General features: G+C 40.9%; 1 protein-coding gene, 1 long non-coding RNA gene and 2 pseudogenes across 4 annotated transcripts; all 4 read left to right on the top strand.

The window, feature by feature from the left end:
- Nucleotides 1-31,733: 31,733 nt before the first annotated feature.
- Nucleotides 31,734-32,682, top strand: LOC130829955 (small glutamine-rich tetratricopeptide repeat-containing protein alpha-like; annotated as a pseudogene).
- A 619-nt stretch (nt 32,683-33,301) lies between these two features.
- Nucleotides 33,302-41,469, top strand: LOC130829817 (proline-rich protein 18-like; annotated as a pseudogene).
- Nucleotides 41,470-42,186: 717 nt separating this feature from the next.
- On the top strand, nt 42,187-117,298 carry LOC130829954 (cyclin-Y-like protein 1). 3 transcript variants are annotated; one of them, XM_057696646.1, is made up of 12 exons: nt 42,187-42,324; nt 43,855-44,058; nt 55,319-55,441; nt 85,226-85,300; nt 87,162-87,196; nt 92,154-92,254; nt 101,936-101,971; nt 104,178-104,229; nt 105,082-105,201; nt 109,451-109,617; nt 112,891-113,053; nt 114,194-117,298. In XM_057696646.1, coding segments are annotated over exons 2-12 (990 nt in total). In that variant the 5' UTR covers nt 42,187-42,324; nt 43,855-44,057; the 3' UTR covers nt 114,311-117,298. The 3 variants fall into 3 exon arrangements, with proteins under 3 accessions (XP_057552629.1, XP_057552630.1, XP_057552628.1); XM_057696645.1 differs by lacking the exons at nt 42,187-42,324; nt 43,855-44,058; nt 55,319-55,441 and adding an exon at nt 76,112-76,616; XM_057696647.1 differs by lacking the exons at nt 42,187-42,324; nt 43,855-44,058; nt 55,319-55,441; nt 92,154-92,254; nt 104,178-104,229 and adding an exon at nt 76,101-76,616.
- Nucleotides 117,299-118,996: 1,698 nt separating this feature from the next.
- Nucleotides 118,997-120,907, top strand: LOC130829957 (uncharacterized). The gene is made up of 3 exons (XR_009047678.1): nt 118,997-119,044; nt 119,212-119,372; nt 120,867-120,907. It is a non-coding gene; the product is annotated as an uncharacterized LOC130829957 (long non-coding RNA).
- The last annotated feature ends 23,272 nt before the right edge of the window (nt 120,908-144,179 follow it).

Genomic DNA, 144,179 nt, shown 5'->3' with positions numbered 1-144,179 from the left:
AGGCCTTATTGAACATATGAATATTCACACTGGAGAGAAGCCTTTTAAGTGTCACACATGTTGAAAAACCTTCACTCAACTCTCAGGCCTTACTAAACATACGAAAACTCACAGTGGAAAGAAGTCTTTTAAGTGAGACATGTGGAAAAACCTTTGCTTCTTTGTGCCATTTTATTAGACCTTTACAGTCTCATACTCGGTAGCAGACTATTAAATGTGACAAGTGTGGGAAAGCCTTTGCAAATTCCTCATATCTTACTAGACATTTTAGCACTCATACTGTAGAGAAGCCTTTTAAGTATGACAAATGTGAAAAAACTCACTTGATCCTCAAGCCTTACTGAATATTTGAAAACTCACAGAAGAAAGAAGGTTTTTGAGTGTAATATATGTGGCAAAACATATCCCACTTTGTTACATGTTATCATCCACAAGCAAATCCACACTGTAGAGAAACCCCATAAATGTAAGGAATATGGGAAAGCATTTCCTTGTTCCTCAAATCTTTCTAAGAATTTTAAAAAAATGTTATTTATATATTTTGACCACACTGTGCAGCTTGTGTAATGTTAGTTCTCTGATCAGAGATTGAACCTAGGCCCTCGGCAGTGAGAGCAGGAAGCCATAACCACTGGACCACCAGGGAATTCCTTTTCTAAGCATTTTATTTTTTTGTACATTGTTATTGGAGTAAAGTTGGTTTACAAAGTTATGTTAGTTTCTGCTGTACAACAAAGTGAATCAGCTATATGTATACATATATCCCCATATCCCCTCCCTCTTGAGCCTCCTTCCCACGTCCACTATCCCGCCCCTCTATATTATCACAGAGCAGTGAGCTGATCTCCCTGTGCTATGCAGCAGCTTCCTACTAGCTATCTCTTTTACATTAGTAGTGTATATATATATGTCAGTGCAACTGTCTCACTACATTCCAACCTCCCCTTCCCTTACTATATCTACAAGTCCATTCTCTATGTCTGTGTCTTTATTCCTGCCCTACCACTAGGTTCCTCAGTACCATTTTTGTAGATTTTATGTGTGCATTAGCATATGGTATTTCTTTTTCTCTTTGTGACTTATTTCACTCTGTATGACAGACTCTAGGTCCACCCACCTCACTAAAAATAACTCAATTTCATTCCTTTTCATGGCTGAGTGGTATTCCATTGTACATATGTGCCACATCTTTATCAATTCATTTGTCGATTGACATTTGGGTTGCTTCCATGTCCTGGTTATTGTAAATAGTGTTGTAATGAACATTGTGGTACATGTATCTTTTTCGAATTTTGGTTTTCTCAGGATATATGCCCAGTAGTGGGATTGCTGAGTCATATGGTAGTTCTATTTTTAGTTTTTTAGGAATCTCCATAGTGTTCTTCTTAGTGGTTGTATCAATTTACATTCCGACTGGCAGTGCAGAAGAGTTCTGTTTTCTCCACACCCTCTCCAGCATGTATTGTTTCTAAATTTTTTGATGATGGCCTTAGATAGATCCTAATTTTCTGAAATAAGACCCAAGGGTCCTACCGAAATTGTTGCAGTTGCCTGAGTCTGCAACCTTTTGGCCCTGTTGAGATAACTACTGCAGGTTGAGCTCATTCCGCTTTTTGGCTTCCTAGTGATAGTGTCATCAATAAGTGCTGAACATGATACATCAAGCAAACTGAGTCCCAGCTTTTGTTAGTGAGTGATAAAGTGGCATATTCACATGGAAATTCTCCAAAAGCCAAGATAATGTGAGCCCTATATGCCACAACACGGATGAACCTGGAAAACATTTTAAGTGAAAATAATCGGTTAATAAAAGATTGTATGATTTCATTTACATGAAAGTCTAGAAAGTAGAAATCTATAGACAGAAAATAGATTTGTAGTTGCTTAGATGCTAAAAGAGGAAGGAAATGGGGGGTGGGGGGTTGACAGCCACAAGCTGCTTTTGAACTGAAGAAGAGATTCTAAACTTGTGATGGTTATACAGGCCTGTGAATATGTCAATACAAAAAACATTGAATTGTATGAATTAAAAGGGTGTATTGTACGGTACGTAAATTATCACTTAATAAAGCAGTTCCAAAACACACACACACACACACACACACACACACAAAGAATCTACCATTGTCCTATTCTTGCACCAGTCTTGGTGTCATCTTTAACTTCATTCTCTTTCATGTTCACACCAACTTTAATCCGTCACCAGATCTCTTGGGTTTTTACTTCTCAACATGTCTATCTTCTGAACCTGTACTCTTGCAGACAAAACTGAGTAGTGTTTGTGCATCTGCATGGCTTCCCAGTTCTGCTTTATTTCATCATTCTCTGAAGAGGAATCCCTGCCTCCACTGCTTTTCTCCTCCAATTGACCTATCACAGTTATGGGTGGAGTATCTTCCTCAATAACTGCTTAGCTGACATTTTAGACCCTATGTCTGTGTATTGTAATATTTACCATCTCTTAAAGCTACACACAAGCGTCTCACTTGCAGTGCTGCCTTTTCTCATCACTGTACTTACTTTTTCCCACTCTTCTCATACACTAAAGAGGCTGTTCCACTTCTGTGACCTGCATCACAAATGATGTATATTTCTATATGTCTTAAATAATGGGTGAATGTGTACAATATTGGTCTTTCATGAGATCTGGCACATAAAAGGAAATCTCTTTAAAATTAATAAAATGAATAAGTGAAAAATTACAGATGGGACTAGGACATAATTAAGATTTTGTTCTTGAACAACCATATGACTTTATAATGTGCCTCAACTACCTCTGTTTTCTCCATTTGCACAGTTAAAGTAGAGGTCAAAGTAAATAATGGAATATGCCATGTGAAAAAAGGAGTTTGGAGAAAATTTTATTTCCCTGAACATCTGGTATTGTATAGTTTGGCTACCTTGCCTGGGCAGATCAATACATATTTGCTCCTGGATAGGCAAAGCTCTCAGAAATCCCTCGAAGCACCTGCCCTTGCCTTTTCTTCCTTCTTGCCTCCCTCTTACCCTTAAAGACAAGGGACATATCCTGTGTTGTCTGAGCTGGTCAGAAAAAAACTTAATGTTTTTAATGTGGGGAAATGAAATGTATGGCTTTGGGTTATGGGGATGGCAGGAGTGAAAGCGCACTGCCTGATCAGGGCACAAAGCTTCTTCCTGCACCCCTCAGGCAGTCTTTGATTAATGTCTCCCCTGAGGAGTAAAATTATTTGGGAAATATACTTATGTGATTGGGTGCACGTGTAGACATAAAAACTTTACCTAAACAAGGTCTAGTTTTAATACTTTAGAATGATGAAGAATTCAAATGTCACAAGTAATTTTCTGTACTTGAAAGTCACTTATGTAAATAGTCCTTACTATAGATAACAGGTACTATTTATTGTGCCACACTATGTGCTAGGTACTGAGGTGGGCGTGTTCACACACATGTCATTTATTTCTCACAACACCTGCAAGGGAGGTATTATTATCTCCATGTTAATAATGAGAAAACTGAAGCTCAGAGATGTCAAGTAACTTTGTCATGCTCACACAGCAAGTGAGTGGCTGAGCCTTGATAAAAGAAATAAAAGAAGCCTGGTTGACATGAAAGCCCAAGCTATTAACCATTCTACTGTGAGGTATGAAAGAAAATCCATGAATTTTTGTATTTTTAGGGTTGGAGAAGATAGAGATGAAAATTAGAAATTATTTCTGGAGTGTCGCATATGATCATTTTGTCGGCAAATAAAGACATTTGCCTCTTTTTTTCTGGTATGGATTTATTTTATTCATTTTTGTTGCCTTATTTATTGCACTTAGCTCGGTCAAACTGTGCAGTGCGGAGTAGAAGTGTTTACAGTGGACATCTTTCTCATGTTCCGACTCTTATGCAAAAAACATTCAGTCTTTCATCATTACATATGATGCTAGTTGTAGGTTTTTCATAGATGCCCTGAGGAAGTTTCTTTCTATTCAGTTTTCTGAATGTTTTAAAGATCAGGAATTTAGTATTTGGGTAATGCTGGCCTTTTTAGAATCTATATCCTACAATTCCTACTCCTGCAAGGATTTTGTAGAATTGATATCATTTTTTTCTTAAATGTTGCATAACATTTACCAGTGAAGTCACCTGGGCCAGGAGTTTTCTATCTGAGAAGGTTCTTAACTATAAATTCAATTTCTTGGTGGTTTGTGTCTTTTGAGAAATTTGTACATTCATTTGTGTTGTCAGATTTCGGGGGATAAATTGTTCCTAATATTCCCATATATTCTAATTAAAATATGCATAAGTCCTGAAATATTTTTATCCCTCACTCTGGATAGTGTTAGTTTGTGTCCTTCCTCTTTTTTATGTCTTCTAATTTGTCTTTCCTCTTTTTGTGTTAGCATGGCCAGAGATTTTTCAACTTTCTTGGTTTTCCTACGTATTCATTTCATTGATTTTCTCTATTGTTTTGTTTTCTGTTTTATTAATTCTACTTTTATTTTCCATATTTATATTCTCCTTTATTTTTAATTTGCTTTATTTTTCTAGTTTATTTAGGTGGAAACTATAGTCATTCATTTGAGACCTTTCATTTTTTCTAATACAGGAATTTAATTGTATTAATTTCCCTCTAAGCACTGCTTTAACTGTTTCACATAAAATTTTATATATCTTGTTTCCTGTCATTCAGTTCAAAATACTTTCTAATTTTCTAAACACGAGTTATAATTTCCTAGGAAAATTTCCAGATATCATTCTGTTATTAGTTTTAATTTATTTTCCTTTCAGTCAATAACCTAGTTTGCATGATTTGAATGCTTTTAAATTTATGGAGACTTTTACGCAGGTTCCTATCTTTCCTCATACTGAATGATGAACAACTTGCAGAGCATGGCCTTTTGGGACATCTCAGAGTATAGCGAAGGGGGGGACATTCACTTACAGCTGGTGCTTCTCTGTGAGATTGGCGATAAACCCAGAACTGAGATTTTTTACTACAGGAAAGAGGATAGGAAGAAAAGGGGGCCTAATTCTTAGAAATTCAGAGTGCCTTTTGTGGAGCCAATTTCTATCCCACTCATACCAAGTACTAAAAGAGTGGAAGGACTCAGTCTTCTGGCCCAGCTAGTAATAAAGAAAAGGGGTGATTATCCTCCATCAAATGGCACTGTTCTGTGATATTGGGAAAAATCACAAGACTGAGACTTTTCCTTCAGGAGACCAGGCAGGAAATAATGGGAATGTTGTCCCCAAGTGTAAAGCACACACTCCAAGGGACTGGTCTCTATCTGGCCTCATACTGAGTACTGCTGGCTTTATGTGCCCGTCAAAACAAATGAATAAATAGCAAAGCAAACCTACAAGGAACATAAAGAATCATGAAACATGATACAGTCCAAGGAAGAAAACAAACCTCTAGCAACTCATTTAAAAGAAATGGATATCTGTGAATTACCTGACAAATAATTCAGAATAGTCATCCTAAATAAACTCAGTGAATTGCAAGAGAACATGATAGACAACTAAATGAAATCGGGAAAGCAATGCATAAATAAAATGAGAATATCGACACAGAGATAGATGTGATAGAAAAAAGAACCAAACAGAAACACTGGAGCTGAAGAATACAGTAACTAAACTGAAAAACTCCTTGAGGGGTTTAAGCACAGATTTGATCAAGCAGAAGAAAGAATCAGTCAATTTGAAAATAGGTCATTGCAACTTATTCGGACAGAGAAGCAAAAACTAAAAAGAATAAAAAGAGTGAAGAAAGCCTAATGGAATAGGAGACTTCACCAGAAGAAGCATCGTGGGCTGCCCAGAAGGAGTAGCACAAAAAAGGGGCAGAAAGAGTATTTCAAGAAATAATGGCTGAAAACTTCCCAAATCTGCAGGAGAAAATGGACATCGAGAATCATGGGACTGAAAGGAATATAAATATGTTAAAAGCAAAAAGATTTACACTAAGGTTTACATTACAAGCAGATTGTTAAATCTCAAAGATAAAGAGAGAATTTTGAAAGCAGAAGTAGAAACATGACTTCTCTCATACAAGGAAGCCCCCATACGATTGTCAGTGGATATTTCAGCAGAAAACCCCAGGTCTGGATGGCTTCACCAGTCAATTATACTGAACATTTAAAGAATGATTAATATAAAAAAGAAACAAGAAAAGAAAGAAGGGCATCATAAGCAGATGATTAAAAAATGTGGGAGAAATGAAGGTACTAGTAGCTAGAAACATAAACAAGAGAAGGATTAATATCAATCCTTCTCAGACTCTTCCAAAAAATTGAAGAGGGGTAAACATTCCCAGAATTATGAGGGGAGCATTACCCGGGTAATAGAAGGATGGTTCAACACAAACAAGTTAATAAATGTCATAGAGCATATTGAGAGAATGAGGATAAAAATCATATGATAACCTTAACCTTACAAAAAAGCATTTGATATAATATCCTTTCATGATAAAAACTCTCAACAAGTTAAGCATAGAAGGAATGTATCTGAGCGTAATACAGGCCATATATGACATACCCACAGCTAACATACTCAACAGTGAAGAGTTGAAAGCTTTTTCTCTGAGATCAGAAACAAGACAAGGATGCCCACGCTCAACTCTTCAGCATAGTATTAGATGTATTAGCCAGAGAAATTAGGCAAGAAAAAATAAATAAAGTGCATCCAAATCAGAAAGGAAGAAATAAAAGTATCTCTATTTGCAGGTGACATATTATATGAGAAAACCCTGAAGACTTCACCAAAAAGCTTTTACAAATAATAAAAGAGTTCAGTAAAGTTATGGGACAGAAAATCAACATACAAAAATCAGCTGCATTTTTTATACAATGAACCATTCAAAAATAAATTAAGAAAACAATCCATTTACGATAGCATCAAAAATATAAAATATTTAGGGACAAATTTAACCAAGGAGATGAAAGATCTGTACACTGAAAGCTAGAAGACAATGATAAAAGAAATTGAAAAAGACACAAATAAATGGAAAGATATTCTATGTTAATGGATCAGAAAACTTAATATTGCTTACAATTTCCATACAACCCAAAGTGATCTACAGATTCACTACCACCCATATCAAAATCCCAATAGCATTTTCCACCAAAATAGAACAAACCCAAAAGTTCCTGAATAGACAAAAACTCTTGAGCATAAAGAACAAAACTGGAGGCATTATACTGCCTGATATCAAACTATATTACAAAGCTGTAATAATCAAAACAGTATGGTACTGACATAAAAAAAGAAAAATAGTCCAACTGAATAGAATAGAGAGCCCAGAAATAAATCCATACGTATATGCTCAACTAATCTTTGACAGGGACACCAAGAATATACAATGGGGAAAGGATGGCCTCTTCAATAAATGGTGCTAGGAAAATTGGATATCACATGCAGAAGAATGAAATTGGATTCTTGTCACACACCACATACAAAAATAAACTCAAAATGAATTAAAGGCTTAAACATAAACTCTAACACTCCTAGAAACTAGTAACTACTGACTTATAGTAGTTAATAGAAGAAAACATGAGAAAAAAATTCTTGACATTGATTTGGGAAATATTTTTTTTAAATATGATATCAAAACCACAAGCAGGAAAAGCAAAACATAGACAAATGAGATTGAATCACACTAAAAATTTCTGCACAGTGAAGAAAACAATCAAGAGATTGAAGAGATAACTCATGGAATGGGAAAATAATATTTGCAAATCCTAAGTCTGATAAAGGCTTAATATCCACCCAAATATATAAGGAACACCTACAACTGAACAGAAAGAAAATGAATAACCTATTTTAAAAAGGGCAAAGACTTGAATACACATTTCTCAAAAGAAAACTTAGAAATGGTCAATAGGTATATGAAAATGTGCTCCACATCACTATTCATTAGCAGAATGCAAATCAAAACTACAGTGAGATATCATTTCATCCTTATTAGAAGAGCTACCAGAAAGACAAAGGACAACAAATGTTTATGAAAATGTGAAGAAAAGGGAGCCCTTGTACACTATTGGCAGAATGAAACTTGGTCTGCCACCACGGAAAGCAGTATAAAGATTCCTCTAGAAATTGCAAGTAGAACTACCATATCAGAATCGCAGAGATTTCAGCTCTCCCTGTTCATTGCAGCATTATGCATAGTAATCAAGATATAGAAACAACTTCTGTGTTTGTTGATGGGTGAATGGATAACAGCAATGTGCTACACACACACACACACACACACACACACACACACACACACACACACACAAAGGAATGTTATTCAGCTCTAACAAAGAAGGAAATCATGTTATTTGTGCCAATGTTGATTAACCAGGAGGATATTATGCTAAGTGAAATAAGCCAGGCACAGAAAGACAAATACGGTAGTATTTCACTTATATATGGGATCTAAAAATTTTGAACGCATGGAAGCTGAGAGCAAAGTGGTGGTTGCCAGCATCTGGTGGGTAGGGTAAATGGGCAGATATTGGTCAAAGGGTGCAAAGTTCAAGTTATGTAGGAAGAGTAAGTTCTGGAGATGTTATGTGCAGCAGGGTGACTATAGTTAATGACTAAGTCACATTCTGTATAGTACAAGTGAAATTTGCTAAGAGAGTAAGTAGAACTGAAGTGTTCTCACCACACCACAGTGGCAATTGAAGCATGACCAAAACTGGGTCTTGTGTTGCTCTTATTCTACAAGTAACCAAGGCAAAGAACTTTCTGGTGTAGCTTTCAAAATGAGATGGCCCAAAATTTAGCCATAAGTCACTAGAAATAATATTTATTTGGAGGAGTACTTAAATATATAAAAATATATATGTATATAATGTAAATATAAGTACATATATATACATATTTTTAATTTTTAAAATTCTCTTTTACTTGTTACCCTTAAGCAAATTATACATGACTGGGAAACTCTGAGACGTGTAGGCTGCCCCCAGGTGGTGATTTATGGGTGCTTGCTTATTTTAACACTAGAACTACTCTCTGGTTTCGTCTCAGCTTCCCCTTCTCCCCAAGCCCCCTCCCAAACCTCGAGTTCTCCAGTCCATTCTCTGCACCTGCATCCTTGTTCTTGTCACTGAGTTCATCAGTACCATTTTTAGATTCCGTACATGTGAGTTAGCATCCAATATTAAGTGACACAGAAAATTGTGCCTATTTCTTAGTGGTAGATGCAATGGTACAAAAGTGGCAAGTTGTCCACTTTGTATAAGGTACCTCAACCTGCCCCAGACTACTATACATTTAGAAAATTTACTGAAGTATCAGCTCCTTGAATATTTTTGAGATTTCTTTTCCACCCTACGACTTACATGTATATCTTACCAAAGTATCTAGAGTAGTTACTCGTTCCTGCTTAGCAAGTCCAATTGGCATCTTAACAATATAATGAATTGCCATGATGTTCATTGAAATAGAGAAGCAATGAAGTTCTGTGTGGGTTAGATCATGACATAGGACTTGGAATGCTGGTGTACCTGGAACTAGGACAGGGAAGGGTTATTTTGGCTCTGCCTATTAAAAGCAAATAGCTTATGATGATCTTTGCTAACAGGTATAGAGAAAAAAAATGACCAGATTAATGGCTGCATACTCGGCATCAAGGCAATGAAATGCATCTGGAAAAGAAGCTGCAGTTAAGTCATCACTTGACTAACAGTCTTTCTCCAAGACACATTTGTCTTCATAGGCAAATAGGTGACTTGAATCAGGATATGGTAGAAATAACCAACTCTGCATCTTTCAAGTCTGTGATGGTGTCATCTCTCAATTTGCTGCAGGAATTTGGTAATGTTTCTAGTTGACTCTGTTGGTGTATAGAGATAATTCTAGTGGCTTATGTTAGGCCACCGGTACAATAATAGCTCATATCCCCTGTGCTATCAGAGAGCACAGAGAGTCTTCCATTTGTTGAGCATGTCTCTCTTAGCGATGAATTCTAGAGCTCCTGAAGTAACCACAGAGTGGGGTGGGAACCACTGGGCCAACTGAGACAGATCCAGCAAAATTTTGTTCACCACTTGATCTCCATCAGGCCCTTCTCTGACTGGTGGACCGTAGTAGCATTTCAAGTCTTCAGGGACTAGTGTAAATCCAGATCGACAGTCTAGTAACTCTCTAAAAGTCTGGTTTTCCTTCCCCAATGTACAATCATTTTTGTAAATGATCATAAATGTAAAGAAAGCTATAAGAAATATTTACAGTATAGTTTTCCCCCCCCCCCCATACCAAGATTCTTCTTCAAGGAGACCCAGGCTCCTTTTTATTCAATGGGTGTTGTTTTTGCAGCTGGCTCAAGTCTGGAAATTTTGTGAGATGCTGTGAATCCCTATTGTACTCATTGAAGTCACATTTATGTCCATCAGACCTAGAGATTGTTTGCTCATACAAATCAAGTAAGACTTGAATAGGCTGCTTACCTATTTCAGCTCTAGAGACACCACAGCTAATTATCCAATGCCAAAGGTGGTGTCAGGTCACACGATTTTACTTGCTGCTTTGGTTCTGTTGCCCTTTACAGCCCCCACACTCACTTTATGCCTGGCATTTGTAAGTGGTGCCACTTGGCCACGGCCACCACAGGATCTCATCATCCCCACTGAATTCAGGGACTGAAGTTCAAAGGCTGCACTACCCATCCGAGCCTAGAGCAGATAGCAATCATAGAGCTTTTCCAGAATGCTAGGACTCTTTTCACAAATTTATGTCTTACAACCTTGATAAAGGGAGTGTCCTCTGGATTTGTACAAGGAACAGGGTTGGAGATGAGTGAGCAGCATTGTAATCTCTGTCAGCCTTGGAATACCTTCTTCTATTGTAAAGTAAGAATGTCCTGGCAGATAAGCCTCATCATATATATACTAGCTTTGGGTCAACTAAACAAAGCAAACTGTTGCAGTTTCTTTAATAAATGGTACCGGAAAAACTGGAGAACCACATGTAGAAATATGATATTGTACTCCTGTCTTATACCACTTACCAAAATTAACTCAAAGTGCATTGAAGACTTAAATTATACAATTTCCAGAAGAGAACATAGAAAAGAAGATTCTTGACATTGGTCTTAGCAGTAGCTTCCCGGATATGACGCCAAAAGTACAAGCAACAAAAGCAAAATTAAATAAATGGGACTGCATCAAACTAAAAAGCTTCTTTACAGCAAAAGAAAGAAAAACAAGACTAAAAGGTAAGCTATGGAATGGGAGAAAGTACTTGTGATTTATATATCCTAAGAGATTAATGTCTGAAATATATAAGGAATTCACAGAACTCGTAGCAAAAACAATCTGATTAAAAATGGGCAAGGATCTGAACAGACATTTTCCAAAGAAGATACACAGATGGCCAATAAATACATAAAAATGTGCTCAACATCACTAATCAGGGGAAAGCAAATCAGCACCACAATGAGATATTACTACACATCTGTTAGAATAGCTATCATCAAAAAGAGAAGAAATAACAAGTGTTGGTGAGAATGTGGAGAAGAGGGAAAACGTGTGTATAGTTGGTGGGAATGTAAATTGGTCCAGCCACTGTGGGAAGCAGAGTGGAGGTTCCTCAAAAACTTAAAACTAGAACTATCATATGATCCAGCAATTCTACTCCTGCGTATTTACCCAAAAGAAATTAAAAATACTTTAAAATAATTTGAAAAGATATATGCACCCCTATGTTTATTGCAGCATTATTTTTGACACCCAGGATATTAAAGCAACCTAAGTATCCACTGAGAGATGAATGGATAAAGAAAACACGGCATACACATACACACGCAATGGAGTATTATCCAGCCATAACAAGGAAGTCTTGCCATTTGTGACAACTTGGATGGACCTTATAGTTGAAAAAAAATGTGTTCTCTAAGTTGAATTTGTGTTATCTTGGATTAGTTTTCTGATTAGATTAAAGAGTATTAGTGATCCTGCTATCAGCAATAAAGGGGATACTGATTGTCCTTAGCATACAGTGGCAAAACACTTTACATCAGTTATCACCTGTAGATGCTTGCAGTCAGGTGTGCATAGAACACAAGGCTTTGGATGACCAAGTAATTGCCCTCACAGAATTGTTTAGTAAAAATCAGGTGTGTAATGAATTTATAGGTGCACTGAGTATCTTGGGGACAGGAAATGCTGAGTTTAAGGCTTTGAATTCCCATCTCAAGACCAAGTAAAGAACAAGAAAGCCTCCATGACTGCTCTAAAATAAACTTATTTTTTGTTACCGCATAGTCATGTCATCTAAGGGAAAAAAACTCTAATATGTGTGTTGCTGAATTACAAGGAAAATTGGATTCACAACCTCATCCTGCCTCTAATTAAAGTTATGGGGTTGACTGGGAAGCAGTAAAATCTTGGAAATCAAGACGGGGAATATGGATAGATCCCAATACAACTACAAAAAAGGAATCCCTAAATTCTCCCAACCTTTCTCTACCAGCAGAAGTGTTTTTATTTACTCAATCTGCAGGGATTTGTTGCTGTTTATCTGAAGAAATTGTAATGACCTCTTCTAAGCTGGTTGCCATAAAGGGAACTACATACATACCTGCCCCAACCTCTTTTACTCCTAGTCCTCATATTCTAGAAAGCCCCAGTGAGCCACAGATGAAGTGGGAGTCATGAAATGATGCAATATACACTAAACGAATTGCAAGATTTTACATATTTATATCAATAGAAACCTGGATCGTGTGCCCAGGAATGAATCCTAAGGGTGTTGGAACAGGATGAAAGGAATATAATTTTGAATCAGACTACATTTAATGATATTATTGCCCTACATAATAATTATGTATTCAAAGTGTTAACTCTGGTGGTTGGGAGCCAGTGTAACAATTTGCTTTATTTGGTTGACTACAAACTTAGACTTGAAGCTAGCAAAATGAGACTGATCTGCCAAAACCTCCTCAGCTTACTGTAGATGAAGGTACCCAAAGGCTTAGGGAGATTAAAACGCTGTAATTGTTGATGTGATTTTCCTTCCCTATTATTTTTATTCAATTATTATTTGCTTTCCTTGTTATGCAAGGGCTGTCTTTTGGCTTCATGACCAGAAGAAAAAGAATCTTAGGGAAGGAAATGGTAATTTATGGAAAGATATACACACTGTATATATTGACAGTTTGAGAGAGGGAGAGGGAGATTATGTTGATAATACTAATTCTTTGTAACCCAGTGGGCTTCTTTTTCCTTTTCCTATTCTTTTTCCTTTTCCTTTTCCTTCTTTCTCCTTTCATTCTCCCTGTGAGAACCCTGGTTCCTATCAAAATAAATAAATTTATTCATTTGCTTAATCCTACAATGCACACGAAATTGTTTCAGAATTACTATATTCATACTACAATATAAAAGAAAAATAATTGTTAAGGAGACAAATTTTCTTGCAGTTATTTCATTAATGAATGCTATGTAATCAAATTATCTTCAAAAGTTAACTGGAAACAAAAGAAAGGAGCAGTTTAAAAATAAGTTAATTAGATTAGTTCTCATTTTTCTCCTTCAGTTTGGCTGTGCCATTTATTTGAAATATATTTGGGTTCATTTGTTTCTTTTTGCACTGTTTCATAGTCTTTTAACAATTTATCTTTGTCATATTAATTTTAATTTTTACATATGTAAAAGACAAACAAGACAAATTCAAAGTCATGGTTTCTTAGAGAAATGTCTCATTCTCTTACATGCCTTCCACCATGTGTCCACCCACCATTCATACATAACATCAGTTATCTGATTCTGGTACATGTTTGCTGCATTTCTTTTTTGAACAAATTAACATAGTTTCTTATTTTTCACTTTCTTACACAAACTGAGAACTATGCATACTCTTTGGCAGTTTGTATTTTCACTTCTGAAATCTTTCCCTTTTGGTTCATAGAGCTCTTCTCAATTTTTTCTAGTTGCATAGTACTCCATCGTGTATGTGTTTCACAGATCGTAAACCTACGTCTCCAATACTTGCACATTTGTGTATTTCCAATATTTTGCAATCACATTAATACTGTATGTGTATTCCTGTATCTTTGGTGTTGTGTCTCCAGGGTAAATCCAAACAGTGGGATTATTGTGTTAAACACATACATAGTTTTATTAGACTTTGCCAAATTCTCTGCCACAGGGGTGGAACTATTTTGCAGTTCCACATGCACCTTACTGTTTCTTGACGAGAGCCTTGGCATTTTTGCCAACCTGATGTGTGAGAAATGATATCTCACTGTGATATTACTTTGCTAGTATCTCATTCTGGGTGAAGTTGAATACTTTTTATGTGTTTAAGGGATACATTTTCAGAGTTTATATCTTTTGCTTTTCTTTTTCAATTGAGGTTAATTTACATAGTGTAAAATCCTTCATTTTAAAGTGAACTATTCAGTGGCATTTCATACATTCACAATGTTTTGCAAGCATCCACTCTCTAGTTTCAAAATATTTTCATCTTTCCCCCAAAAACACATACCATTTAGCAGTTGCTCCCCATTCTCTTTTTCTCCCCAGGCCCTGGTAACTACCAATATGCTTTCTGTGTCTATGGATTTACCTATTCTGGATCTTTTATATAAATGGAATCATACAATATACAATCTTTTTCTTCCCATTTTATTGAGATAAAACTGACATACAGCACTGTATAATTTAAGGTGTACAGCATACTGATTTGACTTACATGCATCACAAAATGATTACCACAATACCTTTAGTGAACATTCTTCATCTCATGCAGGTGAAAAAGAAAAGAAAAGGAAAAAAAAAATATTTTTCTGTATACTTAGAACTCTGAAGATTTACTCTCAACAACTTTTGTATATAACATACAGCTGTGTGAACTATATTAATCATGCTGTATGTTACATCCCTAGTACTTATCTCATAAGTGCAAATCTGTACCTTTTGACTACCTTCATCCAATTACCCATCCCCCACCTTCGCCTCTGGCACCTACAAATCTAATCTTTTTTCCTATGAGTTTGTCTGTTTTTTGAAGTATAATTGACCTACAACATTATGCTAGCTTCTGGTGCACAACATAGTGCTTTGATATTTCTATACATGACAAAATGACCATGACAAGTCTAGTTATGATATGCCACCAAAGATGCTACATAGGTATTGGCTATATTCTTCATGTTGTACATTTCATTCCCATGACATTTAGTTTATGACAGTTGTATCTCTTAATTTCACTCACCTATTTCACTTATCCTTCTGTACCACCTCCCCTCTGGAAACTGCCTCTTTGTTCTCTGTATCTATGACTCTGCTTCTGTTTATATATTTTGGATAGTAACTCCTTACTGATTATGTTTGCAAATATTCTCTCCCATTCAGTAGGTTGTCTTTTCATTTTGCCAGTGGTTTCCTTTGCTATGCATGAGCTTTTAAGTTTAGTGAGCTTCCATTTGTTTGTTTTTATTTTTATTTCTTAGCTTTAGGAGGTAGATCCAAAAAACATTGCTATGATTTATGTCAAAGAGCATTCTGCCTATGTTCTCTTCTAAGAGTTTTATGGTTTCAGGCCTTACATTTAGGTCTTTAATCTATTTTGAGTTTATTTTTGTATATGGTGTGAGAAAATGCTCTAATCTCATTCTTTTACATGTAGCTGTCCAGTTTTCAGAGCACTACATATTGAAGAGACTGTCTTTTCTCCATTGTATATTCTTCCTCGTTTGTTATAGATTAATTAACCATAGGCACATGGGTTTATTTCTGAGCTCTCTATTCGGTATCATTGATCTGTGTCTGTGTGTCTGCTTTAGTGCCAGTACCATGTTGTTTAGATTACTGTACCTTTGTAGTGTATTCTGAACTCAGAGAGTGTGATACCTCTAGTTTTTTTGTTGTTGTTGTTTGCTTGTTTGATTTCCTCAAGATTGCTTTGGCAATTGAGGTCTTTTGTGGTTCCATATAAATTTAAGAATTATTTGGTCTAATTCTGTGAAAAATATCTTTTCTAATTTGATAGGGATTGCATTAAATCTGTAGATTTCTTTTGGTAGGATGGACCTTTTAACAATCTTTATTCTTCCAGTCCAAGAGCATGGGATCTCTTCCCATTTCTTTGTATCATCTTCAATATTCTTCACCAGTGTTTTCTAGCTTTCAGACTATGGGTCTTTCTCCTCCTTGGTTCAATATATTCCAGGCATGTTATTTATTTATCTATTTTTTTCTTTAAGAAATTTTATCACGATACAATTAACATACAATACACTGCATATATTTAAAGTGTACAATTTAATTTTTTTTCTTATTAGTAATGTATCTATGGCAATCCCAATCTCTCAATTCATTCCCTCCCAACCCTCTGCACTTTCCCCACTTGGTGTCCATATGTTTGTTCTCTACATCTCTGTCTCTATTTCTTCCTTGCAAACTGGTTAATCCATACCATTTTTCTGTATTATGCATGTGTGTGTTAATATACGATATTTGTTTCTCTTTTTCTGACTCACTTCACTCTGTATGACAGTCTCTAGGTCGTCCATCCACGTCGCTACAAATGTCCCAATTTCGAATCTTTTTACAGCTAATATTCCATTGTATATATGTACCACATCTTCTTTATCCACTCATCTGTTGATGGACATTTAGGTTGCTTCCATTACCTGGTTATTGTAAAAAGTGCTGCAATGAACTTTGGAGAGCATGTGTCTTTTTGAATTATGGTGTTCTCTGGGTACATGCCCAGCAGTGGGATTGCTGGGTCATATGGAAACTCTACTTTTAGTTTTGCAAGGAACCTCCATAGTGTTCTCCATAGTGGTTGTATCAATTTACATTCCCACCAACTGTGCAAGAGGGTTCCCTTTTCTCCACACCCTCTCCAGCATTTACTGTTTGTAGATTTTCTGATGATGCCCATTCTTACCAGTGTTTTGTGGTACCTCATTGTAGTTTTGACTTGCACTTCTCTAATAATTAGCGATGGTGAGCAGCCTTTCATGTGCCTCTTGGCCATCCATATGTCTGCTTTGGAGAAATGACTATTTAGGTCTTCTGCCCATTTTTTGATTGGATTGTTGTTTGTTTTTTTGTATTGAGGTGCTCCTATATTGGGTGCATATATATTTATAATTGTTATTTCCTCCTCTTGGATTAATCCCTTGATCTTTATGTAGTGTCCTTTCCTGTCTCTTATAATATTTGTTATTTTAAAGTCTATTTTTCCTGATATGAGTATCACTACTCCAGCTTTCTTTTGACTTCCATTTGCATGGAATATCTTTGTCCATCCCCTCACCTCCAGTTTGTATGTGTCCCTAAGTTTGTAGTGGGTCTCTTGTAGGCAGCATATATGTGAGTCTTGTTTTTGTATCCATTCAGCCAGTCTGTGTCTTTTGGTTGGAGCATTTAGTCATTTTTCTTCAAGGTAATTATTGAAATGTGTGTTCCTATTACCATTTTCTTAATTGTTTTGTTTGTGTTTTTGTAGGTCCTTTTCTTCTTTTATGTTTCCCACTTAGAGAAGTTCCTTTAGCATTTGTTGTAAGCCTGGTTTGGTGGTGCTGAATTCTCTTAGCTGATGCTTGTCTGTAAAGCTTTTGATTTATCCATTGAATCTGAATGAGATCCTTGCTGGATAGAGTATTCTTGGTTGTAGGTTCTTGCCTTTCATTGCTTTACATATATAGTGCCACTCCCTTCTGGCTTGCACAGCTTCTGTTGAGATATCAGCTGTTAACCTTATGGGAGTCCCCTTGTGTGTTATTTGCTGTTTTTGCCTTGTTGTTTTTATTTTTTTGTTTGTTGTGTTTCATTTTCTTCCCTTATATCTTTTTAATTTTTCTCTGTCTTCAATTTTTGTCAATTTGACTAGTATGTGTCTTGGCATGTTTCTCCTTGGGTTTATCCTGCCTGGGACTCTCTGCACTTCCTGGACTTGGGTGGCTATTTCCTTTCCCACGTAAGGGAAATTTTCGACTATAATCTCTTCCAAGATTTTCTCAGGTCTTTTCTCTCTCTCTTCTCCTTCTGGGACCCCTAAAATGTGAACGTTGGTGCATTTATCATTGCCCCAGAGGTCTCTCGGGCTGTCTTCAGTTCTTTTCATTCTTTTTTCTTTATTCTTTTTCACATCAATGATTTTCACCATTCTGTCTTCCAGGACCCTTATTCGCCATTCTGCCTCAGTTAATCTGCTATTGGTTCCTTCTAGTGTAATTTTCATTTCCGTTATTGTGTTGCATATCTCTGTTTGTTTGTTTTTAATTCTTCTAGGTCTTTGGTAAACTTTTCTTGCATCTCTTTGATTTTTGCATCCAGTATTTTTTCCAAGTCCTGGATCATCTTCACCATCATTATTCTGAATTCTTCTTCTGAAAGGATGCCTATGTCGACTTCATTTATTTGTTTCTCTGGTGTTTTATCTTGTCCCTTCATCTGGTCCAAAGTCCTCTGCCTTTTCATTTTCTCTATCTTTCTGTGCCTATGGTTTTCAGTTCCACAGAATGAAATACTTCTGATACTGCTTGGTACTGGTCTCTGTCCTCTTGTGGAGGAAGCGCTCTAAGAGGCTCCTGCATGCTTCCTCATGGAAGGGAATGATGGTCTGTAGGGCTGGGTGGGCAGAGCTCAGTAAAACTTTAATCCACTTGTCTGCCAATGGGTGGGGCTGTGTTCCCACCGTGTTGCTTGTTTGGCCTGAGGTTACCCAGCACTGGAGCTTAGAGGCTCTTTGCTGGGGCTAATGGGGACAGACTCTGGGAGGGCTCATGCCAATGAGCACTTTCCAGAACCCCTGCTGCCAGTGTCCCTTTTCCCATGGTTAGCCACATCTGCCCCCCAACTCTGCAGGCAACCCTCCAACAGCAGCAGGTATGTGTGGTTCAGTCTTCTATGGGGTCACTGCTCCTTCCCCCTAGGTCCTGGTGTGCACACTACATTTTAAGTGCCATCCAAAAGCAGAGTCTTTGTTTCCCTCGGTCCCATGGAGGTCCTACAATCAAATCTCATTGGCTTTCAAAGTATGATCATCTGGGGATTCCTCCTCCTGTTGCCAGACCCCCAGGTTGGGAAGCCTGATGTGGGGCTCAGAACCCTCACTTTAGTGGGTGGTCTTCTGTGGTATAACTTTTCTCCAGTTTGTGAGTGGCCAACCCAGCAGTTATGGGCTTTGATTTTATCATGATTGGACCCCTCCTACTGTCTCATTGCAGCTTGCCTTTGTCTCTGGATGTGGGGTGTGTGTTTTGGTGAGTTCCAGTGTCTTTCTGTTGATGATTGTTCAGCAGTTAGTTGTAATTCCGGTACTCTTGCAAGAGGGAGTGAGCACACTTCCTCCTACTCTGCCATCTTGAACCCAATTTATCTATTTCAAAAATTTTTTAATTATTTTAATTTATTTCTGGCTGCATTGGGTCTTCATTGCTGTATCTGGGCTGTCTCTAGTTGTGGCTAGTAGGGGCTACTTTTGTTGTAGCATGCAGGCTTCTCATTGCTGTGGCTTCTCTTGTTGTACAGCATGGAGTGTAGGTGCATGGGCTTCAGTAGTTGTGGCACACAGTCTCAGTAGTTGTGGTTCATGGGCACACAGTCTCAGTAGTTGTGGTTCATGGGTTCATGTGCAGACTCAGTAGTTGTTGCACACAGGCTTAATTGCTCCACAGCATGTTGGATCTTCCTGGACTAGGGCTCGAAACTGTGTCCCCTGCATTGGCAGGCAAATTCTTAACCACTGCTCCTCTTTCTGAGAGTTCATTATTAGTGTATAGGAAAGCAGAAGATTTCTGTATATTAATCTTGCATCCTGCAAATTTACTGAATTTACTTATTAGATCTAACAACTTTTCAGTGGAGACTTTGAGTTTTCTGTATATAGTATGTTATCTGCAAAGAGTGACAGTTTGACTTCTTCCCATCCAATTTGGATACCTCTTATTTCTTTTACTTTCTGATTGCTGTGGCTAGGACTTCCAATATTATATTGAATAAAAGTGGTAAGAATGGGTATACGTGCCTTGCTCCTGATCTTAGAGAAAATATTTTCAGTTTTTCATCATTGAGTATGATGTTGGCTGTAGCTTTGTCATATATGGCCTTTATTATGTTGAGGTGTGTTCCCTCTCTGGACACTTTGTTGAGAGATTTTTATTATAAATCGATATTGAATTTTGTCAAAAGATCTTTCTGATTCTATTGGGATAATCATGATTTTTATTCTTCAGTTTCTTAATGCAGTACATCACACTAATTTGCAAATGATTCATTCTTGCATCCATGGGATAAAGCCACATGGTTATGGTATATGAGTATTTTAATTTTTGTAGAATTTAGCTTGGTAATATTTTGCTGAGGATTTTTGCATCTATTCTCATAAGAGATATTGGCTTGTATTTTCTTCTTTATGTTGTCTTTTGTTTTAGTATCAGAATGATGCTGGCCTCACAGGATGAGTTCCGAAGCACTCCATATTCAATATTTAGGAATGGCTAGAGAAGGAGAGGCATGATTTCTTCTTTAAATGTTTCATAGAATTCACCTGTGAAGCCTTCTGGCCCTGGTCTTTTGTTAGTTGAGAGTTTTTTATTATTGAATCAATTTCATTACTGGTAATTGGTCTATTCATGTTGTGTATTTCTGTCTAATTCAGTATTGGAAAATTGTACATTTCTGGAAGTTTTCAGTTTCTTCTAGGCTGTCCATTTTATTGGTTATCGTTGTTCATAGTAACCTCTTGTGACCCTTTGTATTTTGTGGTATCAGTTGTAAATTCTCCTCTTTTCTTTCTCTTTTTTATTTCCTTGATTAGTCTAGCTAAAGTTTTGTTTTGCTGAAAGACCTGCTTTCAGCTTCAGGTTCAGAGGATTCGTTGGCAAAATAACCAGTTCACACTTTAATAAGCAAGAAATAAGAAAATTTTTTATATTATTAGTAAGTTACAGTACGAGGACAAGCTACACACACACACACACACACACACACACACACACACATCGTCATCATCAATTTGGGAGCAGTTACATCACCATGTAGGTTACTAGTTCGAGAGAACATTTATCACCACATTGAGAGGACAAGCAACATATAAAGAGAGAGACGTGCATACATCACCAATTTGGGAGAACTTCATTCAGATCCAAGCAATACTGAGAAGTCCCTGGAACAGCAGTCTGGAGTCCCAAGTGGGAAGGTCTCGGGCAGTGTGTCCACCCCTTGGATGAGATTTCAGATTACTGCTCAAAAAGTCCAGGTTTTAACACGCACCACGCCCCAAGGTGACGATCATCAGTGTACCTGCAAATGGGCAGCTCTGGTTCTTATGTTAAATGCTTGTATTTCCAATTGTAAGTCTCAGAATGTTTGATTCCTGGGAACCAGCCAGGTTCCCAGGGCCCAGGGAGCTTCATGACTTACTCCTGTTGTTGGTTCTCAAGAGCTGCTGGATTTATTGTCTTCCTTATCTGTTGTTCTCAAGACTTACTGGACTTACTCCCTTTACTGGTTCTCCAGACCTACTTCCGTGGCTTCTGCTGATCAGCATTTGACATGTAACTCTTTTCAGGGTCTCTCTTCAGTCAAAGACCTATTATTGCCTCTGAAGCCTGAACAAGACTACTTTGATTAACTTTCCCAGTAAGGTTTCCAGTTTTAGTTTTTCAAAAAAACTTACTCTTAGCCTCATTGATCTTCTCTATTGTTTTTTTTTTTTTTTAGTCTCTTTTTCACTTATTTCCACTCTGATCTTTATCATTTCCTTCCTTCTACAAACGTTTTGTTTTGTTTTGTTTTGTTTTGTTTGTTTTTGTTTGGTTTGGTTTTTAGGTTTTAGGTCTTTTAGGTTTAAGTTTGTTTGATGACTTGATGTATTTCTTGCCTCCTGAAGTAGGCTTGTATTTCTATAAATTTCCCTTGCAGAAAGGCTTTTGCTCTGTCCCATAGATTTTGGATTGTTGTTTTTCCATTTTTAATTTTCTAGATGTTTTCTGATTTCATCTTTGGTATCTTCAGTGACCCATTGGTCACTTAGTAGCATATTGTTTAGCATTCCTGTGATTGTGTTTTTTGCAGTTTTTCTCTTGTTCATGATTTCTAGTCCATAGCACTGTGATCAGAAAGATGCTTGATATGATTTTAATTTTAAATTTACTGAAATGTGTTTTGTGGCCTCTCGTGATCTATTCTGGAGAGTGTTACACGTGCCACTGAAAAGAATATATATTCAATTGATTTTATATATATGTATATAAACACACACACACATATATATATATTCCTATATACATATATAGGAATATTCTCTTCATATTTATTAAGTTCACCTGATCAAACTTGTCTTTTAAGGTTAGTGTTTCTTTATTGATTTTCTGTCTGGATAACCTGTCCATTGATGTAAAAGGGGCATTAAAGGCTCTCATTATTATTTTGTTAGTGTCAATTTCTACCTTCATTTTTTTAATATTTGCTTTATGCAATTAGGTGCCCCTTTATTGGGTGCATATATATATTTATCATTGTTCTTTAGCTGGTCAGATTAATCCCCATTTTTATGTAATGTCCTTCTTAGTTTCTTGTTTTGAAGTATTTCATCTGATTAAGTGTTGCTGTTTCATATTTCTTTTCATTTCCATTTGCATGGAATACTTTTTCCATCACCCCACTTTCAGTTTGTGTGTGCTTTGAGATTTGAAGTAAATCCTTTATAGGCAATATATATGTGTCTTGATTTTTTATCCATTCAGCCACTATCTTTTGGTTGGAGCATCTAGTGTATAAACATTTATTGTAATTATTGACAGGTATATACTTATTGACATGATGTTAATTGTTCAGATTGTTTTTGCAGTTCTTTTATGTTCCTTTCTTTTGTTCTCTTCCCTTGTGCTTTGATGACTACCTTTAATCTCATATTTGGATTCCCTTCTTTTTTTTTTATGTGTATATCTATTACAGATTTTTAGCTTGTTTACAAAAAGGTTATATATAGCTTTAATGTAAATATATATTAGAGTTCCTGACCTCTTAAGTTCAAATGCATTGTAACAACTTGGCAATTTTACTCCCTTTTCTGACGTTTAATGTTTTTGATATCATATTTTACATCTTTTTGTTTGATGTGTTCTTTAACTTCTTGTTATGGATAAAAATGATTTTACCATTTTTTTTAACCTTCATACTGCCTTTATAAGTGGTCGATCTACTACCTTTTTGTACATTTGAGTTTACCAATGAGATTTTTTCTTTTGTAATTTGCATATTTTCAATCGTGTTCTTTTCCACTTAGAGAAGTCCCTTTAACCTTGTAAAGCTGGTTTAGTGGTGTTGAGCTCTTTTGGCTTTGGCCTGTCTGTAAAACTGTCTTTCCTTCAAATATGAATGATAGCCTTGCTGTGTAGAATATAGGTTGCAGGTTTTTTCCTTTCATCACTTTAAATATATTCTGCCACTCCCTCCCAAACTGCAAAGTTTCTGCTGAAAAGTAAGCTGACAATCTTATGGAAGTTCTCTTATATTGAATATATAAATAGTTGCTCTTTGTTTTTAATATTCTCCCTTTTACTTTAAGGTTTATCATTTTAATTATAATGTGTCTTGGTGTGGTTCTCCTTGGGTTGCTCTTGTTTGGGACTCTCTGGATTTGGATTTCTGTTTGCTTTCCCAGGTTAGAGAAGTTTTCAGCTAATATCAAATAAGTTCCCTGCCCCTTTCTCTCTCTCTCTTCTCCTTCTGGGACCTTTTTAATGCAAACGTTAGTATGCCTGATGTTGTCCCAGAGGTCTTTTAAAGTCTCCTCAGTTTAAAAAAAAAAAATCCTGTTTAGATTGAGTTTTTTTTCACTTGTCTGTTATCCAGTTCCATGATCCATTCCTCTTTTATCTAATCTACTCTTGATGTCTTCTAGTGTATTTTCTATTTCAGTTATTCTATTCTTCAGCTCTTTTGGGTTCTTTATATATTCTAATTCTTTGTTTACCTTTTCACTGTGTTTATCCATTCTTCTTCCATTTTCTTTGAGCCTCTTATGATCATTACCTTGTAATCTTTATTGGGAGATTGCTTATCTCTACTTCACTTCGTTTTCTTCTGTGGCTTTATCTTATTCCTTCATTTGAAACATATTCTTTGTCATCTCATTTTGCCTAGTTCTGTGTTTATTTGTATATGTTAGGTAGCATCTTGGAGAAGTGACCATGTGTAGGAGATGTCCTGTGGTGCCCACAGCACACTACTTGTGGTCACCAGAGCCATATGATCTCAGCTGTATGTGCTGAGTAGGCCCTACTGTTGTGGTGGGGCTGACTATTGTGGGTGCACTTGTAGGTAGGGCTGGCCCCTGGCCTGGTTGGTGACCAGACCCTGCCTTGTGAAGGGACTGTTGGCTGCTGATAGACAAGGTTGTGTCCTGGCACAATTTGTTGCCTGTCCTAGGGTGTCCTGGGGCTGGTGCTGGCATGCTGTTGGGCTGGCCCTGGTCCTGATGCTACCAGTCTAGATGGAGGACTCCAAAATGATGCTTCTTAGCACCAGTGTCCTTGTGATAAATCAAGTGCCCTTAAATGACTGTCACCAGCATCTGTGTTTCTAGGAGGAGTCCCACTGGTTTCCTCCCTCTCTGGAAGGTTTCTCTAAGATCAGCAACTGGGTCTAACTCAGGCTACTTTTCATTTATTGCTTCTGCTCAGAGCATGTGAGATTTTGCATGTGCCCTTTAAGAATGCAGTCCCAGTTTCCCACAGCCCTCTGGCTTTTGCATATATAAACCCTACCAGCTTTCAAAGCTGGATGTTCTGGAGTTTCATTTTTGTGGTGTAGGACCCTCCACTCCCAACTGGGGAGTTTGATATGTGGCCCAGATCAATCATTCCTCGGTAGAACCTCTGCAATTCTGATTATCCTTCCATTGTGGGTTACCTACCTGGAGTTGTAGGTCTTAATTCTACTGCATCTCTGCCCCTCCTACCTTTCTTGTTGTGTTTTAATCTTTATTGAGATGTGGGAAAAAATCTTTTCTGCTAGTCTTCAGATCATTCTCATCAATAGCTATTCTGGAAATTGTTGTAATGTTGGTATGCCTGTGGGAAGAGGTGAACTCAGGGCCTTCCCACTCTGCCATCTTGGCCATCTTCCATCAGTATGTAGTCTTTCATATCTGGCTTCTTTCACTCAGCATATTTTTGAGGTTCATCCACATGTAGGACTTATCACTACTTTATTCCATTTTTATGGTTGATTAATATTTATTATATAGGTATATCACAATTTGTTTATCTGTTCATCTGCTAATGGATATTTGGATCATTTCTATCTTCTGGCTATTGCTAAGAGTGCTGTTATGGCTGTTATGAACATGTGTATGTTTGCGTATGTGTGTGTGTGTGTGTGTGTGTGTCTGTGTGTCTGTGTGAATTTTTGTTTGAGTATCTGTTTTCAATTCTTGCAGGCATATATCTTAGAGTGGAATTGCTGGGTCATATGCTAACTCTATTTTTAACATTTGAGAAACTGTAAAAATGTTTTCCAAAGTAGTTTCACCACTTTATCCTCATGTAGTGTATGAGGGTTCCAGTTTCTCCACATCCTTCATGTTTTCCAGCTCTTCATACCTCCCCCCTTTTTTTTGGATTATGGCCTCATGGTGGGTACAAAGTGATATCTTGTTGTTTTGATGTGCATTTTCCTAATGAATAATGATGTGAAGCTTCGTTTCATGTGTTTCTTGGCCATTGTATATCTTCTCTGGAGAAATGCCTATTCAAGTTCTTTGTCAATTTTCTAGTTATTTATTTGTCTTTTTGTTGATGCATTGTAATAATTCTTTATATATTTTGAATACCAGAGCCTTATCAGCAATATAATTTTAAGTATTTCTCCTCCTTTCTAGGTTATCTATTTATTGGATAATGTTCTTTGTTACACAAAAGTTTATTATTTTGATGAAGTCAAATTTCTTTGCTTTTTTTTTTTTTTTTTTTGCTTTCGGTGTCATATCTAAGAAATCATAGCCTGAACGAGACTATGATTTATTCCTATATTTTATTCTAAGAGTTTTATGGTTTTATCTCTTACGTTTAAGTCATTGATACAATTTGAATTAAATTTTTATATGGTATGAGGTAGGGGTTCAACTTCATCTTTTTTTTTTTTTTTTTTTTTGCAATTGAATATCCAGTTTTCCCAGCACATTTTGTTTCAGTTATTGCACATTTTAGCTCCTTTTTCTAATTTTTATATCTTTATTGATATTCTTGATTTATTCATCTATTGCTCTCTTGGTTTTCTTTGAGTTGATTTAAAACAGTTTGTTTAAAGTCAATCTAGTAAGCCTAATGTCTGTGCTTTCTCAGGGATAGTTTCTGTTTATTTCTTCATGCATGTGACATTCTTTCTCTTTTATTTGTAGCCTTCTTAATTTTTTTAAACTAGACCTTTTGGATATTATAATTTAGTATCTCTGGAAATCACATTCTTTCCCCTCCTCAAGGTTTATTTTTGTTAATTTCGGTGGGATGCGGCTGGGGTTGTTTGGGGTTTTTTTGTTGTTGTTTAGGGACTGCTAGACGATTTTCGTAACTTCTTTATTTGTTACACTTGTTCTCTCAAGTCTCTATACCTTTACCATGTGTTCAGCTAATGATATTTTCACCACTAAGAGCCAAGAAAAAATTAGAAAGACAAACGAAAATAAGCAAAGGAAGAAAGATAAAACAAACAAACAAATGCTTCCAGTCTTTACTGGTTGATTGTATGCTGAGGCACTCTTTCCACATTTAGCTCTGCCTTACCCTTCACTTTCTGTTTACATGAGAAAGCAGTCAGAGCTGAAAGTTTAGGGTCTTCTCAAGCATTTTCTGAGTGTGTGTTTTGCCTTGACATGTATTGATGTGTGGGTTTCTAAATTCCCCAATATCAATGTGCGGTTTTGTGTACCTTCATTTCCAAAAAAAATCCCAGCTCCTAGTTTTTCCTCCCAGGTTTTCAGGGATGGATTCAATTGTCCCAGATGGCTGTGGGTTTTTCATTTGCGTTACAATGTTTTTGAACAATGCTTGCCCCTCTTCCACCTTGAGTGATCTCTGAGTTAGGGGAAACAAAGTCCAAAGCCTTACATAGTTCTTTCAGGTGGCCCTCAGACAGGTTAGAGCCAAAGAAACACAAGGACTGGGACCTCACACAGGAAAGGGCCATCATCTTCACAACTGATGCTGAGCTAGAAAGGGGTATGATGAAAGGGCAAGTACAAATGCCACAAAGCTACCCTGTCACTTTTAAGTTACCTTTTTCTTGATTCAGTGTTTACTTGTTTGCTATAAGCTTCTGACTATTTTCCAGACCTCTGAAAAAGTTGATTCTGATAGTTTTTGCTTGACTTTTCAGTGTTTCTGCAGAGTAATAGGTCCATGGAGCTGCCTATTCTGCCATTTACTCTGATGTCACCGCTGTTTATGTCTCATCTTCCTCCTTCAATTTTAACAGTTCTTTGCGTATTTCATAATATGAGTTCATTATCTGATATATATTGTAAATATTTACTCCCAATTTGTATTTTGAATTTACATTTCTTTTTTAAAAATATTTTGGGTTATCGAGTTTGTTATTATTTTAATTTATCACTAAAAATATCTCATCTGTTTTTAGTGTCATAGTTAGAAAAATTTCCCTTACACTCAGGATTTTTAGGAATTCACTCCTATTTTGTACCTATATTTGTGTATCCTCATGTTTCACATTTGTATCTCAGATCTATTGGTAGTTACTTCTCATGTGTCATACCAGAAAGGAGGTCAAATTCACTAATATTACCTACAGAATTTTAAGCGTAATATTCATGAGTAATATTGGCCTGTAACGTTTGTTCTGGTACTATTTTTATTTCATTAGGGTACAATTTTACACTGTTTCATGAAAAACAAATTGGAAGTAATGTTCATTTTTCAATTCTTTGGAACAATTTGTTTTTAGTGATACTATCTGATTTGAAAATGTCTTGTACAGTTATCTATGAAACCATTTAAACCTGGTGTGTGTGTGTATGTGTGTGTGTGGGTATTTTATAATTCCTTGATAAATATCTGCATTATTTCTGTGGAAGTTAGTGTTTTTTAAGTGTCATATTTCTACTGCAGTCAGTAGTAGTTAAATGAATTTTCCTAGAATATTATCCATTTCATATAGCTTTCAAGTTTGTTTACACAGATGTGAACATTGTTTTTAGTGCTTTTTTGTTGATTATTAATCATTATTTTCACTTGTTATTTATCTACTTTTGTGCTTTATTTCTTGTTATCCTTTATGAAATTATCTAATGGATTGTCTAATTTGCAGCTTTTTTTAAAAAAACAAGAATTTTGATTTACTGATTTGATGTACCTTTTTCTTTAATTTATTAATTTTTACTTTTATTTTGTTGTTTCCTTGTTTACTCTTTTTTTAAAATTTGAGATGGCAATTTAATTTCCTTCTTTAATTCTTTTGTTTTTAATCAATGTATGTGTATATGGCTCTGGAGTTTTCTCTGATCACCGCTTTAACTATATCTCATTTATCTTGGTATGTACTGCTTTATCATCAGTATTTAGGAAATTAATTTGTTTTTTCTCTGTATTTCCACTTTCATCCTAGTATTAAGTGCAAGTTTTTAAACTTCAAGATTATTCATCTTTTGTTTCTCAGTTTTATTTTCAACTTCTAGCCACTGCATTGTTGTAAAGACCCCAGCACTAGAATATTTTCAGTGTAAATTCTACCCAGAATTTAAAGAATTAATGCCAATCTTTCTAAAACTCTTCCCAAGAAATTGAAGAAGAGGGAATGAATACTCCCAAACTTATTTTATAAAGCCAGAATTACCCTGATACCAAAGCCAGATAAGGACACTACAAAAAAAAAATACTACAGGCCAATATTATTGAAGAATATAGATGCAAAAAACTCTCAACAAAATATTAACTGACTGAAATCAACAGCACATGAAACTGAAAAGCTTATGCATAACAAAGGAAACAGTCAAAGATTGAAAGGCGTCTATAGAACAGGGGAAAATATTTTCATAGCATAAGTCTGATAAGGGGTTAAAATCCAAAATACAAACAAAATTCATTCAACTCAATAGCTAAAAACAAAACAAGACAAATTTTTAAAAAACTGATTAAAATTGGGCAAAGGACCTGAATAGACATTTCTCCAAAGCAGACCTACAAATGGCCAGCAAGTACATGATAGTGAAGAAAGGGTGAAGGATGTGACGAAAAGGGGATCCTGTTACACTGCTGGTGGGTATGTAAGTTGGCATAGAGAGTATAGAAAATAGGATGGAAGTTTCCCCAAAATTAAAACTTTACCTACCATGTGACCCTGCAATTCTTCTGGATATTTATCCATAGGAATTAAAATCAGGATCTTTAAGAGGTAACTGCACTTTTATTTTCACTGCAGCATTATTCACAGTAGCCAAGACACATAAACAATCTGAATGTCTATCAATGAATGAATGGATCAAGAAAATGAGGTATGAACTTAAATGGAATGTTATTCAGCCCCCAAAAACAAAGAACATCTTGTCAGTTGTGATTATAGGCTTCGCAGTAAGTCAGTCTGAATCCAAAAGATTCACTGTAGCACAGAATCTAAGAAAAGCAGCACAATTTGTTTTATTTTGTTTTTTGGATGTTTTTTCTGTCTGTTTCTGTTTGTTTGTTTTTAGGAGGAGAGGAAAGATTTTCTGGAGCAGTTTTGAAAGACAAAAAGCATTGCTATTCTCTCCTCTCCACCACGCCTTCCCAGGTGCTCTTTTTGTTCTTTTTTCTGTTGGTTGTGGTGTGTCTCATTTAGTAACCAAAATCTGATGCACTACTAATATCAGCCTTCTCCTTTTTTTATCCAGACCTTTTGTCCAGGAGGATAGTACACAAGAATGACAAAATGTTTACATGAAAACATTTTTATATAAGTTAACCAGAAAAATTCATTATGTTTACAAATTCATTAGTATAAAACAGGATTTAAAAGATTTCAAAATGGGTTTACTTAACATCCCATGTTTCGTTGCTTCATAGCCATTCCAATCTTCCATTTTTTAATACTTCCTCTCTTTAGAGAGATGATATGTCTTCCACACCTTTGGCATCTTTTACATGGATTCTCTTCATTTTCTCTTCTTTCTCTCTTCACCCATAACTTGCAGTGATGATGGATGTATCACTCATATCTCAATTGAAATTTGTTTTTTGTCTACTCACAGATAAGTTGAGATTTGTGATATTCTCTCTCCTAGAAAAGATAAGGCAAAGCATTTAATTGTGATGAAGTCCAACTTTATGATTATTTCTTTGTAGCTTGTGCTTTTGGTATCACACTTAAGAAGGCCTTGCGTAATCCAAGGTCATAAAGATTTTTTCCTTTTTTTTTTTTTACCAGTGTCTCATAGTTTTAGTTCTTATATTTATGCCTATGATCCACGGGGAGTTAATTTTGTGTATTGTATAGGGGAAAGGGTCCAACTTTACTCTTTTGCAGCAACGACTTACCTTAAGAAGAGTTTTATATTAGTTTGTTAAGTGACTTATAGTAAGAGTTATGCTTAACCAGCATAGCATGTCTCAAAATCAATGTCTAAGATTTTAATTATGAGTAATGAAACTGGAGTTTGTATTAAATGATAATTTCCACTGATATCAACTATTAAGTTTGGACAAAATATAAAAAGCAACTATTTGAAGACACTGGAAAGTAACTCAAATCTGGCAGAAACTAGATAGGAGTCAGCCCCTGAGAAAAGGGTTTATATAGTTTTTGTCTTAGGGAAACCCCTTATTTATACAGCATATAGTAACTAAAAGTCAAGGAGAAAATTGAATTCTTAAAGGCGTGTAGAACCAGAGGATGGAGTTTGGGGACTGCAAGAGGGACCAAAAGATGAGAAGAGAAATTCAATAAATGAGGGACCCTCAGTAATGGTAGTCTCAAATTTTGTTTATAACCTCTCAACTCTTTGGCTCTCCCATAAACTGCACATAAATGTGCAGTTGAGATTACTAGTGAAAGGTAAAAGCTGATAGGCTGAGATGTTGAGCAGTTTGAGCAAGGCAGACAGAATTTGGAACATAAGCCCAGCCACACTGAGTGCATGCTAGAACAAGAATCAGTTCCCTCCAGAGGAAGATAATGGAATCTATACTCTGTACAATGCTGTTATAAATATATTCAAAGACTTAAAGAACAATAGAGTCAAAATGAATAAAAAGATGAGAAATAGCAGAGAAGTGAAAAACATAAGAAAGAACCTAATGGAAATTCTAGACTGGCTACATGGCCAATTGAATAATGGTAAAAGTAAGTTAAAATCAAGATAGAGCAATGGAAATTATCTTGTCTGAAAAAGTGAAGAAGATTAAAAGCTATGAAGTGAGCCTAAGTGGACTTTGGAACAATATCAAGCAGTCTAACATAAGTGTAAATAGAGTCTCTGAATAAAAGGAAGGAGAATGGAGAAAAAAAATTGCTCAGTTAATGCATTAAAATCTCCCAAATTTGGTACAAATCAAATGACTTGCATATCCAAACAACTCAGTGAAATCCAAGTGGGGATATACATATATAAAGAAAACAACATCTAAGCATCTAATAGTCAAACTACTGACGATCAAAGATAAAGAGAATTCTGAAAAGGAGCAAGAGAAAAATAACTCATTACTTGTGTCACACAAATCATAAGAATGATGATTGATATCTCATTAGAAAAATATTGGGGGGTTCGGCTGCCTAAAAGATCCTGAAGCCCCAGGCCTGTCTCCTCCTGTCTCAGGATGGATGACAAGAAGCGCCTGGCCTATGCCATCATCTGGTTCCTGCACGACCAGCTCCGGGCGGGCGGGGGGGGGGCCTCTCAACCGACACCCAGGAGAGCTTGGAAGTCACCATCCGGTGCCTGGAGACCGTTTTTGGGGTGATGGTGGAGGACAGCGACCTCATGCTCCCCCAGGCTCCTCTGGAAATATTTGAAGCGGCTGTGCGGGCAAGGAGATGCTGACGGATCTGAGAAGGCCCCAGCGAACCCTGCCTTCGGAGGGGGACTCGGCGGAGGCAGAATGTCTCAAAACCGAAGGAAACGCACAGATGAAGATAGGAAACTTTGAGGCCGCCATGCACTCCTACTGGAAAGCCATGGAGCTGAACCCCACCAACTCCGTCTGCGTCTGTCACAGAGCCGGGGCCCACAGCAAACTGGGGAAATATGCGGGGGTGCTGCAGGACTGCCAGCGGGCCATCTGCATAGACAGGTCCTACAGCGAGGCTTCCGGCAGGATGCGCCTGGCGCTGTCCAGCCTGAACAAGCACACGGTGGCCCATGGCCTGCTACAGGAAGGCCCTGGAGCTGGACCCCAACAGGAGACCTACACTTCCAGCCTCAAGGTGGTGGAGCTGCGGCTGAGAGAGGCGCCCAGCCCGAGGGGAGGCGTTGGCAGCTTCCACATCGCGGGCCTGCTCAACAACCCCAGCTTTATGAGTGGGGCATCAAGCCTCATGAACAACCCCCAAGTTCAACAGCTCACGTCTGGCATGATTTCCAGCGGCCACAACCTCTTGGGGACTCCCGGCACCAGCCCCTCTCAGAATGATCTGGCCAGCCTCATCCAGGCGGGCCGGCAGTTCGCTCAGCAGATGCAGCAGCAGAGCCCAGAGTTGACAGAACAGCTCCGAAGTCAGATCCGGAGTCGGACCCCCAGTGCCAGCAAGGACGACCAGCAGGAATGACCGCCCCGCTCTCCAGTGCCATCGGGTCCTCCCTGGCCCACTGGAAGCCTTCTCGCACTTTTCCGTCTCCTCCCATTGGCCCGCCCACGAGAGAAAAAGAAATTGGACCTGCATGTTAAGAGGGATTTTATTAGTTTCATGTTTTTGCCTCCACCCTCCCTTCCCTTTTTGTGCTCTGTCACGGCCCTCAGACCCTTCTGGAAACAGAGCCCCAAGCTGTGAGCGCAGACCAGCACCACCTCCCCCCAGCCGCTGAAACCCCACTCACTACAGTGTTTCCTAGAGGACCGCGGGGTGGGCGGGGTACTCTGGTGAGAAGCGCTCCTGCGGATGCCGGGCCCCCAGCCCCGCCCGCAGCCCCGCCCTCGCCATCTGTTCAGGGGCCGCCCAGCCCCCGGAAGCCGCTTTCTGAGCCCGCCTTGGCCGCCCCGGCCGCCCCCCGCTTGGACGAGCTCCCCGCCAGCCGGCCCGGCCCTCGGACCCGGGTTCTCGCATGAGGAGCTGCGGCTGCAGGTTCCCGGGGCCGGTCTCTCCCGGCGCCCCGTCTCCCTGCGCCCGGCGGGGCGAAGCGGGCGGCCTGGGCGGCGGGGCCGTGTCCCGGCCTCTCTTCGGGGCGCGCATGTGGCTGGACGCGGGGCTGCTCTCCACGCCCCCTTCCCAGGGCTCGCGATCGCCCGCGAGGGGCGCCCGCACCGCCTCCGGCCCGGCCCAGCCCGGCTGCGGGTCCCGGCCGCCGCCCTCCCGCCCCCAGGGCGTCCCGCCGGCAAGGCGCCTCTGTGGCCTCGGCGGGCCCTCCTCCCCAGGGGGCGGCTGCTGCAGGAGGGCCCCCAGCCTGGGCCTGAGATCGCCAGACAGCCCCCGTGGGCGTCCCGGCGGCCCGGGGCGGGGAGGGGCGGGGAGGAGAGGCCGGTGGGCGGCGGGGCAGCTGGAGGCGCCCTGGGCTGTGGGGCCGCTGCCAGGGGACCCCGCGCCGCGTGTGCAGGTGACTAGGAGGGGGTCGCTGCCAGTCCCCCGCGGTCTGGCACACGTCTGGGGACCCGTGTCCTAACTCCTGCGTGCTGGCCTTGGTGACAAGCGTAACGTGACGTGTGGGGAATACATAGACATCGTGACCTCAAAAAAAAAAAAAAAATAGGCCAAAAGGTAATAGAATGGCAACTTCAAAATGGTGGAAAAAAAAAAAAAAGCTGTCACCATAATTTCATGTCTTCCAATAATATCTTTTATAAATAAAGGTGAAGTTGGTTGTTCTCAGATACGAGAAAATTTCACTGCCAGCAAAGACTTCTCTATAATAGATACTAAAGAAATTTAAAAAAAAAATGTTTTGGCCGTGCCATGTGGGATCTTAGTTCCCTGACCAGGGATGAAATCCAGGCACCCCACCCCGCCACCCCGCACTGGAAGCACATAGTCTTAACCACTGGACCACCAGGGAGGTCCCTAAAGGAAAGTTGTTAAGGTTAAAAGGCAAGGATATGAAATGGAAACTATGTCTTTAGAAGGGAATGAAGCACATCAGAAATGGTAAATATGTGACTGGTTAATTTCTTTAAAAGATATCTCAGTATTTAAAGCGAAAGTCATAACAGCCTATTGTGGGGTTTATAATGTATGTAGATGTAATAAATGTGACAGAACTACTATTATAATTGGGTATTTTAACAGGCATCTGTCAGTAATTGATATGTAAACAACATTCAGAAAAACACAGATGATTTGAACACTGACATTTATCACCTTGACCTAGTTGGCAATCATACTATACTCAACAGGAGCAGAACACTCCTGTGAGAGCACAGGTAATGTTCACTAAGGTCATAAAGTGCATCTAAAAACCCCTTCAAGATTTGCACCTTAACACAGTATGTTCCCTGATCACAACATAATTAAATCAGAAACCAACAACCATAACATATGTAGAGAAAAGCCCAAGTATATTAAAATTAAGCATCATATTTCTGAATATTTTCCGGGAAGAACTTACAAGGGCGAGTGGAAAGTATTTTGAACTTAATTATAATAAAATTACAAAGTAAAATTTTGTTATGCAACTAAAGCATTACTTAGAAATTTAATTTAGTGTTGTGATTAGAAAAGAAACAAGAAACATTATAGATAAATCAATGAAATAGAAAATACACAAAATACATTAAATTTATGTATTAGTCTGGGTTCTTTAGAGAAACAGACCAATAGGGATGTGTGTGTGTGTGCTGTATTTATTTTAAGGAACTGGCTCATATAATCGTGGCAAATGCAAAATCCAGCAGACTGGAGACCCAAGGAAGGGCTGATGTTGCACTTTGAGTCCAAAGTAGTCTGGTGTCAGAATTCTGTGTTCCTCAGGAGGTGTCAGTATTTTTCTGTTAAGGCCTTCAACTGACTGGATAAGGCAACCCACGTTATATAGGGTAGCCTGCTTTGCTCAAAATCTGTTGATTTAAATGTTACTCTCATCTAAAAACTACTTTCACAGCAAGATCTAGACTGGTGTTTGAGCACGTATCTAGGTCCTGTGGCCTAGCCAAGCTGCAAATTAACCATCACAATTAACTGAGTCAAAAATTGAATTTTGAGGCTGTGGTTAGAAAAGATCTCCTTATTTCCATGCTGTAGACAATTCATACTTACACACACAAATACCATGAAAACAATTGTTTCAGTTTGAATTGCATTTTTAGAGATTGCTATTTTAAGTTAATTTAATTTTAAATTATGTAAAATCATTTACATGATTTCAAAGTCAAAACTACAAAATATTCAGAAATGTCTAGCTTTTATTCCTGTCTCTTACCCAGTTTCCTTCTTCCTCAAGAAAACATTTTAATATTTTATCATTTAAAATACATGTGTTTATAACATATATATTTATAACTATATATTACATATAAAGCCAATATGTGCATCTCTATTTTAACACAAAAATTAGCATACCAGAGACATTCTTCTTCACCTTACTGTTTTCACTTAACATGCCATATAGATTCCACCAGAACAGTATTCAGAGATATTTCCCACATTTTTATAGTTGCTTAATATTTCATCGCATATAATTGATGCAATCCTTACTGATTGTCATTTGGGTATTTTCTATTCTTTTTCTGTTAAAAGCAATACTTCAACAAGTAACCTGGTGCATTGGTTATTCTGTATTTTCTTCCATGTATTGTTAGGGTAGAATTAGGGTTGCTGGGTCAAAAGTTAGTAGCATGGCAATATTTGGAGATGTTATCTTGCCAAGATGTTACACTATTTTGTATCCTCATCAATGATGCATACGAGTGTCCCTTTTCTGTATAGTTTAACCAATAGGCTGTAATATTAAATATTGATGTCAGATATTTGATGTCATATAGGCCAAAAGTGATATTTCAGCTTGGTTTTACTCTGCATATATGTATTTTTTAAGCTCTTTATTGGAATATAATTGCTTTACACTGTTTTGCCAGTTTTTGAGTTACACCAACGTGAACCAGCTGTATCCATACATATATCCCCAAATCCCTTCCCTCCCACAGCTCCCTCCCTCCCTATTCCAGCCCTCCAAACCATCACCCACCACGGAGTTGATCTCCCTGTGTTATTACTCTGCATATATCTTAACGTGGAAGACAACTTTTTTCATGTATTTGAGGTTTATTTTTATCTCCTTATATATGAACTGTAAATTCATATATTTTGCCAATTTTTCTATGTGTTTTCTTAAGAAGTTCTTTCATTTATTAAAAAAAAATTTTTTTTTCTTTCGATCTTTATTGGAGTATAATACCTTTACACCGTTGTGCCAGCTTCTGCTGTACAACAAAGCGAGTCAGCTGTATTTATACATATATCCCCATATCCCCTCCTTCTTGAGCCACCCTCCCACCCTACCTATCGCACCCCTCTAGGTCTTCACCAATCAGAGCCTTGATCTCCCTGTGTTATGCAGTTGCTTCCCACTAGCTGTTTTACATTTGGTAGTGTATAAATGTCACTGCTACTCTCTCACTTTGTCCCAGCTTCTCCTATCCCTCTTCCCGTGTCCTCAAAGGAAGTTCTTTTAAAACTATAGCTCTGTTTTTTGTGATGTGAGTTGTAAATACTTTCCTCTAGAATCTCACATATCTTTTTTACTTTTCTCACAGTTTTATCATGCATTTAAATATTAATTTTATGTAGTTAATATTAACAGTATGTATCATATTCATAGATTGTGAAGATATTAACTTATGTTTTCTTATAATAGTTGTATAGTTTAAAAATTATTTATTCTTTAATTTATGTAGAAATTGTCCTGGAACATGGCAGGAGGAATAGATGCAATATATCTTTCCCATATGGCTATCCAGTTATTCCACCATCACATTAATAGGTCCTTTCTCCCCTGACTTGAGATATTATCTCATATACTAATTTTCTTATGTGTTTTTAACTTATTTACGGAGTTTCTGTTCTCTTTTTTTCCCCTAAAGTAAACATAATTTTGACTGTCTTCTCATTTGATCTTCTTTCTCTATTACTTCCAGTCACACCTTAAAAACCATATTCCTTTCCTACTTAGACTATTTAATCTTCAGTTTTAGCCTGGTTCAGTGATTCTTTCTGGGGAGAGGAGTTATTTATCAGAATCAGGTACCAAGCTTTCTGTCAACCTGTATTTCCCTCTACTTCTATCTTAAATCTTTGGCGTGTCTTCTCAGGATGGTGCAGTATACGTACATGAGAACATGCCTGCACATGAGTACACACGCTTCCCCTCACAACAGCAATGCCCCCAAAGGTCATCTGTTGATATGGGAATGTGTCGTAGCCCTCAAGGATGCTGGGAGGAAGTGAAGGTTGAGAACTTTTGGTTTGCTCACATATAGGATTTATATGACAGTGATAATAGTACTTAATAGTTATTGAGTCCTGAAAATATGCCATAACGTGTGATATTTATCTGATTTATACCTGTTGTCTTATTATCCCTCATAATAATCATATAATTATGTCTCTTTTGGAAACTGAAGCTTAGGAAAGTTAAACAGTGTGTTCAAAGTCATGACTAGTAAGGGGCAGGTAGAGTTGAACCCGTCTCTTTTTGACGTCAAAGCCTGTGCTTGTAAAAGCTAACCATAAAAACTAAGAATGGACTTGAGGACACGGGGTTGGCTGGGGCAGCGAAGGGGAAGCTAGGACGAAGTCAGAGAGTAGCATAGACATAGATACACTACCAACTGTAAAAAATAGACAGCTAGTGGGAAGTTGCTGTATAACAAAGGGAGATCAACTCCATGATGGGTGATGCTTTAGAGGGCCAGGACAGGGAAGGCAGGAGGGAGTCATGGGAGGGAGGGGATATGGGGATATATGTATAAATACAGCTGATTCACTTTGGTGTACCGCAAAAACTGGTACAAGAGTGTAAAGCACTTATATTCCAATAAAAAGCTTAACAGCAACAACAAAAAAGCTGACATGGATGGATCCAAATGGTAACTGTGTGCCAACGTGTTGTTGAGAGACTTGAATTTCTCTAAATAGTTTTTACTGTGTATGGGCTGTTGTTGTATCCCACACATGACACAGGCCTACAGGACAAATGCTATGTGGGTGGCCGCGTGCTTCCTGTGGTTCTTGGTGATACTCTTATGGATTATGGGTTGTTACAATGATAGTCGTGAAACTGTTATAATGGGAGGAGTTTCTTTTTTAAACCTCCTGAAAGTTGACATATGCATCCTTATCATTCAGCGTGTGTTGGAGGTGGGTGTGTGGCAATTGCTTTTGGATGTTTTTAGGGAACATGAGCCAAATAGAAACTTTTAAAAAATCCTAAGTCAACCTAGTTTCTATCCTTCCCTCTTCCACCCTCAGGACCATTCAGGAAGGCACAGGAGTGTACAAATATTAACACATTTATGCCTTTCATTGTTATGGGAATTCGTGAGATCATATTTTCAAAGTAAAATATTAACTTTGCATTTGTATTAAAAATATAACAACTGGGAGGTTGTTAAAGAATAAATTGAGGCTGTGTATGTGAATGTTCTTTGATAGCTGATAAAGAATATGAAACGGTGGGGAGGCCCAGTGGGTCGTGACACGCGCCGGGCGCCTAGGCTCCTCGCCCCGCCGCATCCTGGGCCTCCGCGCGCGGCTCCTCCTCCCGCCGGCGCGTCTGGTTCGGCGTGGACCCGGCGGCCGGTGCTGCCCCGCCGAGGTGGGCGCGGAGCCGCGAGTCCGGGCAGAGCCCAGGGCCCCGGAAGGGAGGGAGGGAGGGAGGGAGGGAGGAAGCAAAGAGGAAGGAGGGGTGCCTTGGCGTGAAGCCTGGGGGGCGGGCGCCAGGACGCGAGGAAGCCTGAGATGCCGCGGCCGGACAGAGGGCGCTGACGAGCCGCTGGCCCGGCCGCATCATGCCCTTCCCGCCCGCGCCCGGCGCCCCGCAAGCCCGGCGCCCCCCGCAAGGCGGCGGCCCCCACCTCACCGCCGCGGCTGCGGAGAAGAAGAGGTGGCCCCCCCAGAGCCACCCCTCGGGCTGCTGTCCAGCTCCTGGCCCTCCGCCACCCTGAAGTGGCCGCTGGCCCGGCCTCCCCGGGTGCCCCGCCCGCACCCCGGCCGGCCGACTCCGCAGACGGCACCGCGGGGACCGCGTAGGGCTCGGGGCCGGGTCGACGCCGCCCTGCGCTTCTCCCTGAGCCTCATGCCCGTGGTCGTCCTGGTCATCCAGCTGCGCCACCTGGAGAAACAGCTGCAGGCGCGGCCCGGTCGGGCGGCCCCCGGCCGCCGCCCGCCCCTGCCCGGTGGCCTGCAGCGCCCTGACCGCGGCCCGCCGACCCGCGCCCGCTGCTGAAGCTGTCGTTTCTCAACGAGCGGCGCAAATACGACGACGTGCAGTATGAGGAGGAGGCCGCGGCGGCCTACCAGGGCCCGGTGCGCCGGTGCACCGAGTGCCTCCGCGGCGTGGAGTCGGCGGCGGCCGCGCGCGACCGGGCGGGGCCCCGGGACGTGCAGCCGCACCTGAGCTCGCTGTGACCGCGCCCCGGAGACCCCGCCTCGCCGACGAGGATGCACCGCCCAGAGCCGAGGGGCCCACGCGGGACGCGGCCCGCCTGGTGCTCGCCCTGCCCCGCGCCCGGGCCTGCCCCCACGGCTTCGCCTTCTGCACCAACTGTTGACCTCTTCCGCGCTCGCGAGTGTCCTCGGGGCTCGTGGTAGGGGGTGAGCGGGGGTGGAGATGCCTGTCAGCCCCGCCCCTGAGGTTCGCGTAGGTCCCGAGCCCCTCTGCCTGGACCTGGGCCCTGTCTGCGGGTGTCGCCCTGCGGTTGCAGGGTGCTGGGTGCCCTAGTGCGAGCAGCGGGTGACAGTCAGGTGCTGGGGCGCCGGGAGGGTGGCCGTCTGGTGCAGAGCTGGACGCAGTGCTGCATGGACGACCTTGTTTCGCCTGAGTAGGAAAGACGTCCCGGGGACTTGGAAAGTCTGGGGACTCCAGGGAACTGAACTTCCCAGCGGGATGCTGGCGGGAAGTGACCACCAGGAAGGTCCGCCTGGCGAGTGGGCGCTGTGATGGGCGCTCTGTGGTCACAACACTGACTCATGGGGGCTTGCGAGCCCACGCACACACGTACACACACACTCACACGTGCTTCCCTTCACGCAATCTGAATGCTTTTCCCTAAGATCAGGAACAAGATGAGAATGTCCACTCTCACCGTTTCTACTCAGCATTGCTAGAGGTCCCAGCCAGGGCGATTAGGCAAGAAAAAGAAATAAAAGGCATTCAGATTGGAAAGAAAGAAGTGAAACTACTTCTATTTGACAGTGACAACATTTTGTATATAGAAAATCCTAAGAGATCCACCAAAAAACTACAAAACAATCCTATTTACAATATTTTAGAATAACTTTAAAAAGCAATTAATGCTCAGAAAGAAACTTAAGAGAAATGCCAAATAAACTCCGAAAGCTGGAAAACATCACTGTAAGAAATTAAATTAACAGAAAGACATCCCATAATCACAGATCAGAAGACTTAATATTAAGATGGCAATACTCCCAAAATGATCTACAGACTCAACACAATCCCTATCAAAATCCTAGTTGGCTCTCTGAAGAAACTAACAAGCTCCTTCTAAAATTCATATGGAAATTCAAGGGGCAGAGAATAGACAAAATGACCTGGAAAATGAAGAACAAAGTAAGAGTACTAGGTAGAGCAGGACCAGAGTTCTAATCCTACTCTCAAACCACTCAGAACATGTCCTCAGTCTGAAAACTCAAATATATAGTTAGGGCAAATAAAAACTCTGGGCTTGGGTTTACTCGTGGGATTTTTCATATAAAGTTACCATTTGCTTTATCACTTTGTAAAAAAGCTGAGTTACAGACTACACACCAGGATCAGTGTTTCTAAATCGTGTATAAAGATTCATAGTGGCTCCTGTGACCTGGAATCAAGGAAAAGTCTCCATTGCTGGTTAAAATCTAAAACACTGTACTTTATGATGCTTCAAATATAGAGTAGTATCTCCCTCTGAAACCACAGTTCCACCTTGCAAAGCAGTACAGTGGCAGTCTTCCTTATTCTGACACAGTCTAATGAGAACTTACGGAGCTCAGGCTGAAGAAGAGTGCTTTCAGTATTTAAAACTCTATAGCAATTACTTTTCCAAGGAGTGACTGTACTTTCATCAATATCCTCTTGGGTAAAAATTTCTGGATCTTCTCCCATCATGTTGGCTGAATGTCTCTTTCCTATGTTGAATCAGTCAACTCCTTGGAACCGGCCAGAAAAGCCACAGCCGGGAAAACAACTTCGCTCCGCCGGGTCTAGGGAGGGAGGAGTCAGCCGTGGGGCGGATGCGCCATCAGCGCCCACTGCCCTTCCTGGGAGGTGAGGATCCCAGCCCCGCAAAGGGCTACAGACCCCCAAGCCCCAAAGGTGACAGAGGAGGCGCCAGCTGCCACCGCCCAGCGCGACCAAGGCCGTCAGCCCCGCCCCCACCCGCAGGGGCGACCCCTGACCTCCCCCGCCCCCGCGGAGACCGAGGCGCTACCGCTGGAGCTGCCTTTCCCCTATCGCGGAGCAGGTGGAAGCCCCCGCATCTCCCCCGCTCTGGAGGTCTGAGGTCCCCGAGCCACCGCCTCCGTATACCAGGCAGCCGCAGCTCTCTGGGGCTTGGAGTCCTTTAGGGGGCCATTATGTGCTTCAGCGGTGGAGCCGGGACTACGACTCCCACAATGCCCCGCGCCTGCCCCGCCCCAAGCCCCGCCCCCTCACTGGTGGGTTCCCAACCGCCCCAGACTACATTTCCAGGCTGCCCTGGCGGCTCTCTTGCTCTCCCGCCCTCCCTCCCGAGACCACTGCCGAACTGGGCGTCAGCTCGCGGAGGGGTTCGGGTGTCCGCCTGGCGCCGCCCCGCCAGGCAGCGACTTTCGCACCTCTGCACTCGCGCTGGAGGCAGGAGCTGCATGGATCACTGGCTCGACTGCGGTGCGCGACACACCGAGCCCCCGTCACCCCCGGTCCGGGCGACCCCTCCCGGGTCAGCCCTCGTCCTGAGCCGCCCTGGGCCCCCAACGGTCGGCGCCCGCACCCCGGCTCCTGCACTCCCGCGGTGGCCGCCCCCCACCCTGAACACGGACTCCGCCTCCTCCGCCGCTTTCCACCCGGAGGTGAGTGAGAGCTGCGCCCCATAGCCCCCGACGGCCCCACACCGACCCTGCGCCTCCGGAGCCGGAGCCCCGCCAGCCGAGCACCGCCCTGTCCCCCCGCTGTGCCTTGTCGCCCCCTGGCGTCCAGCCACGCCGCCGCTCGGCCCGCGCCGGGTCCTCCCCGCCCGCTCTCCACACCAGGTCCCTCCCGTGGGTGTCCGCGTCCTCCCGGCGCCCCTGCCCCCAGGTCGCCGCACCCACCCTCCCCTACGTCGCGTAGCCCGGGGTTCTGTCTGCGGCCCCGGCCCCTCCCCGCCGGCCTGGCTACCCCTTCCCGGGACCTGGTCCGCGCCGCCTCCGCCCCGCACCCCCGCTTCTCGGAGGAACCCCCCATCCCCTCCCGTAGGGGCTCGTGCCCCCTCGGACGGGGACTCTGCTCTGCACGCCCCCGGCTTCCCCCCTAATCCCCGCAGGCCGCGCCCTGATTCCCGCTCGGCTCCCGCGGCCTCCGGCTGGGGTGGGGAGGCTCCTCCTTCGGGGTCCCCACCCCTAAGGTGGCCCGAGCCCTGCTCCCACCCCTGGTGCTCCCGATCCCCCTCCGGGACCCCCTCCCCCAGGTCGACTCGCCCCGCCGCCGCTCCCCCTCCTTCGGGGGATCGGCCCTAGGTTCTCCCCGCCACCTCCCACCCCCTGCGCCCCCGCCGCGGTCCCCTCCCCCTCTCCCTCCCGAGGCCCGCAGAGTCCGGGGTGCGGGTCCAGCCGGGGGCGGGGGGTGGGGGGGAGGGGGGCGAGCTCCTCCGCCGCGCTGCCGCCTCGGGGGCTCGCGGGGCCTGCCGGTCCCAGACACCGAATCCCGCCCGGCTCCTCGCCCGCCTTCCCCGCGGGACGGGCTCCGCATCTGCCGCGGCTGCGTGTCGGCGGCGGGCGGCGTCCGCCGGAGGGCGGGGAGGGGGCTGCACCTTCTGCGGCTTTTTCTAAGGGCGGTGGGGGCGGCGCGGGTCCCGGTTTCCAGGGCACCACCGCCTTCCAGTGTGCGCGCCGGCTGCCAACCCATTTCTGCACATTCCCCGTGGAAAGAAAAGTTCTCCCCGGGAGTTTGAGGGCTGGGGCCCTCCCTCTAATACTCTCTTAAAGCAAATGTCATTCTTTCTAAGTGTCCACAGTTTTCCTATTCCGGTATTTAGGTCAATTCCAATACTCTCTTCAGCCATGTGTTTTTAAGTTGCCTGCCCCCTTGAAATTAGAATGAAAAGCTTTTTAGGGTTATAAGTCAGCATGATACAAGAAGATTTTGGTTATCACTTCCCTACCCTATTAGCTGCTTTCCTTAGTTGGCGCTTTTCCAAAAAAAAAAGCAGAGTACTTCAAATCACCCTTTCACTTTTTCTGTACTTTATTTTCTTCTTTTATGCACATGTAATAAGCACAATGAAATAAGTTGTGTATGTAACTGACCTTGTCTACTGGCATAGCTGTTGTTTCCCAGGAGAATGGAGTCCTATCCTTTGGACCAAGAGAGAGTTCTTTACCCTCATAAATTTTTCTTGCCAGATTCCCAGTTTGATGCTTCTGGAATGCTTAAAATTTAATGTAGCCTGGCTGAGAGTTTAATAAATTTCAAAGTGCTGTCCCTCTGATGAGTCACAAAGATGGAAACATACAGTGTTAGAAAATACTGACTGGGTCAACCTCTTGCGATAATCTACGAAGATGTTCTGCATGCCAGGTCAAGAGAAATATATTAAAAAGAGGCAAGTATTTGGACACTTGGTCTGTATTCCGGTTCAAAAGTGTTATTATCATTTAGCTAATGCTTTTGGAGGCAGCCATAGTGCTGTTCTTTTCACTCCAAAATGTCTTTCTCCAGTGTGCTTTCTAAATACCATCGGGGACTGCACCTCACAGAAAATAGATATGACGAGAATGAGGTACGTGCTGCAGTTGGAACAGAAAGTAAGGTGAGGGTGGTGTGAGATGTGGCTGAAGAATGGGGAGTTTAAGAAGGATTGCCAAGAAAGAAAGAGCAGTATGGAAAAGTGTATCAGGGAGTTCCCTGGTTGCCTAGTGGTTAGGATTCCAGGCTTTCACTTTCACTGCCAGAGCCTGGGTTCAATCCCTGGTCAGGCAACCGAGATCCCACAAGCCTCATGGCACCGCCAAAAAAAAAAAAAAAAAAAAAAAGTCTATCAGATAATAAAATACAAAATAGTCACTGCAGGAAAAAGAAGATCAGTCGTGTTGGAGGGATATCTGTAGGAGATTTCTTGGAAGTATAAGAGAAGGTCAAATAAATGAGATGTATGTTAGAGAAAGTCATAGATCAATAAGGAAATAATAGGAGCAGAGAAAGGGAACTCTAGTTTAAGAATTATAGATATTCTCGCGACAAGAGCAGTGATTAAAATTATAACATGAGAATAATATGCAGCACTGCAAGTAAAGACCGTGAATCTTGCAGTCAAAAGGCCAACTATTTTTTCAGTCAAAATCAGTGAAACTAAACACACAACTAGGTCCACCCTAGCTACAATTTTTATTTCCAATACTGAAAGCAAAACAAGATAAGCTTCCAGGCAGAAAAAATAAAGACATGTACAAAAGAATAAAAATCAGACTTCTGCGAGTCTAAGTGTGAAGCTTGTCTACAGTTTTGAGGAAAAAGGGTCCTGAAAAAAATTATATATCTTCTTCATTGCCTTTCCTATTTGAGGTATGATGTTCAGTAATATGGGAGACATTTACCCGTGTTGAAAAAACAACCAATCGAATAATACTTAGCCAACCAAGAGTTAAAAATGCATCCATGAAGAAGTCATGAGATAAAAGGAATGGCATTTTTTATCCATTTCTCGGTATTTATCCTAAACGTGAACAAAAATGAAAGGAGTCAGTCTCAAAAAACTACACAGTGTATGATCCCATTTACATGACGTTTTGCAAAAGGTGAAATTAAAGGGGCAGAAAACAGCTCCGTGGTTGCCAGGGACTGCTGGTGGAGAGAAGTGGGCTTCAGGGGAGCAATCTGAGGGCATTTACTGGGCGATGGAGCTGTGTCACATGTTGAGTGAGGTCATGCTTACACAACTGTATGGGTTTGTCAAAGCCCATGAAATCGTACACCCCCCCCAAAGTGAATTTTACTGTGTGTAAGTTTTAAAAGGAGGGAAAAAGAAGAGGCAGCGTAAGTACCCACAAAAGGTAATGTCTGCACAACAATGTGAATACACTCATGATCCTGAATAGTGTACTTAAAAATGGTTAGGGTGGTAAATTTTATGTGATGTGTATTTTACCATAATTTAAAACATTCAAAGTCAAAACTACAAGAAACATAATGTCTGTATCATGGGCTGTTATGTAGTCATTAAACAATTTTTTCCAAGGAATTATTAATAAAATGGGAAAATGCTTATTAGATTCAAATGAATACACAGTTGAATTGACTGTATGATTTCACATCTGTAAATGAAGCAGGGCAGAAACACTGAAGATGAAATGCCAGAATGTTAAGGGTAAAGGTCTGATGATGGGACTGTTTTTTTACTGGGGTATAGTTGTTTTACAATGTTGTGTTAGTTTCTGCTGTACAGCGAAGTGGAGTTCCTTGTGCTGTACAGCAGGTTCTCATTACTTTTCTAGTTTATACGTATTAGTGAATATATGTCAGCCTCAATCTCCTGAATCATCCCACCACCCCACTTCCCCCCTTGGTGTCCATACGTTTGTTCCCTACATTTGTGTCTCTGTTTCTGCCTTGAAAACCACTTAATCTGTACCATTTTTCTAGATTCCATGTATATGCGTTAGTATGTGATATTTCTTTTTCTCTTTCTGACTTACTTCACTCTGTATGACAAGCTCTAGGTCCATCCATGTCTCTACGTAGGACCCAATTGTGTTCCTTTTTATGGCTGAGTAATATGCCATTGTATATGTGTACCACATCTTCTTTATCCATTCGTCTGTCGATGGACATATAGGTTGCCAAGAGGCACATGAAAAGATGCTCACCATGACTAATTATTGATGATGGGATTTTTAATGATTGCTTTTCCTCTTTTATACTTCTTGGCACATTATTAGTTTTCACGTACTCTTTTTGCAGTTAATAAAAATAGAATCGTCAGACAGTATGTGCAGTGAGTTGTATATTATTCAAAAGACTTGTTCAATCATTTCATATAGTCTCATATTTAAATCACACCAGCAAAAGATGATCTCTCTGGGTCCACTTTCTAAAGGGTCTGTTCTTCCAGGACTAACTATTCTAAAACAAATGGCATAGTCATGATTGACTTTTAATTCAAGATGACGAGTTACACCTGTGTTTAGCTTTGTTGCTCCAAATCTGCCATTGAAGTGGCAGGGGATGCATAAAGGGTAAACACATAGCTCCATAGGAAAATTGGGAAAGATGCCATTTACAGAGGAGTTAACTTTAAGGAGTTAATGTAAAATGTAGAGCAGCAAGCACAGCACAGAGGAAAGGACCTGCCAGATGGAATTGCAAACATCGGAAAGGAAAGTTTGCCTGGAAGATGAGTGGAGGCAGGGTCCCAGAGCAAGTGGTTGGAGGGAAGGAAGTGTGTGTGGTGGTCATCCCTGGAGGGTTCTCAAGCTTATACCCATCTACCTATATGACTTCACACCCTATGGGATTGGTATCCTAACAAACATTCCCTGAAACCAGTTTCCCAGCTGGTTCTTTAAGAAGATTAACGAAATTGATAAACCATTAGCCAGACTCATCAAGAAAAAAAGGGAGCAGATGCAAATCAACAGAATTAGAAATGAAAAAGGAGAAGTAACAACGGACACCACAGAAATACAAAAGATCATGAGAGACTACTACAAGCAACTATATGCCAATAAATTGGATAACCTGGAAGAAATGGATACATTCTTAGAAAAATGCAATCTTCCAAGACTGAACCAGGAAGAAACAGAAACCATGAACAGACCAATCACAAGTACGGAAATTGAGGCAGTGATTAAAAATCTCCCAACACACAAAAGCCCAGGGCCAGATGGCTTCACAGGCAAATTCTATCAAACATTTCGAGAAGAGTTAACACCTATCCTTCTCAAACTCTTCCAAAATAGAGCAGAAGGAGGAACACCCCCAAACTCATTCTACGAGGCCACCATCACCCTGATACCAAAACCAGGCAAAGATGTCACAAAAAAAGAAAACTACAGACCAATATCACTGATGAACATAGATGCAAAAATCCTCAACAAAATACTAGCTAACAGAATCCAACAGCACATTAAAAAAATCATATACCATGATCAAGTGGGGTTTATCCCTGGGATGCAAGGATTCTTCAATATACGCAAATCAGTCAATGTGATACATCATATCAACAAATTGAAAGATCAAAACCATATGATCATCTCAATAGATGCAGAAAAAGCTTCAGACAAAGTTCAACATCCATTTATGATAAAAGCTCTGCAGAAAATGGGCATAGAAGGAAATTACCTCAACATAATAAAAGCCATATATGAGAAACCAAAAGCCAACATCGTTCTCAATGGGGAAAAACTGAAAGAATTCCCTCTAAGGACAGGAACAAGACAAGGGTGTCCACTCTCACCATTATTATTCAACATAGTTTTGGACGTTTTAGCCACAGCAGTCAGAGAAGAAAAAGAAAGAAAAGGAATCCAAATTGGAAAAGAAGAAGTAAAATTGTCACTCTTTGCCAATGACATGATATTATATATAGAAAACCCTAAAGACTCTACCAGAAAACTGCTAGCACTAATTGATGAGTTTAGTAAAGTAGCAGGATACAAAATTAATGCACAGAAATCTTTTGCATTCCTATACACTAACAACAGAAGAGCAGAAAGAGAAATTAAGGAAACTCTTCCATTTACCATTGCAACAAAAAGAATGAAATACCTAGGAATAAAGCTGCCTAAGGAGGCAAAAGATCTGTATGCAGAAAACTTTGAGACACTGATGAAAGAAATCAAAGACGACACAAACAGATGGAGGGATATACCATGTTCCTGGATTGGAAGAATCAACATAGTGAAAATGACTGTACTACCCAAAGCAATTTACAGATTCATTGCAATCCCAATCAAATTACCAATGTCATTTTTCACTGAACTAGAGCAAGAAACCTTACGATTTGTATGGAAACGCAAAAGACCCTGAATAGCCAAAGCAATCTTGAGAAGGAAAAATGGAGTTGGAGGAATCAGGCTTCCTGACTTCAAACTATACTACAAGGCCATAGTGATCAAGACAGTGTGGTACTGGCACAAAAATAGAAAGAAAGACCAATGGAATAGAATAGAGAACTCAGAAGTAAGCCCAAAGACATATGGGCACCTTCTCTTTGACAAAGGAGGCACGAATGTACAATGGAAAAAAGACAGCCTCTTCAATAAGTGGTGCTGGGAAAATTGGACAGCTACGTGTAAAAGAATGAAATTAGTACACTTCCTAACACCATACACAAAAATAAACTCCAAATGGATTAAAGACCTACATGTAAGGCCAGACAGCATAAAACTCCTAGAGGAAAACATAGGCAGAACACTCTATGACATCCATCAAAGCAAGATCCTTTTTGACCCACCTCCTAGAATCATGGAAATAAAATCACGAATAAACAAATGGGCCCTCATGAAACTTAGAAGCTTTTGCACAGCGAAAGAAACCATGAACAATACTAGAAGGCAACCCTCAGAATGGGAAAAAATAGTTGCCTACGAAACAACGGACAAAGGATTACACTCCAAAATATACAAGCAGCTCATGCAGCTTGATACCAAAAAAGCAAATACCCAATCCAGAAATGGGCGGGAGACCTAAATAGACATTTCTCCAAAGAAGATGTACAGATGGCCAACAAACACATGAAAAGATGCTCAACATCACTAGTCATCAGAGAAATGCAAGTCAAAGCCACAATGAGGTATCACCTCACACCAATCAGAATGGCCATCATCACAAAATCTGGAAACAACAAATGTTGGAGAGGGTGTGGAGAAAAGGGAACTCTCCTGCACTGTTGGTGGGACTGTAAGTTGGTCCAGCCACTATGGAAAACAATTTGGAGGTTCCTTAAAAAACTACAAATAGAACTACCATATGATCCAGTAACCCCACTACTGGGCATATACCCAAAGAAAACCATAATCCCCAAAGAGACATGTACCATAATGTTTATTGCAGCACTGTTTACAATAGCCAGGATATGGAAGCAACCTAAATGCCCATCAACAAATGAATGGATACAGAAGATGTGGCATATATATATACAATGGAATATTACTCAGCAATAAAAAAGGGATGAGATGGAGCTATATGTAATGAGGTGGATAGACCTAGAGTCTGTCATACAGAGTGAAGTAAGTCAGAAAGAGAAAGACAAATATTGTATGCTAACTCACATATACGGAATCTAAAAATGGTACTGATGAACTCAGTGACAAGACAAGAACAAGGACGCAGATGCAGAGAATGGACTGGAGAACTCGAGGTTTGGGGGGGGGGGCGGGTGAAGGGGAAGCTGAGACGAAGCGAGAGAGTAGCACAGACATACTACCAACTGTAAAATAGATAGTCAATGGGAAGTTGTTGTATAACAAAGGGAGTCCAACTCGAGGATGGAAGATGCCTTAGAGGACTGGGACGGGGAGGGTGAGGGGGGGGAGTCAAGGGATGGAGGGAATATGGGAATATGTGTATAAAAACAGATGATTGAACTTGGTGTACCTCCCAAAAAATAATAAATTAAAAAAAAATTCTGAAGTAGGAACTTTCTAGGTGGCGCAGTGGCTAAGAATCCAGCCGCCGTTGCAGGGGACACGGGTTCCATCCCTGCTGCAGGATGATCCCACATGCCGCGGAGCAACTAAGCCCATGTGCCACAACTGTTGAGCCTGTGCTTTAGAGCCCATGAGCCGCAACTGTTGAGCCCATGTGCTGCAGCTAGTGGAGCCCACGTGCCGCAGCTAGTGAAGCCCACGTGCGTAGAGCTGACACACCGCAACAAATAGTAGCCCCTGCTCACCGCAACTAGACAAAGCCCATGTGCAGCAACAAAGACCCAACGCAGCCAATAAGTAAATACATAAATACATAAGTAAATTTTAAAAAAATTATGAAATAAATGTCAGTGCTCAGGGAGGTATTGGATTGCCCAAGATCTTGCAAGGCTCTAAACCCGCTTCAAAACAAGCCCATCCTAGCTTGTAAACCCACACCCTTCCTGGATGACCAGATAAAGGGTGCTTCTCATTCTCATGACATGCAAAGTGCTTAGGGACACAAATGTGTGAGGACAGAGCTTGGCCCAGGAACAGTGCTTCTATAATTTAATGGTAGAATTACTCCCCTTGTAGAAAGTTACATGAACACAAGTTACTCATTGATTGAATCTCAACCATGCAAATGTGTTTCCAAAATCAGTCACTCTCAAGTTATTCCACATGTACTTGTAAATATTAACATAATGGCCTGTGTAACTGGGTTCACGGTTGTCCATCTGCTGAGACTAAAGGTGAGGAAGGTATAGCACAGTGTTCAGACTCTGCTGTCAGATGCCCTGGGTTTTATTTTATTTTTGTTTTATTTTTCCCATATGTTGCGTGAAACTGCCTTCTTGAAATCACCCCAGGAACTCTTTGTCAAATCCAGTAGTCTTTCCAGTTCTTACTGTTTTATTCCTTTCTGTAATTTGCCCAGTTCTAGCTGCTTTTGCTTTCTTTTTCCTCTCTTCCTGGTTATTTTCCTCCTCTTGCCTTCTTTACTCTGGACATTCCCTCCATGTACTTCTCAAACTTTTGCTATTTACTCCTTTTATCCTTAGCTTATTTTTGCTCAAGTCTCCAACATTGCAGGTAACTTTCGTACAGTTACTTATTCAGAACTGCAACAGACTCTTTTATTATGCTCCAAATAGCGACCACAATTTTGAGTTGGGGGTTTGCCATAGCTTCAGCTTTCCTGTTCAAAACCAATGTAATGTTTGTTTCTCCTCTCCAATCAGAGAGACTCAGTTATATGACATTGTTACTCAAAAGGTTTCTCTTCATCTAGATGCCTCTTTCTTTCCATTCCCTGTGCCATCCCTTTCATCTCTTGCTGGAATTAATACAGTAACCACTTTACAGGTCTGCTTGTCTTTAGTCTCTCCTCACTCCACTCCCATAACATATGGCCACTTGATTAAACTTTCAAAAACATTGATTTTATTAAAGTATGCCTCCGTACACAAACATGCCCTCAGGGTAAACTGTGAACTCTTTAAGCATGGCTTTCAAAATCCTTCTTTATCTAACTCTCCCCTCCCTCCTGATAGGCCCCCTCCTCCCACCATCTTTAGCTAATCACTGTTACATGCAAACATTCTGTGGCCATTTTATGCTTATTTTGCTTTCAGTATCTTTGTTTGGTTCTGCAGATGATTTCTTTGATAACTGCTCCATACACTACTGTATCACTGCCTGTCATCGAATAATTTTAAATTATACTTTCTCAAGATTAAGAAATAAATTGTGATGAAGCCATAAAATGGACTTCTATGAAGATAAATGGATTATTTAGTAATAGAGGAAAATGGTCATAGTTCATTGGTTTTTGTCATAAAATGTAAAAAAATAATGTATATACACACACACAATTATTATACTACATAGAGTAATATATATAGCTGTAGTTTAGATACCTAAATATTTGTAGAGCTTTCCTTTTAATATTGGGATGATGAGTGACTAATTTCACTTTTTATGCTTTTCTGTAATTTCAGAGTTTCCAGCAAAAAATGCTGGTATATTCATATAATGATAAAAATGTGCTGGATTAATAAAAACATTAAAAGTGTACATGTTACATTTCTTTAGCTCTATTGAAATATTTCTATCTTATCTTTTTTTTTTTGGCACACGGGCTTAGTTGCTCCACGGCATGTGGGATCTTCCTGGAGCTGGGATCGAACCCGTGACCTCTGCATTGGCAGGCGGATTCTTAACCACTGCACCACCTAGGAAGCCCTGAAATATTTCTATCTTATATAAAATGTATTTTTGAAAGCATTTATAATTTCATCTTTATTACTCATTCTATTTATTTTAAATTCTCTTAATATACATGTTATTAATGAATCCTAGCCTTGTGGTCTCCATCCTGAGCTTTGGTCCTGGTGTTATAGTAAAAATGTGGCTTTGAGGTAGTTATTAGGTGGAATATGAGGGAAGGTCTTCTGCCCTCTGGTATAAACACTCCAGGCTATTATACTGACATTCTTGAGAAAGCACTCCTTACAATTTTTCTGCAGATGGTTTCCAGGTCTCTTAATACTAATCCTTGAATTGATCATCAAATGTCTAGTTACAAAAAGAAGGAATCAAAAGCTAATTTTTTCGTTCAGTGCTTACTTTGATACTCGTAATGAAAAAGCCTGTCGTTACACCTTCGTTAGATCTTTATAAATCTACATTTTGTTTAATATAAAGAGCAACTGGAAAAGTAGGCGTAAAGGGTTTGCACAGTTGAGTCATACAAGCACATTTTCATTATCCACATTGTCCCAGTATACATGATTTAGCTCAAAAGGAGTCAGCAAGGAGGAGAAAGACAAGATGCAGCCTCTGAATCAATGAACTAAAAGACAATTGTTGAATACATATTACTTATTCAGCTTAGGATATTTCCCCGCTACTGATTCTAAGAGGAACACTTTTCGTGCTATTTAGTTTCTTTGAGAACACTGTTGAGTCCCTTTACAGTCCTACGATAACATATAAAAGTGTCAGTCTCATCCCGAGTTATACTATTTTCCAAAGTACATTCTTGATAACTGCAAAATCTGTATTTCTATCCCCTCTTTCTCCTTCATGCTGAGAGCCATATTTTAAAGGACCCGGATGTACCAAAGCCACCTCAGATTTGATAAAATCCATTGATTGTCTTAGGGAGAAATGGGAGAGATCATGTTTGAGGATGAGGTTGAAGCTTTAAGTTTGGGGAAGCAGACAATTCTGACCTCATTTCATGGAGACAGAAAACAGAAAAAGGCATAAAATTTGGGGGGAAGGTAACAAGTTCAGTTTAGTTTTTTTGCCCTGGGTTTTAAAGCAATATACTAGTTGTGTAATGTTGGAAAGTCGTATACCCTCAGTAACACTCAGATACCTCATTTGTAAACTAGAGATAAAAGCTATCAAAAGGTTTGCTGTGAAGATTAAATGAAATAATGTGTATAACATGCTTGGCATAATGTCAGGTACGTGGTAAGCATTCAATAAATATCAACTCTTATGAATAGTTCACTATTAACTTTATAAAAAGCATATAATCAGCATGAAAGGATCGCAGAGGATTCAGCTGCTCATCAGATAATTTATTCCCCTCTCCAGTTCCTGCCACAAGTTCTCCTACCTAGCCCATGGTTGAACTTTTCTTGTTGGATAACTCTGACTTTAAAAACTTTCTCACATTGAGCTAAACGATGCCTAAACCTGTAGCTTTCGCCATTTGAAAATACACAGAGCCCTTTCTTCATCACAGCACTTTGTGAATTTGAAAATATCTCTGATCATAGGCTTTTCCTTCAGCTTCCTTGGAACTTTTCCTACCTCTCCCTGAAACTTTCATTTGATCTTTTTCCTTCCCTTCAGCACCACCATTTTGGAAAGATTGGTCTCTAGATGTGGTTTCAGCTTCCTCCAGTTTTATATTCCCTTCAACACCTTGGATACGAAATCTGATCCGGTAATTTCCCAAACGAAAGCAGCACAGCGGGTCAGGCTGGGAGTCAAAACAAAATGAGAAAGAGAGAGAGATGATTAAAGGGGCTCTTTCGTTGAGCCCTTTGAGTGTTCTAATCATTGTACTAAGAGTTTCGCATGTGTTTTCTCATTTCACTCTTAATAGACCCTGTGTGATGTATGCACGATTGCCTCTATCGTACTCTTGCGGAAGATGAGTCTCCTAGAGTTGGCGTTGTTCCACGTCTTGCAGCTTGGAAGGGGTGGTAGGACAGGGCAGGTTGTGTAAGTGAGCTGTTTGCCTCCAAGGTCTCTGCACTTCCACACCAGGCGTATACATACAAATAAAGTTGAATGTGTATGGGGAGGTAGGGATACACCAGCTCATCAGTTAATATTATTGGGCGCATATCATGTAAAAGACATACTTGTAAAATGAAAAGAAATACAAGACATAGCACTTTCTCTCATATAAGGAAGGTCACAGTCCAGCAAATAGCCAAACACAACTCACAAAAGTAATAATTCAAAAGAGACTGAAGGATATCAGTATAAGCATATCCTATGAATTCACTCTCATTGATTTGTTTCTTATGTTTTAAAAATTGTTTATAAAAGTTTTTTTGAAGATTATATATATACATATTACATATGTACGCATATATAATGACACAAAGGTAGAGATATGTAGGTCTGGGTATAGATAATAATAAACAGACAGAGATACAAAGATACAAATGCAGATAACAGAATACAGAGAAATGTGGATACATCACTGATGTTAAGATACAGGTATAGCCTGAGATTAAAAACAGAAAAAAAGAAATTAAAATAAAACTATGGACCAGAAGGGTATACATCAATTTCAAAATAGTGGTCATTTAGGGGAAGAAATGAGAGCCTAGGACTAGGGTAGGGATAGAAAGAGAGGGAAGGGGTTGGGAAAGAGGAGAGAGGAAATATATCTGTAATGGTCATTAATTTTATGTACATCAAATACCTGAATAAAAATATAAATACAAAACTAAGAGTGGGAGCCTCAAGGGGCAGCCTCAAGTCTTCCTTTTTGAATTATTTAGGCTTTGGATGAAAATCATGTAAGTAACATGGTACTGTCAAGCTTTATATATTGTTGTATATTTTAAAGACTAGATTCTCCTAAAGAGAGCCTCTTCATGCTTTTAGGAAGGATCACACCATGAATATGGTTTCTGACATACAGAAGGACATCCCTGTATCTCTCCCTACCCCTGACTGCCATGCTTCTGTTTGCAGGCAGTGGGCTGCGACCTGCGCCTGGGGAGCAATGCCAAGGAAGACAGCTGTGGTGTCTGTGCTGGTGATGGCGCCACCTGCAGGCTGGGGCGGGGACACTCACAGTCACAGGCTTCTCCTGAAAACAGTAGGTTTTAAACCCGATTCGTCACCCTAAAACAACGTGCTGTAGACTGGCCGATACTAGAATAACATTTTCCTACTGCTAAGCTTTTTAGTTGGAAAGAACGTTTGACCCGTGTTCTAACAGACAAATGTCTTCCCCAAAGTGTAGTATGTCAAAGTTTTACTCCCATTACCTCTTCTAAGACTACCTGCTTTTTGAACATTTGCCAGTACAGAGTGCGACTGTTTTTTTTTTTATTTGCTTATTTTTTAAGGTAAACTATGAGTCTGTCTTCCTTCCTTCCTTCCTTCCTTTCTTTCTTTCTTTCTTTCTTTCTTTCTTTCTTTCTTTCTTTCTTTCTTTCTTTTCCCCCTTTTTGATTGCTAACAAGGTAGAAAATATCGTCATGCATTTATTGTCCGTTGATACTTCTTCATCTTTCAATTAGCTGTTGAAGTCATTTACTCATTTTCCTGTTTGAATGATCTTTTGCTCACTTGTATGATGAATATATTCTATTTGTTTGTCTGCTGTACGTATTTGCAATGTTCTTCCCATTTGGTCATTTGACTTTCAATATTGTTTGCACTTGTGGAATCAGTAGTTTCTAAGTTTTACATATTCAGAATTTTCCATCTTTTAAGTTCAATAATATCTGCTTAAATTTTTTTTTAAAGTTGCAGGGGTCAGTCACCTTTTTCTGTAAAGGGCCAGATAGATAGTAAATATTTTAGGGCTTTTCAGCCCACATGGTTTCTGCCTCAACTGCTCAACACTGTGCTGTTGCAGGGCAAAAGCAGCCACAGACAACCTGTGAACCAGTGGGCAGAGCTGTGTTCCAATACAACTTGATTTACAAAAACTAGCCTGCAGGCTGAATTTGACTCTCAGGTTGTAGTTTGCTGACCCTTGCCTTAAAGGGAAAAAAGTACACATGTGCGCCTTCTGCCAGTGCTTTTTTTTATGTGTTCCTGCTCTGAAATCTTTCATTCCTTTGAATTTACTTGGGTGGAGTTTATGAAATAGGGATTTTACTTATTCTCCCCAAATGGGGAGAACTTTACAGGAGCGGTGGAGGGTGGGGAGGATTTTCCAGGCAGAGGAAACACAAAGTTTATGGCATGACTCTAGAGGGAAGCCTGGACTTCCTTGAGGAACTACTAGGATTGCACATTGGATAGGATGGGAGGTAAGACAGAGTGGCATTCAGAAGGCCAAAGTAAAGGCCTTCATGTTGTGCTTCCCATTTCAGGTGAAGTGGAGTCACTAAAGCAGTTTAAGCAGTGGAGTGACATGGTTAGATTTGTATGTTAATGAAATAATTCTGGCGGCATGTGGAGGTGAGCCTGGAAGCAAGGAGTCCAAATAGGATGCTATTTTTAAATACTCCAGGGTGTTTGAAATAATGAGGCCTTCGTCTGGGGTAGTGTGGTGAGAGAGGTAGAGGAAGGAAGAGATAGGAGAGAGATTTAGGAGAGAGAGTCAGCAGAGTTTGATAATTCTTAGAATGAAGAGTGTAAGAGAGAAAAGGAAGCTAGAATGATGCAGATTATCCAGCTTGAGCAGCTGGGTGGATTTCTTTGTTGTTCATCTGAGTAAGGAGTGCATGGAGAGGAGAGGCATGTCAAAGATAAGGGTTCCCCTCCTTGGGTTTTTCTTCTTTCCAGAAATGTGGCCCCATGCGTATTCAGTGCCTTGGTCCCTTTCTGATACCTTCAAACGGATGTTGAATGATATTTTGTTTGGGGTTGAAGGGCTGATCTGCAAGGTGACAGTCCATTGTTGCTAGTGGCAAAATCCCCGTATGTTGGTGGGTCTTCGGTTACAAATTAGCTGAGTTCATCCAAAGAGAGTATATAGAATATATCAGGAAGCCAGGGGGATTTAGCCAGGGACAAAGTGTAAGGGATTCAAGTGAAAAGATAATGGGTAGAGTAGGTAAACTCAGAATTTAGTGAAAGCAGTATGGACGCTGTAGGAAGAAGTAATACCAAAAAGGGAGGTGATAGTTGGCCATGTTAAATGCTGTTTTGAGGTCAACTTGAATTAAGGTCCCAAAATTTCTCTTTGGCAATGTGAGGCCAAATTTGTGACCTTAGCAAGTGCGGTTTCAGTGAATTTCTGGCTGAAACCAAAGGCTGATTGCAATGGGTTTAGGAGTGAACAGAAGCTGAGAGAATGTATCAAGGGAAGGATTTTCCGAGCACTAAAGGAGGGGAACACACCTACACCATGTCAAGAACTGGATAACTGCGGGCACCGGTGGAGCACATGGTGAGAAATTAACTGTTCCAATACAATTTTTTTTTAACTCTGTTCATCAGGAGGTAGAGTCAGCTGCTTAAGAGAGTGAGGGCTCTCAAACAAATTGACAGATATAGAAAACACACTTGCGGTTACCAAAAGGGAGAGGGAGTGGGGGAGGGACAAATTAGGGGAGTGGGGTTAACAGAAACTACTACATGTGAACTAGATAAGCCACAAGGATATACCGTATAGCACAGGGAGTTATACCCCATATGTTGCAATAACCTGTAATGGGATATAATCTGCAAAAATGCTGAATCATGCTGCTCTACATCTGAAATGAACACAATACTGTAAATTGACTACACTTCAATGAAAAAAAAAAAAGAGTGAGGCCTATCAGGGACTCGAGAGTGTTCCCATCGAGGAAAGGAGGATAAGAAGCTCATCAAAGAAAGTAAGGAGGGGACTTCCCTGGCTGTCCAGGGGTTAGGACTCTGCGCTTTCACTGCTGGGGCCTGGGTTCGATCCCTGGTCGGGGAGCTTGGATCCCACAAGGCACACAGCATGGCCAAAAATAAACCCCCCAAAATCCTAAAGAGGTAGAGGAGTAGCTGCAAGGAGGCCTAGGTGAGACTGGAAACCATGAGTTCATGGAGCTTCCATGGGCTTCCTGAAGGACCTGGCTTTGAGTGGTGGGGTACCGGGGAGGGATACATTCTATGGCAAACCACAGAAAACCCAACTTATAGATACAGGAGTTTCCATGTCTCTTCTAACAAGAAGTCTGGAGTAGGCAGTCAAGCTTGGGGAAACTGTTTTACTAAGTTTTTGAGGCACCAGGCTCCTGTCTCTCCTTCATCAGCTTAGAGTATGGCTTTCATCTGGGGTTGCTAAGTCACTATGAAACATTCACACCACACAGCCGCACATCAGACGGTGAGGAAGACGGTAGCGCAAAAGGCATTCTTTTAATACTGTGCCCTTTAGTCGGGAAGGGATGTCCGCCCTGGAGAATTTTGCCTCGTTCACCGGAACTGTGGCATGTGACACACTGGCTTCTAAGGAGCTGGGAAACCAAGTATATTACATTCCATCCATTCTGTTATGGCTAATATTGATCTAATGCTTCATATTGCTCATTCCCAGCGTTCTCTTGAGGCATATCATTTAATTCCACCAGCCCCTTACACTGTAGTTCTGATACTGTGCAACCCATTTTACAGATGAGGAAACTACGGAACAGAGACGTTAAGGAATATGGCTAAGAAATGGGGGTCTGAGAGCATTTCTTCAAAAACCTCATTAGCATTCCTACATCCTCTTTCCCCTGTAAGTCCTTTTTAATTATAGCAAAGTCTTTATTCAGACACCACCCCAGAGAAAGTTTTTAAAAAGTGGTTCCCTAGCAGAGATGAGCTCTAACTAAAGGTCTCATGAAATTGTGCAGGAAGCCTAGGGTATACTAGTGGTGGCTTAACACAGAGCTATTGTCCTTGGGGAGGTCATCCTTCCCAGAGCTTTGAATATACAAAGTATGCTGGTTAAATGTGCATATACTTTCCTTTTCGGGGAATCATTTTGAGATGAACTGCAAATCAGCGAATGTCTTCTTTTTTCTCACTTTTTGGGTCAAATTATGATTTTAATTGCTTTATATAATTCATTATATGAACTTAAATTGTCTATCTGATTGTGGTCATGTAAAGTTTTTTCCTAAGGATTATCATTTCTATTAAAACTTTGATACACCTACTGATGTCTAGTTAGGAAAAATTAAAGAAAATAAAAGGCGTGGTAAATTAAAAAGAAAAAGAAAAAGAAATTGGGCTCTGGGGCCATAACTGCTTGGGTTGAAATTCTGAGTCTGTTGTTTACTAGCTGTGTAAACAGAGCAAGTTTTTGAACTTTGCTGTGCATCTTGACTTTCTCATTTTGAGCTGGGAACAGCACTTGTACCACCTTTGTAGAGTTGTCAGGATTAAATGTCAGTCACGCCAAGCATTGCAAATAGTGCCTGGCACCTAGAGAGAGCGCAGCAAATGCTAGCAAAAGTTTTATTAGAAATATTGCTCATATGCGTACCAGAGCATATCACACCTCTAACATAACGTTAAATGTAAACAGATTTTGAAATCAACACTTGGTCCACCCAGACATTGTTTTTAAAAGAGCTACTGATGGGTGTGCAGGAAAACCTTGTTCGAAGGTGTCAAAACACAGTGAATTGTAGGAGAAACCAAAGATCGAGGAATCAGATCTAGAGGAAGACAGTGAAGAGCCAAGCAGTGCTGTGAAGGGTTCACTGGGACGGCTTTGGTATGAGAGGACTGATGGGAGGAATCGTCAGCAGCTCAGGCCTTGGGGAGGTGCCTACAGTTAGCGTTGGCTCTAAAAAAGTGTGGAAATCTCATCAGAAAAGATGTCATCTTGTCAGGGTCTGAGAGAGATTAGAAATTGAGAAAATCCTAATTGAACCAGAGTAGAAACGGAGTGAAAGTGGGTCAAGAAACCAGCCTTTTTTGGAGAAGTGTGCAGAGGAGGCCCTGGGATGGGAGGGGGTGAGATGGGGGTACCTGCTTGCACTTCATCGGTCCTCCCTCTTGGTAAGGTACTCCATATCGTCTCTCTTGCGCGCGCGTTAATTTTCAGCTTCGGGATTATACATCCTTTCAAGAATCTATTGCTAATGATGCATTTTCTCTCCAGGAAAACGCATGTGCCCAAATTTGCCATTCTGATTGTTTTGAAGGGGTCTCAGACCCCTGATGCCAGTTCAGGACAATCCAGGTGAAGGGCCCCTCATCTCGAATATTTTTGATGAAATTCTGCAAAGGAAGGGCAACTGGAGCTCACAGACAGATCCTTGAATGCAGTGAGGAGAGCTAGGCGGTGAGACCTGGGAGCATCCCGCCAGCCGCTGGCAAGTCCTCAGGCCCTACATGCCTGTGCTGGGGGTGAGGCTAAAGTTAGCACTGATGCCTGCCTGCGTGAAAACTCAGTGCTGCTCATCCTTGCTTTTCCTTACGGCCCCTTCATGTCTGTTTCTGCTCTGAATCTGGACAGCTGAAGCTGTTTTTGGCTGGGGTTTTCCACGGGCTATATGGAAGCCCTTCCCTATAATCGTGCTTTGTGGGAACAGAATGTGGGAAACGAAGCCTCTTCAATCCTGACGTGTGCCTCACTGGGCCTGCGGAGTCCACCAGGCTCCTCCGTCCTCACCTCTTGGAGCAATCATTCCCATCTTCCCCAGGACTCAGGCTGAAGGAGGCCATGGCCAGGAGATACTATTGGCACAGCCCTGCTCTGGAGAAAGTGCACAAGGTTGTTCCGGGCCCTCGTTTCCATCCTGCAGGAAGGCAGATTCAAGGTGTCAGAGCCTGGAGCCAAAAGCTTCGCAATGAGAAATATCAGAAATGAATCCACATACAGCACGCACATTTCCTGTTCAGAGGAAGAAGGAGAGAGACTGAACTCACAACTGGCATCAGTAGCTTTGGCTGTTGGAACAGGGAACTGGAGGCCACTCAGTTTCTAAAGAGAGAAGACTCTAAAAACAGCAACAGAGAAGCAAAGACCCTGATTTGGAGCATCTCGATTTTGGTACTTAGGGACTCACTTGTATTTCCAGACGTGCCCGTTATTTTGGTCTTGTCCACACAAGGGCTCGTACCTGTGAGACAAATAAATAAATAAGCTCAGCTTGTCTGGTCTGAGCTGTTTGTAGAGTTGACTTTTGAACAACATGGGTTTGAACTGCATGGTTTTAGATTTTCTTCATTAGTGATTACTACATGACTAAACCATCTGTGGTGGGTCGGACCCACCCACTCAGAACCTCAGATATGGAAGAACTGTGTATAAAGGGGGCCAACTGTAAGTTATACTCGAATTTTTTGGGGGCAGGGGGGCGCCGAGCCATGTGGCATGTGGGATCTTAGTTCCCCAACCAGGGATCGGACCTGTGCCCCCTGCATTGAGAGCACAGAGTCTTAACCACTGGACCACCAGGGAAGTCCCTGTATTCGGATTTTTGCCTGGAGGTGGTTGTTGTTCCTAACCCCCTTGTTCAAGGGTCAACTGTACATTTTTCACTGGTGGAAATAAGCCTGTTGATAACAGTGATGCCTGAGGCTGAGCAGGAACCCCAGCATATCACACTTAACTTTGGGCGTTGTGAAGATAACCACACCTTCTCACAAAGCATCCCTGGGTCCTCCTGACAAAGACAGCATCCTGGGCGAGGCGACTGTGGGGCTGCCTCCCAGGCGGGTTCTCACAACACTTTCTCTTTGTACGCGCCTCACTGCTCCTTTCCAAAAATAATCTGTACATTTCACTTATTCCATGACAGAGAAGACTGTATTGGCTACAGCGGGCTTACTGACATGCTAAATAGATAGGGCTCCCTTCCTCCTGCCTTCTTACCTCATTTCTTTCTGCCTCCCTGTTTGTCTTTCTAGGGCAAGATTCTGATTGATAAACTCTTATGCCAGAACTGTGTGTGGCAAAAGAATATTGAAACCAAAGACCCTATTCATTTGATTTATTTCTTTTTTTTTCTTATTTTATTTGATTTATTTCTTTATTTTAAATTTCTTGGCTGTGCTGCATGGCTCGCAGAATCTTAGTTCCCTGACCAGGGACTGAAGCTGCATCCCCTGCAGTGGAAGCACAGAGTGGTAACCACTGGAGCACCAGGGAAGTCCCAGACCCTGTTCATTTTAATGGGATATTTCCCCCATTTAATTCACAAGAAGGAGCATGGCATGGAAGAAGATCCCAAGACGGAAAATCTAGAGCCCTGGGCTTTCGCCCGTGCCTTCCTCTTTCACGTGTTTTTGTGTGTCTTCTTTGTCGTCTGCATGAAGAAAAACGAGGAGAGTGACATGCAGGTTCTGTTGAGAAGGAATGTTATGGAGGCTGTTTTTCACAGAGTAACCAGATTGAGCAGGAACTCCCCAGCGTAATACCTCTTTGTGAATTGCCTTTATTTTTACACTTCTAATAAAATCCATATCCCTTCCCATGACTTTCAAAGTCTTGTGTATCTGGCTCTTATGTTATGTCATGTGTGCCATTTTTGCCCCTCATTCACTAGTCTCCAGTCATACTGTTTCTGGAAGAGTTTAGACTGCTGAGTGCCCTCTTCCTCCATGGCTTCTGCACCAACCAATCCCTGAGCCTGGAGCTCGCTTCTCCCAGCTCTGAGCTGGGTCGCCTCTTTCTCAACCTTGAGGTCAAGTGTCAGCTCCTCAGAGAGGTTCTCATTGACCAATCTACCTGAGGTCAGCCCTTCTCTTTTCTCTTTTCTTCTTAGCCTTTATTGCAAGAAGTAATTATCTCATTTACAGTTGACTCTTAAATAACATGGGTTTGAACTGCACAGGTCCACTTCCACATGGATTGTTTTCAAGAGTAAATACTATGGCACTACATGATCCTCAGTTGGGTGAATCCCCGGGTGCAGAAGCTCAGATACAGAGGAGCCACGCATAAGAGAGCTGACTATGTGTATATTTTTTTCTTTTGGTTGTGCTCGGTTTTAGATGAGGCAGATGGGCTCTTTAGTTGTGGCTAGCTAGCATCTAGTTCCCAACCAGGGATCGAACCCAGGCCCCCTGCATTGGGAGCATGGAGTCTGGTTTTTTTTCTTTCTTTTTCTTTTTCTTCAAGAACTTTTGTTGAGATACAATTGACATACAATACACTACATATATTTAAAGCATACAGTGTGATTTTTTTTTTCTTATTAGTAATGTATCTATGGCAATCCCAATCTCCCAATTCATCCCACCCCAAACCTCCCACTTTCCCCACTTGGTGTTCATATGTTTATTCTCTCCATCTGGGTCTCTGTTTCCGCCTTGCAAACCAGTTGATTTGTACCATTTTTCTATATTCCGCATATATGTGTTAATTTACGATATTTATTTTTTCTCTTTCTGACTCACTTCACTCTGTATGACAGTCTCTAGGTCCATCCGTGACTCTACAATGACCCAGGTTCATTGCTTTTTACAGCTGAGTAGTATTTCATTGTATGTATGTACCACATCTTCTTTATCCATTCATCTGTTGATGAACATTTAGGTTGCTTCCATGTCCTGGCTTTGTAAACAGTGCTGCAGTGCACATTGGGATGCATGTGTCTTTTTGCATGTTGGTGTTCTCTGGGTATATGCCCAGGAGAGGGATTGCTGGGTCATATGGTAACTCTGTTTTTAGTTTTTCAAGGAACCTCCATCCTGTTCTCCATAGTGGCTGTATCAATTTACATTCCCAACCACAGTGCAACAGCATTCCCTTTTCTCCACACCCTTGGCAACATTTATTGTTTGTAGATTTTCTGATGATGCCCATTCTCACCAGTGTGAGGTGATACCTCATTGTCGTTTTGATTTGCATTTCTCTAAGAATTAGTGATGTTGAGCAGCTTTTCATGTGCCTCTTGGCCATCTGTATATCTTCTTTGGAGAAATGCCTCTTTAGGTCTTCTGCCCATTTTTGGATTGGGTTGTTTGCTTTTTGGATATTGAGCTGGATGAACTGTTTCTATATTTTGGAGATTAGTCCTTTGTCTGTTGATTCATTTGCAAGTATTTTCTCCCATTCTGAGGACTGTTGTTTGGCCTTGCTTATAGTTTCCTTTGCTGTGCAAAAGCTTTGAAGTTTCATTAGGTCCCACATATTTCTTTTTGTTTGTATTTCCATTACACTAGGAGGTGAGTCAAAAAAGATCTTGCTGTGAATCATGTCAAAGAGTGTTCTTCCTATGTTTTCCTCTAGGAGTTTTATAGTGTCTGGCCTTACATTTAAGTCTTTAATCCATTTTGAGTTTATTTTTGTGTATGGTGTTAGGGAGTGGTCTAATTTCATTCTCTTACATGTAGCTGTCCAGTTTTCCCATCACAACTTACTGAAGAGGCTGCCTTTTCTCCACTGTATATCCTTGCTCCTTTGTCATAAATTAGTTGACCATAGTTAATCTCTGGGCATTCTATCCTGTTCCATTGATCTATATTTCTGTTGTTTTGCCAGTACCATATTGTCTTGATTCCTGTAGCTTTGTAGTATCGTCTGAAGTCAGGAAGCTTGATTCCACCAGCTGCATTTTTTTCCCTCAAGATTGCTTTGGCTATTCGGGGGCTTTTGTGTCTCCATATAAATTTTAGGATTTTTTGTGCTAGTTCTGTGAAAAATGCATTGGTAACTTGATAGGGATTGCATTGAATCTGTAGATTGCTTTGGGTAGTATAGTCATTTTCACAATGTTGATTTTTCCAATCCAGGAACATGGTATCTCTCTCCATTTGGTTGTGTCGTCTTTGATTTCTTTCATGAGTGTCTTACGGTTTTCTGAGTCCAGGTCTCTAACCTCCTTAGTTAGGTTTACTCCTAGGCATTTTATTCTTTTTGTTGCAGTGGTGAATGGCATTGTTTCCTTAATTTTTCTTTCTGATCTTTCATTGTTAGTGTATAGAAATGCAAGAGATTTCTATGTGTTAATTTTGTATCATGCAACGTTACCAAATTCATTGATTACCTCAGGTAGTTTTCTGGCGGCATCTTTAGGATTTTCTATGTATAGTGTCATGTCATCTGTGAACAGTGACAGTGTTACTTCTTCTTTTCCAATTTGGATTCCTTTTATTTCTTTTTCTTCTCTGACTGCTGTGGCAAAGACTCCCAAAACTATGTTGAGTAGTAGTGGCGAGAGTGGACATCCTTGTCTTGTTGCTGATCTTAGGGAGAATGTTTTCTGTTTTTCACCTTTGAGAATGACGTTTGCTGTGGGTTTGTCATATATGGCCCTTATTATGTTGAGGTAGGTTCCCTCTATGCCCACCTTCTGGAGAGTTTTTAACATCAATGGGTGTTGAATTTTGTCAAAAGCGTTTTCTGCATCTATTGAGATGATCATGTGGTTTTTATCCTTTAATTTGTGAATATGGTGTATCACATTGATTTGTGTATATTGAAGAATCCTTGCATTGCAGGGATAAACCCCACTTGATCATGGTGGATGATCCTTTTTAGTATGGTTTTGGGTTCTGTTGACTAGTATTTTGTTGAGGATTTTTGCATCTAAATTCATCAGTGATATTGGTCTGTAGTTTTCTCTTTTTGTAGTATCTTTGTCTGGTTTTGGTATCAGGGTGATGGTGGCCTCATCGAATGAGTTTGGGAGTGTTCCTTCCTCTGCAATTTTTTGGAAGAGTTTGAGAAGGATGGGTGTTAACTCTTCTCTAAATGTTTGAGAAAATTCAACTATGAATCCATTTGGTCCTGGACTTTTGTTTCTTGGAAGGTTTTTAATCACAGTTTCAATTTCATTCCTTGTGAGTGGTCTGTTCATATTTGCTATGTCTTCCTGATTCAGTCTTGGAGGGTTATACCTTTCTAAGAATCTGTCCATTTCACCCAGGTTGTCCATTCTGTTGGTATATAGTTGCTTGTAGTAGTCTCTTATGGTGCTTTTTATTTCTGCAGTGTCTCTGTAACTTCTGTTTCATTGCTGATTTTATTGATTTGAGTCCTCTCTTTTTCTTGATGAGTCTTGCTAGAGGTTTATCAATTTTATTTATCTTCTCAAAGAAGCAGCTTTTCATTTTATTGATTTTTGCTATTGCTTTCTTTGTTCCTATTTCATTTATTTCTGCTCTGATCTTTATGATTTCTCTCCGTCTACTCACTTTGGGTTTTGTTTGCTCTTCTTTCTCTAGTTTCTTTAGGCGTAAGGTTAGATTGTTTATTTGGGAGTTTTCTTGCTTCTTGAGGTAGGATTGTATTGCTCTAAAGTTCCATCTTAGAACTGTTTTTGCTGCATCCCCTAGGTTTTGGATCATTGTGTTTTCATTGTCATTTGTCTCTAGGTATTTTTTGATTTCCTCTTTGATTTCTTCAGTAATCTCTTGGTAATTTAGTGGCATAGTGTTTAGCCTCCATGTGTTTGTGTTTTTTACAGTTTCTTTCCTGTAATTGATTTCTAATCTCCTAGTATTGTGGTCAGAAAAGACGCTTGATACTCTTTCAATTTCTTTCAATTTACCAAGGGTTGATTTGTGACCCAAAATGTGATCTATCCTGGAGACTGTTTCATGTGCACTTGAGAAGAAACTGTAACCTGCTGTTTTTGGATGTCATGTCCTATAGATATCTGTTAAGTCTAGCTGGTTTATTGTGTCATTTAATGCTTGTGTTTCCTTATTAATTTTCTGTGTGGATGATCTCTCCATTGGTGTAAATGCGGTGTTAAAGTCCCCCACTATTATTGTGTTTACTGTCGATTTCCTCTTTCATAGTTGTTAACATTTGCCTTATGTATTGATGTGCTCCTCTATTGGGTGCATATATATTTATAATTGTTATCTCTTCTTATTGGATTGATTCCTTGATCGTTATGTAATGTCCTCTCTTGTCTCTTGTAACATTTGTTATTTGAAAGTCTATATTATCTGATATGAGTATCACTACTCCAGCTTTCTTTTGATTTCCATTTGCATGGAATATGTTTTTCCATCCCCTCACTTTCAGTCTGAATGTGTCGCTAGGTCTGAAGTGGGTCTCTTGTAGACAGGATATATATGAGTCTTGTTATTGTATCCATTCAGCCAGTCTGTGTCTTTTGGTTGGTGCATTTAGTCCATTTATGTTCATTGATCTTCCTTTCTGTTTTTGTGCCAGTACCATACTGCCTTGATCACTTTGGCCTTGTAGTATAGTTTGAAGTCAGGAAGCCTGAAATTCCACCAACTCCATTATTCCTTCTCAAGATTGCTTTGGCTATTCGGGGTCTTTTGTGTTTCCATACAAATCGTAAGATTTCTTGCTCTAGTTCTGTGAAAAATGCCGTTGGTAATTTGATCGGGATTGCATTGAATCTGTAAATTGCTTTGGGTAGTACAGTCATTTTCACTATGTTGATTCTTCCAATCCAAGAACATGGTATATCCCTCCATCTGTTTGTGTCGTCTTTGATTTCTTTCATCAGTGTCTCAAAGTTTTCTGCATACAGATCTTTTGCCTCCTTGGGCAGGTTTATTCCTAGGTATTTCATTCCTTTTGTTGCAATGGTAAATGGGAGAGTTTCCTTAATTTCTCTTTCTGCTCTTCCGTTGTTAGTGTATAGGAATGCAAGAGATTTCTGTGCATTAATTTTGTATCCTGCTACTTTACTAAATTCATCAATTAGTGCTAGCAGTTTTCTGCTGGAACCTTTAGGGTTTTCTATGTATAATATCATGTCATTGGCAAAGAGTGACAGTTTTACTTCTTTTCCAATTTGGATTCCTTTTCTTTCTTTTTCTTCTCTGATTGCTGTGGCTAAAATGTCCAAACCTATGTTGAATAATAATGGTGAGAGTGAACACCCTTGTCTTGTTCCTGTTCTTAGAGGGAATTCTTTCAGTTTTTCACCATGTAGAATGATGGCTTTTGGTTTCTCATATATGGCTTTTATTATGTTGAGGTAATTTCCTTCTATGCCCATTGTCTGGGGAGCTTTTATCATAAATGGATGTTGAATTTTGTCAGAAGCTTTTTCTGCATCTATTGAGATGATCATATGGTTTTGATCCTTCAATTTGTTGATATGATGTATCACGGTGATTGACTTGCATATATTGAAGAATCCTCGCATCCCAGGGATAAACCCCACTTGGTCATGGTGTATGATCTTTTTAATGTGCTGTTGGATTCTGTTAGCTAGTATTTTGTTGAGGATTTTTGCATCTATATTCATCAGTGATACTGGCCTGTAATTTTCTTTTTTTGTGACATCTTTGCCTGGTTTTGGTATCAGGGTGATGGTGGCCTCGTAGAATGAGTTTGGGGGTGTTCCTCCTTCTGCTCTATTTTGGAAGAGTTTGAGAAGGATAGGCGTTAGCTCTTCTCTAAATGTTTGATAGAATTTGCCTGTGAAGCCATCTGGCCCTGGGCTTTTGTGTGTTGGGAGATTTTTAATCACTGCCTCAATTTCCGTACTTGTGATTGGTCTGTTCATGGTTTCTGTTTCTTCCTGGTTCAGTCTTGGAAGATCGTATTTTTCTAAGAATGTATCCATTTCTTCCAGGTTATCCACTTTATTGGCATATAGTTGTTTGAAGTAGTCTCTCATGATCTTTTGTATTTCTGTGGTGTCTGTTGTTACTTCTCCTTTTTTATTTCTAATTCTGTTGATTTGCATCTTCTGCCTTTTTTCTTGATGAGTCTGGCCAAAGGTTTATCAATTTTGTTTATCTTCTCACAGAACCAGCTTTTAGTTTCAGTAATTTTTGCTATTGCTTCCTTCCTTTCGTTTTCATTTGTTTCTGCCCTGATCTTTATGATTTCTTTCCTTCTGCTCACCTTGGGGTTTCTTTGTTCTTCTTTTTCTAATTGTTTTAGGTATAAGGTTAGGTTGTTTATTTGATATTTTTCTTGTTTCTTGAGGGAGGACTGTATCGCTATAAACTTCCCTCTTAGCACAGCTTTTGCTGCATCCCATAGGTTTTGGGTTGTTGTCTTTTCATTGTCGTTTGTTTCTAGATACTTTTTGATTTCCTCTTTGATTTCTTTAATGACTTCTTGGTTGTTTAATAGTGTATTGTTTAGCCTCCATGTGTTTGTATTTTTTGCACTGTTTTTCCTGTAATTGATATCTAGTCTCATGGCATTGTGGTCTGAGAAGATGCTTGATGTGATTTCAATTTTATTGAATTTACCGAGGCTTGATTTGTGACCCAAGATGTGATCTATCCTGGAAAATGTTCCATGTGCACTTGAGAAGAAAGTGTATTCTGTCGTTTTTGGATGGAAGGTCCTTTAAATATCAATTAAGTCGAGATGGTCTAATGTGTCATTTAAAGCTTGTGTGTCTTTATTGATTTTCTGTTTGTATGATCTGTCCATTGGTGTAAGTGGGGTGTTCAAGTCTCCCACTATTATTGTGTTACTGTCGATGTCCCCTTTTATGGCCGTTAGCATTTGCCTTATGTATTGAGGTGCTCCTATGTTGGGGGCATAGATATTTACCATTGTGATATGTTCTTCTTGGATGGATCCCTTGATCATTATGTAGTGTCCTTCCTTGTCTCTTTTAGTAGTTTTTATTTTAAAGTCTAATTTGTCTGATATGAGTATTGCTACTCCAGCTTTCTTTTGACTTCCATTTGCATGGAATATCTTTTTCCATCCCTTTACTTTGAGTCTGTATGTATCCCTTGGTCTGAAATGGGTTTCTTGTAGGCAGCATATAGAAGGGTCTTGTTTTTGTATCCATCCAGCCAGTCTGTGTCTTTTGGTTGGAGCATTGAATCCATTTACATTTAAGGTGATTATTGACATGTGTGTTCCTGTTACCATTTTGTTAATTGTTTTAGGTTTGTATTTGTAGGTGTTTTCCTTTTCTTGTGTGTCCTACTTAGAGAAGTTCCTTTAGCACTTGTTGTAAGGCTGGTTTGGTGGTGCTGAATTCTCTTAACTTTTGCTTGTCTGGAAAGCTTTTGATTTCTCCATCGAATGTGAATGAGATTCATGCTGGGTAGAGTATTCTTGGCTGTAGGTTTTTTCTCTTTCAGGACTTTGAGTATATCCTGCCATTCCCTTCTGGCCTGCAGAGTTTCTGTAGAAAGGTCAGCTGTTACCCTTCTGAGTTTTCCCTTATATGTTATTTGTTGCTTTCCTCTTGCTGCTTTTAATATTTTTTCTTTGTGTTGAATTGTTGTTGGTTTGTTTAATGTGTGCCTTGGTGTATTTCTCCTTGGGTTTATTCTGTATGGGACTCTCTGTGCTTCTTGGACTTGGCTAATTACTTCCTTTCCCATGTTGGGGAAGTTTTCTACTCGAACCTCTTCAAATATTTTCTCAGACCCTTTCTTGTTTTCTTCTTCTTCTGGGATGCCTATGATTCGAATGTTGGTACACTTAATGTTATCACTGAGGTCTCTGTGACTGTCTTCTATTCTTTTAATTCTTTTTTCATTTTCCTGCTCTGTGGCAGTTATTTCCCCCTCTATCTTCCAACTCACTTATTCGTTCTTCTGCCTCAGTTATTCTGCTGGTTATGCCACCTAGAGTGTTTTTAATTTCAGTTCTTTTGTTATCCATTGCTGTCTGTTTTTCTGAGTTCTTATGAACTGTTTCTTGTACTTTCTCTATTTTGTTATCGAGACTTTGTATCATTTTTACTATCATGACTCTAAATTCTTTTTCAGGCATTTTTCCTATTTCCTCTTCATTTATTTGGTCTTGTGGGTTTTTTTCCTGCTCCTTTGCCTGCATGGTGTTTCTTTGTTTCCTCATGGTTGTCCAAACTTTTGGGGTTGCTTGTCCTGGCGATAGAGGTGTTTATAGAAGACTGTCCAAGCCTCAGACTAATGTCCAAGTATTGGATTAAACGAATATTAAGTCGGCTATGTCGGGCTCCCCGCAGCCCTCTCTGGTGTCCGAGGCCGTCTGCTGGTGTTCAGCTGGTTCTCTGTGGGAATCACTGCGTCCTTCCGTGCATTCCCAATGCATCTGTGGAGAGGGATGCACTCCACGTCTCTCTACTTCGCCGCCATCTTTTCTCTCCTCCCTCTTTTTCTTGATGAGTCTTGCTAGAGGTTTATCAATTTTATTTATCTTCTCAAAGAAGCAGCTTTTCGTTTTATTGATTTTTGCTGTTGTTTTCTTTGTCTCTATTTCATTTATTTCTGCTCTGATCTTTATGATTTCTCTCCGTCTACTCACTTTGGGTTTTGTTTGCTCTTCTTTCTCTAGTTTCTTTAGGTGTAAGGTTAGATTCTTTATTTGGGATCTTTCTTGTTTCTTGAGGTAGGATTGTATTGCTCTAAACTTCCCTCTTAGAACCGCTTTTGCTGCATGCCCTAGGTTTTGGATCGTTGTGTTTTCATTGTCATTTGTCTCTAGGTATTTTTTGATTTCCTCTTTGATTTCTTCAGTGATCGGTTGGTTATTTAGTAGCATATTGTTTAGCATCCATGTGTTTGTGTTTTTACAGTTTTTTTTTCCTGTAATTGATTTCTAATCTCATAGCGTTGTGGTCAGAAAAGATGCTTGATACAATTTCAATTTTCTTGAATTTACTAAGGCTTGATTTATGACCCAAAATGTGATCTATCCTGGAGAATGTTCCATGTGCACTGAAGAAGAAACTGTAATCTGTTTTTGGATGTAATGTCCTATAGCTATCTATTAAATCCAGCTGAATTATTGTGTCATTTAAAGCTTGTGTTTCCTTATTAATTTTCCGTGTGGATGATCTGTCCATTGGTGTAAGTGGGGTGTTAAAGTCCCCCACTATGATTGTATTACTTTCGATTTCCTCTTGCATGGTTGTTAGCATTTGCCTTGTGTATTGATGTGCTCCTCTATTGGGTGCATATATATTTATAATTGTTATCTCTTCTTCTTGGATTGATCCCTTGATCTTTATGTAGTGTCCTTTCTTGTCTCTTGTAACATTTGTTATTTTAAAGTCTTTCTTATCTGATATGAGTATCACTACTCCAGCTTTCTTTAGATTTCCATTTGCATGAAATATATTTTTCTATCCCCTCTCTTTCAGTCTGAATGTGTCGCTAGGTCTGAAGTGGGTCTCTTGTAGACAGCATATATATGGGTCTTGTTTTTGTATCCATTCAGCCAGTCTGTGTCTTTTGGTTAGTGCATTTAGTCCATTTACATTCAAGGTGATTATCGATATGTATGTTCCTATTACCGTTTTCTTAATTGTTTTGTTTTTGTTTTTGTAGGTCCTTTTCTTCTCTTATGTTTCCCGCTTAGAGAAGTTCCTTTAGCATCTGTTGTAAGGCTGGTTTGGCGGTGAATGCTCTTAGCTGTTGCTTGTCTGTAAAGCTTTTGATTTCTCCATCGAATCTGAATGAGATCCTTGCTGGGTAGAGTATTCTTGGTTGTAGGTTCCTCCCTGTCATCACTTTAAATATATTGTGCCACTCCCTTCTGGCTTGCAGAGTTTCTGCTGAGAAATCAGCTGTTACCCTTATGGGAGTTCCCTTGTATGTTATTGGTCGTTTTTCCCTTGTTGCTTTGAATAACATTTCTCTGTCTTTAATTTTTGTCAGTTTGACTACTAAATGTCTTCGCATGTTTCTCCTTGGGTTTATCCTGCCTGGGGCTCTCTGCGCTTCCTGGACTTGGGGAGCTATTTCCTTTCCCATGTTAGGGAAGTTTTCAACTATAGTCTCTTCCAGTATTTTCTCAGGTCCTTTCTCTCTCTCTTCTCCTTCTGGGACCCCTATAATGCGAATGTTGGCACATTTAACATTGTCTCAGAGGTCTCTTAGGCTGTCTTCAGTTCTTTTCATTCTTTCTTCTTTATTCTTTTCTGCATCAGTGATGATCACCATTCTGTCTTCCAGGTCACTTATTCTTCCTTCTGCCTCCGTTAATCTGCTATTGGTTCCTTCTAGTGTATTTTTCATTTCCGTTATTGTATTGCATATCTCTGTCTGTTTGTTCTTTAATTCTTCCAGGTCTTTGGTAAACTTTTCTTGCAACTTTTTGATCTTTGCATCCAGTCTTTTTTCAAAGTCCTGGATCATCTTCACCATCGTTATTCTGAATTCTTTTTCTGGAAGAGTGCCTATCTCCTCTTCATTTAGTTGTTTTTCTGGGGTTTTATCTTGTCCCTTCATCTGGTACAAAGTCTTTTGCCTTTTCATTTTCTGTCTTTCTGTTTCTGTGATTTTCAATTCCCACAAGATGAAATAGTGCTGATGCTGCTTGATTCTGCTGTCTGCCCTCTTGTGGAGGAAGCTGTCTAGGAGGCTCGTGGGTGCTTCCTGATGGGAGGGACTGATGGTGGGTTGGGATGGGTGGGCAGAGCTCAGTAAAACTTTAATCTGATTTGGTAGGTGGAGCTCAGTGACACTTTAATCTGCTTGTCTGCTAATGGGTGGGGCTGTGTTCCCACCTTATTTGATGTTTGGCCTGAGGCTAGGCAGCACTGGAGCTTACAGGCTCTTAGATGGGGCTAATGGCAGACTCTGGGAGGGCTCACGCCAATGAGCACTCCCCAGAACCCCTGCTGCCAGTGCCCCTGTCTCCTCTGTGAGCCACAGCTGCCCCCCACCTCTGCAGGCAACCCTCCAACACAACAGATAGGTCTGGTTCAGTCTCCTATGAGGTCAGTGCTCCTTCCCCCTGGGTCCTGGTGAGCACACTTTTTTGTGTGCCCTCCAAAAGTGGAGTCTCCGTTTTCCCCAGTCCTGTGGAGGTCCTGCAATCAAATCCCACTGGCTTTCAAAGTCTGATGCTCTGGGCATTCCTCCTCATTGCTGGACCCCCAGGTTAGGAAGCCTGATGTGGGGCTCAGAACCCCCAGGACTTCTGCAGCATAACTGTTCTCCAGCTTGTCAGTCACCCACCCAGCATTTATGAGATTTGATTTTAATGCGATTGTGCCCCTCCTACCGTCTCATTGCGGCTTCTCCTTTGTCTCTGGATGTGGGGTGCTTTTTTTTGGTGAGTTCCAGTGTCTTTCTGTCGATGGCTGTTCAGCAGTTAGTTGTCATTCCGATGCTCTTGCAAGAGGGAGTGAGCGCACCACCTCCTACTCCACCATCTTGATTCTACTCCTCAGTACGTGTTATTTCTGAAAACATAGGTTGGAATATGGCAAAATGGACTTAGCCTAGAGAGGTTTACATCCAACTTTCAACCAGAGAGCTCCATTTCCCTGTTCCAGTTAACAGAACCCAAGAAGATCTTCCTCCCCAAACCTCTTCCTCTTCCTGCACTCTCTATCTAGGAAAAAAATCACTGTGCTCTACCTGGTTCCCTAAGCCAGAACCCCAGCAGCCATTTTTGCCTCTCTTTTCCCTTCTCATTCCATATCTAGTCACCAAGCACTTCTATCCTACCTCCCAAATGACCTCAAATCCTTTCCCTCCTCTCCAGCCTCTGCCACTGCCTTCAGTTTGAACCCTCACTCCAGTCTCAGATGAATATGAAGTCTCTTAATGGGTCTTGTTGGGTCCATCAATTCTCCTTATTGTCCAGAGTGACCTCACCACAAACCACCTGATAGTGGCTCTGTAACTTCACAACATTCAATGCCTCTAGTGTTTCTGGGAAAAAATTCAAGCTCTTTACTCCAGCATCTACTTGGGGTTAGACAGATCTAGGTTTGAACTTCAGGTTCAAGTACTTTGCAGCACTGTGACCCCAGGCAATTGGACTTTCTAAGCCTTTGTTCTCACCTGCCCGAGCTCATTGAATGCAGGATTATTTCAGGCACACAGTGCCTGGCACATAGGAGGGACTAATCCATGTTGAATGAAGGGAAAGTATTTTAAAATCCACATCCAAAAATTGTTCCTCCTTAAAAAGAGAAAATCCTGATACCCTCTGCCACTCCCAACCACATCTGACTTCTTTTATGCTCTGATGATCACAATAAGGTGCCTTTAGGGATCCACACAATCAGGGATCAAATCCTGGCCACACCCCTGAGCAATCTTGTGACCTTGGGACCGTAACTTCCTTTCTGTGAAATCTGTACGATGAGGGTTTCTGAGAATTTTGTTCCCAAGGGTTGAACGAGCACCCCACTTGGAACGGGGTCGGGCGCACAGTGTTTGCCAAATGTTAACTATCGTTTTCATCTTCATCAAATCAAGTCCACTTTGTGACTCTCAAGTCAATATGAGAGAATCGTGATTTATGCGTTGCTGTTGGCGAAAGTAGGAAAAGCTGGAAACTCCTGCCATGGAAGAAGGAAACAGGCGAGAAAAAGCGAGCGGCTGAATCCCAGCGTTTCAGAGGTGGGAGGGAGGAGTTCGGCTGCTAATTTACCGATGAGGAAGTGGAGGGGTGACGTGTCCTAGAGTCTCATTCAAGACACAGCCACAGCTCTTTATTGAGAGTAGGACCAGGGCCCCAGGGGTTGCTGTGGTTAAACTGCATGCGGAAACTAACACTCTTTGGAAGGCAAGAGGGGAGGAGCATTTAGTTACAAACAACGGTCAACAATTCGGGTGTAACTAAGTTCGTGGAGCAATACATCAAATGAGGCAGCTGTCAGACCTGGAGAAACCGAGTTGCTAAGGGAACCGGCATGTTTACAAACGGGGCTTTTTGTAGAGCCCACTGACTCAGGACAGGTTCCATTAACAAACCCCTGTGGCGCTTCCCGCAGGATCAGAAAGCTCCCAGAGGCGCACGGTGAATGGACACCAGAGTCCCCAGTGCGCTGCTGGGGGGGGGGGGGGGGGGGGGGAAGAGCAGCCGCGGGGCAGGGGCGGGGCATTGTGAGTCATGTGCCTGTGCTCCGCTGGGCGCTTGCCGCGAACTCTGGTTGTGATTGGCCCACCGTAACCAGGTGCCCGAAGGATGCATTCCGGTTGCCAAGGCCCGGCCAGGCGAGAGGCTTTCAGTCCGGAAGGGGTGGTGGAAGGAGGAGGAGCTCCGGCCGAGCTCTCTCCGCTCAGTGGCTGCGAGTCTCAGCGCTTGTCCAGTCCCCACCCCTTTTAAATAAGCCGGTCTGGTCGCTGCCCTCACAGACTAGTTGGCTCCGGGGAGGCGGCGGGGGTGCAGCCGGGGCCAGAGCCCTAGCCGGGGCAGGCAGGCAAGCGGCGGGCGAGGCCTCGTCTACATGTGCGGCGCTGCCGGTGCCCGCCTCGCCATTGTTGGGGTAGGGGGGCGGCTGCTGAGCGCTGCGGAGTCGGGGGAGGAGCCGAGGAGCCGAGGCGGCTGCGGTGAGGAGCGGAGGGGCCCATGGGGAACACGCTGAGCTGTTGCGTGTGCCCCAATGCCAGCCCCAAGTTGGGCTGGCGCAAGGGGTCAGCGGAGCCGGACGATGAGCCTGAGGTCTACGAGGCGGCGGCCGGGGACGCGGTGGCTGTAGCGCTGGCGCCAGCTGCTGTGGAACTCGCCGAGTTGGACTTGGGAGCCGGCGAAGGCCACCACCTGCAGCACAGCAGTGACCGGGAGATGCCCAAAGGTAAGAAGCGGAGGGCGCGCCTTGCTCCTCGCGGGGCCGGCGCTGTCGCCTCTCGGGCTTCCCTCTGGCGCCCGCCGCTCGCAGGGTCCCCCGGGAGGGAGCCGCCGCCTAAGGCTTCTTCGTACCCCGAGTTGGCTCTCCCAGGGCTGGGCACCGGGGACGAGGGCTGGCTCTGTCTGGCGTCTCCACCACATATTCTTTCCCCGTCGCGTCTGGCCAGTCTTCTTCCCTCTTCGCTACCCGAATGCCCAATTCTTTCCCGCATTCCCATTTCCCAGCTGGGCCTGAGACCCTCCCATCTGCAGCCCTTCTTGAACTCCATAGGAAAGAAAATGGTGGGAGGGGGGCTTAAAATAACTGGGAATGGTGTGAAATGTTACTTCCATGACTGCAGAGAATGGGGGTTTTTTTACCCAAAGGAGACCCCCAGGGGAGTTCTGATTACTTTAAAATTCCCACTTTGACACAAATATGTCTTCAGCCCCACAGCCTTAATTAACTGACTTCATGTACATGTTGCCTGTTCTAAGGGAGGGGTAGAGTGGTTCCTGAGACTGTTGGTCAAAAGTTTCAAAGGAGAGAAAACAAACCCGATTGTAATTTGTAATATAAAGATTTGGGAGTTAAGATGCCTTTTCCTGCAGGAAAGTGTTTCCATGGCAACCCCCCCTCCCCCCAGTAGAATCGTATTCAACTTGAACTATTTCAGGTAAAAGTTTTGAAGACTAAATGGCTGGGGGGGTGGGCGGATTGTCAGGGAGGAGAGGAGAGAGAGAAGAGAGGAAAAGTTTGATTTTTGCCTCCAGAATTTTGGAAAGGGGTGGCTGTAGGTTAAAAGAAAAAATTCTGGGTAACACAGTGGCAATGTTAAAGCCCCACTGGCCCATTTGTTTCATTTAAATGCCAGAGATTATTTCATAAAGGAAATGTGTCATAGCTCTTGTGTTTAAATTTTAGTTGTCTTTACGTAATTTCTTTAAAAGTTAGACTAATGAAGCCTGTGGATTCATCCATATGATGGACGTGGCTTTGTAAGTGGAAGGTACTCCCTTTTCCGAATAGTCAGATATTGTGAAATAATGAACAAATGATGTGAATTAATTGTAGCTTTAAACACAAATCATATAAGTCCTTGTGAAAACTGCTCTGCTTATTACTGTGAGGTAAGCCTCTAAGTGATTTTAAAAAAGTAGCATGGGATGAGAGGCCAAAATTTAATTCTTTTAAGATTTACAACATCTTTTCATGTGTATTTCACTTGGCGCTTCCATCTACAAATAAGGCCTGTGTATATTTTCCCTGTGTTGCCGATGAAGAAGCCAAGACCTAGAGATCTGAAATGACTGTGTAACACAGCTACTCAACAGAAGAGACAGACTTGGGAGGTGATAGATACACCAAATTCAGTTCTTGGGGTGCTTAAAAAACTGTTTAGAGTGCACCTTATACTTGATAATTTATCCACAAGGTAGGCCTATCTCAACTTTCTCCAGTTTTGATTCTTTCCTTTCAAGTTTATTGTATGCAACTCAGAAGCAACATTTACCTCTCCATCCTGTGTCTGTACATTCATTACAGTGGATATGACGAAAAGTAGAAGTCAGGAAATAGCCTAAATTTACCAGTCAGGTAAACACGTTGATATATTTTAAAGAGTTTGTTCTGGTGACCGCCAGTGGAAGCCGAGAATGCCCTGGACAGAGGGGCATTAGAAGAAGCTGGTAAGCAGGCAGGTAAGGAAGGTACTAAGCATTTAGCATACGACTAAGATATGGAAAGAGTGCTGGAAACTGAGAAATACCTACTTGGCTATAAAACATTTTGGCTTTTCTGCAATGAAGAGTTACTTGGTTACTTAAGACAGAATCATACATAAATGATGCCCTTGTCTTGTTTTTCAGAAACGTTTGAGAAGAACATGATTTGTTCAAGCCGTTTCAAAGCAATAACTCCTAAGAACCTAGGATAGATTTCAGATAGACTCAAAAGAATTTTTTTACTGCCTTGTCTTTTAACAGTGTATCTAATATAACTGATGGTAGTGTCAGTAATAGAAAATAAGATGCTACGGTCTTATTATCTAATTTATTCTTATTCATCAACTTTTCATAGAGCCTTTATGTTCTGACCTTAGGATCTTTGCTAGTTTTCTGGTGAAAGGTGCTGTCTCAAGTGACCCCCTCCTCCCATCCTCCAGAGGAGTGGGTAGGGAAGGAATTGGCAATATGATGTGGAAAAACCTCTGAGCAACAGATCTTTCCTCTTTCCAGTAGCTGTTTTAAACACTTTATTTTTTTTTACTTTTTTTGTTGACAATATTAATAAACATTTGATGTAAAAGATTTAGAAAATAAGGAAAAGTCATTCACTCATACTAGAATATCCAGAATTTTTATTAATATTTTGGTGTTGATTCTTCCTGAACCTTTTGTATGCATGTACACATAACATTGTGTTTATTTTACAGAAATGAGATTGTTCTTTATGTGCCACTTTGTAACTTTTTGTTATAAAGGAAAGTAATGATGTGAAGCTCCTAGAGGTGTGCTGGCATCTAGAGAGAGCTCCAGGATGCATTTGCATGCAATTGCAAGTAGCTCTACTGCCTGCCTTTTACCAGCTGTTTCCTGTGCCATCGAATGGTTGGGGCATCATTCATTTATCCACCCTTTATGGTTGGGCATCTTTTATCATCCCATTATAATGCTTTATTCTGGGGACACCGAGAAAAACTGATGCGTTGTATTATACTTCCCTATAGAATTCTGATGATACACATTGTCTTATGACTTCATTAAATTCATAGGGTCATTTTGTAGTTAAGGTATTTTAACCTTAAGTGTGCTTCTCCCAGATTAAAGTTACCATTGATTTTTCACTAAACATTAGATTTCCTCTTTTAGGTTTTTGTGGTTCTTGGTAACCTCTCTCATGTCTTTGATTCTGAGTAACTCAACTACTACTCTAAGAGATCTAAAATTAATGCTGGTCTTAGGTGACAGACCCATCAAAAGACATTTTGCATTAGAAGAAATCTTAGATGATGTGGGAAAATTGGGAAATGTCAGTGGTTTTGGGTACACTGAAACAGATGAGTACCGGCACCATTCCAGAGGCAGGGCAAACAGTGGTTAAACAAGACGAAACCTGTATTCTAACTCAGGCCCTTCCTTTCTAGCGGTGTGTAGGGGCTGACAACACAAGCATAATATCAGGTAGTGAGACCCTGAGAAGAAAGAAAATGAGGGTCATGGATGGGGGAGGAGGACCGTTTTACATGGGGTGGTTAAAGACAGCTGCTCTCCTTACATGACCTGTGAGCAGTCCTAAGGGAGGGAGCCATGTGAGGATGCGGGAGAAGGGGCTTCTCTGCAGCTCCGCAGAAGGGAATACGCTTGGTGCACGCAAAGGACCGAAAAACACGAGTGACTGCAGCTAAGTGAAAGAATGTGGGAGGAATGTAGGGGATTGAGACCTTGTATGCCTAGTGGGCCTTGAGGAAAAAAGATGGATTTTAGTCTAATTGTAATGGGAAACCATTGAAGGATTATATGCAGGGGAATGATGTTAATTCCTAAAACAAGGGAGGGAGGTTGGGGAGGGTGGAGGGAGATCAGACCAGCGTCTGTGTGAAGATAGATGGTAATGCAGGCAAGAGTGGAAGGAAGCAAGGAGACCGGTTAGGCTGGTGCTACTGCCTGTGTTCAGGTGAGAGAGCCAAGAGTGGCTTGAACAAAAACTTGATACTAATAATGGCCTAAAATAGGCTGAGTTGAAGAAATTGAGTGAATCTAAAAGTCGGTTAACAACGGTGTGAATGGGACAAGTCACAGAAAAAGAAATACATATGACCTTTAAACATATCCTCACACATAAGAGAAATGCAAAATACAATTACTATAGTTTCTCTCCTGTTGGGAGAAAATGTAAAAACTTGGCACTGCCTTCTTTGGTGAGACTGAAGAAAGTTACATTCATGTATTGCTAGTGGAAGTGTGAAATGGTTCAACCTCATGAAGGGGAAGTTGACACAATCTCATTGAATCCAGAGATCCCACAAAAGGAATTTATAATGAAGCTATATCTCACAAATATGAAACCACATATTCACAAACTTTGGTTGCATTTCTTCAATAGCACAATATTGGAGATAATTCAAATGTCCAGTAAAGGACTGGTAAAATAAACTGGCACATGCACACCGTGAAGAATTAGGGGGTTCTCCTGCTGTGACTTGATCTCCAGGAGATGTTATAGGAAAAAAGCAAGGAAAGCATATACAGTAATTTCCATGACAGCAGCAGGAGAAATAATATGTATTTGCTTATTTAAGAACAAAAAAACCCGAGGAGTAATTCCTGCTGGTTGTGTGACTGTTCACCCCTTTTCCTTTAGTTGGTAGTCAAAGCACTGTTTGCTTAAGACGGTATTTGGGTGGGCATGATGAGTGGACATACACTTTCCTGTGGAATGCTAAATGTTCGCTTTTTGCTTTTGAGTTAATTTGTGAAAGCTTTGTTTTGTCATTTATTGTGCTTTATGTAGTATATGGATTGCTCTTGCATTTCATTTGAAACGTTCTTACCATGCTCTGAGTTAGGGAGTGTAGGAATTCTTCTCTGAGGTATACATTGAGTTGTCTAAGGTGATAAAAATGAGTCTTGAGAGATCAGGACTGTAAATTCCAAATGTACAGCCTAGAGGAACAGAATTTATTTGATGCCATTATGTGAGCTTCTTTGGAATACTGCCTTTTTTCTCACCCCCCTTTTTCTGTTTGTTTTAGTGTGTTAAAGTAATAAAACTTTAGAGTTGAAACAGTTACATTGCATAATGTGAAATGAAATGAAGGTACCTTACAACCCAGAAAGGTTCTTAAAAGTCCAAGCAACTGAGTAAAATGCTCTTTGGAAATATGCAAAGCCAGGTATACTTACCTATATGTCACCTCTCAGTCATGATCACTAACACACTGATTGAGGATTAAAATAAGGCGAGAGTGAGAACCAAGGTAGAGGCAGATACAGAAGCAGTTGGAAACCAGAGTTGGGAAGTTTGGAAGCCAGGATTGTTAGAAGCTGGAAAAGCAGGAGCAAGGCTTGGGCGAGCAGTAGACTGGCAGGTGCAGGAGCCTGCTGTGTGCCCTCTGGTGAGGCAGCCCAGCTCAGGGCTGGCTGGCAGGAACTCCCTGACTGGGGTGGACAGTGTGGACTCAAAGGGATGAAATCATCAGTTTACATGGTAATTGTAAGAGTTGTAATGTTTGTATTATGAGCCATAAAACTAATACACTGTGCAGTATAGGGATGCTAGGGCAGTTGAGTAAACACAGTAAATCTTTAAGGAACCTGGTGCCCAGCAGTTGGCCCAGAAACTGTTTAATTGGAATATATTGAAATCAATATGTTGAAAGTAGTCTTTTTCTGAAATATGGTGCTTCTGTCAGATGATTTCTTGGTCACGTCCCTCTCCCTCTAATATTTTGACAAAGGAAAAATTATTTATTGACAGTTTGATAGCATAATTTAAACACTTTTAGCCTTCAGGAATGCATATCATTTGTTTTAAATTGCCTATATTTTCACACGTTTAATATCTGCAGTTGAGATGGATCTGAAAACGGATAGAATCTTAGATTGGAGGAGAAGCAGTATTCAGTGTCAATGGTGTTTTGCAGGTTTCCTCTGAGGAATGTTTACATTAAGACCCGAGTTTAATTTTTTTTAATACTTTTTCTACATCGACCTATCATGCTGTCAAATAAGTTACACTTCAAATTGATAATACAAGAGTGATGGGTCTTAAAATGCAATTTAAATCACAACCCCAATCATTAGCTCAGGCATATTTCTTCTGGATTAAACTATTCTTAGAGGTGTCTAAAGAAATAATTTTAGGAAGAATTCACATATAAAATGCACAGTAATTTCCTGAAATCTCTCTAAACTTGTGTGTGGGTGTGTGTGGTGGTGGTTGGGGGGCGGGGATGAGCAGGATGGTGGGTGGTAATGCTTTGCTTACTACGTTGGCAGTCTTACCCTGTGATAGTGAAGAGTAGTAGGTTTCATCATAGTCTCCTTAGGTTCTTGGGAAGACAGTTAATGAGAGTGCAGAAATAGTGTAAGTATGAGTTTACTGTCTAATGGCTTATGTTACACAGTAAAGATGCAACCGTGGGGTGGAGAGCACTTGTTAGAACAGGAAGACCTAAATTGTACACTAATTAGAGCTTTTTTTTTAATGTGTAAGAAAAGCAACTAGAAGTAATGGTTGTGAATTTATGGGTTAAGTTTTAAACAGCATCGTTTTGGCTCAGATTTTTGTTCATGATATTTGTTAAAGGAACGAGCAAGTGACTTTTAGCTTTCCCCACCTTTATTGTGATCATCTGTACTGCTGATGAACCAGGTCTCCTTCAATTGCAGGTTAAAGAAAATCGATCTCAGAACAGCTTACATTTTTAAAAAAAGTACTGACTTGTAAAACCAGAGTTCACAGAGTAAGTTAAGCACTGCTTGACCAGGAGTGAAAGTGATCTCCTTAGAGCCTGTCTCCATTCTGCTTTCCTCTCTTGATGTCTCCTGAAAAGGCTTTCCCCTCGTGATAGCAAGAGGAGTGTCTGGCAGCTCCAGACTCGCTGAGGATCCTGGAGCACAGCTCTGCCTTTGTCTGTTTTCTTGGGAAGTCCCAGGACAGCTGTGATCCGCCAGTCCTTGGTCATGTGCCCATGTTTGAACCCCCTAGGATAGATTAGGGGCGTGCCAGCTTTCTTCTGGTCACTTGGGCTAAGTTTGCTTTGTTCTGCATGTTGTCATTTCTTTTATCCCAGCCTTCTTGATTTCTGTATTTAGATCCATCGTAGCACATCTTGGGGGGGAGGGGGCAGGGGGTGGGGGTGTTGCTAAAACTTGCTTCTGTTTGATTCTGGCCCTTACTTTTCTTGGTCTACCATTGAAAATTGTTAAGTTTTACCATGCCATAGACACTGATAAAATAATTTGGCTACTTTGCAAACATTTCTGCTCATGTTTTAGATTCAAATGTAGTCTATTTACTTTCTTTTTGGTACAGGTAAGTAGTCATGAATCCTTTCAGAAGCCTTAGGTTAGAGGCAGCTGTGAAAGTCTCTGCCTGTCACTTTGTGGACAACTGAAATTTATTTTCCCATTGTCTCAGTTTTCAAATATGTAGGGGAAAAAACTTTAAAATAATTTAATGGGTCTTTTACATAAAAATGTTGAATGAATTATTTTCTCGAAAAGCAGCTTACTAAACTTCAAATTCAGTGAAGGAATTTTTCCTGAAGAACAAAGCAATTGGTTTAGCTGTAAATTTCTAATGCTGGCAGTAACATTAAAATGGATGGCTCAGATTCCTGCTAAACTGGGAAGTCCCAAATTTCTGTTCGTGCCAAGTTCTTTTTTGGGGGAAATGGGATTCTAGGTAAACAAATTTGTGAAATACTGGGGTTAGACAGAATTCACTACTAGACTGCTTAGTTTTTAATATATCAGTGTGTATTCTTTTGATTCTCTGAGAGTCGGGGATATAGTGTATTTCACTGTGACCACCAAATCCCTCTGTAAAAAATAAAAGTTATTACGTGGTTTGGGAAATATTGCCTTAACCATTACTCTTTCTCTGAATCTTGGTCCAGTTTCTTAAAAGATGGGTTAAGTGGTTTGAGATGGACTTTGCTGAGGAAATGTCGTAGGGCTTTTATATTTATTTGTTTGTTTGAAACCATAAGCTTACGATCCTGTGTGGTGGCTGGCACTTGTTTTGTATTTCTGCCTAAATAGAAGACTATCCCGCCTTGGTGCAAGGTGGACTGCAGGCAGACCCACCTTTTTACGTAGGTATGGCTGAAATTTTTTCCAAGTAGCCTTATGATCTGCTCCAGAAAGTACTCTTCTTGAAGCCCCAAATTAATCATGCGGCATGGAATGAAGAAGTGAGAGTTTAGCTTTGGAAATAGAGGGCAAAGTTAAAAATCACTATCACGGAAGTGTTCCTGTAGATTAGAACATTGAACTTTTATGTAGTCCTCTTCAGTCTGCCATGATGAATAGCCCCCACGTAAACCACAGCCACCTAAATGAGTTCATTTGTTGAATGGTGTTAGAATTAGCCATTTGATTGTCTGAAGACCATTTGCCAAAAGCAACTCGCTATTTTTTGGCATGCTTGATATGTTGAGCTGGTATCTGACAATAGTTGGCCACAGCATAGTTTGCTTCTTGAGACTATTCCTGGAATGTGCTAGTAATATCATCTTAAAGGAGGGTGACTGAATTTTTAATTGATAAGTAGGAGGGGAGTCACATATATGATTCATCTAAAAGTAGCATCGATTATTTAGGTGCAAGTTAAGAAAAGTGTAAGTCATAGCCATGGTTTTATTCCACCTGTATGGAGAGTTTCTACAATTTTTCTGTTTCCCAATAGAATTTTTATATTGTTGGCTTTAACTAAAAGTGCCTTTTTGTCATTACTAAAAGCTCTTCTCAAGACTATTAAAAGTGATTGAAATCAGTGTGTAGCTATTTTAAAAATCATGTATTTTTCTACTCAACTGAATTATCACACCTTTTTCTCTTCCTACACAGATTTTGCTTTGGAAACAAACCCTTCTGACCAGCCAAGGGCAAGCACAATTTTCCAGAGCAAATCTCAAACGGATGGTAAGACACTGGTTTTTTGTCCCTGAGCAAAAGATTGAAAACGGTTTTTGTTTTGTATTATGGGAAGGATTTAGAAGAACTCTTACAATGGTTTAAATGTTTCATTTTTTTTCATGTATTCACTCATCTTATTTTAATATATGATGATTCAGTGTCCTTTAGTTGTCACTGTTTTAGTGAGGAGAACACTTAAACCATCTGTCGATACATTTTGCCACTTCTTTATCAACATCGCCAACTGGCCCCATGATTTAGATGTGGTCTGTTTCTCCATGATACTTTGTTCTTTCCCCCTTGCTCCAAAGAGCACACGTGTTAAAGATGAGTGATAGGGTTTAGGTCAGAGTTAGGTTTTCATTTGATCAAATCCAGAACATCAGTTGTTATACATGGGAATTGAGTCTTGTGATTCTGGCTCTGTTTTACAGAGTGCTCACCCAGATGAGCGTATCTCACATCCAGATTTATGCTACGCAGAACTTTGAAGCTATTCAAAACTTTCTCATCCTAATGTAGTGCTGTGCCAGGGTAATCAGAGCAACATGCCTTATGGGGTTTCACAGAAGATTATCCTCAGCATGTGAAACTCATGTAAATTTCCTGTGTCGTGCTTGTTTTAAGAGGAGAATCAGAACTGTAGAATTTTTGGCACTCCTGCTTGCCTTCCTTAATGTTATGTTAAATCCTAGTTTATTTGCCAAAAAGCCATCCATGACCAACTTTTTCAGTTGATGACCAGAGCAGAAATACAAGTGAACCTTCCATAACATTTGAAGTGATGCAGCACCGTAAAAAATGGCGTTTTCTTTGTTTCCCCATTAGATGGCTGGTTTTTAGGAAAGGGTATAACTCAGGAACAGCCAGGTGGAAGAGATGCAGAGGGCCAGGCACAGGGACAGGGCGCAGAGCTTTCATGCCGTCTCTGAGGGCACCACATGTTCACCAGCTTGGAAGCTCCTAGGGTTTTTAACTTGGCATTTTTCCAGTGTGTGTACTTTGTCTTGAGACAATCATTTCTGGTTAGGATTGCTCTATTTCTCAGTTTCTTCCAGAGCCATGAGCTGCTCACATGTAGAGAGACTGTGGAGACAGTAAAAGAAAAGTGGCCCCGTGCCCATCTCTCTCTTCAGTCTTAAAGAATTTGTGCCTGTAATGCCCATCCTGAGTTAAAGGGGGTGGTGTGGGAAAGAGTGTGGCCCAAGACCCTCTTTGACCTTTTATTCTCCTGGCCTTTGTTGGAGCAAAACAGTTTTGTGTGCTGTAGATAATGTTCAGTTAGGTTAGCACACTCATTTTAAAATTTAAATTTAAGATAGGTTACTTTCCAGTTGTGTAAAGACCCATGTATTTTTTCAGTAAGGTATTTGAGTAGGTTACCAATAAGTGATTCAGGATGCTTCCAGGGATACTAGTGCATTTAGAGATGAGTGCCTGGCCAGCTGGTTCTTCGAGTTGTCATCTGTTAGATGCTGGTAATTAAAGTAAGCTGTGTGTAAATGTAGAATTAGAATATACTACTGAATAGTAGTCCAGCTGTGCAGCAGAGTAAATTTTTGCATTAGCTACATTTCTCACCTGGCCTAATTTGCTTTGTTCTTTTCCTTTGTAAATGGAGAGTCTTTGGTTTGTCCCTAATACAGAATATCTGTTAGGTCAAAAAGTAAAACTTGAGTTTTTAGATTTTATTTATAGCACTCATCTTGCTGGGTGATTTAAATTATATATTCTGTTGGAAATTATTTTAGAAAATAAAATGGAATTTTATCTCATTATGTTATTGGTAATCCGTCAGATAGTGACAGCTTTTATTTTTCTGTGGCGTTTGTATCAGAATTCATCAGTTAATTTTTTTTATTCTTAGTGCGAGAAAAGGGGAAGAGCAACCATCTAAACCATGTAAGTAAACAGTTGCAAAGTGACGAAATTAATGGTTTGAATTAAAAATGTCTGCCACGAATCCTGAAAAATATGATGGATCCAATACTATTAGCGTGGACCTCTTTTTTGTAGATTTTCTAGCTCTCTTTTCCTAATTATCCAATGTATGCAGGAAAGTCTTTGACTTAGTAGTGCCTATTTTTTAAGGATTCTGACATTCAAGTTAAATTTCAGTAATATGGTTGTGGTATAAAGATCTGCCTTAAATTCTTTTGCCTTAATCTTTTGATCTTATTTTTTTAACCAAAGTAATAAACGTGTAATAGGTAAGTTAATTTTTAGCACTGTCCATTAACCTCTTGTCATAGCAGGTGAACGCTTAGCTTCCTCACTCCACCATGACCTTATTTCCCTCCCTCTGTTCCTTCAACATGTATCAGTTTTTATGAAATCAGAATCAATGTTTACATTATTAAGACTGTGAATATTATGTATTGCTGAACCATATAGTTCTATGACTGTGCCTCTTCCTTGTACACCATTCTTTTTCTTAAGTATTAATGACATTTGAGCACTTCTGCACTTCTCCAGGATACTCCAATCCCCCTCTTCCTAGCCAATGTGATCTCATACAGCTCCCTGGCCAGTCTCCCTGCTTTGACATCCTTCATTTCTTCCGTGGAATTAATTTCCTGACTATATTCACTTGCCTGTTTTCTAACAGCTGTTTTTTTCCCCAAATGTTGTAACATTTGTCACATGCCATCTGCTAAGCCACATCTGTTCCATTTTTTCCTTGGAGACGCTCTTCTCCAACCTTTTGTCTTCCTACTCCCACATAGACTAGTTTTCCCCGGCTCTGTGTCTCTTTTCCTGGGATATCTGTGAGAAGTCATCTGGGATCTTACATAACTGCTCTCTTGTGTTGGGTGCCTGATGTCCTAGATTCTATGTTTCCCTCTGTCTTGTTATACTCCCTTGTTTACTGGACACATTTTTCTGGGGAAAGGGCACATGAGCAGAAATTTTATAGAGATCTAGCCTCTCTGAAACTCCTGTTTGATAAAGTATAGAATTCTAGGTTGAAACTAATTTTTGCAGTTCTAAAGACATTTCCCTCTTCTTCTCATTGACAGTGTTGCTCTTAAGTCTGTCAACATATGATACATTGTACATTACCGGTTTTAGTCATTTTCCCCCATCCCTTCCTTCTCTGGAACCTTTTAGTACCTTCTCTCCCTGGGATTTTGAAATTTCATAATATGGTTTGGTATAGACCTTTTTTGTGTGTTTCTTTGATATTTTCTGGGTTTTTTTTTTTTCCTGGATTCCTATTATTCAGATGTTGGAAGTCCTAGAGCAGTATTCCTGTACAGATCTCTAATTAATTTCTTTCCCCTTCTGTTTTGCATTTTGTCTTTTTGTCCCACTTACTGGAGATTTCCTTGACTATACTCTAATCCTATTGAATATATTGTTTTGTCTACCTTATTTTTATAGAGTTCTTACATCCTGTCATTCTTTTTTTTTTCACTGATGCAATTTCTCGTCTTTCTGTGGATGTTTAAGATATTTTTTTAAAGTTTTCACTTACTTCTGAATTTTATCACTCTCATCAATTCCTTCTCCCTGTTTTGATCTCTTCCTTGTTGGGGCCTTCCCTCAAACGTGTGGTGGGCCCTGACTGTCTGTTAAGACCTAATTGGAAGCATCACTGGAAGGATTTGGGGGACCACGCCTCTGAATTGTGAGCCTGCTTTGGTTTCTGGAAGGCAGATTGACTTTCTTGTTCCTGTCGCAGTCATTCTCTGTAGGTACCAAGGTTGTGCTTCCTCTCTCCTGCCATGTCAGTTACCACTGCTTTATGTAGCCTTTTCATCTTTCAAATGTTAAAAATCATCTGCTGTCTTTATCCTGTCTTATGTATAGCCTTTATAGCATTTTTTAAAAATGCCTTTAATTCTAATGAGATGATATCTCTGAAGGAAGGGGAAGAGGAAATAGATTTGTGGTCAGTCCACTCAAACTTAGATTTATACTTTGAATATAGGTTCTACGTTTACAGTTTTAATTCAATATAATGATATTAATTCAGACAATATGTTTGATTATACCTTAATTAAAATATTGTACTTTTCTGCTAAGGCCTTTATGAAGAATTTAATTCAAATCACTCACCATACCGTATTGTTCATTAATGTGCAACATAGATGGAATATTATGTGTGAAGTATTACAAATTTTTAAGTTAAAGTCATTGATTCTTAGTAAACATATCCAAAACTTGTGAAAAGGGGGAGGACAAAAGTGACCTTTAGCTTTATTTTTTTAATGGGTTGAAGTCAGAGGCATTAGGCACAGTGAGAAGAGTCTCTGGGTGGGGGCAGGATTTCAGCAGTTTTGGGGGTTGTCACTAGCCTTCTAGGTATGATTATTTTTTCGTCTTTGCCATTAAACCTGAAGTCTACTAAGCAACCCTTTCCCCTTGTAAAGATTGTAAAACTCCATGTATTCTGTCCTGAGTGAAGATAAATACTGTTCTTCAGCAACCAGTTGAAATAATACCTATGAACATTAAACTGTCAGTAGCTGTTGGATTTTTTTTTTTTTTTGGATTTGAATTTTATATCCTTATGTGTGTCCGTGTAGTTTATTGAGGTTTTGAGCCAGCAGTGGTAAGGCTCTAATCATAAAGGACAGTTATCTTAAATTTTCAAGCAAGATGAGAGGAAAGTAACCTGCTGGCAGGTAATATATCCAGGCTTTGCTCAGAGGCTTTAATTCTGCCATTCTTCAGTGAATACTCGATGCTAAAAAGTTGGAATAGCTTTGGGAGTAGGCCTGCGGAAGTGTTTCTTTGGTAGGATCGAGCCAGTAGACTGTAAGTTGCTGATACGTTAAAGGAGCCCCCATAGGGCCGTAAGACCACAACAGAAAAAAGAAAATTTTAATAGAGGAAAACAGGGTAACTATCACCCAAAGCTCTACCAACTAGTCTCTAGTAAGGAAATAGCATTTCCTTACTATTTTTATTCTCCTCATATACAGAGTTTTGGTCAGAATTGACTTTTACTATGTGAGTGTATGTCATATTCTACCCTAATAGCAATGACCTTAAGAGATAACCTGCTTCATTTAGAAGAAAAGTATTTGAATGAATGAATTTTCATTTTTCATGCTGTATCTGTTTTTTGAGGTTCTAAAATTACACATTAACCAAATAGCTTAAGGACCATATCAGAGTTTGAGTTTGAAACATTTCTCGTTTGAAGGATAAATTAGTCCTCCAAATAGTGATACTTTTCAAATAGGTTCCATCTAGAACTTTTTGTTAATAAGGAATAAGTGGCTTTGCCATAAAACATCTGAAACAAGCAAAATGGTGTTTTCTATACCATTTGTATATTTCTGATTATTGGCTGCTGGCAATGTTTATTTAAATGCTGTGTATTTTAAAAAGCATCAAGTAGATTTTCTCCCTTCCTCACCTTTCGTGTATTTGTGGAATACACTGATGGGAGAGCGAGACAGCATGATGAAAACTATTTTATATTAATAGGAGGCAGGAAGGCTTATCTGAATGAGTAAACAAACAGAAACCAAAAACAAAACCAAGCATTACAATTGTTTGTATTCTGTGATGTTAAAGAATGCTGCTATTACTTTCAACTGCTGATAGTGAGCAGGATTTGGTTAGTGGCCTTACTTTAAGAAAGAGCATTGTCCTAACATCATTGAGGCTATTTTAGTATTTGACTATTGCTGCATTCTTGGGCTCTTCACAAATAAATGGATACTTCTAAAGTGTTTGAAAGATAGTTTATTCTCTAGAGGGTCTCAGAAAGTTCCTTGTCACCTATTCAATACCACTGCAGATAAATTCTCACGAATTTGTATCTTTAGTAAGATTTACCTTCTAGTTGTAAGTGATCTTAAAAAATTTCTCAAGCACTTGTGGAATCCTAATTTGTCCCACATTCTGTGCTCAGCAGCTGGAGGTAGGAGAAGAATCTTCCCTAACCTGGAGCAGCTTGCTTACTTATGAGGGCGATACCATGCAAGCAGTTGAGCCCATGTAACAGTTGGTAAATTAGATGTGTTGAGTGTACAGAATGGGAGAAGTTTTGTGGTGTGGCTGCTGGCAGATACATGCTGGAGGTAGATGGGGTCAGGCTTGCTGGGACAAGGAGGGAAAAAAAGGCGTTGCAGGCAGAGAGCAGAATGCGTGAGGCAGGAAAGTGTCATGAGGAGTGTCAAATATGTAGAAAAGAATTGATGAAATTTTGAAATGAATGGAAAGTATTCTCTGAGGTTCTCAATTGAGTAATGTGGTGGCAGTCTTACTTAAACATGAAGTGAGAAGTTAAACTCTCAGAGTTGTTTTATCTGTTTTTTGGATGTGAGAGAATTTTCAAGCAGTACCTTTTTGTCCTCCAGATAAGGAAATTGAGGCCCAGAGAGACTTCCGGCCCCGAGCTTGTTAGAGATAGAGCACCCCTGGCATGCCCAGCCTCTGATTCACAAACGTTTGTTTCGTCACTGTCTCATTATTGGCATTCATTTACTGCCGTGAAATGCTCTTGCATTGATACTACATAAAGTATTACATTTTATTGTAGTAAAGGAGTAGAAATAGAAAATCTCAGCTGCATTTCTTTGCTTAAGGAAAAAACACTGAAATCTTATTCTAAACTTTTTACATTATTATAAAGGTAATTTATAATAGGTGCTTGCCAGGTTGGATTGTAGGTACTATACCAAGGGCAGCATTTTATAAACCATTTCTCCAATCTCATCTGTGGAAGTTAGAGTGTAGAGGTTTCCCATAGAGCTTCACAGGATATCACACTCACACAGTTCATGGAGTGTAAGAAAAATCTTAATGCTTTATCGTTTGACATTTTAAGCGAGGAAAAAACACCCTTTTATAGGTTTAACTTACTGTGACATTTTCTTCTACTTCCCTTCCCCTTCAGGTATCTCCAGGGCAGCTTACTAAAAAGTATAGCTCATGCTCAACAATATTTCTAGATGACAGCACAGTCAGCCAGCCTAATCTTACAACCACAATAAAATGGTGAGTACAACTAGGTTGCCAAGGGCTGAGTGACAGAGACCCCCTCATTGCTAAAAGCACCGGAGCCATACGCAATTTCATTCATTTGAATTGTCCTTTTCAGTGATCAGGTTAAGAAACTGGTGTCAACTATATATTGATTTCAGGGACCTAACTATGGATTTTCAGTTTCCATTTTAATCTTAGAGTGCATGATAGAAGGAAAAGCCAGAGAGCAAATACGAAATCCCAGGAAAAGTATAAATCTTTATTTGATGCATTTCTGTTGTTTTGGTTTTTTTTTTCAGACTCTTTATTGGAATATATTTGCTTTACACTCTTGTACCCGTCTTTGAGGTACACCAAAGTGAATCAGCTGCATCTACACATATATCCCCACATCCCCTCCCTCCCGCAACTCCCCCCTACCCTCCCCATCCCGGCCTTCCAAGGCATCTCCCATCAAGTTGATCTCCTTTTGTTATACAGCAACTTCCCACTAGCTATCTATTTTACAGCTGGTAGTGTAAATATATCTATGCTACTCTCTCACCTCGTCCCAGCTTCCCCTTCACCCCTTACCCCACCCCCGTGTCCTCAAGTCCATTCTCTACTTCTGTATGTCCACTCTTGCCTGTCACTGGGTTCATCAGTACCATTTCTTCAGATTCCATATATATGTGTTCGCATACAGTATTTGTTTTTCTCTTTCTGGCTTACTTCACTCTGTATGACAGACTCTAGGTCTATCCACCTCATGACATATAGTTCCATTTCATTCCTTTTTATGGCTGAGTAATATTCCATTGTATATATGTGCCACACTTCTTTATCCATTCATCTGTTGATGGGCATTTAGGTTGTTTCCATGTCCTGGCTATTGTAAATAGTGCTGCAATGAACATTATGGGACATGTTTCTTTATGGATCATGGTTTTCTCTGGGGTATATGCCCAGGAGTGGGATTACTGGATCATATGGTAGTTCTATTTTTAGTTTTTTAAGGAACTTCCAAACTGTTTTCCAGAGTGGCTGTACCAGCTTACATTCCCACCAACAGTGCAGGAGAGTTCCGTTTTTTCCACACCCTCTCCAACATTTATTGTCTCTAGATTTTGTGATGATGGCCATTCTGACCGGTGTGAGGTGATACCTCATTGTGGCTTTCACCTGCATTTCTCGAATGATTAGTGATGTTGAGCATCTTTTCATGTGTTTGTTGGCCTTCTGTATGTCTTCTTTGGTGAAATGTCTATTTAGGTCTTCCGCCCATTTGTGGATTGGGTTATTTGCTTTTTTGGTATTCAGCTGCATGAGCTGCTTGTATATTTTGGAGATTAATCCTTTGTCCATTGCTTGGTTGGCAAGTATTTTCTCGCATTCTGAGGGTTGTCTTCTTGTCTTGTTTATGGTTTCTTTTGCTGTGCAAAAGCTTTTAAGTTTCATGAGGTCCCATTTGTTGATTCTTGATTTTATTTCCATGATTGATTCTAGGAGGGGGGTCAAAAAAGATCTTGCTTTGATGGATGTCATAGAGTGTTCTGCCTATGTTTTCCTCTAAGAGTTTTATGCTGTCTGGCCTTACATGTAGGTCTTTAATCCATTTTGAGTTTCTTTTTGTGTATGGTGTTAGGAAGTGTTCTAATGTCATTCTTTTACATGTCGCTGTCCAAATTTCCCAGCAGCACTTACTGAGGAGGCTGTCTTTTTTCCATTGTATTTTCTTACCTCCTTTGTCAAAGATAAGCTGCCCATATGTGCTTGGGTTTATCTCCGAGTTCTCTATTCTTTTCCATTGATCTTCCTTTCTATTTTTGTGCCAGTACTGTACTGTCTTGATCACTATGGCCTTATAGTAGGGTTTGAAGTCAGGAAACCTAATTCCACCAACTCCGTCTTTCCTTCTCAAGATTGCTTAGGCTCTTTGGGGTCTTTTGCGTTTCCATACAAAGCGCAAGATTTGTTGTTGTAGTTCTGTGAAAAATGCCATTGGTAATTTGATAGGCATTGCGTTGAATCTATAAATTGCTTTGGGTAAGATAGTCATTTTCACAGTGTTGATTCTTCCAATCTAGGAACATGGTATGTCCCTCCATCTGTTTGTGTCGTCTCTGATTTCTTTCATCAGTGTCTTCTAGTTTTCTGCATACAGGTCTTTTGCCTCCTTAAGCAGGTTTATTCCTAGGTATTTTATTCTTTTTGTTGCAGTGGTAAATGGAAGAGTTTCCTTAATTTCTCTTTCTGTTCTTTCATTGTTAGTGTATAGGAATGCAAGAGATTTCTGCACATTAATGTTGTATCCTGCTACTTTACTAAATTCATCGATTAGTGCTAGCAGTTTTGTGGTAGAGTCTTTAGGGTTTTCTGTGTATAGTATCATGTCATCTGTGAAGAGTGACAATTTTACTTCTTTTCCAATTTGGATTCCTTTTATTTCATTTTCTTCCCTGATTGCTGTGGCTAACACTTCCAAAACTATGTTGAATACTAATGGTGAGTGTGGACATCCCTGTCTTGTTCCTGTCCTTAGAGGGTATACTTTCACTTTATCGCCATTTAGGACGATGTTGGCTCTTGGTTTGTCATATATGGCTTTTATTATGTTGAGGTAATGTCCTTCTATGCCCATTTTCTGGAGAGTTTTTATCATAAATGGATGTTGGATTTTGTCAAAAGCTTTTTCTGCGTCTATTGAGATGATCATATGGTTTTGATCCTTCAATTTGTTAATATGGTGTATCACATTGATTGATTTGCATATGTTGAAGAATCCTTGCATTCCAGGGATAAACCCCACTTGATCATGATGTATGATCTTTTCAATGTGCCGTTGGAGTCTGTTAGCTAGTATTTTGTTGAGGATTTTTGCATCTATATTCATCTGTGATATTGGCCTGTAATGTTCTTTTTTTGTGACCTCTTTGCCTGGTTTTGGTATCAGGGTGATGGTGGCCTCGTAGAATGAGTTTGGGAGTGTTCCTCCTCCTGCTATAATTTGGAAGAGTTTGAGAAGGATGGGTGTTAGGTCTTCTCTAAATGTTTGATAGAACTCGCCTGTGAATCCATCTGGCCCTGGGCTTTTGTTTGTTGGGAGATTTTCAATCACAGTCTCAATTTCCGTACTTACGATTGGTCTGTTCATTGTTTCTATTTCTTCCTGGTTCAGTTTTGGAAGATTGTACTTTTCTAAGAATGTATCCATTTCTTCCAGGTTATCCAATTGATTGGCATATAGTTGCTTGTAGTAGTCTCTCATGATGTTTTGTATTTCTGAGGTGTCCGCTGTTACTTCTCCTTTTTCATTTCTAATTCTGTTGATTTGCATCTTCTCCCTGTTTTTCCTGATAAGTTTGGCTAATGGTTTATCAATTTTGTTTACCTTCGCAAAGAACCAGCTTTTAGTTTTATTGATCTTTGCTATTGCTTCCTTCATTTCTTTTTCATTTATTTCTGCTCTGATCTTTATGATTTCTTTCCTTCTGCTCACTTTGGGGTTTTTTTGTTCTTCTTTCTCTAGTTGTTTTAGGTGTAAGGTTAGGTTGTTTATTCGATCATTTTCTTGTTTCTTGAGGGAGGACTGTATTGCTATAAACTTCCCTCTCAGAACTGTTTTTGCTGCATCCCATAAGTTTTGGGTCGTTGTGTCTTCATTGTCATTTGTTTCTAGGTATTTTTTTATTTCCTCTTTGATTTCTTTAGTGATTTCTCGGTTGTTTAATAGCGTATTGTTTCATCTCCATGTGGTTGTATTTTTTGCAGTTTGTTTCCTGTAATTGATATCTAGTCTCATGGCATTGTGGTCAGAGAGTATGCTTGATACGATTTCAATTTTTTTGAATTTACCAAGGCTTGATTTGTGACCCAAGATGTGATCTATCCTAGAGAATGTTCCATGTGCACTTGAGAAGAAAGTGTATTCTGTTGTTTTTGGATGGAATGTCCTATAAATATCAATTATGTTGAGATGATCTAATGTGTCATTTAAAGCTTGTGTGTCCTTATTGATTTTCTGTTTGGATGATCTGTCCATTGATGTAAGTGGGGTGTTCAAGTCTCCTACTATTATTGTGTTACTGTCAATTTCCCCTATTATGGCTGTTAGCATTTGCCTTCTGTATTGAGTTGCTCCTATGTTGGTTGCATAGATATTTACCATTGTGATATGTTCTTCTTGGTTGGATCCCCTGATCATTATGTAGTGTCCTTCCTTGTCTCTTGTAATAGCCTTTACTCTAAAGTCTAATTTGTCTGATATGAGTATTGCTCCTCCAGCTTTCTTTTCGCTTCCATTTGCATGGAGTATCTTTTTCCATCCCCTTACTTTCAGTCTGTATGTGTCCCTTGGTCTGAAGTGGGTTTCTTGTAGGCAGCATATAGAAGGGTCTTGTTTTTGTATCCATTCAACCAGTCTGTGTCTTTTGGTTGGAGCATTGAATCCATTTACATTTAAGGTGATTATTGACATGTGTGTTCCAATGACCATTTTCTTAATTGTTTTGGGTTTGTTTTTGTAGGTCATTTCATTCTCTTTTGTTTCCTGTTTAGAAAAGTTCCTTTAGCACTTGTTGTAAGGCTGGTTTGGTGGTGCTGAATTCTCTTAACTTTTGCTTGTCTGGAAAGCTTTTGATTTCTCCCTCGAATCTGAATGAGATTCTTGCTGGGCAGAGTATTCTTGACTGTAGGTTTTTCTCTCTCAGGACTTTCAATATATTCTGCCACTCCCTCCTGGCCTGCAGAGTTTCTGTAGAAGGATCAGCTGTTATCCTTATGGGTTTCCCCTTATATGTTATTCGCTGCTTTTAATGTTTTTTCTTTGTGTTTAATTTTTGTTAGTTTGATTAATATGTGTCTTGGTGTATTTCTCCTTGGGTTTATTCTGTATGGGACTCTCTGCGCTTCTTGGACTTGATTAATTATTTCCTTTCCCATGCTGGGGAAGTTTTCCACTCTAACCTCTTCAAATATTTTCTCAGACCCTTTCTTTTTTTCTTCTTCTTCTGGGATGCCTATGATTCGAATGTTGGTGCGCTTAATGTTGTCACCAAGGTCTCTGAGACTGTCTTCCTTTCTTTTTATTCTTTTTTCTTTTTCGTGCTCTGTGGCAGTTATTTCCCCCATTCTATCTTCTAATCCCCTTATTCGTTCTTCTGCCTCAGTTATTCTGCTGTTTATACCATCTAGAGTATTTTTAATTTCAGTTGTTATCTAGTACTGTGTTTGTTTGCTCTTTAGTTCTTCTGATTCCTTTTTAACTGTTTCTTGTATTTTCTCTATTTTGTGATTGAGATTTTGGATCATCTTTACTATCATAACTCTGAATTCTTTTGCAGGCAATTTTCCTATTTCCTCTTCATTTATTTGTTCTTGTGTATTTTTACCTTGTTCCTTCATCTGTGGCATATTTTTTTGTCGTCTCATTTTCCCCCCACTTTGGATGGGTGGAATTGTGTTCCTGCTGGGTCTTGGTGTTAAGTTGAGAACCTCTGGGAGGTTCCTGGGAAGTGGGTTTCCCTGTCAGTCCAATGTTTTGGACTCAGAGCTCCCACCTCAGGAGCGCAGGCCTGACACTGGGCTTGTGTATCAAGATCCCACAAGCTGTGTGAAGCAGGGAAAACGAAGAAAAAAAAAAGGTAGGAGAACAGGAGGACAATAGCAAGCTAAAAACTACAATAGTAGGAAACTAACAGATGTGTTAGAAAAAATTTTTAAAAAAATGATGGAGCAACAACTGGATCGTAAAACAACTGCAATATCCTAGGTGAGGGGGTGGCAAGAGAAAAGAAAGAAAAAAAAAAGCCAGAAAAGGCCTTGGCTGTGGGGACGGGGCTTAGACAAGGGCAGTGGTGGGGGCGGATGTTAGGCAATGGGCCGAGCCTACGCTTAGAGAAGGCCCTGGGGGTGGTGGGGAATGGGGCATAGGTCCAGTGAGGTAGAGGGGCCTGGAAATGCCTCTGGTCCTGGGAGCAGAGGACCAGGTCAAGGTACCCAGCAGGCTCCCTGGGCCCAAGTTGGTGGGAGAGATGCAAGCACCTCCCCTAGTCCCTCCCCTAGTCCTCCAGTCTTGGAGGGCCCCTCCCCCTTGGCTTCTCTTATTTCCCACCCCCTCTCTCCTATTCCCCTAGAACCCTTACAGCTGCAGGGGGCACTGAAAGGCGGGAGACCACACTCTGATGCCCAACAGGCTTCCCAGGGCCAACGGGGCTTGGGTAATGCCTGCCGCACTTCCCCAGGTTTCCCAGTCTGGTAGGGTCCCTGTCTGCCTCTCTTCCTCTCCCCCGCCCCCCACTCTCCTAGGTTCTAAGCAGCTGGAGGGGGCCTGGAGAATGAAGGACCAGGTCGGGGAGCGCAGTTGGCCTCCCTGGCCAAGAGAGCAGGCGAAATGCCCTCCAGCCTCCCCTGTCCCCCAGTCTCAAAGCTCCCACCCCCTCCTGTCTGCCTCTCCACCTCCTCGCCCCTCCTCCCTCCTTCCACACCCCCCAGGACCCAGGCAGCCTGGAGGGGGCCTTGGAGGGTGGAGGACCCCACTGAGGAGGCCAGCAGGCCCCCCGGCCTCCTGGGTGGGAGAAACCCAATCGCGGTTTCCCCGATCTCCCCAGCCCCCAGCAGTCCCTCCAGGCAGGAACGTCTCCCCTCCCGCAGCCACCCCCCAGGGGTGCTGGTCCGGTCAGGCTTTCCCTTCCCCGCCCCCCTGACTTCCCCCAGGTCCTACCCGGTTGCTGCGGGGTTCCTGAGGTCTGCTTGGGCCTCAGGTCCCCCGCTGGCCTCTGGTAGCTCTTCTATTTGTGGGGGGACACAATCTCCACGTCTTCCCATGCCACCATCTTGACTCCGCCCCCCCGCCCCCCCCCCCCCCCCCCATTTTTGTTGTTAAGACCTTGATGAACATAATGAGAAGGAGCGGGCCTTTGTATTGGATAGTTCTAGACAAAATGATTTCTTTATGAGTTGTAGTCCTAAAACAATGTATACTACTTTGGAAGCTACTCTTAGAAGAAGGAACAGCTTGTCCCCTACTGGCACCATAGTGAATCTGCATTTAAATTTCATTGGATTTTGTCAGATTTATCCCACTGTGCATTTTTTTTTCCTGCACTATTTCTGGGTGAAATTTCACTTCTCCTTCCTGAACCCGAAAGAGGGGGAAAATACATCAAAGCAGTCTTAAGGAACACACTCTCAAGCTTAATTTCTTTGTAGATGCAGTTTGTTTGACTGAAGTTTTAATTTGAGATACATTTAATTTTTGTTCATATATCTATAAATACATCTCCAACACACCGTATCAATCACGGCAGAAGAACAATAAAAGAGGTGAAATTTTGGAAACATGGCTGTGGTTAGGTTTATACTTAAGACGTGAACAGTGTCATGAGGATGAAAACTGTTCATTAGCTTCTGGGAGCACCTCATGGTCCACAATTGGAGATGCACTTTCAAAACCCCCTAATGATGAACCTTTCGAGTTTATTTAAGAGAGAGAAGGTAAAACCAAACAGGATGCAGAGCTTTCTGACTCCCTTGGTGTTGTTCCCGGAACATTAATGTCTCCTTAGGATATGAATGTTGACTTTGCAGAGCACAGTTTGGGAAATGCTTTTTGAAAATATTAATCTCCTTCATTTTATTTTCCGTCTTAAAAAGATAAGTAATTTGTTGCTAATGTGCCAGCCTTTTTTTAGCTATGTAAATTATCAATAACTTCTCGTTAAAAACAGCAAGTTCCCAATCATAGTAATGCAACTTTCCCGTCTTACTTGTGATAATAGTTGTGGTCAAATCATGTTTCAGCAAACGCGGAGCCCTGTCTGTCTCTAAAGCCCTGAGTTTTGGCACTGAATGTTTTTATTTAGCCAAGACACTAAATCTGTGGGTAAAAAAATCACTGCTTTGGCTAGAGTCACAGCTTCTTTTGAATTCAAAAGAGCCTGATGTTCTAGTCTATACTTCAAACGTAGTTTTAAGGATTAACCTTGCTCAGACAAGTAGGTTTCATGCTTTTTTTCCCCAATCTAATGTAATTTTTGGAAGTACAATAAATTTTAATTAGCTCTCATTAAGTTTTAGAAATGATCATTCCGCACATTCATTATTGGTGAAATAACGGTTTACTGAGCTAATTAGTAGGGCCAATTGGCTTTTAGGAATGATTTTGAAAAATGTTTTATCATGAGATTAGTTTTCAATGGGGTAGTTGTTCTCAGTGGGGTAGGTGAGCCTTATTAGAATCACTTATGAAACTTTTTCAAGATATATGTCTCTAAACACATGAATTCCACCTCCCCCCGGCCCCCAAGACACAGTGTCTGTGTGTCTGTCCCTCTCTCTCACACGCACTTTTTGCCAAGCGGGGGAATGTTGCGAGGCATGATTCTATGGACAAAAGCATCCCGAGTGATTCTGATCTTAACCCTACCTCATTCATGCTAAACTGTGCTGCACATTGCAGTCACCTGGGGATCTTTAAAAACAATCCTGATACACAAGTCATACCCAATGCCAGTGAAATCAGAACATTTTGAAGCAGAAGCCAGGCAGTTTTTAAAGCTTCTCAGGTGATCCCAGTGTGCAGCCGAGCTTGGGAGCCACTGTCTGGTTTGAGGGTAGGAGAAAGAGAACTGCTTCTGATAATTGGTGGGACCTTGGGTAAGCCAGTTTTAAGCCATGGTTCCCTTATCTGTAAAATGAGTTGTTTTAATGAGTTGTCATCTAAGGTTCAGTGGTCCTTTCATCATATAACTTCTAATTCTGTGATTTTTAAAATCAATTGGAAGATGAAACTTTGAAGCACTAGAGAAGTTTCCATCTTTGATGCTGACAGTGTTACAGGCCTTTATACAAGTGCTAAGATTCTATAGACCTACTTATAAAATTCAGATTTGCCTTCCCTCACTTATTTTGAGTTTCATTTTAGACACTGAGAACAAAGAGAAACATATAACTTAACCAGAAAACCCTTTGTTGCCTCATACACAACATCTGTGAATAACTTAGAAATATAGGAACTTAAAGAGTATCTGAGGACTTGTATCTGTCTGTTCATTAATACTTTATTTTAAGTAATTTGGAAATACCTGTCAGTGGTCGTATACTGTGTTGTAGTATGCTGCATTATTAGCACTGCTTATTCCAGGGTAGCCAGACCTATCCTCAATTTTGTGGCTGTAAAATTTTGCTATTAAAATTTCTAATACTTAGGTAAAAGTGATTTTAAATCATTTTATTTGGTATAGAGCATTTTTATTATTTACTTTTAGGGAAATAATGGAAAATGGATGGGTAGGTGGATAGTGAACTCAATCAACTGAGATGCAGGGCCTAACAAAAAAGCCACACACGCACACACCACCTACTGTATGGCTTGAATCTAAGCATGTGTATAGATAAATATAGCTTGTACAGGACGAAAGTTTCTGTAGGTAGAAGGACAAATGACTGGGGAAATATGTAATAATTTATATATTATAATAACCAAAACACGTCTTCTCACAGCATATCTGGCAGTTTGGGTCTCCTAATTTTGCTAAAAGCCGAAGAACCTTAAACCAGAGGGAACGCACCCATGGAGTACTGTTCTGAATTAGAGGATGTCAGGGCCACTGGACATCTGGAAGGTCTTCCCTCCCCGCCAACCCCTTTCCAAAATGTCTTCAGGTCTAACATGATAAAAATCAATTATTACAATATATTTTTTTCCCTCCACAGTGTGACCTTAGCAATCTATTACCACATAAAGAACAGGTGAGCTCTTTTAAAACCTATCTTGTTATTCCAGCTAATTAATTTACAAGGTATCATGTTTAGTGTTAGGTGATAACTATAGACATTATTGGAGTAAGCTTTTATTAGAATGCTTTTATTATAATATTGAAATGAGTCTTTTATTTTTATCTCAAGACTTAATTCTTCAGTTACTGGGTCTCTCAGAGTATTTGTTCATGTGGGTTATATTGATATTTACTATATTAGAAATTGAAATTGAGAATTAAAACCTTAAATCCATTGTATGTGAAAACAGCGTTTTCCTTAGCACTATGGAAATTTTGAGCTAGATAATGCTTTGTTGGGGGGGTGGGGGGTCGTCCTGTGCATTGTAGGGTATTTAGCAGCACACCTGGCCTCTGCTCACTAGATGCCAGGAGCGCCTTCTTCTTTCCTCCACATGACGACAACCAGAACTCTGCAGCCATGGGCAGAAGTCCCCTGGGGGATGAAATCACTCCTGCTTGGGAACCCCAGTGTTTAACATAGGTCATTTTTTAAACTGTTTTCCACAACAAAAAAGTTGAGAGAAGAGTATCTCATTGTTCATCGAAGACAGCTGATTCTTATATCTGCTCTGTCTTCAGTCATCTGTTTTGAAGAAACAATATGAAGACGATCCAGCCTCATGCAGATATATAGTTGGAAAAAGGTGTATTTTTAAAGCCTTCAGATAATTTGGTATATTCTTTGATACTGTACTAAAAGTCCACATGTGCTAGTTTCTTAAATTATTTAAAATGGAATTCTAAATCATATCCATGAACTTGTAGTAAATACTGTGTTAATTAATACCCATTGAACTGTCATGCATACTGAAGTGGATCTTTTTACCTGTACCTGATTTTACATTACTATACGTCGGTCATTTGGAAAGTATTGGTTCACATTTCTTTAGACAGTGTCAAAAACTCACTTTTGTTAGTATCACCACCAGTCTTACCAGAAAAGTCTTTAAATATTGAGAAGTTGTCAAGCTCACAGTAGATCAAGCTCACAATAGGACTTACAAGTTTTCCAAAAATCCTGATATTTTTAGCTTGATGGCTTGAATTTTATCATTAGCAACAGATACGTTACAGTTATTTTCCTTGAAGTAACAGGCTCACTTTGTTCATTTTTGGAAGAATGACTGTCACTTGTACATTCAAATAAAGGTGGTGTTCTATGAAAAAAATGGTTCAAATCAAGATGGTGTTCTATGAGAAAAGTGACTTAGCACTAAGTCAGAAATTCTTGTCCTTAACCCAACCGTATTTCAGTATGTACAAGTGCTTAATGCATACTTTCCACTTACTCAGAATATTAAAAAGAAGGATCAAGGGTTAAGAACAGTATTAATTGTTATGATTTTATCAGGGATGTTCTTAAGTAAAGCAGATTTGTTTTAAACTGCAAGTAGCTGTGAATAATTGAATGACTTCTAATTGAGTTTGGTACCACTGCTCAGAAACCAGCAGTTTTACCCACTTTTGCTCTTATGCAGACACAGCAAATGTCAAACAATGTAAAGGCAGGTAATGTCTTAGTATTCTTATACAAACAGTTTTGACATCTTGGGCCTCCTGAAGAGGGGATAGGGGAGGATCCCAGAGCCCTGCAGACCACATTTGGAGAACTGCTGTGTAAATTATGAGCACCGTGTATTAGTGTGGTGAAATTTTAAATAAAAAGCCTGGTCTCTTTTAAAATAAAAAGACAATTACATTTTTAACTCAAACTGTTTAAGAGAGACAAGAAGAAATACACGGTAAGACTATAATGTAAAGAAATAAAGAGAAAGAAACAGGGGAAAAAACTGAATCTCTCATTCACATTCATTGAAGTGAGAAGACTTCATTGCCCACCACCACTGCTTTATAAAACGTTCTTGTATTGATATATTTCCGTGTGAGGTTAGAGGAATGGAAATATATTGGTTTGCTAGCATTGCCTGTTAGGGAGGGTTAGTGCTTGTGAAGGCAACTCTGGCTGGTTGTTGTAGAAAAGATTTCAGAGTTTGATGTGCTGAATAAAAATAGGTCAGGAAACCTCTCTAAGGGCAGAATCCAGGACAAGAATTTGTAAAAAACTGTTTGCTTTGTCAAAGGTTAAGCTTCCTCTGCTCCTCTCTCTACTCCTAGCAGATGTTACTAAGATAGTAACTCCTGAATTAACTTTCTACATGCATATTCTTATTTTATAGAGATGCAAATAGATCCCTGGATATTTTTGATGAGAGATCACATTCACTCACAGTAAGTGTCAGTTTTACTGAAGTATTTTTCTCTTATAGTTGTTTATTTCATGCTGATTTGCTTTGAAATTAGTTACTAGAAGAAAATTACTCCCTCCAGCTCAAGGTCTAAATCATCTTCCTCTGAAGTCTTCTTCCCCACCCCATGTTGTGTCTAGTCATTTTACCAAAGGCATGTTGTATAAGGGGTGTGATGGATAAGAACTGAGTTGTGCTTTGTATGATTAGTGAGCAGGTAAGTACACATACCCAAGTAACAGAAGGTGTATCTTTTTGAAGGATGATTTTCCATAACATCAAAGAATGTAAATATTTGTAAATAAACCTAACAAATGTGGTAAGACCTCTAAGAAGAAAATTAGAAAGCTGCTTAAATTTTAAACCAATTAAAATGACAAAGTTTTAAGATTCACGTCTTCAGGTGCTCTGTGGCCACATGTGGCTGGTGACTACTGTATAGGACAGAGCATTCTTAGAGCCTTATGGTGACAGGACCCTGGAAGTGTTTTTTTCAAAGTTGATGGCAGAAAAGTATGATGACACATGGTGATCAGCAAGACTTTTGAACCTAAAAAGAGTTGACATTTGGTTAGAATTCTGTGGGGAGAAAGGTGGAAATATGTACATTTTCTGAGGTTGCATCTGTGTTTTTCTTTAGTGGGTGGTGGTGAGTATTAAATCACTGTAGTGTTTTAGGATCCCATTGTTTATATTTAAAAGACTCCAAGACATGTCACCCAACCAAAATTACTTTAAGGGGCACGTGGGCCCAAATGTGAAGACTGCTGCCTTGAGGGTACTTTTAAGTAGTTTTCTTCAGTGGATGCTTATATTGCCTTCTTTCTTCTTTTAGCAAGAAAAGCTTCCAGAGGAATACTTTAAGCGTGATCCTGAACATAAATTCATTTACAGATTTGTTTGCGTTCTGTTTAGTGCTGCACAACTACCTGCTGAGTGTGCCATAGTAACTTTGGTAAGCTACGTTTTCTTTCATAAAGCACCTGTAGAAATTTCTGTCTTGTACACAAGGTGCGGTCCTGTTTTTAAAATGAAAGTAGGTTCCTGAAAGGATCGTCAGAACTTTACTAAGAGAAACCTATGAAAAGAAAGTAAAATATACACATTTGAGCTTAATAGTCATTATGATTTAAAATGTTGCCATTGCTCTTCTTATCAGAAAACAGTTGCTATTCAAGGCAGCAGGAGAGAGTTCTGGTTTCTCCTTGCACACCTCAGGGCACACATGCACATACAGTGTACACACGTACACACAGACAAGGTGTGCAGTGGTGGTAGGATGGGGGCGATGACTCATCTGGTCCACAGGCAGAAACGGACTCCATGTAGTTCTAAGCTGAGTCCCAGGCTGTATTACCCAGACAGTTCTGATGTATAACTGACTGAGAACTGCTGCCCTCAGTTCTCTGTTCTTGGATGATGGTGTTAACCATCCCCGCTATCCTCTTGTGCCTGCATGTGGAGTTGCCCAGGATTAGGGTGCCAGCAGTACTTGGAAAGGCTTTACTCTAGTTAGCCTGCTAAACTGCAGTTGCGTGAGGACCTTTGTGTCATCCATACTGAATTCCTACGGTAAGAGCTGATCATTTGAATAATAAATCATATTCAAGTGAGAGGTAGTTGGGATCGTTTTACTTACTCCTCCCTATAGCACACCTGTATGGGAAAGTCAGCTGCGTGGTCCGGAGGGAGGGAATAGTTAGGCCGCTGCCCGCTTCTGTCCAGGCAGAATCTAGCGGAGGAGGCTTGTCCTTTTGAAAAGAGACCCCTCTGTGGACACTGGATCAGACACAGGCCTTTCCTTGGAGCTCCAGGCCACTTGGAGTGCTTAGCACATGCTTGAGAGAGGCAGCAGTGGCGCTTGCATGTGGAGAACCAGGAAATGCAGGGAGGAGAGCATCTGGGGCTGGAAGAGGGGCATTTCTTTGTAGACATGTTGAGTGTGACGTACCTGTGAGACGGCAGAGTGGCGATGTCTAGTAATCATTCGAGTGTATGGGACAGGATCATGAATCTGAGCTAGAGGGAGGGCATTACGTATAGCTGTTCAAATGCAGAGAAAGAATGTAAAATAGAAAGTGGGTAGAAGATGTATAGGGACTGTTAGCACTTAAGGGCGAGTCCCCAGAGGGGTGGCTAGAGTGGTAGGAAACCCAGGAGGGAATCCTAAGAGGTGCCAGGAGAGGTTCAGGAAGGAGAGTGTGGTCCAAGTGCTGGTTGCTGCCAAGGAGCTGCTCATGCCATAAATCCCCCCTAATACCTACTCTGTCCCTATTCTAAGTGCTGGGGATGGAGGAGAGAACAGGTTGAATAAAATTCTTGCCTTTATGGAGCAAGTGTGGAAGACGTAAGTTTCTGTGTTTGTTTTTACTTTTTACATTTTATTTATTTTTTTGGCTGCGTTGGGTCTTTGTTGCTGTGCGTGGGCTTTCTCTCATTGTGGTGAGCCACGGGGCTCCTCTTTGTTGTGGTGCGCAGGCTTCTCATTGCAGTGGCTTCTCTTGTTGCAGGAGCAGGGGCTCTAGGTGCACAGGCTTCAGTGGTTGCAGCATGTGGGCTCAGTAGTTGTGGCTTGTGGGCTCTAGAGCTCAGGCTTAGTAGTTGTGGCTCACGGGCTTAGTTGCCCTGCAGCATGTGGGATCCTCCCAGACCAGGGATCAAACCCATGTCTCCTGCATTGGCAGGTGGATTCTTGACCACTACGTCACCAGGGAAGTCCTGCTCAGGTTTTTTGAGTTTGGTTGTTGTTGTTGTTTTAATTTTTATTGGAGTATAGTTGATTTACAATGTAGTGTTCGTTTCAGGTATACAGCAAAGTATAAGTATCTTTTGTAATGAGTATTTTTAAAAAGGAATATTTCAAGTAGTTGTAAAAATCAGGAAGAGAAAGCAAGGTAAAGGAATAAAGTGATTAGAGGGACTTACTGGAACGATCAGGAAGAGCCTCTTTAAAGAGGTAACATTTGAACCTGGGACCTGGCCGAACCGAGGAAGAGCAGGAGCGCCGGCATTACAGGCAGAGGGGACAAGTGCAAGGCTCTGAGACAGGAATATGTCCTGTGTGTTCAAGGAAGAGCAAGGTGGCCGTTGTGATCAGAGTGGGGAATGAGGGAAAGAGCATAGGTGATGAGGTCGCAGGACAATGCCATACCGCACAGGGCCTTGTAACTTAGAGGCCGTGCCAAGAAGTTATCTGTTTGATGGGAAAACTCTGGCAGATCTTGAGCAGGCACATGAAGTACACTTAATTTAAGAGGCTCTCCTGCCTGCTTTGGGGAGAAGAGACTGTAGTCTGTTGCGAGTCAGAGTGGAGGCAGAGAGGTCCGGAGGCAGTGGCAGTAACATGAGTCAGAAGTGACAGATGTTGGGTTGGCCAAAAAGTTGATTTGGGTTTTTCCATAACATCTTAGGGAAAAACCCAAATGAACTTCTTGGCCAACCCAGGAGAAGAGAAAAGTGGTCTGGTTACCAGGGAAGGTAGAGACAACAAGAATCTCCAACAGATTGGAGCAAGAGAACTCAAATGGAGGTTTTTGGTCCCAGCAACTAGGCGTGTGGCAGTGTCTTTCAGTTGTGAGGGAAGGCCTGGGCTGGGAAGCGTTGGGATGAAGAGTCCTGTGAAGACACCAGTGACCGTGGCAAGAGTAGTTTCAGTAGAGCCACGGCGGCAGGGGATAGACGACAGTGGGCTAAGGAGAGGAGGCGATGAGGAGCCAGTGTCAGGGCGTTTCCTGAGGACAGATGGTAGGGGTCGTGGGCCATAGGCTGGGAACAGGTAAGTGTTCACAGTGGAGGAAATCTCTGACAGAGAGGAAGAAAGTGTTCAAAAAGAGGTTAATCGTGGGAACAGTATTCTGCAGAAGTGAGATGGGATCCACTTCATTCATAGAAGAGTTGGCTTTAGTGAAAAGAAAGAAACTCACTCCCACTGAGACAGGAGGGCAAGTGGTATAAATGAGTGTGGGCACATACCAGGTTTGCCAGTACAGGTGAGAGGAGATTGAGAGATTGCCAATGTCCTTTTAAGTGCCTCTAATTAGTCCCGTAGAGAATTGAACCTTGTTAGGGAGATTCATTCTTAGGGCACTGGAGAGTGCTGAGTTCTCTGGGGAATGGGAGCAGAAATTCACTCAGAACATACACATAGAATCTCAATATCCATGTTTGAAAACACAGTTGAGTTTGGAGAGCACTGGCAAGTCTGAGCTGTCAATCTGATAACCTTCAGTTAGTTAAACATACGCTTTAAAATTGGATTTTTCCTTTTTGTCAGATGGCATATGCACTCTTCTGCAGAGGTAACCACAAATCACAGCTTACCTCTTTCATCTTTACTCAACTGTTAACTTTGTCCATTTCTTTGTAGAATAGACATTTGATACATGGAAAAGAAATCGTGACATTCACTCGCAAACTGCCTGGCAGGTTTAGAGGGGCCTCAGGGATACAAACACGGGCAGCTCTTTCCGCCTTAAAACCAACGAATTGAATAAGCTGCAGATTATGTAAGACAGAAGTGAATTATTAAATGATAATGGAGATGTGAAAAATAGGGGATATGAAAAAGACTATCCTCTGTATGCATGTGCGTTCCTTAGAAAGGTATTAAAGATGGGAATGCTCGACAGTTAGAAAGCCCCTCTGTACTGCCTGTCCTGCTGTGCCACACAGCAGCCACTGGGAGGCTCTCTTGACCACCAGTTTTTATCTTCAAGTTCATGCCATAAAAGGACTAGTTACTCTGAAGAGGAGATAAAGATGTGCTCAGTCTTACCAGAGTTTTACATACTCAAGCGTTATGTAAAATTGCCATGTAACCACCACCAGGTATGGTAGGTACATTGCACGTGCAGGCACTCAGGCATTTACTGAGCAGTTGAAATCCATGCTGGGCTGTATGTGCTGCCCTTTACAGGTGGGAAGGTAATAACACAAGGCCTGTCTTTCGAATGCCCTTTGTCCTTTCATTCCTGTGACCAGAATTGGGTTGGAAATTCACATGGGCAGAGTAGAAATATCAGAGCAACAGAAATACCTGACTTACAACTGTGACTTGGCTTCTGGCCTTGGCTGGCCAAGCAAAGTCTGTAGAACCTCAGAATAAAAGGCACATCAGAAACAGATGAAATCTGTCATTCCTAACAGTTCTTATCACAGCACTTCAACTGAACTAAAATCAACGATCAGTGCTCTACTTTTTGCAGGTTTACTTAGAAAGGCTTTTAACTTACGCTGAGATCGATCTTTGCCCCACTAACTGGAGAAGAATTGTTTTGGGAGCCATTCTTCTTGCCTCCAAGGTTGGGGACCATCAGCCTCTATGGAATGTGGACTACTGCCTGATCCTCAAGGACATTATAGTTGAGGACATGTGAGTTTGTAAGGTTCTGGTGAACTTTCTGTTTTCCAATACCTCATTTGTTCCCATACAGTTTACATTTTAAGAAATATTACATTTTAAGAAAGGTTATATTGTGCAAAGAGCTGAAATAGGCATAAAACTACAGACTTCTTCCTTTCTGGCTGTAGTATAACAATTCGTATTTCCCATCATTAATTGGTAGGTCTTGATGTGTTATTGCTGTAATATTCTGCTTGATAAATTGACATGATTTTTCCAGTGGTTTTTGCCAGACATTTTACAAGCTCACTATAGAATAACACGGTATAGTGAATAACTTCACGGCTTTCTTAAAGTTGTCTACCAGGTTCAGACCATTTTTAAGGGGCACACGTCTGGCCTCTGAAGTAAGCGGCCACCGTTAAGGTCTCAGGGCTCTAGACTACTGCGAGGTTATAACTTCAGCCTGAGTCACACATTGTATATTTGCTTTTGCTGGTCTTTTTCCTCCTTTTTATCTGAGGTTTTGTTGTTATAGAAACCGTGATGTACAGATAGCCACATATAAAGGTTTCAGATCCTTGTGTTCCTATCTCCTCCCCTATTTAGGAGTATTCCCCATGTTTAGAAATAGGTCTGCTGAGTTAGGAAACTCTGATCTCTCAGACTGGGAAGCATCACCCGGGCCTCACCCAGGGCACTCAGCAACCCCAGCAGCACTTTGTGGGACCTTGAGTTAACTAGGCAGGTGCTCCTCACTGATGGCATGCTGACATGGGCATGAAACACCAGGCTTCCAATCTGGCTGTGGTGAAGGGCCCCAAGGGTGGGATGCAGGATGAGCCAGAGAGGTATTTCTAGCAGACTCTTGAAGTGCTCACTTGACAGTGAAAATGTCTTTGTGGGTGGCATTTAGGAAAGTGTGAAAGGACACGTCTGCATTATATTGAACAGAAGAGGCCGATCAAGATCATGGCAGGCAGTGGCCAGAGTTTGCTTTTGTTCCTTTGCACCTTACTCTAGATAATTCAGAATTGCCGAAGTGCATATTTAAAACTGAAGCGAGGAAACTTGTGACGAAGTGAAGGGACCAGTGCTTGTTGGGATGGTAGCTGTCAAAGTGGCTTTTGGTGAAAATGTCCACTCTGGTGATAATGGAAACTAAGTAGTCATGGGGATATTGTTGGTAGCCATTGTAGTAAACAGTGTGATGGCGGATAATGGCTTTGAAATGAATAGAGGTAATTTTGGAAGTTGCAAAAACTAAAGTGACTTTGACCATCAGTATCATCAGTCTTTAAACTGGTCCCTTGAAGGAAGGAAAATTTGTAATCGTAAACACCAACCCTGGCATGATGGCAGCGGAAATTTTCTGAGAGCCTGCCACTAAGCTGACCGGCGCTCAGGTTCCAGTTATAACATCAGAGAACATGCAGGGCAATGTGTGGGTGTTCATAGATGTGAGCCCAGCAGCCTTGGTGGCAGTGTCTAGCTGCAGGAAGAAACATTTGAAGCAGCGCTTTTCTGTGTAGAATGGAGAATCACCCGGAGTTATGTGTATAATAGGCTGCTTTTGTTGATGATCTTTGGAAATTGGAAAGCATTACCACAAAGTGTTGAATACACATTTGTTTCATCCCTCTGCTGTTGACTACTATTTGTAATGGTCTCACTTTGAGTCTAAATTGAAAAATTGGTGTCTAACAGCTTTTCTTTAAAACTTTCTAACATTTATGTCTTATTAAAATATATTTCCCTTCAAAAGACTACGTTAAAGTGAGCAGCTGCTGTTCAGAAAAATTTGCTGTGCCTCTAAATGGTCTGCTCTTCAGCCATCTAGCCATTTAAAAAACAACAAAAAACACAGAAGGTGCATATTCTGTAGGCATAATGCTTTTCTTCAGTGATTAAGGCTCTATTAATAGACATGTTAAGCCTATGAAGTACTGTATTTCCAGACAATTAAAATGTATTTGTGGAGAAAATATAGAAGGGATAGTGAAGTGCATTTATTCCTGTAGAAAATGAAGTCCTGATTAGCTGATTATCAAAACATTATCTGATTTACATTTCTATAGACTTATGGCCATAAGAACAGGAGATTAATTTTGGAAGTAAGTTCAGTTAGGTTTAAAGTTCAGCAAATGAGAAGCCTCATTTCTGCTCACATTCTGCTCTCCATACAGGAGAACATCAAGCATTTACTGACTTATCCAATAGATAAAATATTAACAGTTTAAAACCCAGAGACCAAATATATTGTAAAATAAGCCACTCTCATGTTTGTATTTACCATTCTTATATAATTAACTCTCTAATTTTAGTGATTGCTGTGAAAATGGTAAGATTTACTCTAGTTTTATGTTTATTTACTTAAACATTTGGCAAGCAAATGGCTATATATGGTTATGTAGCAAAGGCTTGCTGCCAGCACTCTACTTTCCCACTTCACTGAATTTGCTCTCCGCGTGCATGTGCGCGTTCTGTCCAGGCAGGGGGCTGCGGGGCTGAGCATCCGGGTCTGCCCTGTCAGAGGTCATATCATAAAGTGGGTTTAGTCCAGCCAAGACAGCTATCTTTAAGCTTACTGCCTTCTAAAGCTTAGAAAGTACATCCTGTCCTGTCATAGTGACAGCTTCTCACCCTAGGAAGGTTAAGGTGAACAGAAACTTGCATTAGGCCCTTTGACACAGCCCCATGCACTGGAGCAGGGGGAAGGGATTCCCTTTCTCATGGAATGTAGCTTATTTATTGATTTATTTGCGATGAATCCTTGTTGCTTCAAGAGTTTCCCCCCCTCAGAGATAATAGCGGTGGCTCTCGATGGATCCATTTATTGCCGTGGTGACGTGCCCATTCCTTTTGTTGGCGCGTATCTACTTCAGTAAGCCCCTTCCTGTTAGCGGCCCGGTGAAAATGTCTGCAAGTTCTTCAGAGCTAATAAACAGCATACCTCCTTCCTTTCATCTGATCACTGTAGCGGGGCCTTGTGAGTGAGCGTGGAGCATGAATCATACAGCTGCACTAATGGAACTCCGAAGAATAAGCCCCCGAGTCAGCAGCACGAGAGCATAAGAGGGCCGTAACCTCTTCCCCCTTGTCCCAAACTCAAAGTGCTGGGATGCAGAAGGGACCACAGATAGCTGTGCCTTGTTTGAACGTTAGTGTATTAATCCAGCTGGGTAGCCATTATTTGTTTCAAAACAGTATTTAGAGCCATCCTCATAGCTCAGAATGATATTTTTGAAAATAGCCCAGTTGACTAAAATTGTCCTGTGTTGGTTTTGTCTTCTCCTCCCCCAGGACTGAGCTGGAAAGGCACTTTCTGGAGCTGCTTCAGTTTAATATTAATGTTCCTGCCAGTGTTTATGTCAAATACTACTTTGACCTCCGCTCCTTAGCAGATGACAACAACCTGAGCTTTCTGTTCGCTCCTCTCAGCAAAGAGCAGGCGCAGAACCTAGAGGTGAGGAGCGCTCACTGGGGTTTTCTGTCAGCCACCAGAGCCAGCGTCTGTGGCCAAATTGTCTTGAGCAGTGATTCGGAAAATGGAAAGCTGTTAAATTAACAGTTTGAAGAGCTTATTAACCCTGGCATCATATTTCCTATGGTTTATACAGGGATCTCACATTATTAAAAAAAAAAAAAAGTAGATATTCTCTCTTCTTTAACCATAATTCAGAATATTTTCAATTAGATTTAATCTGTTCTTAGTGGTTTTCCATCTGAACCTCTACACTTACATATAACCATACGTGAATAATTTCTTACAGTTTTATCCCTCATCATAGGTATATACATAATCTACTTAGCACTCTTAACTGTCTTTTACTCAGCTTGCAGTTTGTGTGTGTGTGTGTGTATCACTGTTCAGTCCCATGAGTTTATTAGACAAAGCATCAGTGGCTAACCTGAGAGACCTATACTTGGAAGGTATAATGTGGGTTCAGATATGGATGTAGAAAGTACTTAAGTTTTTAATGGAAATGGTAATGTACATGGGACAAAGTAATTTATGGTTTATGATTTTTGGTGGGCATACAGCAAAATTCACAGCTGAAATGAACACATTTAAAATTGACACTCTCTGTGGTACCTCGGTGGTACTTTAGAGTAAGATGTTTTTCTACCGTAATTTACATGCAAGTGAAATAGCACCTTTCAGTGCTTCAATCATGAGACCTCTCCTGCCTTCAGCACACACCTACCTCATTAAAATTTTCTCAGAGTATGTAATTACTGATGAAGATTGAATAGAAGTTGAATAACTGAGTAAACACTGATTCAGCCCAAGTGTATGTTCATTATGTTTAAGGATCAAGTGTATAGATAACAGATGATACTGCTATTAGGAGCCTATCTTTGGGAACCCAATTTTTCAATAACTCTTCAGTTCCCCTTTACCCCAGCAATCTAATCATAGCCCTTAAAGGATATAACCTTAGGGAATTGGCCGTTAGTGTAGATATCAGCTCTCCGAAGTAGCAGTAACTATGAACTATCTAAAAGAATGTCGATGTGTGGCTTATCAATGATGCCTTTTTTTTTTAAAGGTTGGAACTTTTTTTTCCCCTAATCGTACCTGTGTTCTGTGTGACTTTCCTAGGCCATTTCCAGATTGTGTGACGACAAATACAAAGACTTGTGCAGAAGTGCTGTAAGAAGGTCCTTCAGTGCTGATCATTTCATCGGTATTCAGCACTCCAGTGCCATCCTCTCTTAAGGAAGAAGTGAGGGTTTGTAACATCAGAAACCCCTCGCAACGAGGACTGGAGAAATATCACCTCTCCTGTTCAGAAACCAGCAAAGTTAGTATTTTCACCTAAAAGAAAGACATTGAATTCAAGAGACTCATGGACAGCGAGGATTATATATGCTCATAGGAAAGAACGGAACCTTGTCAATGCAACACACTCTTCTGTCCTTTTTAATGTAAACAGAGTTACAAAAACCACTCCAAAGCTAAAAGCTCCCAACCCACACACAGTTGTTTGCTTACTCTGTAGGCCAATAGCTCTGAACGATGTGAGGTTTTTCAATTAGCAGTTTAAGTTTTTAGACTTTAAAGACACTAACTATAGAACATTTACGTTTTCCCTGCTTTTCTTGCCCCACTCCCCCATGTTGCTGCATATTCCTTTAGAATCAATGCAGTATTACCATTAAAACATGGGCCTCCTAACAACTCATAAAGCCACTTAGGAACAGACTGTTGTAGCATTGTTCAGTTTGAAGGCTTCTTCCTCCCTACTACATCATTGAAGCTGCTTGTCATTATTGGCAATCGATTTAAACCAAAAAGCTGCTGAATAACACTTGTCATTCAAATTCTTTGCAAGCACTACTTCTTAGCATTATTAGCGTGTTTGGGATCAAAAGCAGAGAAAGTATGTTATCATCTGCTTCTGTTGAGTCCGTGCTGCATTTCTTTTTGACTCTAATGGTGCTTCTCATTTTCTGATGATTTTCCTCTTTGTTAAATACTTGTGTGAAAGGCTATTTTCCTAATTCCAGCCAACATGGCGGTCCAGTAATTAGCAAGCAGGTAATAAAGTAGAAGGTGTCCCAAAAGTCTTAGTGCAATTTTAAGCTTTAATATAAGTGTGCTTGACACTGCAGGACACTGTTGCAGAAGTATAAATGCTACAGACTGGCAGAACATCATTTGAAAGTCTACTTGGATGTCTTCTGAACTTATTTAGTTTTGTAAATTTTAAACATTAAGCTTTTAATTTTAATTTTTTGTTTCAGCCCCTCTTGAAGATAGCAAACAATGGGCCGAAACAAAAAATTAAAATTAAGAGCTTAGTATCTCTCTTTTAGGAGATTGGTAATGATGTCACCTAAACTTGAAATATTAAAAAACAAAAAAGAAAGAAAGAAAGAAAGAAAGATTAGTGTTCTCAACTATGTGAAATCTTTTTCCGCCTATCTTCTCAAATACAGTCCTAGGAATTTTGCCTGTAAACAAAGCATTTCTGGGCCAGAAATACCTTCTCTTTTTACAGCAAGGCTTCACATTATATTGAGTGCTGCAGGTTCCATCGTTTTTAAAGGACAGAGACCTAAATGATAAATAATGGTATATAAAATATTACAATCTACCACCTCAAAAAAATATTGCTTATGCAGTTTGGAGCTTGGAAACTCAAGTATTGATTGCAGTTTTATTTTGAAAAGAATGCTACAACTTATGTGGTTTTTCTTCCTCATGTTTATATTAAAAGAAAAGCTAATAAGCTCTATTTTAATTAAAATATATTGGCTACTGTGTTTGTAACACTTCTCACTATTCACATAACATTACGACTCTGCCTAACTCAGATGTCTTCAGTCAGCTCTGATAGTTGACTTTAAAGCACTTTCAGACTAACCATTCATAAGTTGTTTTGACCCTTGCCTTTAGTTCAGGTGTAGTCATTTATTTCTTTGGCTTATGCTGTTTTCAATCTGAAGATAATTTAGAACACCGAAAATCACTGGCTACAGTGCTCAGTGGCAGAGTGCACTAGATGGCATTTGCAATTGTTTTTGTGCCAAGAGGGAAAAGCAGGTAGAAGGAAAAGTAGGCAGAATACAGAGAAAAAGGAATTACAGGAATACTGTAGAATCAGAACATGAGTTATTTGAGGATTTCAAGCAATGGAACAAAAGAAAATGGAAGAACAGGAAGTACTAGAATTGTGGTTGCTGTAAAGAGGGTGACTTTTAAATAAGCCACATAATATTACTTTTAAATGCTATCTCCACTTACCTTTCCATTAGAAATATACCAACTCTCTTTAAGGTTCTTTAAGGCTCTAGCCCCTGCGCTTGAGCAGTATTCCATTAGTCCTGATAGTACTGCTGTGTTTTCATCCACCTGAATTCACTACCTACGGTCAGATCTTTACCTTTGTTCTTGATAAGTTTTTTTTTCTTTAAGCTCTTTATTGGAATATAATTGCTTTACACTCTTGTACCAGCTTTTGAGGTACACCAAAGTGAATAAGCTGTATTTATACATATATCCCCTCCCTCCTGCAACTCCCTCCTGCTCTCCCTGTCCTGGCCCTCTAAGGCATCACCCATCATCGAGTTGATCTCCCTTTGTTATACAGCAACTTCCCACTATTTACCTCTTTTCCAGTTGGTAGTGCATATATGTCTCTGCTACTCTCTCACTTCGTCCCAGCTTCCCTTTCGCCCCCCCACCCCCCCAACCCCGTGTCCTCCAGTCCATTCTCTGCGTCTGCATCCTTATCCTTGCCCTGTGGGTCAGTTGTTGATTGGGAGAAATGGTCTGATTTAGTACAGAAGGGAAAAAAAATCTATCACAAGTCACTGATAGTTCGCATCATGTAATACGCCAGTTACTAAGCAGAAATGCTGACATATCTTGAGTGGTGGAAGGTGAAAAAAAAATGGGTAGGAACATTGGACACAAGGGTAGCTTCAAGAATAAGTTGCTAGAATAAGGAGAATCACTAAGAAATTGCTCTTCTCTTTCAGCTTTAATTCTGAGGCAATACAGCCATTTTGATAAATGGGAAATTGAGTCAACTTAAGGTAGAAATTTAAACATCGCTGAAAGTAGGTTCTCTGAAAATTATGATGGGGCATGGAAACTAGTTACTAGTTGGGTGGCAACTACGGCAGTTTTTTCATGATTTTATACCTAGGAAGGGTTTGTTCCCTAAAGTAGTAAGACTATAATAAAAGAATATCTGACTACCTCAACTCAGATTTTGTTCTGTTTTGTTTTTTTCTGTTGGAATATTGACATCAGTGCAACTTTAACTCTGGTATACTGTGAACTGAACTTTGTTCTTTACAAGGAAAAGACAAAGGTTTGAAATGTATGTTTGAACCAAATGAAATTGCCATTTTTGTACGTTAAATTCACATGGTTCACCCTAAGACAGCTGCTTACTAGGGCCCGGTGTTTATGGCTAAGGAATGTTTTCCCTCCTGTATCAGATTCCATCATGGCACAGTTCTTTCACATTTACTCTTCGTGTACCCTGTATGCTCATTATTGAAATCCAACAGCTCTAATTCCTAGTTTTAGAACAGTTCAAGTTTCATTTCTCAGTTTCGTTTTCCCATTCTATAAAATGTACCATTCCTTGATTTGGGGGAAAACATGCTGAAGCCAGTATTTACTGGAAAACAATTCACTCTGTATTCAGGTTATGTGGTGTTTTTGGAAGTGTTTCCCTACAGCATGTAGGTTAGCTAAAATCTTTCATCACCCAGGCCTCCTCTCTAAGCACATGTAAAATGACTACACTGTTCCCTCACCCAGAAGCCACATTCCTGAGTAGAGAGCTACTTGGTAAAGCACTCGACAGCTGGCAGAGGCTCTCCCAGGTAAGGGCTGGTTTCTATGCAGAATCTGTAGATTATACCCAGCAACTCTCAAGTTAAAGAGTAGACCACCTAAAATCTTAGCTGTTTGCCACTTACCAACCTGGCCAGCCTGACTCTGTGCCAGCAAGAATACAAGGAGTGCTTCAGCGAAGCCTGGTCCTTTGTACGCAGGTGCAGTCTGTTTGGTTTCTGAGGCAATTTCCACTAGTCTATTTTAAATGGATTTGACAGATTACATGTGCTTAATGTGAAACAGATTTTCAGTATACCAGTTTATGGTTTAGGATCTCTAGGGTGCAGAAAGAACTAGGAAAAGTGAAACTACAGAAATTAAGAGGAATCCAGAGTTAAAGGAAAAGCGGTTCCTGTTCTTTAAAAAGAGGAACAAGTTAGGTGATTGTTGTAACTGCTGTGAAGGGAGCTAAGTAAGTTGAATGTGATTAGACAAATTCAGTGACAGCCTCAGAACCTAAGGTCCTCCAGAATGTGTAGATTATCTACTTCAAGACCTCCAATTATTCTGCTAGCTTTTTCTTAAAACATCTATTCCTTCATCTTACCATTCTCAATTCTACTAACCTTTACTTCTAGCTCCCCAGATGGTGGCCCTGTATCTCCTCACTGTGAGAACTGACGCGTCCAAAGGCAGAGCTTCCATGTTTTGTCCACCTCCCACTGCCCTCTCTCAACAAGGTCACATCACCTTCACCTTTTGCCTTTCTGCTAGTGTCCAGTGTGGCAATGCTTGATGTCAGTTACTACTATGACCCAGTTCCAAAACATTATCCCCAGGTTCCAGGAAATATAATAAGAATCGCCTTTAATCAATGACTTGGGCCCTCCTGTGTTCCCCCAAAGTATCAATAGTTCCCAATTTGCTGCACTCCCCTGACCTGCCCACAACCCTAGATGTGTCTCAGGCTAGGCAGCAGCCCCACCTTCCAAGCATTAGGAACAGACACCTTCGTTTTCTTTTTTCTTTTGGCCGTGCCATGCAGCATGTGGGATCCTTAGTTCCCTGAGCAGGGATCGAACCCGTGTCCCCTGTAGTGGAAGCATGGAAACCAATGGACCACCAGGGAAGTCCAATGCCTCACTTCTTAAGGTAACCCCTCTCATCTAATGGAGGAGATTCCATCCCAACTCTTAAAATCAAACTTCTACATCCAACCCCCCACCCCCAGTTTATTCCCTTCTGCTTCAAAACTGCATTCATCTTCCCAACATGAGGATGGGGCAATTTGACCTTCCTCAGTCCTTTACATGTCCTAGTGTTTCGCAAGATGTGGCCCCCAGACCACCTGCCTCTCATGGGCTGAAAGTGCCTGTAAGAAATGAAGCTTCTCTAAATGCAGTGTGGAATCCTGGAACAGATAAAGAACATTAGTGGAAAATCTGGTGAAATCCAAATGAAGTCCGGAGTTAACAGTAAGGTATTAATGTTGACTTCTTAGTTTAACAAATGTGCTATGATAACATGTTAATATTAGGATAAAATGGATCTATCTTTGCAACTTTTCTGTAAACCTAAAATAATTCTAAAAATGTACTGAAACAAGCAAACAAAAAGGCCCACTTCTTGGAATGAATTTCTGGAGCTGAAGGCTGGAAAGCTAGCTTTCGAATAGGAACCCCAAATGATTCTTATGCAGATACAAATTTGAAAACTAGTCTCTCAGTTCTCTTTCCATTCTATTCCTGAATGGCTGCTTCCTCCTTGTTTTACTTACCTTAGCCTGATTGAATCTTTTAGGTCCTCTCAACCCTAAAATATAAGTCCTATCATTATCCCCCTTTCACAGATGAGACAGTCTTAAGATGAAGTACACAAATGAAGTACTAAGAAGTTAAGTAATTTGTCGAGGATCACACAGCCCATAAATGATGGAGCTGGGATTTGAATCCCTAGTCAGTATAGCTCTCAATTCTATGCACAGAACCATTCTACTGCCTCTCATTCTGTTGGGCATGACAAATGAAAGAGCTCTGTAACTAAATCACTAAAAGAAGCATTATCTATTTCTCCAACCTCCTAAGTCCAACGGTGCCCCCCCTATTCCACTGGGAGGAAACGAGCAATGAGAAAGCATTGGGAAGATGTGCCAACTACAGAGACCTGTTCAGATAAGGCACTGTGGATCTTCCCCCAGGATGCAGCTCAACTGCTGTGTTTTCCATTCTCCCAAATGCTCTAATAGGTACGAATCTAATAATGCTCATAGTACTCACTTTGACACTAAAGTAATTATTTCTGGTTTACTAAGCATCTGTCCACCAGCTTGTCAGGGAAGTGCCAACTCTAAATCAACTTCCTGTTGATTAGGTCCTGTGTATTCTCAGGTTCTGTGTCAGTAGATTCAACCAACTGTGGATTGAAAATATTTAGGGAAAAACATGTTAGAAAGTTCCAAAAAGCAAACCTTGAATTTGCTACACACCACCAACCATTTGCATTATATTTACACCTACTTACTTAGGATTTGTGTTAGGTGTTATAAGTGATCTAGACATGATTTAAAGTATACGGGAGGATGCGGGGGAAGATGGGAGGATTGTGCATAGGTTATATGCACATAGTGCTCTTAGATACCATTTTATATAAGGGACTTGAGCATCCATGGATTTTGGTATTGGGTGGGGGGTGGGGAGAGGGAGACTCCTGGAACCAATTCCCCACAAATATAGAGGGAGAGCTATATATCCTCTTACCTAGGCTCCCTGATTTGTATTTAGACCTTCATACCATGTTGTGGATCTAACTGCTGAATGATAAAGTCTGGGGAGTTCCTGACTGCCAGCCAGACACCCAGAACAGCATAATTCTATCCAAGTTGCTTCAGTATAGAGTATAGATGGAGGGTTGATAAACTAGACCACCATCTCAGGCAACATCTGTTCTTATGTGTATTTCCCTTCATTTCTTCAAGTGAATCAATCACAGGATCAGCAGGAGGACCTATGAAGTATAGTCAAGTAAAATATGTTTTCATGAGTTCTGCTTCTGGCGATTGAAATCTGCTTGACTTTATTATCAATAAAAACATTGCTGCTTATATTTTAAGTAAACCTGAGGAGTCTGATCATGAAGTTAGAATCCACGTATCTCCTTTAGATACTCTTGAGAAAGCAGTGTGTCTCTCCATAAAAGCATGAGGAGAAAAATACTTGTACAGCATCTTTCTATTTGCTTTACCATTGCTCTAATGTACGTTAACATTTATCTACATTAATTGGGAACAAAGGAACAAATATAGACATTTCTTGGTGTTTCACAAATAGCTACTCTCCATATTTGATAAAAATCTCAAACCATTATTTTAGCTTCCCACAAATATAATACATACAAATTTTTTTCTGAAATAATAAGGTCACCAAATTAAGTATCTTGAAACTAATGTAACCAGACAACTGTTGTTCGATTGACTTCCAGGAACAAAACAAAAACAAAAAACTTCTTCTCAAGATGCTCTGGGTTTCCTTTTGTTAGTGTTAGGGATTCAGAATTATAATCGTCTGCCAGTAATAATTTATAGGTTTAAGTTGATTGTCTACAAATAAAACATCGCTGGCTCTGCTTTGTGAGTTCTGGATTTGACATGACACCGACAAGACCACGTGGGACAGGCACTATACGTATACAGAAATCAGCAAGAGTATTGAATGCCCTGGACTCAAACGACTCACTCGATATGTGCCTCATTTGGCTCAGCAATACATTCACCTGCACCAAACCTGTATCAAAAGTCACTAAATCTCTCATATATATCATATATTATTTATAGACACACCCACAACACATACACACTATACATACAATTTGTAGCAACATGAAGTAGTATTGTCTTCAAATGATGTACCACAGATATTATCCTGGCTGAAATAAATCCTGTAATGGTCATCAAGCTGCTAGAAGCTTTGGAAGGTTCTGAGTCAGGTTCCTTAGTTACTTTCATCCTGCCTACCCTTCACCCTGCTTTAGCGTCTTCGTAGCTTTTTCTTTTAGAAACAGCCTCCTCAGCCCAGGCGTATTTCTTTCCCAGGATCCCTTGATTGGCCTTTGGAGGCAAGAAAGGACCCACGGGGGGAGCGGGCAGTTCTCAGCCACTGTCCCTCACACCTGCCTAGATCTGTGACGGTCTCTGTCCTGTTGGCCACCTTCGGTGTTAGAAAGCAGTTAGTCAAAGCTTTGTCCCTCCTACCTGCTTGGTCTTTCTGTAGAGCACAAAAGTGAAAGAAGCCTCTTTAGCAGGGGTAGCAGTTCATTAAAATATACCACGACACTTCCTAGCTCTGGGGTTCCCATTCTGTGCTTGAGACGGCAGGTCACGGATGCTGGTATCACGGTTCCGTGTGGAATCCACGAGGTTTTCTCCTGGCAGCCAGTGTCAGGATTAGCGCAGCCCTAGCCCAGGAGGAAACGGCCTCATGAAGACCAACTTGGAAACAGTGTTGTCGGCACATTATTTCAGCTTGTACATGCGCACAATGACACACCACACACACACACAGGCCCATCCCTGGAAATGACCACGAGAAAACACGACAGACGCTTGCAAGGATAAACCAATAAGGCACCAAGAAAACTTATTTTCCGCCAATTTAGACACCTTCAAAATGTGAGGTTAATAATGTAAATTTAAAAGACTTCCTAAGTCTTGTCAACGGATTCACTGAGAGGTCACATGTTAGTTCCTTCTAAATCTTTCCCCCCTAATCTATGACAGGAGACACTGCTTGAAATTGAACTGTGAAAGGGACAGCCCAAAAGCTGTACATGTGAGACGAAACTGGGCCTTAAATCCTCACGAAAATCACAGAGCTGGCTGTGAAGAAGTTGCTCAACCACCCACAACTTTTCATTTTATAATTATTTTCATGAGTATGGATTGTTTGCCTAATAAAAATAAAAATGAGGAGAAAATAGCATATGGGATGGAAATAGAGGGTGACCGTAAAGTAGATGGGTTTCTCTGCCCTGGGTCGGGGGAAGAGTGGTTGATGTAAGACTTCAGGGAAGCAGGTGGGCTTAATCTTTGAGGGAAGGGAGAGGGAGAGCAGGGATGAGAACAGAGACTGAAAACAGAGGCAGCTCTGAGAGTTGGTCTGGAGCTACACCTCTAAATGCATTACTTCTTTTGCCTCTCCTTGGCTTAGTATCCTTTGTCTTAACTGTCTATTTTTCTTTTTTAAGTAAATTGGTTATTCTCTTTTGGTTTGGTATGTTGACAAAATGAAAAATTGTTTTAAAAGGAAGAATTAAATCACTTCGACCACATCATCCCACAACTTTGATACATTCTGCATCATTTTAACACTCAACAAAACAAACAAACAAACAAAGGAACAGGAACAACCCAAATTAGGCACAATGACCAAAGCAGAATAATCGATGTACTTTCTGGGAAGACATGTTAAATGAGGGAAGAGGTCAAGGTGATCACAAAAGGTCGTCATTTGAAAAACAGGAGAGGACTGGCCCTCAGGCAGGGGATCTATTTCAAGGTTCTAAGAAGCTTCTGAATAAATTAGAGGAATTAGATGTGCAAAAAATTCTGTAGCTCTGTGTACTAGGTTTTGTCGAATATACTGAAATTTTAATTTTGACTCAGAGGATGAGCAGTGCATTTTTACAAATGTGAACAGCTTTTGAAAGTCTATGAAAACTCTAACACCAGGCTTCTTTCCACCAGCAAAGTGCTTAAATCCACTAAGGAACCTATATACTTGTTTGCTTAATATCCATAAAGTAAAAACTGGCCTGGGCTTAAATCTTACTTTTCCAACTTTGGTATAAATGAAGCACAAATCCCTACACTCACTGTTTTTCTAGGGAGGCATTCCCAAATTTTAATTGCTTTTGCTGTTTTAGCTTTTTAAATTTAGTCCCCACTCAGTCCTGGTCATTGATATTTTGCTGGCCAGTATTGGCCTCAAAAGAGGCCATTTGTTTTGTGTGAAATTGATCCGGCTATGGGAAACTCAAATGTCTTTCCCCAATGCACCCCTTTCAGGTGCATTCTCAAGATGTGGACCATTTTCAGGTATAAGGAAATTGATATAAAGTGATGAGTTGATGTGTAAATGAGCTCTATTTAACTGAAAAGGAAGCACTTACCAATTCAATACTTCCTCCTCTTGAGAAATTTGGCCTAAATGTATTTCAGGTTCTCATGATCTGGCAAATAGCTAGTACTGAATTGATATCTGGTATGGAAGCTGCCTTAAGCTTGTTGGATTCTGAAGTATAAACCTTCTCCTGTACCTAGGTTTATTAGAGATCAAAAAAGACGTTATATCTGTTGCAAATTTGACAGCAAGGACCATAAGTTCAAATGATGACACTTTAAGTCTTTCTAAATTGCCTCTCTAGATTTTGGTACCTTGAAACTTAACCAAGTTAAATGGCAAGAATTCGTTGACTATCTGGGTCATTTCAAAGAGGATAGAGGATTGGAACATTGCATGCTGGGCACATCTAAGTTTCCCTACCTTTGCCTAGTTAGGAGAAGGTAACGAAAGCATGCGTTTCCAATCAGAAATGCTGGTATAACATCCAACTCACAACTGCTTGCTTCTTGGTTTTCATTAAAATGACGGTGTTAAACAGTTGAGGATTGGAATCAAAATATGTAATTAAAGCTAATAAAATCATTAAAAGTAAACCATTTCAAGATAGAGTAGGAAGGTGGGATAAATGTGTTGAGCAAAAAAATGAAATTTTATGCATGGTTGGGATGAAACTAAACTAAACTTAGGGAAATGGATACTGTTATTAAAAATAAGTTTTTTTCAAGGCTGGATTTGGTTCCCCACTACTAAGAGAACACATTTACTTAGAATGCTGCTTTCAATAACATGGTATGTCCACTGTCTTGTCTTTAAAGGATCTCTATTTGCTTTTAGGATCTCTTCTCCCTTTGGAAAAGAAATAAGTCTTCTCTTAGAGTGACTGATGATCTTATTGGACCAAGTGTTTTGAAACTTTTTGTTAACTTTGGGATTTTTTAGGGGTCCCTTAAGGCAACTCAAGGTGGAATATTTAAGTCGTATATCTGGTATGTTGAAATACAGAGAAAACATTATCAAAGGGAGGATAAGCTTCTAAAATTACACAGTATGGATAAAAGATACACCTATAGATCATCTGGAAAGTATACAAAGTTTCTGAAATGCAGGTATGTTTGGGTTGCAGGTATCAGCCATAATGATGGTTACATGAGAGCAACTTGATTAAGCTTCCTTCTCAACACCTTGTGATCCCATCTTTAACTTTGCCTGTTTAAGTCTCTAACAGAGAGTTAAGCTGAGGCATGGCTAAATTGCTTAATCTTCAAGAATGTTCATACCAATGATTTTTTGACAAACTGAGTAAACGGGTGCATATGGTTATAAAGTTGATGGATTTGGTTTGGAATAATACTGATTTTGATCTGTGTTCTCCAGAAAAGGGAAGCCCTTCCCATCAACATCCTAACTACTTACAACAATTTGTTAAATTCTACTTCTGTGTGTCTGGTTTACTTGCCAAAATGTCTCCCCCAGAGTGCCACACTCACACTGCTTTTCAGGCTTCTTCTCCTGAATTCCTTATACAAGTTTATATAAGAGTTGGATCAAGGAATTGGAACATGGCATTGTTTCTAACTCGGAATGCATTGTAGGACTATGCTTTTCTCCAGCAGGACTTAGCTAGAGTGGTCGTCACCCCATTCCCTGCAAGACTTGGGAAAAGATGAACCAGGAATGGAGGTTGAAAGCAAGTCCCCTAAAACTGAGTTCCTCTGCTGAGTTTATGATTAACCACTCTATCCAAATCATACCCACATGTTCTCCTCAGAATTGAAGAGTATCAAAGAAAAGGGGGTAATTGTACCAGAGCCAGCTGAGTGCAGCCCTTTGCAGGCAGCCCTTGCTGTGAACTGTTACCCAGTGAACTGTTGTGGAGGTAACCTCCACACAAACGAACATGAATGTGAGTGGCATGGCAGAATTAAGAAAATTCACACAAGAGTGTAGGAAAGCATGGGGTCAGGGGACTCAAGACCAAGCCAGTCAAGAGCCCCAAGCTCTGATTCCCATGACATATTTATTGAGAAAGATCAAAAGCTTTCTAGCAGAGACCAAATTATAAACAAAATCATGAAAAACACAAGGCATGAGAATTCAGAAGAGCCAAAACAGAACACCTTGTGTATATTATCACTACTAGGGAGTGTAGCTAAGCTTCAACCTGGAGCTGGCACCATCGGGCTTTGTGACTGCCTTATCTCAGTGGGTTTTCCTTTGAGATTGGTTCTGTTTTCAGAACATGTTTACAGTCACTCAGCCGTCATGTGCCCTCCACAGGTGTTTCCAAGTTACTGTCCTCTGAGTTCTCCCTGGTTTCCCACATCTCCCCCTTTTTGTTTTTTGGCCACGTATCTGAGCTTCACAGCACACGGAGCTAGTCGTTGTTGCTTTCGACTTTGTCAGAGGAGACGTTGCCAGACTAGGCCAAAACAGAAAATCATTAAGATTACTATCCCAATTATCGCCAAAGCAGAGCCCCCAAATATGTGCCAATGGGGCATAAAGTTCAATTTATCCAATTTATTAGCAATATTGTCCAGATAATTTGATCCTGCTAGTAATTCCAATTTTTTGTCAAAAGTGTCAAGGGTTTCTTTATGCAATAATGTTAATTCATAAGTCATATTTCCTTGATTTAATAAACGTTGACGTACTTTGTTCCAATTAAATTTTGAAGAATTATAAGGATAGGGAGTAACACAAAATTGATTACTATTCCAATCATAATGAAGACGTAACTGTTTCCGAAGACTGGAAACTTCATCTCCTATCATAACTGTGGCTTGTTGTAAATCAGCCACTTCAGAAGCTAGTTTATTGTCAGTTTGATTCTGAGCAGACCAAAGCAGCTCAGAGTCAACATGCCATTGCTGCACAAACTCCGTAGTTTGAATAGTCTGATGTAGAGCTATACCTGCAGTTGCTGCCATAGCAGTTACTGCAATTAAACCTATTATGATAGTAATTAAAGTTCCGAGGAAATGTTTGGTTCTCTTTAGTATTTTTTTAATTATTTCCTGCAAGAAGTAGAGATTAGGAGATTCTTGCCAAGGCCTTTTCATTTGAACTGGCAGCCAAATTCCTGGGTGAGCTTTAAGTATATAAATTGATTCAGCACTATGGTTAAATAATATGCTAGAATTTAAGCAAGTATAAAAAGTACAGTTAAAATTAAAAAAAAAAGTACAGTTAACACAATTTAGCAATAATTCATAAGTATCAAAGTTAGTATGTCCTTTCATTAGTAGGTAAGGGAATTTTATACAAGCTTGTATGTAATGTGTTTCATTAATAGTAAAGGAGAGTGCAGTATCATTACTAACCAAATTTCTAGTATGATTTCCTTTTGAAGCACGTATTTTACGAAGGGAGGCCATTCATTTCCAAATTTGATTATGAACTGGGCCATGAGTAAAATATGGACTTGGAGGAGTCATCAGTGATCCATGTCAGTATATAATATCTCCAGACACCTCAGTTGAGATAACAGTACCATCCTTATATTTTTTCCGTCTTAAATTATACGGGGAACGCGGCATCAAGCTGAACCCTCAGGGCTCCGATAAATGACATTTCCTTGGGAAATATTAAGAAGCACTTGACCTTCATTTCCCCTACATCTCTCCCAACTGATCCAATTTGAAATAGATGATAGCATTTTTTGCTGACAAATGGGTATGTCTGGAGGCATGGTGTTGCTAATGATCCCAGTGTCTTTAAAGCTAAAACTTGCCAATAAAAATAACTGAATAGGATTAGTACTGTTAGTCTTAATGGTAGATAGCCAGCCTTGATATTCCACTTTAAGACAGTGATCCTCATGTCCAAAACAAATTGGAAGATTATCTGCTCCTACAGTATAATTAGAAATAGTATAGCCCTCCTCATTTGGCACCAGAGATCCCTGAGGATCATATGGCCCCGGAAGCCAATTTGAATCATTAATATAAACAAAAGGCTCTCCATCATACCAAGTAATTAGTTTGTTTAGTGGAGGATGTGGAACATAAGCCCAGTAAGAGAAATCAGCTCCACAATGTACTATTCCCACCGTAGTGTTAATGAGAGCAAGCATAGCTAGAAACGTGTTAGCCGGCGTCTTTGGCATGCACAATCCCTCCAGTATCTTGTCAGCTCCATGCGTGGTCTTCTTTATCGCTCCCCACATCATGGGAAGGGTTTTCTGAGTTGTGTTGGTGACAGTTATTGAAGGTCATATATTCAACTTTGCCATTCTTTCCTCTAGTGGTGGATCTATGTTGAATCTCACCCTCTTCTGGTTCATTTCTGGGTTTCAGTCATTTTGCAGGGAGCCACAATATTTCTCTGCTTTCTGTGGAGACACAAGCAAAACCTCTACCCCATGATTTAACCTAACCCCTTTTCCATATGTCTGTACTTATATCACGCCACCAAATTGGCTGCATGGGAGGAGATTCAGGTATTTCATTTTCCCAATGTTTTTCTATTGCTGATTTATTCTCTTCAGCCCCCAAATTTAAGTGATTAAGTGTAAGCAAAGCTTTATTCAAACAATCTTTAGGTGTTATAGGAAACCCATCTCCCCCTTTTTGTTTATCCAGCATTTGTTTTAATGTTAAGTGAGCTCTTTCAACAATTGCCTGGCCTGTTGGATTATATGGAATGCCAGTAGAATGTGATATATGCCATTCATTACAAAATTTTTTGAATAAATTAGAGGTATAAGCAGGACCATTATCTGTTTTTATTTGTGTGGAAGGTCCATAACCATAAAACAGGCTAGTAAATGAGAACAAACATGAGATGTTTTTTCACCAGGGAAAGCAGAGGCCATAATAAAATGAGAATAGGTATCAATAGTAACATGCACATATCCCAAACGACCAAAGGAAGGGATACGAGTAACATCCATTTGCCATAATTGGTTTGGGGCTTGCCCTCTGGGGTTAGCACCACTAGGCCAAGAGGGAACACTGATGATTTGACAGGACAGGCAATGTTTTCTAATCATTTGACTCTGGCGATGGGAAATTCCAAAGCGTTCTTTAAGACCTTTGGCATTAACATGAGTCAATCGATGAAATTCTGTTGCTTCTTTAAGTTGAACATTAGCAATAAGTAACTGATCAATATTATGATTACCTTTGGATAATGGTCCAGGCAAATCTGAATGAGCTCACGTATGAGAAATGAACAATGGGAAAGTTCATTGTTGAAGAGTCTCCTGTAATTGAGTTAATAATTGAAAGATAGAAGAAGAGGAATTAAATTCAGCAGTTTCAATGGTTTGTACTGTATAAACAACATATTGTGAATCAGAAACTATATTAAGAGAGTCAGCAAAATCTGTCGATAATGATATTACTGCCATTAATTCAGCCTTTTGTGCAGATGTTTGAAAAGTGTCCCATACTTTAGTGAAAGGTCCTGAATATCCTGCTTTGCCATTATTGCTTCCATCAGTAAAAAAAAGTAGGGGCTTCTATAATAGGATTTTTGGCAACAATATGAGGTAAAATCCAATTAGTGACTTTCAAAAACTGAAATAATTTGCTATGGGGAAAATGATTATCAAGAATATTTACATAATCCGAGAGCCCAATATGCCATTCAATATTAGTTTGCAAAGTTTTGTTAATTTGAGCGTTTGTTAAAGGAACTACAATAACACGCGGGTCTCGGCCTGCTAACTGCTGGAGACGAATTCTTCCTTTATGAATTAATTGTCCCATTTTGTCCAGATAAAGCTGTAGCTCTTTATTAACCTTGTTAAGGAGGAAGATCCACTCAGTAATGGCCTCTTCCTGAATTAATATACCTGTTGGAGAACGTAAAGAAGGAAAAATCAAAAGTTGAATAGGTTTATTTAAATCAACGCGTTCAAGCTGAGCTTGATGAATGCGCTGTTGTATCCATTCCAATTCCCTTTTCACAGTGGGAGTGAGTTTTCTGGGACTGTGTAATGCAGGATCACCTCTCAGAATATCAAAAAGATTAGAAATAGCATAAGTCAGACTTCCCAATGTTGAATGTAGCCGATTAACATCTCCTAACAATTTCTGAAAATCATTTAAAATATTGAGAGAATCAACACGAGTTTGAACTTTTTGTGGAGTTATGATATTACGTACGATTTATAACAGCTCCCAAATAATGAAATGGAGATTCAGTCTGAATTTTGTCTTTGGCTATTTCCAAACCATATTTTAATAGTTCTTGCTGAGCTGCTGCAAAAAGAAGAGTCAATTCCTCCTTGGTGGGAGTTGCAAATAATAAATCACCCATATAATGAATTATATAAGCATTAGGAAACTGCCGCCTTAGCAGCTGCAGTGGCTGATTAAGAAAACGTTGGCAAAGAGCAGGACTGTTGAACATTCCTTGGGGCAATACTTTCCACTGATATCATTCTGCAGGTTTGTGGTTTTTAATTGAAGGAATAGGAAAGGCAAATTTAATACAGTCCTGTGGCTGTAAAGGGACAGTGAAAAAGCGATCCTTCAAATCAATAATAATCAGAGACCAGTCCTTAGGAATCATAGCAGGAGAAGGAAGCCCTGGTGGTAGTGATCCCATTGGCTGAGTGACAGCATTAATTTTTCTCAAATCCATTAACATTCTCCATTTTCCTGATTTTTTCTTTATTACAAAAACTGGAGAATTCCCAGGGCTGGTGGAAGGTTCAACATGACTGGCCTGAAGTTGTTCTTGAACTAATTGTTGAAGGGCGTCCAGTTTTTCTACAGTAAGCGGCCATTGCTCCTTGCTGAGACACTTCATCTAGCCACCAAGTTTTAAACTGTAGAAATTCTGCTGATGTTAAACAAGGACGGGCTAGTTGGTCCCAGTCCCACGGTATGAGTCTTTCTGCTTGAGATAAACCTCGCACTAGCCCCATAGTGTAAGGGGAGCGAGTCCCATAAGCCATACGTGCCTGTTTTAATTCTTTTAATGTCTTAGAAGGAATAGGGGCATGATCAAATCGATAAGCCCCTTGAGGGAATTCCTGATTAGAAGGTACTTTGAGAAACAGTCCCCGGAAAAGCACAGGGGTGTAAGTAAGCCTCTAAATCTCCCTCTAATTGGGCTTGACAATTCCTTTCTGTATTCCTGAACCCTTAAGTGGTGAGACAATAGACCTTTTAGGGGGGTCATTCAAATCCAAAAATAGACCATTGTTCCAGAAGGGGGCTGTAGCACCCTCTAAATTACCGTTTCCTTTCTTGGTCCTTTTCATCTTAATTTGTGTTCCATAATTTAAAGCTGGCATTGCCAATAAAGGACTCTCTTCTCTTTCATCCTTTTCATTTTCATAAATGATTTGTTCTTCACCTTCTATGACAGGGTCAGAGGTGAGAAGATTAACTTCTCTGGCCCTATCTTCTTCTTCCTCCTCTGAATCTGAGCCAGATGGAGATTGTAATGGTTGCAAGACTAAAGAAATAAGATTGCAGAGAGACCAAATGGAAAGAGGAATATGCTCTCCACTCCTATAAGCTCTCTTAAGTTCCTGTGCTACCTGTTTCCATTGTTTCATTTGTAAAGTACCATCCGCTGGAAACCAATAACAGTGCTGTCTAACTAGAGAAAATAGCTCTTTTTTTTTTTTGTCATCTTCTTCTTTCTTTTTTTTTTTTTTTTTTTATTATTTTTTTGGGGGGGTACACCAAGTTCAATCATCTGTTTTTATACACATATCCCCGTATTCCCTCCCTTCCTTGACTCACCCCCCCCCCCCGCGAGTTCCCCCCTCCCTCCCCGCTCCAGTCCTCTAAGAAAATAGCTCTTCAAAGCTCCTCCTTTTCACTTTTATTCCGGAGCCTTGTAACAGAGTCCGTAATAACTGCACATAGTCATCATCAACATGAGTAGAAGATTGCTGACCCATAAGGTAACCCTGAAGAAAATCCCCAAAAAGAGAACTTACCTCTCTTTCTTCTGGCAAGTCCCTCTGCTTTTTAGGTTCCACCGGTCTTTTATCTTTAACCAGTCGCTCAGGCAACTCCTTTCACCTCAGATCCCTGTTCAGGCGCCCGTTGTGGAGGTAACGTCCACACGAACGAACCTGAATGTGAGTGGCCCGGTGGAATTAAGACAATTCACATGAGAGTATAGGAAAGCAGGCGGTCAGGGGACTCAAGACCAAGCCAGTCAAGAGCCCCAAGCTCTGATTCCCATGGCATATTTATTGAGAAAGATCAAAAGCATTCTAGCAGAGACCAAATTATAAAACAAAATCATGAAAAACACAAGGCACGAGAATTCAGAAGAGCCAAAACAGAACGCCTTGTGTATATTATCACTACTAGGGAGTATAGCTGAGCTTCAACCCGGAGCTGGCACCATCGGGCTTCGTGACTGCCTTATCTCAGTCGGTTTTCCTTTGAGACTGGTTCTGTTTTCAGAACATGTTTACAGTCACTCAGTTGTCCTGTGCCCTCCGCAGGTGTTTCCAAGTTACTGTCCTCTGCGTCCTCTCTGGTTTCCCACAAATCTGTGTCTTCTAAATTTTCCTGCTTAATCTAGCTGTTGTTGGGTGGAATATTCTATAAACATCAATTAGGTCAAGTTGCCTGAGAGTATTGAAATATTCTATGCCTTTACTGACATACTTACTCTGTCAATTGCTGAGAGATGTATGAGTCTCCATCTACCACTGTGGAATTGCCTGCTTCTCCTTGAAGTTCTATCAGTGTTTTTCTTTATTTGTTTTGAAGTTCTGTTATTGGGTGTATACATATTTAGAATTGTCATGTCTTTGGTAAGTTGACTCCTTCATCATTATTCAATGATCTTATCTAACCTGGTAATAGTCTATGCTCTAAAACCAACTTTGCCTTTGACTATATTAATACTGGAGAACCATTTTTAATTTTTTGTGATTTTTTTATATGATAGTACTTCTGTAGTTATTACAGTATAACTTTAATATGATTTATTATATTTTATTAAATTGTCATTATGATATGATTTCCTAATTCTCTTTCTCATCTTCCTTTCATCATTTTTAATGATGTTTTATCACATTTTAAAGACCCAATGGTCAGTATTAATCTATTGTAATGGCTACAGCGTGTCAAGCAGTGTATTATCATTCTGTTTTTTTCCAATGTATATATGATATTTAGTTTATCCATTTGTCTGTGGGTGGACATTTGGGTTGTTTCCACCTTTTGGCTATTATGAGTAATGCTGCTATAAGCATTCATGTGGAAGTTTTCGTGTGGACACACATTTCATTTCTCTTGGAAAAATATTTTAGGCTTTGTAGGCTATGCTGATCTCTGTCTCAACTACTGAACTCTGCCGCTATAGCAGGAAAGCAGTGATAGACAGTATAGAAATGAATGAACCTGGCTGTGTTCCAATAAACTATTTACAAAAATGAGTGGTGGGCCATATTTGGACCACACGCTGACATTTGCCAACATCTGCACCAGTTTCATGATGCTGTCTCTCGATGTGGATTATTTAAATTCAGTGTGCTACGTGATTCATGGACCTTCAATAGATCTGCATCCTTCAGTTTGGTGAATATTTATGTTCATATGTCTCTGATAGTTTCCTTGCCAGCATTGTGTGTGTTTGGTTTTTTTGGAAACTCCTCTCAGTCCGTTATTAAGCCTCGTGGATCGACCGTCTATCTCGTACAATCTTTTGTCATTATTGTTACCTTTTTGGTATAGTTTCTGAAAGATTTTCTCAATTTTACTTTTCAACAGAGTCTTCTTTTGATAATTTTCAATGACTATTCCTAGTTGTAGACAAAACTCCACTGCCAGCTTTTGCAGCACCAGGTGCCTCCACGTCTGAAACCTCTCTGAGCTTCTACAGGTCAAATGGTCTTGCTCCCGATCTATCCTGTTGCAGGCACTGTTGCAGGAAAAAAACTGATCCCACGAGAAACCAAGCACAACACTCGGAGAGTTGGAGAACTCAGGTTTATTGAGCAGGCGGACCCAGACGAGCTAACGCTCCAAAATTCTGGGGCCTCGTTTCAGGGGAGTCTTCTCCTTATATAGGTTAAAACATACAGCTATAATTGGTACAAACTGATTGGCTACAAATTACTATAGGTCACGGGCAGTTACAGAGCTCGGGAGTTGCCATGGGTTACACACATAGTAGGGGGTCCTAATAGGAACCTGTAGGAGCAGGACATTCCATTCCTATCAGGACTAAGGTCACAATTTGCATTCTCATATTGGTTGCAGGTTGAAGTTAATGGTCACTTAACAAGTCTATGTGCAAAGGGTCTCAAACAAAGGCTTGGGGTGGGTGCCTGAGAGCGAGACAGTCTTCCCTTATCTGATCACTCTTAGTCATTCATTTTACTGTTTACCTGAGAGTGGCGAGCAGGCCTTTGCAAGATAGAGGAGAGTAAGCAATTACAAGTATGGAAGTTTCAATTTCCTCATCAGCACGAGTCTGTTGAGTCAGGTACACTTCCTCCACTGGCTTCCATATTCCAAACACTTGGCAACTTTTGTCTGCTCTTGTCTCCTTTCCAGTTCTCTTGTTATTGTTATTTATTTACTGTTATTTTAGCGGACATTTGGGAGAGAATGGAAAAAAGTGGTGTTCAACCTGCCATGTTTAGCTGGAAGTTAGCACTGTTTATTCTTTCATTATTTCTGTTTTCCTGTCTTGATCCTTTTCCAAATCCCATTAAAGCTCATTCTGGTTATTTTGCACACTTTTCAGAGACTCATACATTTTTGTTTCTCAATGTAAGTAAAACTTTGATCCGTTATTACAAAACAGACACTAGATGTGAGGTCCTAAGACCTAGGTTCTAGTTCTTAATTTACCGACAGTCTCTGCAGCTAGAGAGTTGGACTTTTTTCAGGGAAGGGAATCCATGCTGACTGCCTGATAGTTGCCAAACATAATAATAGGTACTCTCTCCATCCTTGTTTTTATAATTTAGTTTTCAGTCTTTCAATAACGGTGTATATTCCATTCCTTGCTTAAATAAATAGAATCTAACCTATTTGCTCAGAGATACAGCACAGACATCGTTTATTGTTTTATAAATTTTGATGTTCATATTTGGAAACAGATTTATGGGAGAACTTGGAGTTAATATGATGTAAAGATCTGGCCTTAAAATATCCTATGTAGTATTACAATTTATTCTCTAAGGTGTGATTGATGAGGTGAAATGAATGAGGAAGTAGTTTTGAATGGTTAGTAGGTAATACCACATCATTCTTAATATGTTATTTTGCACCTGGTGCCTGTGTCTGGCTGGCAGGGTAGGCTTAGGGGGAGAATGTTGAGAATCGCATGGAAGGTTTTCTTGGGGTCATCTTGGGAGTGGAATGCATCACCTCTGCCTACATCCATATTTTGCGTTCCTGACCAGATGCAGATCTCCAGTAGGGTCCCAATGCCTATTCTCCCACCACAAGAACCTGGTCACATGGCTGCACCTCCTAGCTGGGGAGGCTGGGGAGATGGCTGTGAACTCAGGACATGTGCTGGTCTCTTCCATAATACACTTGAAAAGTTGCACATATATGTGCAAGTGTGTAGTTGATATCTGAATGTATGTGGACTTACAGATCCCTTTCCGGAACTTAGGGGCCCTTGCCAAGTCTAAGATGCAGAAAATGGGAATCAAAACAGGTGTATGTGAGTTTTATTTTAGGAGAGGGTTTTGTCTGCTTCATCATTTTGAAAATTGTAAGGAGAGGCAAGGTGGACTGAAGTTCGTGGGAAATGGGCTCAAGGTTAGAGAGGCGCTATGTACACCTAACTGTGCAAAACAATTTATCACTGCACAAGAACTCACCTTCCCAGGCTCTTCTAATGTAGCTGTGTTCGTGAGAGTGCACACTGGCATCTTGTCAGCTGAATGTAAGCCCAGGTGGGGTTCTGGTTGGGCTGCTGGCAGCATTGTCATTAATAAAATGGAGCCTTTTTTTAACCAAAGAACTGTTTTCAGTTCCCAGATCACCTGATCGGTCCTATTCTTTTGAGGCACTACAAATAAAAACTAGTTCTCCCTCCCATGGAGCTATTAATCAAATAGGGTCTGTTTGTTAAAAGGAAAAAAAAAAAAGACTTATAGCATGTCTGGTTCATAATATCATGAGGCAATTGTAATTGATCTATGAAATCATGCTACCGTGCTTTTATCTGGGCCAGGACTTACCTGTCCATCCTTCTGGTTTGCCATTCTTCCCTATGCCGCGGGATGGGAGCAGAAATATGAACCTGGGTGTTTCTTTTATGCCATTTGTGAGCCTCTCTCAACTCCTGTCCTTAAGAAAGAACAAGAGGATTCAGAGCTCGGCGGGTTAGGTGGGTGGCTGTGTTACTTCTGTTTCATTGTTATTGACCAGCTTTTGAGACTTGCCCTTTTCTTTCCCCCCTACCACCCATCTAACTCTATAACCTAGTGGTCCTTTTAGAAAATCTGGGAGAAAAAAAACAGCATTTGGATACCACCTCTCACCTCTAAATAGAAAAAAGTTGTACATTTTAGATTCTAAAATTACAAATAAGTTGATTGGCCAATTGAATGTTTTTCAACAAATGTCAACATTTTCCACCCCGTGTGCCTTTCAGCTCTTTGGTTTGTCCTTTTGCATAAGATGCAGTTTCAGGTCAGTGTTGTGCTGCTTTCTATGCTCCTGATGAAGCTGAGACAGTTTGACTGATGTGATCAGAAAGTTGTGACAGCTGTGAACTTAACTCCACAAGCAGGTTGGTGAGGTCATGCTCGCATCCTTCTCAGTGCTTTGGTAGGATGTGAAAAGAGGTTTGTGCTCAAGTTCCAGCCAAGACCAGTGCTGGACAGGGGACCTCCCAAATCCCAGGATCTGCAGCTCAGCAGAACTGCACAGTGGTGCTGATTTACAATAAGTTGGGGGGTAATCATCATCTCCTGCTATTATGAAAGAACATATTACCAAAAAAGAAAGGGGAGTCTTATTTGGAGCAAGGCACCCCAGTAGGACCTGGGTGGAAATGGCTCTGCAGAATTCCTGCAGCAATAGGAGTATTTGACTCACATTTAATTGGAATCTGCCTATGAAGAGCTTTAGGTGTCCCTCTACTTGGCAACATACCGTTTTCGGTTGGATTTTATTCTAGGTCTTCCCCAAGTAGAAAAAGGCTGTTCAGAGGGATGCTTACTGAGTGGGAATTCGGGAACCAGTCAGCCAACCATGAGCTCAAGCCATTCTTCCTTGCAGCTGTGCTCGATTATGTGTTTAGCTGCTACTGGTAATGAGTCAAAAGCGGCATCTGCCGAGAGCCGGGGTTGGCACTTCCAGGGCAGTCTGCTACCTCTCCATCAATTGCTCCAAAGAGGGTCCAAGGGTGTGGAACAGATAAAGCTGATTGCTGGGTGTGTGGTTCTTTGAGGCTTTTTTTGAAGGAACTTGGGAAATGATTGAATTTGACATTGAGTGACTTGCCAGTGAGTTTCAACCTCTTACACTTTTTGTGTCCTGGTTGCTTTTGTTTCAAATAGAAGTCTGCTGGAGGGGTGAACGCAGTTTGGGTTGAAGGTACTGTAGAGAGTTCTCTGAATTGTAAAGGCTCCTCCTTTAGAGTCATTCATTTCTTGGGTGATTTTTGAAGCTGAGACTTTGGAACAGATGACAGGAAGCCCTTCCACTAAATTTATTTCATTCATTTTATGTCTTTTCTGTATGTTGGGTGGGGATAAATATATTCCCTTTTGTATGGGCTATCCCAGAAAATGTTTTCATTTTGAATACAGTGATCTAAGGAATAAGGTTATTACAACAGCTTATTCTTTTTTTTTTTTTTTTTTTTTTTTTGAAGCAAATGTGAGTAAAGGGCAAGCTCTTTGGAATTTATTTAGGAATCTGCTATCTGGAGAACTCCTCTTGTAGTGTGACATGATCTTTTCCCCACATTTCTTCAAGTAGTTTGATTTCTTATTTTCTGGATTTGATTGATCCCTTCTTTCAGAGCAATTAAACTAGATAGTTAAAACTTTTAAGGAAAAGGACTAAGCCTTGTACATCTTGGGTCCTCCCAAAGTGCCCCGCCCAGCACCATGCCTAGTAGACACTCCTTAGATTAAACTGCAGGCATCTCCTTTGACTGCTGTAATAAACTGCCACAAACTAGATGGCTTAAAATGAGAGAAGTGTATTCTCATGGTTACAGAGACCAGAAATCCAACATACAGGTGTCAGCAGGGCCATGCTCCCCTCAGAGACTGTGGGGAGAATCCGTTCCTTGCCTCTTCTCGCCACTGGGGGCTCCCAGCAACCCCTTGGTCGTCCTTAGCTGTGGCTGCAGCATTCCAGTCTCTGCTCTGTCCTCCTGTCACCTTCTCTCTGTATGTCCAAACCCCTTTCTGTCTCTCTCTCGTGATGGAGTCCAGGCTCAGCTGGATAATCCAGGATAATCTCCTCATCTCAAAATCCTTAATTTAATCCCATCTGCAGAGGCCCTTTCTCCAGTCATGGAGCATGACAGGGACTTATCTTGGGGAGCCATTATCAAGCCCACCACACCCGTGTACAGTTTCTGCATATTATTGTGGACAGTCATTGCATCTTCACTAGAAGCACTTAACTTCAAGGATATTTGCTTCTGTTTCATTTGGGGGGGGCTGTTTGCTTCAAGTCACTTCTGTTTTAATATCCTCTTGTTCTTTATTCTTTTGTTGTTAGAATATCAAATTATTCGCAGTGAAAATGGCCTTCACGGCAGTGAGACTGACTTTGGTCTTGGCGGTCTGTGTCATTGATAGCGAGCTTCACGTTCTGTTTGGGACTCTGGACAAGGCGTTATCACTGTCGCCACTGAAACTAATGACAAGCTAGGTGTGGTGTCCAGGCCAGGTTTATGGAGCCTGTATAGGTTAGAGGGCTTGTGTTTACAATAATGTAATTCCCCCATAATCTCAGTGTTGGGTATTTTACTCTCTCAATTTCATTCCTATTTTTCACAGTTTGCTTCCTCTAGAATTCCCAGCTCCATCATTCTTCAAATCTACTGGGGCCGACAAGCCCTAATTCCCACCACCTCCTGCCTGTACCTCACTCACCCTACTCCCCTCCCTGGCCAGCTGCAATGCCTTGGCCAGTCATTTTAACCACACCCTTGATTTCTTTCTTCTCTGTCTTCAGTGCACTCTCTTGGCTAAACCTTAACTCAGGTTAATCCCGCCCATGCAGGTGAATGTGACTGCGTTCAATTCAAGACCACTGTCCTCTGCTGGGCCCTTGGGTTGCTCAGCAGTCACACTGCACTTCCCAAGTCCATCCACTCTCTCACTCCCTCAGATGAATATTTTCTTTCTTTTCTCTGATCAGACCTCCCACAATTTCTTCCATGTTTCTACTCACAGATTCCTATTTGAGACAATAGAAGTGATGAGAAGAAAATTTCCACATCTTCCACCTGCATCTAGTTCATGGACTCTGACTTCTGTCCAGTTATGAGGGGTAAATCACCTGACTGTTCCCCTAGCAAAGGCCAGTCTTTCCACGTATGTTCCAGATCCCATCCCCACTTGCAAATCCCTAAGTCCTTCGAATCCTTCCTCCCTTTCTCCCTCCCTCCCTTCTTTCCATACTGGACTTTTCCTATCAGCCCATAAACATACTGTTATTTCTGCCATCATAAAAGCTTTCTCTTGATTCTGCTTGCCCCTTCATTCACCACTGCATTTTCCCTCTCTCTTGTACATTCAGACTCTTTAAAAGAGTTGCCTATATTTGCTCTAATTATCTCTTGAGACCATTGTCATCAAGCTTTCATATCATCCCTCCTCTCAAACGGTTTTTGTCGAGGCCATCAAAACCTTCATGATACCAAATGCAATGGACTGTTCTCAGTCCTCATTTTCCCTTGACTTATCACCTTAACACTTAACACAAATGATCCTTCCCTCTTCCTGTAACAACTTTCATCACTTGGCCTCTAGACCACCGCACTCTCCTTTCCTCCTGCCTCTGCTCCAGCCACGTTGGCCTTCCCGCTCTTCCTCAAACCTGCCATGCATGTCCCTACCTCAAGGCTATCTATTGAGCATTTAGTGCTTTATAAAAACAAAACAAAACAAAATAAAGCCACTATATTTATGCTCATTTATACTCCCCCAGTTTGGGGACAGTCATGTGTGTTGGGGGGTGGGGGGCAGTTTAAGCATAATTTGCTTGCTATTTGCTAAATAAAAATTCTTTCTGTGTGAAATGATTATACTTAAGACCCTGTGACTTATGTCGTTTTACAGACTTGTTATCTCTCCATTTTGCAACTTCCCTAAATCGTTGACCTCCTCATTGTCTTGTGCATTTTTTCAACCACTCTGGCTCATTTTAAAATTATGGTTCTTTTACTTCTATTGGGGTATTCTCAGAACTCATTGGCACCGTAGACATAGAAGAAGATTGAAGGTATCCCTAAAACATAAGTAGAAATTCACAGATGACAGAGGTCAGGGTCATGACCATGTCTTCCCTCCTCCAGGGCCTGTGAGGGAAAGAACACAGGCTGGGTGCTGGCTCAGCCACATAATTGGCAGTGCGACCTCGGGCAAACCCCGTAACCTCCAGGAGCCTTCCTTTCTCATCTGTAAAGGGAAAAGGCTTGAACCAGTTCATCTCTGAGGCCCTTTGTTGCCCTAACAATCTGTGACCTTGGGCAGGGGCACCACTCAGGCCATAAACACCTGCTAGATTATATTGAGGTCTCTCCTTTTTCTTACCTGCTCCTTGCCAGCTTTCATGTGAAAATTTTCCACCCAGCAGCAACAGCAGAGGCAAAGCACTTACAGCAGGTGCCACCCATGCCTGCCAAATCTCTCTGCAGCCTAGCCACTGCCTGCAGGGATGGGCTTTTGCGTGACATTGGCCAGCTTTAGTCCCCTTCCACAAATACACTTGCAAATACTGCCTTGAAGAGGGAGAAGCTGCCAGGGGTACTGGCAGTGAGTTTTATAGTGATTTTTTGATGCTTTCCATGTGACTGTGGGTCTGAGGGCGGTGTGTTTGGTTGGGTTGTATTGACAGATTTCCCATGGATGTGGTTTACACCTGCTGGCCATACAGGAGACAGAGTGTGGCGAAGAGCTCCTTGTTCTCTGGCCCTCTGCGAGTCTCTGTGCACGGTGCTGGTTGTCTCTGCAGCTTTGACCTCTGCCAGCCTGCCTGCCATTGCGCCTGACACGTGGCTGCCAGGGAGGAGAGCCTCGGAGTGCTCAGCTTAGACATGCCAAGGCCACTCTTGGAAAGTGTTTTCCCTGAAAGGATGCGGGCAGGGATGAGGGATGACCATGAAAGCATGCTGCGGCGGGCCAGGCTGTGGATTCGCCGCATCTTTAATCCTCGCGATAGCCCTTCCAGGGGAGGCTTTCCAGGAGTAGCAACATCAGCACTACCTGACTTGGATTGTATGATGAAACACTTTAAGAAAGGTTTATCTGGAGGCTATGGGGTTAAGATGACTTCGGGAAAGCTCCACACCCTGTGCGAGTTAGAATGGCCCACCTTTGGGGTGGGATGGCCCGTGGAGGGTACTCTAAACCTTCCTATGGTTAGAGCTGTATACCGAGTGGTGACAGAGACCCCTGGGCACCCAGACCAGTTTCCATTCATAGATTACTGGTTGCAAATCACTGATCAGCTGCCTCCTTGGGTTCGGTTCTGTGCAAATAGGCAGGGACAGTGTAGGATCTGTGTGGCCCAACCAGCTCTGAGGACAAGCAAAGAAAAGCTGGCAAAGTTTATTCACCAAGCAGACCCCTAAGAAGAGCCCCCTGTGCCTCCACCCTATCTAACAGCTGCTCCACCAGTTCCCATTCAGCCTCCTCACCCTTTACCAGACAGCCCTCCGCCATCTGTGTCTCCACTGCCTCCAAATCCAGAGTGCCCTCCAAGCCCACGGCAACTTTGCTCGGCCAACCAATCAGCTCAAAAGCCCACAGCCCTGCAGATGACCTTGTGAGAGGCCTGCGGCCCACCCCAGGTCAATGAGGATGGCTCTGTCTAGCCAGGACACCCAGTCCTTTATTATCAGCCCTTCAGCACCACCGACCTTCTCAACTGGAAACAGCACACCCAGTCCTATTCAGAAAAGCCACAGCAATGACTGACCTTCTTGAGTCCATTTTTTACACCCACCAACCTACCTGAGACGACTGCCACCATCTCCTCCTGACTCTCTTCAACACCGAGGAATGCTGCCACATCCTGTCAGAGGCATGGGAATGGCTCCTAGGGCAGGCACCAGCTGGTACAGTAGATCCTGCAGCCTGGGCCCTGAGGGCTGCACCGGACGATCAACCCAACTGGGACTTCAATGCCCCAGCTGGGAAGGGCTCTCTTCATAAATACGGACAAGCCCTGCTGCAAGGACTGAGTGCAGGAGCCAGAAAACCAACCAATATGTCCAAGACAACAGAAGTGCACCAAAAGCCAGATGAACCACCCATGGAGTTCTATGAGAGACTGTGTGAGGCATTCCTGGTGGATACCCTTTTTGACCCTGAAACACAGGAAAACCAAAGCATGGTCAATGTGGCGTTTGTGGCCTAGTCTCATGCTGACATCCAGTGTAAGCTTCAGAATCCTGAAGTCTTTGCTAGAATGAATGCCACTCAGCTGCCGGAAGTCGCAAACAAGGTGTTTGTCAACCACGACCAGGAAGACCAAAAGGTAGGCGAAAGGCGCATGAAGCAGAAGGTGTCCCTGCTGGCTGCCACACTGGGGAACCCAGGTTTGGTAAAGCAGACTGCTCCCCCTCGGAAAGGGGAAGCCAAGAGGAGACTGCCACTACATCGTGACCAGCGCGCCTATTGCAAAGAAACCAGCCACTGGAAGAATGAAGGTCCCCATCATAAAGAGACAGCTGAAGGGTCAAAGAAGTTCAGTCAAGCCAGCAGAGGAAGGTGCCCATCTGAGCTAGCCGTCCAAGACCTTATTGGCCTGGCTGAAGTAACATCAGGATAGGGAGGACACTGATCCTGGTCCCCCGGGAGCCTATGGTCACAAGGAAAGTAGGGGGCCAATCAATGACTTTTATGGTGGATACTGGAGCTGAACACTCTGTGGTGACCACACCTGTGGCTCCCCTCATAGGTCGAACAGCAACTATCACTGGGGCCACAGGGGACGGGACTGCCCATTCATTCTGCAAGGCCCGCTCATGTCAGCTGGCAGGCCACTAGTGACTCATGAATTCCTGGGCTTTCCAGAGCACCCCATTCCTTTGCTGGGCAGAGACTTGCTGACAAAGCTTGGGGCACAGATCATCTTTGTCCCTGGGAAGCCCGCAAGCCTCACCCTGGGGAGCAATCCAGCTCTAATAATGTCTGTGACCGTGCCCAGGGAAGATGAATGGCATATTTATTCTCCAGAAAGAGAACAAACGAATCCAACTATCCTGCTAGAAGAACTGCCTGCTGTCTGGGCAGAAAAGGGGCTCCCAGGTTTAGCCAAAACCCATGCACTCATTGTGGTGGACCTGAGGCCAGGCGCCACTCCTGTCAGGCAGAGGCAATATCCAGTACTGCGAGAGGCACGTCTGGGAATTCGGGACCACATCCAATGCCTGTGTCATGCCGGAATTCTGATCGAGTATCAGTCTCCCTGGAACACCTGGGGACCCTGACACTAGTTAAAAACACCAGTGCCCACTGCGTCCCCCAGCCTCCTGCCTTGATTGATCTGCACAGGTATAGGTTTGTGTTCTCATAAGCAGCTCACTAAATTCCACCTTGCAGTGGGGCTGAGCAGGCTTTGCTCTGGGTCATCTATCTCCATCTCCTCTGAGTTACCCACGCGAGAGACCCCCACCCAGCTCTGTGGTGGTCTCCCTGGGAGGAGCTGCCCTGTGCCCGGAGCCGGGAGGAAGACGAAGGTGGACACCTCCCCTTTTTCATCATCTTCCCAAGGTCATCAGGGCATCTGGGCGTGCAAAATCCTTTATGGAAGGTTCAGCTAGGAGCGGTGGTGCCTGCAGAGGGGGGCCATCTTCACCTTTCCCCTTTCCCTGGTGTTTCCCTCGGGTCCCTCAGTCTGAGACCAAGTCCCCAGGGTAGGGCAAAGGTGGGCCTCAAGTTTCCAGTTACCTCTGCTTTTTCTTTCATTTTGTTCAAATACATCCACATCTACGTTTCCCAAGCTCAAACTTTACTGACAGACAGGACAGTATAAAACCACAGAAAGAAGGGCGTGTTTCTGCACGCA

Source organism: Hippopotamus amphibius, chromosome 10 (assembly GCF_030028045.1).
Source record: "Hippopotamus amphibius kiboko isolate mHipAmp2 chromosome 10, mHipAmp2.hap2, whole genome shotgun sequence".
NCBI classification, from domain to species: domain Eukaryota; kingdom Metazoa; phylum Chordata; class Mammalia; order Artiodactyla; family Hippopotamidae; genus Hippopotamus; species Hippopotamus amphibius.
The sequence above is the reverse complement of the archived record's forward strand: the minus strand, read 5'-3'. Positions and strand labels throughout refer to the sequence as shown.

Bases quoted from the DNA above. Each gene is read 5' to 3' on its own strand.
- LOC130829954 (XM_057696645.1), top strand. From the start codon at position 76,391: ATGGGGAACACGCTGAGCTGTTGCGTGTGCCCCAATGCCAGCCCCAAG. The intron at 76,617-85,225 runs GTAAGAAGCGGA...CTTCCTACACAG, and splicing joins TGACCGGGAGATGCCCAAAG to ATTTTGCTTTGGAAACAAAC. The intron at 113,054-114,193 runs GTGAGGAGCGCT...TGACTTTCCTAG, and splicing joins AGCAGGCGCAGAACCTAGAG to GCCATTTCCAGATTGTGTGA.